We start from the raw sequence: 105533 nt of genomic DNA on the forward strand, positions 1-105533 counted from the left end.
TGGAGAAGCGCAGCAGGTCAGGCAGCATCTAGGGAACAGGAGAATCGACGTTTCGGGCATTAGCCCTTCTTCAGGAATGAGGAAAGTTTGTCCAGCAGGCTAAGATAAAAGATAGGGAGGAGGGACTTGGGGGAGGGGCGTCGGAAATGTGATAGGTGGAAAAAGGTCAAGGTGAGGGTGATAGGACAGATTGGGGTGGGGGCGGAGAGGTCGGGAAGAAGATTGCAGGTTAGGGAGGCGGTGCTGAATTTGATGGATTTGACTGAGACAGGCTGGGGGGAGGGGAAATGAGGAAACTGGTGAAATCCGAGTTGGAGGGTTCCTAGCCGGAAGATGAGGCGTTCTTCCTCCAACCGTCGTTTCGCTGTGGTCTGACGATGGAGGAGTCCAAAGACCTGCATATCCTTGGTGGAGTGGGAGGGGGAATTGAAATGTTGAGCTACAGGGTGGTTGGGTTGGTTGGTCTGGGTGTCCCAGAGGTGTTCTCTGAAACGCTCCGCAAGTAGGCGGCCTGTCTCCCCAATATAGAGGAGGCCACATCGGGTACAGAGGATGCAATAGATGATATGTGTGGAGGTACAGGTGAATCTGTGGCGGATATGGAAGTTTCCTTTGGGGCCTTGGAGGGAGGTGAGAGGGGAGGTGTGGGCGCAAGTCTTGCACCTCCTGCGGTTGCAGGGGAAGGTGCCGGGAGTGGAGGTTGGGTTGGTGGGGGGTGTGGACCTTACGAGGGAGTCACGGAGGGAGTGGTCTTTACGGAATGCTGATAGGGGAGGGGAGGGAAATATATCCTTGAAGATTATTGAACTGCATGGCACCTTAAAGAGGCTACAAGACTTGCACAGGGCTCCTGAATTGCTGCATAGCCCCGTGGCTTAAATGGAACTGGTTATAGACCAGGCCAAACCCCCTCAAAATATAAGCTAATCTAGACCCTAACATTTTCTTATTTTAAAAAGGTAAGCATTAAGTGTTGCATTCCAGATGCAATTCAACTGGTCAAACTACTCAGCTTTAAGCAAACACTTTTTATACTCCTGTTAAAAATACAAAGAAACAGGCTTAACTGTTTAAAATAATATATTAACTGCTAACTATCTGTTCCAATATAGAAACATCCCATAAACACATTCTTTATAAAGGCAAATTCAGTAAAACAGACTGTCTCACACACCATTCTAGGAAAAAGGAAGAGAACTCCAGCTTTTAGCTGTAACCGAGAGAAACAAGAGCTTTCATATTCAGCTTCAAGACCCCAGCAACTGCAAAAAGCTAAAGAACTAAAATTCCTGGTTCTGTGAGAGCTTGGCCACACTCATTCAGGCTGCTTCTATTGTTCCGACATGTTTTTTAAAAAAAACTCCAAGGTCTCACAAGCTGTTTATTTTTTTGACTTTGAGCAGACTGCTTGGTACTTCTGTCTTGACCTTTCTTCATAAAGAGAAAAACCAGGACAAAATACACCTCTTAAAGCCATAATATTGTCATAATCCTTCCTCTTGAAACCTCAAAGTTTATTCACCATCTACAAAGCACAAGTCAGGAGTCTGATGGAATACTTTACACTTGCCTGGATGAGGTCAGTTCTAACAATACTAAAGAAACTCAATGCAATTCAGGATCAAGGAGCTCTTTTCTCTCACCTTAAATATTCACTCCTCCTACTAACACCAGCATATAGTAGCAGCAATTTGTCAAGGCTTCTACTGCCTAGACGAACAAGTTTCCTCCAAATTAACTAATTCTTCCAGGAGATGTGGGTTTTGCTAGTAATACCAGCATGTGTTGCCCATACCTAAATGCCCTTGAACTGAGTGGCTTGCTGAGCCATTACAGAAGGCAGCTAAATGCTAACCATATCATTATGTATCTGGAGTCATCAGCAAATTTCCTCCCTAAAGAGCATTAGTGAACAAGATGGATTTTTTCAACAATCAGGAATCATTTCATGATCACTATTCTGAGACCAGCTCCTTTATGTTCCAGATTTGTTAACCAATTTAATTTCCATCAATTGCTGTGGTGGGATTTGCATTTAAATTCTTGGAGCATTAGCTTAGCCTCTGGATTAGTAAACAAGTGACTTTACTATTACACTAGCATCTCCCTGAATTACAGATAATCCTATTTTGGAACTATATTGCCACTGACTCAAAATTCTTTAATCCCTGCCTAATAGCAGTGGTTAGACTGCAACATCTTTTTAATGGCAGTTAGGGTTGGGCAATAAATGCTGGCCTTGCCAGTGATATCCACATTCTATGAGTTTTTAAAACTTCATAGAATTACATTTAGTTTATAATCAAGATTTAGGAATTGAGATTACACTGGCACTTTGTTAACGTTATTCACTGAACATAAACCGTTACAGACACAATAATCAGATGAATTGATTCCATCTGCAGTTCAGACTGACAATCCTAGATGAATCATTGTCTGTTAGATGCTAGGGGAGACTGAAAAAGATTATTTAAAGAGCAGGGGAGCAATCACCGTGGAGCTTGCTGTAAAGTACAGACCTGAAATATGAAACTGGGAGTTTAGGAAGTGAGTTTCAAGGCAGGTTTTCACAAATGGTGACTTCAAAATGATTTCCTTAGCTATATAATAGAATTAGAAAGTGCAGAGATATCTATGCAAGGCCGAATGTGTGATGACAGGAGTGAACAATATCGTTTCACATGATCTGGCAGCACCTGTGAAATGAAGTCTGGGTTAACGTTTTGGGTCTGGTCACCCATCCTCAGAACCTTAGATCCTTTTGGGGAATAGTCACTGGACCTGAAGCACTAACTCTGATTTCTCTCCACAGATGCTGGCAAACCTGCTGAGCTTTTCCAGCAATTTCTGGTTGTTTCTGATTTACAGCATCTGCACTTCTTTTGGTTTCCATTTCACATGGTACTGGCTGAAAATGTGTTGCTGGAAAAGCGCAGCAGGTCAGGCAGCATCCAGGGAACAGGAGAATCGACGTTTCGGGCATAAGCCCTTCTTCAGGAATGAGGAAAGTTTGTCCAGCAGGCTAAGATAAAAGGTAGGGAGGAGGGACTTGGGGGAGGGGCGTCAGAAATGTGATAGGTGGAAAGAGGTCAAGGTGAGGGTGATAGGTCAGACTGAGGTGGGGGCGGAGAGGTCGGGAAGAAGTTTGCAGGTTAGGAAGGCGGTGCTGAATTCGATGGATTAGACTGAGACAAGGTGGGGGGAGGGGAAATGTGGAAACTGGTGAAATCCGAGTTCATCCCTTGTGGTTGGAGGGTTCCTAGGCGGAAGATGAGGCGCTCTTCCTCCAACCGTCGTTTTGTTGTGGTCTGGCGATGGAGGAGTCCAAAGACCTGCATATCCTTGGTGGAGTGGGAGGGGGAATTGAAATGTTGAGCCACAGGGTGGTTGGGTTGGTTGGTCCGGGTGTCCCAGAGGTGTTCTCTGAAACGCTCCGCAAGTAGCCGGCCTGTCTCCCCAATATAGAGGAGGCCACGTCGGGTACAGAGGATGCAATAGATGATGTGTGTGGAGGTACAGGTGAATCTGTGGCGGATATGGAAGTTTCCTTTGGGGCCTTGGAGGGAGGTGAGGGGGGAGGTGTGGGCGCAAGTCTTGCACCTCCTGCGGTTGCAGGGGAAGGTGCCGGGAGTGGAGGTTGGATTGGTGGGGGTTGAGGACCTGACGAGGGAGTCACGGAGGGAGTGGTCTTTACGGAATGCTGATAGGGGAGGGGAGGGAAATATATCCTTGGTGGTGGGGTCCGTTTGGAGGACGGAATGCTGATAGGGGAGGGGAAGGAGGACGGAATGCTGATAGGGGAGGGGAGGGAAAACGGAATGCTGATAGGGGAGGGAAAACACATGGTACTGGCATCAGGGACAGTTGGAAATAAGACTATGAGAATAGAATACGTGTAAACAGATACTGTGCTGTACTGGACACTATTGGACATTAGAGCAGGAGGGAATCCAATTCTCAATGTAGATTCAGCTAATAGTGAAGGGAGAAATTAATAAGAGTAGTATTCATGTAAAAAGCCATTTAGCAAGAGGTACATAACGTACAAGGGTAAAACCTAAATGACTGGATGAAATAGAGGGGAAAGATTGAAGGAAAGGGAAGGTACACTCCGAACAAAACTCATCGGGTGAAGAAGCAACTTTTAAAATCGCAAGAGGCAGTTAAAATGCAATAGCCGAGTGTGGAAAATAAACTAGAAGCAATCGTTAGTCTTCTTTGCATTAACGAAATTTGGCTCCAAAGTGGATGAGGAAGGAAAATTGGCATTCGCTCATTTTTGGTTTAAAACTTATTGCGACTCACATCAAAAAAGTATTTACTGTACAAGGTAACCAGGTTTGTCATCTCGGGCTCTGCTCAGAAAGCAGGAGCAGAGGGATGTTTCTCCAGATTGTCCAATAACCAAACAGCTCCAGGTCTCCCCACATACCTCCTCAACCACACACGGTGTGAAAAAAGCGTCAACTCTAAGGAGTTCGCACAAAGAAACAGTCAAACCAAATTTACAGGTTGGAGAATCCGCTGAGGAAGACTCGGAAAAGCGGAAGGAAACGATCCGAGTTCGGGAAAAACGTGAACAGGATTCAGGTCAAAGTGCATTTAACGAACGAAGGAGATTCTGAGCAAGAAACTTTCCCTTCCTTTCCAAAATCGTTATCCTTGTAAGTACATTATGGAGAGGTTTCTCCGTTTCATGAGTGACTTTAGTCAGAGCTCACTGTTTTGATGGGACTTTCTATAAATCCGCTCCTTTTTGCTGTTTGTGGTAAGAGCTCGGAGCAGAGGAAACGGGGTTTGACAAATTGTTTGGAATAAGCAGCAAGTCACGCGCTCGCAGGTTCTCAGGGAAAAGCAATTGCAAAGGCTGTCTTTCAAACACTTTTTTAAAAAACTCAGGGATCCAGTTGATCTCAGATCACTCGGGAACCCGATCCAGTCTCCACCTTGAGACTCAGCGTTCAAACTGTGATCCTCAACAGCGAGAAACGCAATCCCTCACCCCTCTTCCAACTCCAGTCCTCCTCTTCCTTTCTCCTTCCATCTCCCCTAAACCCCCACCCCTTTTCCTCTCCTCTCCCCCACCCCACCCCACCCCACCCCTTTTCCTCTCCTCTCCCCCACCCCACCCCACCCCACCCCACCCCTTTTCCTCTCCTCTCCCCCACCCCACCCCCACCCCTTTTCCTCTCCTCTCCCCCACCCCTTTTCCTCTCCTCTCTCCCACCCCTTTTCCTCTCCTCTCCCCCACCCCTTTTCCTCTCCTCTCCCCCACCCCTTTTCCTCTCCTCTCCCCCACCCCACCCCACCCCTTTTCCTCTCCTCTCCCCCACCCCACCCCACCCCTTTTCCTCTCCTCTCCCCCACCCCACCCCACCCCACCCCTTTTCCTCTCCTCTCCCCCACCCCACCCCACCCCTTTTCCTCTCCTCTCCCCCACCCCACCCCACCCCACCCCTTTTCCTCTCCTCTCCCCCACCCCACCCCACCCCACCCCACCCCTTTTCCTCTCCTCTCCCCCACCCCACCCCTTTTCCTCTCCTCTCCCCCACCCCACCCCTTTTCCTCTCCCCCCCCCCCACCCCACCCCACCCCACCCCACCCCTTTTCCTCTCCCCCACCCCACCCCACCCCTTTTCCTCTCCCCCACCCCACCCCACCCCTTTTCCTCTCCCCCACCCCACCCCACCCCACCCCTTTTCCTCTCCCCCACCCCACCCCACCCCTTTTCCTCTCCCCCACCCCACCCCACCCCTTTTCCTCTCCCCCACCCCACCCCACCCCTTTTCCTCTCCCCCACCCCACCCCTTTTCCTCTCCCCCACCCCACCCCTTTTCCTCTCCCCCACCCCACCCCTTTTCCTCTCCCCCACCCCACCCCTTTTCCTCTCCCCCACCCCACCCCTTTTCCTCACCCCCACCCCACCCCTTTTCCTTCACCCCCCACCCCACCCCACCCCTTTTCCTTCACCCCCACCCCACCCCTTTTCCTTCACCCCCACCCCACCCCACCCCACCCCTTTTCCTTCACCCCCACCCCCGACCACCCGTTTCCTTCACCCCATCACCCCTTCCCCTCTCCCCAACTCCCATCCCATTCCCTCTCCCCTGCCTCCACCCCTTTCCCTCTCCCCTTTCCTGCCTCCCTTCACCCCATTTTGTAAATTCCTTTTCTCTGTAAAGCCTCAGATAGGAAAACAATCCTAACTTCAATCTATCGTCAAAACTGAAAGTTCTGATAATTTACCATCCAGGGTTTTCCCCCTCTCTTTTGGGAGATCCTGCCTCCAATGCCACTTATTCTCCAAGTTAGGATTGTTCTCCTTGGATGAAAGATTGCTGAAGGATAACCTAGTCCGGGAGAAATCAGTCCAGCTGAGAGTTGTATCAAGAGCCAAAGGGCTCAGATTTAAAATTATTTACCATAAGGGAAAATGTAAGCTGAGAAAATTTTTTCTATGTTGCAAGTAATTAGGGTCTGGACTGCCCTGCATGGGAGAGTGGCAGAGACAGGTTCAGTTGAGGTATTTGAGAGGGTGTTTGATGCTTATTTGGACAAAAATCATATCCAAGGGTATAGTGAAAAAGTAGAAGATTGGCATTAGGTAAAGCTCATTTTATGATGGACAGAATGACCTCCTTCTGCACTAGAACTCATAATTTATTTCACACAAACACCCAATTATTTTGCACATTACAAAGATCTCAATTCATGATGTGAATTTTTTAATATCGCTTTACACTTTGAAATGGCTTTGGAAAGGTTTAGAGGTTACAAAGTGAATGTGAATTGTTCAGAGCTGTTTGTTGTTATTGACTATTGTAATCATTATGTGATCTGGATATTCTTTTAGAGCACAATATAATCTCAAACCAGAATCGCTGTTGAACTTTTTTGTCATATTCTGGAGGTATGTTCACACATTTTAAATAATTTTATCACCTAGTTTTTTAATAGGACTGATATTTTTGTAAAAGCATTCCACTGATGGCAAACTTCCTAAAATACTTCACCACCGTGGGCGATGATTACCAAAAGTGGCAAGAGGAGGACAGCCATGATGATCTAACAGATGCTAATGAAGAAAACCTTCCATCTGGATTATCTTTCAGGGATGCTCTCAAATGGTTATTTAATTCAAACAATTTTCAGGTACCATCTTAGATTTAATACTAATAGATATTCAACAGTTGTACTGCATGTCACTTAAGCAATATAATTTCTAAAATTATCTTTCAATTCATAAGCAATAAAATTAAGGTTGTAGAGTGGTTGCACACTGGATGAAATATTAACTTCACAAGTTATTTTTAAAAATGACAAGTATTCGTGCCAGTTTTTTCATTAGATGTGGTTATATGTGTGTCATTCACTATGGCAAACTAAGAAATCATTAGCCTCAAATAGTGCATTTTGTGTCTTCATGAGATTACATTGGTGGCCTCTTAATGCCGATGGAACAATGATATAAAATATCCTTTGAATTGGTTAGACCACTTTTTGGAATATGCATTCAATTCTGGTCTCCCTGCTATAGAAAAGATTTTAAACTTGAAATGATTCAGAAAAGATTTACAAGAATGTTGATGGGGTTGGAGGGATGATCTGTAGGGAGAGCTATATAGGTTGGGCTATTTTCCCTGGAGTGTCGGAGGCTGAGAGGTGACCTTATAGAGGTTAGCAGAATCATGAAGGGCATGGATAAGGTGAAAAGCCCAAAGTCTTTTTCACAGGTTAGAGGATTCAAAACTAGAGGAACATAGGTTTAAGGTGAGAGGGGAAAGATATAAAAGGCACCTATGGGTCAACGTTTTCACACAGAGAGTGGTGCATGAATGAAATGAGCTGCCAGATGAAGTGGTGGAGGCTGGTACAATTACAACACTTTAAAAGGCATCTGGATGGATACATGAAAAGGAAGGGTTTGGAGGGATATGGCCAAATGCTGGTGAATGGGATTAGATTAATTTAGGATATTTGGTCAGCATGGATGAGTTGGACCGAAGGGTCTGTTTCTGTGCTGTACGATTCTGACTCTAATTCCGTACAGACAATGCTATCACCATCCCTGGGTGGGTCATGTCCCATGGGCAGGACAGATCCAGTAGAGGTGGAGGCACAGTGATTTACATTGAGAGGGATTTGCTTTGGGAGTCCTCATCTTGAGTTCAGAAGCCCCAAAGTCTCACGGACATACGGGCGAGATTTGCTTGTTGATTATCATGTCTTCTGTTCTCTCTGCAAACTTGTGGCTCACCTGGCATATTCCTCACTCAACCATTAACAACATGGCAGGGGATCAACTCTGGTTCAATGTTGAGTTCAGGAGGAGCATACCTAAAAACAAAGTGTCAATCTGGTGAATTTACAAATCAAGATGATTTGTGTGCCAAGCAGCAAGTGACAGACAGCAAAGGGATTCCACAACCAACAGACCAGATCTAAGCTCTGCAGTCATGCCGCATCGAGTTGGGAATGGTGGTGGAGAATTAAACAATTCCCTGGAGGAAGAGCCTCCACAAATGACTAGGGTAGGAATAGGTCCAGTCAAGGATAGTAGTGGGAAGTTGCGTGTGGAAGCTGAAGAGATTGGGGAGACACTGAATGAATACTTTTCGTCAGTATTCAATCAGGAACAGGACATTGTTGTCAATGTGAGTACTGAGTCACAATTAAGTAGAATGGATGGCTTTGAGGTATGTAGAGAAGAGGTGTTGGAAATTCTGGAAAGGGTGAAAATAGATAAGTCCCCTCGGCCTGATGGCATTTATCCTAGGATTCTCTGGGAAGCAAGGGAGGAGATTGCAGAGCCATTGGCCTTGATTTTTATGTCCTCGTTGTCTACAGGAACAGTGCCAGAAGATTGGAGGCTAGCAAATGTGGTTCCCTTGTTCAAGAAGGGGAGTAGGGATAACCCTAGTAACTATAGGCCGGTGAGTCTCACTTCTGTTGTGGGCAAAATCTTAGAGAGAATTGTAAGGGATAGGATTTATGAACATCTGGATAGGAATAATGTGATCAAGGATAGTCAGCATGGTTTTGTGAAGGGCAGGTCGTGCCTCACAAACCTTATTGAATTCTTTGAGAAGGTGACTAAGGAGGTGGACGAGGGGAAAGCGGTAGATGTGGTGTATATGGATTTTAGTAAGGCGTTTGATAAGGTTCCCTATGGTAGACTACTGCAAAACATACGGAGGTATGGCATTGAGGGTGAGTTAGAGGTTTGGATTAGGAGTTGGCTGGCTGGAAGAAGACAGAGGGTAGTAGTTGAAGGCAAAGGTTCATCTTGGAGTGCCGTCACTAGCGGTGTTCCGCAAGGATCTGTTTTGGGACCATTGTTGTTTGTCATTTTTATAAATGATCTGGAGGAGGGGTTAGAAGGTTGGGTGAGCAAGTTTGCGGATGATACGAAAGACGGAGGAGTTGTAGACAGTGAGGAAGGATGTGTCAGGTTACAGCGGGATATAGATAAGCTGCAGAACTGGGCAGAAAGGTGGCAAATGGAGTTCAATGTAGCTAAGTGTGAGGTGATTCACTTTGGTAAGAGTAATAAAAAGATGGGGTACTGGGTTAATGGTCGGATACTTGGTAGTGTGGATGAGCAGAGGGATCTTGGTGTCCATGTACACAGATCTTTGAAAGTTGCCACCCAGGTAAATAGTGCGGTGAAGAAGGCATATGGCGTACTGGCTTTTATTGGTAGAGGAATTGAGTTCCGGAGTCCTGAGGTCATGTTGCAGTTGTATAAGACTCTGATGCGGCCGCATCTGGAGTATTGTGTGCAGTTTTGGTCGCCATACAATAGGAAGGATGTGGAGGCACTGGAACGGGTGCAGAGGAGGTTTACCAGGATGTTGCCTGGTATGGTAGAAAGATCGTATGAGGAAAGGCTGAGGCACTTGGGGTTGTTTTCATTGGAGAAAAGAAGGTTTAGGGGTGACTTGATAGAGGTGTACAAGATGATTAGGGGTTTAGATAGGGTCGACAGTGAGAATCTTTTTCCACGTATGGAGTCAGCTATTACGAGGGGGCATAGCTTTAAATTAAGGGGGGGTAGGTATAGGACAGATGTTAGGGGTAGGTTCTTTACTCAGCGAGTCGTGAGTTAATGGAATGCCCTGCCAGTAGCAGTGGTGGACTCTCCCTCATTATGGGCATTTAAGCCGGCATTGGATAGGCATATGGAGGATAGTGGGCTAGTGTAGGTTAGGTGGGCTTGGATCGGCGCAACATCGAGGGCCGAAGGGCCTGTACTGCGCTGTATTCTTCTATGTTCTAAATATCCCCACCATCAGTGATGGAAGAGCCCAACACAATGCAAAAGATGAGGCTGAAAGCAGTTGCAGCAATCTTCAGCCAGAAGTGTTAAATTGATGATCTTTCCTAGCCTCCTCCAGAGGCTCCAGCATTCTAGATGCCAATCTTCAGTCAATTTGATACATTGCACATGATGTCAAGAAACGACTGAAGAGACTCACTTCTGCAAAGGTTATGGGGCTTGAAAATTTAACAGCAATAGGACTGAAGACCTGTGTGTTCCAGAATTTGACACCACCTCACCAAACTGTTCCAGCACAACTACAACACTGGCATCTGCCCAACCAATGTAGAAAATTGTTCAGTTATGTCTTGTACATAAAAAGCAGGACAAATCCAACCCAGCCAGTTACCACTACATCTGTCTACCCTCGATCATTAATAAAGAGAAGTACTACTAAGCAGCACTTGATTAGTGATAACCTACTCACTGATGCCCAGTCTGGGTTCTGCCAGAGTCACTGTTTGTGATCTGATTACAGTTGTTGGTTCAAACGTGGACAAAAGAGTTGAATTCCAAGGTGAGGTGAGAGTGACTGCCCTTGACATCAATGTCCTATTTGACAGAGTGTGGTATCAAGGCAGCCTAGCAAGACTAGAGTCAATGAGAATGAGGGGAAAACTCTCCACTGGTTATTATACCTCGCCCAAAAGAAAATTGTGGTGGTTATTGGAGGCCAGTCATCTCAGTTCCAGGACATCTCTGCAGGGGTCCTCAGTGTATTGGCTCAACCATCTTCAGCTGCCATCAATGACCTACTCTCCATCATAAGGTCAGATGAGTGAATGTTCGTTGATTTTGGCACAATGTTCAACACCATTTGTGACTTCTCAGATACTGAAGCAATCCATCTCGAAATTCAGATAAACCTGGACAACATTTAGGCTTGGGCTGATGAGTAGCAAGTGATTTTTGAGCCATGGAATGCCAGGCAATGACCATCTTCAACAAGAGAGAATCTAACTACTGTCCCATCAATGCTATCACTTAATCCTCCAATCCTGGGGGTTATCATTGACCAGATATTGAACTGAGATAGGGGTTACAATAGCAGGTCGAAGGCTCGGAATACAGCAGTGAGTAACTCACCTCCTAACTCCCCAAAGCCTATCCGCCATCTACAAGGCACAAGCTGGGAGTGGGATGGAATACTCCCCCATCGCATAGATGAGTGCAGTTCCAACAACACAACACCATCGGGGCCAGGGCATAAAAGGCTATGGGACAAGTGCTGAAAAATGGATTAGAATAATTGGATGTTTTTGACCAGCCCAGCCTCGATTGGCCAAAGTGCTGATAAAGACTATTGACCTTTATGACTCAAAGAAGCCCACTTGATATTTGTCACATCTAGAAACATTCACTCCCTCCATCACTGTGCCATTTATAAGATGCACTGCAGAAATTCACCAAGGCTCCTTTGACAGCACTTTCCAAAATCACACCAATGTTGTTTCAAAGGACAAAGATAGCAGATACATGGGAACACCATCATCTGAAAGTTCCCTCCAAGCCAATACCCATCCTGATTTGCAAATATATTCTCATTTCATCACTGTTGCTAAGTCAAGATCCTGGAATTCTTTCCCTAATAGGAATGGACTGAAGTAGTTCAAGAAAGCAGCTCACCACCACCTTCACAAGGGCAGTTGGGGATGGGCAATACTTGCTGAACCAGCCAATGACACCTGCTCTCATGAATGAATTTTAAGAAAATACAGGTTGTCAGTCTCTGGAATTTCCTTCCACAGAGCAGTGGATGCTGGGCCAATGAATGTATTTATGGCTAAGTTGGACAGACGTTTGATCAACAAGGGAGTCAAAGGTAATGGGGGCCAGGCAGGACAGTGCTGTTAGGATCACAATCTAATTATTGCTTGATGGGGCAAGACTGATGGGCTAGTATCCACTCCTTGTATTTCTTATGATCTCATTGATGATTTAAAAGGTTATTTAGCTTTAAAAAAGTTAGGATTGGGTAACAAGTGACTCAATTAACAAATGAGGCTGAAAAATTTCTGTTCGCGTAATAAAGATTAAATTGATAATTTACTCTTAAACTAGCTGCCGCTATATATTTATTGCCTGAAATAATTTAGCTAAAGATATTATTGAAGCTGACAAACCTCATAAATGTTCACTATTCAAAGAGTCATAAAGTATGGAAACAGGCATTTTTGTCCAACCAGTCCATGCCAAACATAACCCTAAACTAAACTAGTCTCACCTGCCTTCACTTGGCCCATAACCCTCCAAACATTTATTATTTATGTGCATGTCCAAATATCTTTTAAATGTTGTAACTGTACCTGCAACCACCACTTTCTCTGTAAGTTCATTGCACACAAGAATCATTCTTTGTGTAAAATCAAAAAGATTCTCCTCATATCTTTTTTATGTCTTTTTATGATTAACACGGACATCTACTACAAACCAACCGACTCCCACAGCTACCTGGACTACACCTCCTCCCATCCTGCCCCCTGTAAAAACGCCATCCCATTCTCCCAATTCCTTCGTCTCCGCCGCATCTGCTCCCAGGAGGACCAGTTCAAAATACGTACAACACAGATGGCCTCCTTCTTCAAGGACCGCAATTTCCCCCCCGACGTGGTCGACGGTGCCCTCCACCGCATCTCCTCCACTTCCCGCTCCTCCGCCCTTGAGCCCCGCCCCTCCAACCGCCACCAGGACAGAACCCCACTGGTCCTCACCTACCACCCCACCAATCTCCATGTACAGCGCATCATCCGCCGTCACTTCCGCCACCTCCAAACAGACCCCAGCACCAAGGATATATTTCCCTCCCCTCCCCTATCAGCTTTCCGTAGAGACCACCCCCTCCGCGACTCCCTTGTCAGATCCACACCCCGCACCGACCCAACCTCCACTCCCGGCACCTTCCCTTGCAACCGCAGGAGGTGCAACACTTGCGCCCACACCTCCCCCCTCACTTCTCTCCAAGGCCCCAAAGGAAACTTCCATATCCGCCACAGATTCACCTGCACCTCCACCCACATCATCTACTGCATCCGCTGCAGCCGGTGTGGCCTCCTCTATATTGGGGAGACAGGCCGCCTACTTGCGGAGCGATTCAGAGAGCACCTCTGGGCCACCCGGACGAACCAACCCAACCACCCTGTAGCACAGCATTTCAACTCCCCCTCCCACTCCACCGAGGATATGCAGGTCATTGGACTCATCCACCGCCAAACCACAACAACGCGACGGTCGGAGGAGGAGCGTCTTATCTTCCGACTGGGAACCCTCCAACCACAGGGGATGAACTTGGACTTCACCAGTTTCTTCATCCCCCCTCCCCCCACCTTGTCTCAGCCGAATCCCTCCAGCCCGGCACCGCCTTCCTGACCTGCAGTCTTGTTCTTGACCTCTCCGCCTCCATCCTACTCCGACCTATCACCCTCACCTTGACCTCTTTCCACCTATCACATTTCCAACGCCCCTCCTCCAAGTCCCTCCTCCCTACCTTTTATCTTCTCCTGCTGAACACTCTCTGCTCATTCCTGAAGAAGGGCCTGTGCCCGAAACGTCGAATCTCCTGTTCCCTGGATGCTGCCTGACCTGCTGTGCTGTTCCAGCAATAATGTTTCAACCATAAAAACTAGAGCAAAGTAACCAACAGGTCTGCACTGGAGACACTACGCTTTTAAAGGCTGATCTTCATCAGTCGTATTTCTTGTGAGAAACTTTAAAATAGTAAGCTGCACCAACAAAGTAAAATTTTGAAATTCTGATTGGTCTATGGAGTAAACAGGTATTAGTCTCTTGTTTAATTGTTAAAGTCAGCTACTAGTAACTGTCAAATTATCATATTAGTGAAATAAAATGATAAATGTCATGAAATTCACATTTTGAGTTCTTTAAGTAAAAAGATATACTGTACCGTAAATATTCTTTAAATGGGTGAAACAACAACATGTTGTACATATGTATAATCAAGACAAAGGTTGTTTGCAAACTGGACCACTGTTTCCAGGCAGGCAAGGAAGATGATAAGAAATTGTTACATTTAATTGTAGGAAAGATGTTAAGAACCTGCTCTGAATAGGATTTACTGCAAATAATGTGCTATGGCTGTGTTTGCTGTACCTATTCCTACAATGCACTTACTTCCAATGTTTTATTTAAAACAGATTGCAGTTGTGTGTTTAGTCATTCTGGATGCATTGTTTGTGCTGTGTGAATTGCTCATGGATTTAGCAGTCATTGAAGCGGACAAAGAGAAAATAGCCCCTCAGGTATGGTGAAATGCATTTATGTCAACTTTAATAGCAACAACTTACATTTATATGTTTTAAAGCTTGGTTAAAGGTGAAAGTTATAGAGTGGCAGCAAGGTTTAGACATAAATTCAGTTTCTTGAGACATCAACAGCTAACAGTGGTGTGAAGTGATGGGAAATGCAAAATTTAGTGGATCTAGGCTGGGGAATTTGTAGAGAATGAACAACTTGAAGATGAGGAAGGATAAGGCCACGAAGGATGTTAAAACCAGATGATAAGAATTTTTAATTTAGGTCTTGTGGACAGGATAATGTGGTAGTGAGGCATTGGGTATAACAAGCTTGCATGAGCTGAAGTTTATAATCTTTGAATCTGAAAGTGACAGAGACATAGATGAAGACTTCTGTAGGAAGATGATGTTAATGTGTGGAAGTCTTTGCAGTGGAAATGATGTAGAGTTAGATGACCAGATTCCACTACTGATGTAAATCACTAATTCGTCTAGTATCAGTGATGTAACATATATTTAGTTAGAGGGTCTTTTTCAGCTTTTTAAGTTAACCAGGCACAGAAATATTTCTGGATGAACTAAGAGCAAATATGGACTTCTAGTGTGAAATGTTGGCATGAAATGAGGTTTTAAATGAGAGTAATGATAAATTAGTACAAGGCTATGGTTAGTTAGAGTATGTGTTGAATAGAGGACATTAATACCATAGACAGACAGAGTAGATTGACCAGGATGATGAAAGGAATAATAAACTATAATTATTTCAAAAGGCTGTAGTTCTGCACTAGAGTAGAAAAGATCAAGAACATTTTGAGAGTTTATTTAATCAACCTCTGAAGAAGGGTAACTGGATTTGAAACATTAACTCGGCTTTCTGCCTACAGATGCTGCCAGACCTGCTAAATTCCTCCAGCAATTTCTGTTTTTGTTTAAAATGATCACATTTTTATGGTTTAAATAGGAAAAGAATTTTACTGAGGATTTTATGAATGGCTATTTAATTAAAATAATACTGAAAGATTGAGTCATTTTGAACAGGGAAAGTTGTTGCAGCTCTTCCACAGGCTGTGGTGAAGGGAAGCACAGAGAAATATTGGGAACAGAGTTAGTTTTTGACACAAAGTTAGCACAAACACAGTGAAATCTTCCATACTGTGTAAACACAATTAAATAGCTATTTCATTACACTTAAATTTAATGGTATCACAAATGAATCAGTAAATCATACCAAGTATATTCAATGCAATTTATAAGCAGCCTTTATTCATGATCAGATCATTTGTCAATTCTGTTTCATTAACGTTTCCCTGTTAATATTGCCTGCTTTGCAAATTCATTTACAAAGAGTAAACATCCTGCCTGGATCATCACACACAGAATAGCAATAAAGATGAAGACTTTCCCACAGAATCTTTTTCCCTGAATCCAATTCTTAATGAAGACCATTGTGTAGTAAAGATCAGAACCCTTGATGTTGTATTCATTCCTACCCTGTGCAGAAATACATTTGCATATTGCAAAAGTCACACTCCATTTTCATTTAAATATACTGATTTAGTTTTTTTGCATTACATTTATCATCATTTTAGAAAATTTGACTTATTGATATTCAGAGTTGCATGTAATTTTGCAGATACAAGTCTCATCCTGAGGTTAGCGTATGTTTTTACGAAGTCTGAAGTTAAATGAGTGAAATGTCAATTAACAAGAAGAAACAAAATGGAAAGAAACATGCAATAACATGAACAAATTACAGAATAGAATCAAGACAATGTTTAGAGGACAGAGGAAGATAACTTGCCTTATTGTCTTTGTGAATTTTATGAAACAACGTGCCTAGTTCACACACACTGTTTTCCTTGGAGCCCTGTAATTTATTTTGCTTTGGATAATTGAAACAGGAGAGAACATAAAAAAATGTACAACAGCTAAAGCAGTTGAGTACAATAAAGCAGTGCCAATAATGAATGTACAGTAATTAAAACTTTGATAACCACATGGGCACACCCATTTCATCAGGTTTTTCACATCCTGTTCTATGTAAGATTTAATAACATTGTCAATAACAACACAATTGCTGAAATGTATCTTTCATCCACCAACTAAACTATCATGGAAGACACCAAATAAAAAATAAATAAGAAGGCAGTCCAGATTTTGGAATTGGTGTGCAGAAACGTTTTGTTGTTTTTAGTAATAGCACTGGAATGCAGTCCCTTTGTGGTTCTATATTTACCAATTTTTTTTTTGCTTATGGGATGTGGGCAGCATGGGCTGGCCGGCATTTACTGCCTATTCTTAGTTGCCCTTGAGAGAGTGGTTGGTGGTCAGCTGCCTTCTTGAACTGCTAGCAGTCCATGTGCTGTACGTAGGCTGTTAGGGAGGAAATTCCAGGATTTTGATCCAGTGACGGTGAAGAAGCAGCAATCTATTTCCAAGTCAGGACGGTGAGTGGTTTTCTGCTGCCCTTGTCCTTCTAGATCGAAGTGGTCATCGGTTTGAAAGGTGCTTTCCAAGGATCTTTGCAAATTTCTGCAGTGCACTTTGTACGACAGAACACACTGCAGCTATTGAGCATCACTGATGGCAGGGAATAGATTTTTTTTGTTTGTGTGGTATCAATCACATGGGCTGTTTTGTCCTGGATGTTGTTGACTTTGAGTGTGGCTGACCCATTAAAATCAGAAATGCTGGGCTTTGATACAGGTAAATACGAGTTGGTTGATCTCAATTTTACTTGTGACAAGGTTTAGGGAGAGAAAACTTGTCCTTGGTTCACAATTTAACCAATAATCCTTAGGCAAAGCTACATAAGGCTACACAGAGGGAGGCAGTGATGTCATTTTGGATGAGGAGTCACAGGGAATTCACTGTCCAGATGTTGTAGCCCTGGCCATTCTGATGACATATTAAAATTCACAATGAAAATATCAATTTTGAGTATAATCTACTTAAATTCTTAAGAGGACAGTTTTTTAAAAAAACATAAATTCCTTTCTGAAGGAAGGTAATCGAATAATTTTGCGTGTGCTTAAGGATTGAATTATCTCGATAAATTGCACACATTTGGCTAGTATTGCCTTTTCGATATAGAAGATTATGTGGTTATCTGGTGGAGGTGCTTCAACAAATGTTAAAAGGAATCAACAAGTTGATACAGAGAAACTATTCCTCTGGGGAGGGGTGCAATTAAAAATGATGGGACATTTACTTAAAGTGAGAGTCGGCCATTTGTGATAAAATTGGGAAGCATTTCTTCACAAAGTCTGGGATAATCTGGAATTATATTTCCTCAGAAAGCTGTGGATTCTAGGACAATTAAAGCTTTTAAGACTGATCGATAGATTTTTCTTGGGTAAGGGTATCAAAGATTAAAGAACTAAGATGGGCAAATGGCATTGAGGTAAGATCAGCCAAAATACGTGGTAGTGCAGATGCAAGGGATTTAATAAGAACAAGCAAGCATAAAAAATAGGAATAGCGGAAACCCATTCAGACCTTGAAGCCATTCAATGAGCTGATCTTTTACATTTAACACCATTTTCCTGTACAATTTCTTTTATCACTTGATGTTTTTAACACATGGTGTCTGTTAAGACTGAGATTCATAGATTTCTATGACGCAGTCCTCTGGGACAAAGAATTACAAAAACTCATCATGCACTGAGTGAAGAAGTTCCTCCCTATATCATTCATAAATGACAGATCCCTTAAACTGAGACCACATGCCCTGATTCTATATCTCCCAGACATGGCAAATGTCATTCTTGTCTCTGCTCTGTCAATCCCTACGTTGATTTTGTATGTTTGAGTGAGATCACCTCTCCTCCTTCTAAACTTCAGAGAATGTAGACTTGTTCAATCTTTAATGGTTATAGTTCCTCTGGTCCCCTTGTGCCTCTGCCCTTATTTGTTCCAATGTAGCCAGCACACCGTTTTTGATTTTGATCTATTCTTGCACAAACATTTAGCTCCATTATTATCCTGCTTTTCCATGGGCGTCTGCTATCCCAGAGTAAATATTATCCATTAGTATGGGGTCAACTTCCTGCTTTATCTAGCCGCCATTGCCCTGGATTTCAAAATCCTCACTCTCATCTTACTCTTGTCTAACAACTTTGGGAACGAACAAACATTTTTCGAACTCCACTAAGACTGAAGCAATCCTTTTAACTGCTGCCAAATGCTCTCCCACATTAGTACATAATTCCATCCCCCTTCTGATACTTTTCTCAGGTTGAACCCAGTGACCAAAACGTCACTGTCCTGCTTCCCAAGTTCATATCAATTCCATCACCAAGACAATCTACCTCCAACTTCTCAATTTCATCTGCCTTTACATTTACTTTACATCCACAACTTTTAAAGCCTTCATGTATGTCTTTGTCATCTCCTCCAATCTTGGAGTTTTCCAGTACTTTCCTGAAAAGCCTCAAAGTTTATTCCCGAAATGAAGTTATCTTGGCTAATGCCTTCTTGCTTGCGTCCTATTCTAAGACAATTCTTTCTTTAGTTAGTCTTCACTTTGATCCCTGTTTACCCAACATATTAATTTGAAATTTTTGCACTGTATAAGTGGCATGGTGGCTCAGTGGCTAGCATGGTTGCCTCACAGTGCCAGGGACCCGGTTCGATTCCAGCTTCATGCACCTGTCTGTGTGGAGTTTGCACATTCTCCCCATGTCTATGTGGGTTTCCATCGGGTGCTCCGGTTTCCTCTCTCAATCCAAAGATGTGCAGGTTAGGTGAATTGGTCATGTTAAATTCCCCATGGTATTCAGGGATGTATAGGTTAGGTGCACTAGTCAGGGGTAAATATATAGTAATAGGGGAAGGGAATAGGTCACTCTTCAGAGGGTTGATGTGGACTTGTTGGACTAAATGGCCTGTTTCCATATTGTAGGGATTCTATGATATTTCTTCTTGATTCTGCTTGCAACACACGTAGTCTGGTCTTTTGACTTAGTTCTTGTCTATTCTATACTTCCCTTTCTTCAAAGACAGAAACTTATGCTGACATATGGTTTCATGAGTGTTTGCAGCTTGTTCTTGTTACTTTCAGGAGACCAATCCTTGTGTGTAAATCTAAACATAAAGCCCTGAATTTTTCTTCCTTCATTAAATATGCCCCAGAACCATCCTCAAAGCAGTATCTTACCTCTCCAGAGAGGGATAAAGACAACACATCCACCTAATGTAAGCTAATGCCCTGTACCCATCCCGTGACTCCTTATACCCCACTCCTCACCTAGTACTTACTTCCACACTTGCCCCCTTCACCAACCATGCTAACTCATCAAGTATCCATAAGTACCCATGTACATAGGAGAAAAAATATAGTTCTAATACTTATATCGCACATTGCACACTGCACTCTTATCGAGAAAAGTACATCCATGCATAAAACATCTGAGATATTGCTCAGTTCCAGGCGTCTACTTGCATCTTCTCCCGAGTTAACAGTCCAAAAAGGAAGTGAACCTAATCCCCAAAGGATACCTGATGTCCACTCCCAAGCTGTCCTAGGACTAATGTCTGCAAGGGTACCTCAGCTCTCCAAAAGGGGTAATCTGGCAATGCAAAAGAAATTCGCTGAGGACAGACTTGCTGGCCTGTCTCCATAGTCAGGATCCCAGACATCAGGAACTCCATGTAAATGACCAACTGCCTCTGGGAAGGAGGTATGTACAAACTGTAGACTCTCCTTGTGAAAATGAGAAATGTGGGTTCGGGGTGGGACTTGGGATTCCTGACTGCCCTTGCTACAACAGAGGTGCTCTCTCATTTGATGAAAATCAAGGCACATGTCAACCATCAAATTTCAGATTGTGTTGTATAGCAAGCAGCTACAAAATCCTTGGAGAATACTGTCACATCTTCTCTTTACAAACACTTACTAGCCCATATTTGGAACTGAACCACAAATGATTAGGACATTTATGTATGCAGCCATTAGGGTACAACCTAATAAAAGAATAGTTTTCAGCAGATTGACAAATGTATATGGCAATTAATTAGAATGACTATCAAAGAGGCTACATTGAACATAATTTTCTATATGTTAAATCACAAATGTTTTATTCATCTATTGTTTGACTGCAGATTTAACAAAGTTCCTTTCTTTTCTAGGTATTTCACTACCTGAGTATTGCTATTTTGACTTTCTTTATATTGGAACTAATTGGTAAATTATATGCCTTCCGAATGGAATTTTTCTGGCACAAGTTTGAGGTCCTGGATGCAATAATTGTTATTGTATCTTTCATTCTTGATATTGTCTACATCTCCCGCGAAGATGCCTTTGATGGCGTGGGCTTACTTATTCTGCTACGACTGTGGAGAGTGGCAAGAATAATAAATGGTATGGTTCATAATTAAATATCTTTAAATGGGGTGATAAAAAATTTGGAAAGGCAGGATGGATTTCTTTTGTATTGACACCTTAAGCACTACGGCATTTGCAGGAAAGCTATATTAATAAGTCAATTGTTTAACTTTAAAACAAAAATAAACTGACCATTCTGTACACTTAATAATATGTTCTTAATTCACTGTAGGAATCTTGATGACTGTGAAGTCACGTGCAGTAAAGAAAGAAACTGAGCTCAAACATGCAAATGCCCACCTCACCCGGAGAATTGGTGAGCTCCAGAATGAGTGCACGCAACTGGTAAGATCATCCACCTTATAAAAGGTCATTTGTTTTTAAAATAAATTATTTCTAACTTCTCAAATTCCTTTTGTAGACACAAGAAGTTGAGAGACTACATAGATTGCTCCAGGAACACAGCATAAACTATCAGACCAACTAAAATTGTTTTCTACATCAGTTTGAATGAAACCTGAATATAGAATGACACTTGAAATAATTTTTGTAAACACTCTACCCAAGTTTTTCCAGAATAAGACATAGCTTTTCTTGTGTACATCAGAAGATAATGGTGTACATTTTCTAACAATTATGTGAGACCAAAGAATGATAGTTAAGCTTTCTTCCCATAATTCAAGTGTTTTTAAATAAAAAGGCGAGTTGTTCAAATCATTATCCTTATGTTTATATTACTCATCAGGCAAAAGGGATCTGGATGAATTTCATTTGTGATTACAATCCTATGTCCTTTTCCTTTTACCTCCTGAATTGGAGCTGATTGGAGCCAGGAGTATATACATGCAGTTTACCATGAATTCACATCCAAGAGGCTACTGGGAAGACTGTACCCTCAGCAATGTGACTGAGAATGGAACACAATTAAAACTGGTTGTACTTCACCATTTGAGTGCCACAAAAGACTAGATTATCTCTTCCATGCTAAAGGTGCTGACTGCTTACTGGGATAGGTAGTAACCATCATTAGCAGCCTCTGGTATCTGAAATGAAAACAAAATGTTGAATATACTCAGCAAGTCTGGCAGTGATAAGGTGAGTCAACATTTAAATTTGAGTCCAACTCTTCAGAACTGAAGAATGGTAGAAATATGTTGTTTCTTGTTGTCTGAATATTAACTCAGCTTCACTTACCCTCCATTCCTAACAAATCATATAAAACTCAAAGCATTAACTCACTGCCATCTGTGTGTGTTACAACATTTTCTAACTGAGCTGTCATTGCGGTCTCTGGGTTTGAATATACACTGAAACTGTGTGGCTTCCACCTTGGAAGAAAAAAATAACATTTTGGAAAATTGGTATCTTTGATTTAAGTGAAATCTGTCTCTGTCACATTGTTAGATCTTACCATACAGGGAATGATGCAAAGATCCACCCGCCTGATTATTGGGAAACAGGATTGTTAGGTAAAGAGAGATTGGGTTGATTTAGTCAGTATTCACTACAGCTTTTTCTCAGGGGGTGGTAGATGGGATGAAAGTCAAATAAAGTTTTTTTTATTCATTCATGAGAATTACTAAGTAAATAGATTCCAAGAATATGTACAGAGTAATACTTTTGTCAAACTGCTTTTATTTATTGACTAGATGATTTGTGCACATGCAAAATTAATAACATGCTTTACATAGTTAGTCAAGACAAATGTATAAAGACCATGGTTTTAATTCATTTCAGATGCACAAACATACAATAAATTTATACAAAATGAATTTTAATAAATACAAAAGAAATATTGACAATTTGTTATTAAATGATTAGTTTCTATATGTCATTTTGAAATAGTTATGGAAATCAGTAACTTAAAACAAGATTAACTTGAAATAAGTGGTTGAATTAAGAAGATGGTCATACACATCTTAGAACAATTGTAAGATATAACACGTATGAATTGTAAAAATACAAATTAGATTTAAAAATTCTCCCTGCATTGAAAGCATCATTTAAAAAAAAAGACAAAATGATGGTACCGGACCATTTACAATACAGTTTAAATAGTGTCCAAAATCCTTAAAAATAGTTAATGCTATAAATATTATAGTACTTTCTGCTCTGCATGTGTATTAATTTCAGTGCTGTTAAAGATGACCTGCTTGTAGATGCAATTCTTGTTCTGTAAATGTAGTGTAGTTGGAAACCTGTGCTGGTTCTTCCATTAATGTACAAAATATAAATAAATACAAATTATTTGATCCAATATCTAGGTAGAAAAATGACACTTGAGGGAATTGCAACTGGAAGTTCAAATGTTTGAAAAATAATCTAACTTTATAAAGCAGACATATGATCAATTTCAGGCAAAAGTTTAAATATAATCCTGCCTCCGTGAGCAGTTCAGGTCCTTTCACAAAAAGGGAAAGAAGAAATCATAGGGTAATTCAGCATCGATCGTTGGCCTCATTTTGTATCCAGGTTGGGCAGATGCTGACATATCCGTAAACGTAACAGAGGTAGAAATATGTAACGTTTTTGGAGATTTCAAAGGCATCTAGAAAATAAAAATTAGTTTGATAATGCAAGAGAATTCAGCAATTTTTGAAAACTGAAATTGTTTATAATTACTTATTCTACAGCACACACCCTTGCTGCCTGAAGAATTGGCTTTAGCGAAGTTAGAATTTTAAAATTCTTTAAGACTTTTTCCTATCAATTGCTTGAGATTTGTAAGTATAGGAAAGATAATTTGTTCGGTATAGATAAATTTATGAACTCTTAAGAAATATATTAATATGGTGGACTTAGTCTCCAAGTACTTAGCATCATACATTTCCTGGAAAAATAAGTGTATAGGAAAGTCACAAAGTGTTCAGTATGCCTTAACTACCCCACTGCCTTTAAGGATATGTGGATATGTATTCTAAAATCTGATATTCCTCTAATATCTATCAATAATTGTGTATTTCCCTTGCTTTGTCTGTTTTCTACAAATGAACCACTTCTGATAGTTCTCTGAACTCAGTTCAAGTTGGCAATTTTCTGCCCACTTGTCTGGATCATTTAAACCTTCCTGCAATGGACAGCTTTCTTCCTCATTCCTCATCAGCCACAGTCAACATTCATTCAGAATTTCCAACAGATAGTTCAGATTAATATAGGTTCCAACTCTTTTTAAAAGAGATACTGTGGCTCTTAAACTCAAATGTTTATAAAACTTAGGATCATAGCACTTCCTTGAAATAGATGGCTTCAGCAATGAACAACTGAATAAGACAATGTAATATATTGAGTTCAAATAAGCTACAATATGAAGCTCTGCCATTTTAAAGAGAAATGCTTCAGAGACAGAGGATTTTTTTTAGTAACAAAAGGAACATAATTGCTAGACAGTTTGAATTTCTAATAATATGGCCAAAATGACTATCAAAGTCTCAGTAAGAATAAGTACTTTGCAAGGTACAGGATATTGGAGCTTGACAGCGAGAGTCACCTGTGATACAAGGGACAAAAAAAATCAAAACAAAAGTAAACCAAGGGGAATCCTAGCCAACTGTAAACTTAAATCATGGCAGTGCTGAATGCATTAGTAAGCCGTTAGAAGGCAAAATGCTGACTTAGGCAATCTTAATGTTTGTAATCATTGAAATGTGTGTTACCACACTTCACATAATTGTCTCTGTAGTCTACAATGCTTACTTTCTTTTGATTGGTATTACACTGTCTTTTAAAATAAATAGCTTCTTCTGTTAAGAGAATCACTGACATACCATAATGCAGGCTTTTCGGATTGTTTGCGTGACGTCGATTATTTTAGCTTGTGGATTTATTAAGGATCCATACTTCGTCCACATCACCCTGAGAACTAAAGACTGAGGAACTTCACAATCGCAACTCTGTAAACAAAGGGTACTTATATTTTAATAAGATTTGAATTCAGTTAAAGTATACTCATGAAAAATTGGAATATTTTAAAAGCTTGCAGCTGCCTACGCAAGCATTTCTCAAAGCTAGATATCCAAAATTCTGATGTAGAAGATTGTTAATTTGGCCTTACAGATGTATATTACTTGTAATAATAGCCAACATTTATTCAAGTCACTAATTCCTTGAATGCAAACCATAAAGGAAGATTTACTTTTTCTGCAGAGTATAAGTAAGAGTGCTATCTTGTATGTTGCGATCCCATGTACGTAAGAAAAAAACAAGTAATGATAGGATGACGTGACATCCCCCAACACTGTAAAACTTTGCGTGCAATTGGCATTAGAAAATGGATAGTTTTATTTGCTGTAGAATTTCTACAGTGTGGAAACAGACCCTTCAGCCCAACAAGTCCACACCAACCCTCCAAAGAGTAACTCACCCAGACCTATTCCCCCTAGCCTATATTTATCCCTGACTAATGAACCTAACCTACACATTTAGTGTAAATGTACATGCAAAGTCAATGTGAAAAATTGTTGAAAACGCATTTATTTGCCAATGATTGAAAAATTCAGCTGAAGTGCAGAGAACTGCAGTGTTTCTCAATGGAAAATGTAACTTATTGATAGACAATGTTACAAATGCACAACTGTTCATCAAGAGTTGCAAATGTCCAGAAATTACTGATCAATGTATTTCATACAACCAGAATCCTGCCAGCAACTTCCCTAATATACTTAATATTTGAATGGATTTGTATATTTGTTGACCTTTAAACTCAACACAAAAGTTGACACAAAAGTACAAGACTTTTAACAACAAGATAATGCAATGTCAGTTTAGCTTCTAGACTAGAAATTGAACAACTTAAAGTCAGAGAAGTTACAATAAATGAGAGTCTAATTCATTCCAGTAGCATGTAGAGTTCCAATAGTTAGAATTGTGCATGTGTTTTCAGTTTTTTACATTTTTCTTTTCTATCTCTAGCCAGCATATCTGATTTGAGTCTAATTCATCCTCCTCCATCATGGTCCCTCAGTTTCTTTTCCAATTGTTGAACTTCATTACTCATAGAGAAACAGGGTTGATCAGCTATTCATGCAGGTCCCAGATTCCCCAGTGTCCTCACCGTACCAATGCAGTTTGTAACTAAAACAAATTATGATGCAGAAAGAAAAATCTAACAAGGCATTTTCCTATAAGATCCAGCCCACACCGTTGTAGGAAATTCTAATTCTGCAAAAATCTGATATAAATAACAGCATAATTTTTGGAATATTTGTTTAAAACAAAGAAAAATGACATTTCTCTGAAACAAAATTTAGTAGTAAGTTTTTACTTTTAAAGTATGCAGTAATTTTAAGAGCATTGTTCTGGTCATATATTCCCTCAGCAACAACCACGTTCTTTAAATTGATTCCCAAACAAAGATAGGCTCCCTCCCAACAAGAAGTAGACTTGATAAACTAATTGTCAGGGAAAAAAATTCTTGAATCATTAATTTCTTTCATGCAAGTTAAAAGAATACAGTACAGTATTTCCTTGCCAGTTATTTTCTAGTGTTTAAAGCCTTTGATAACAGACTATAGGAAAGCTTTTTCAAAGAAAGCAACCAACACATTAACTTTTATACTTGCAGCTAGATGAGTAATGTAATGCTACGGTTAATTTATTTAGACACTTAATATTTCAAAATATTACATACTTCAGAAAGATTAATGTAATAGTGATTTTTCTCTTTTGTATATTTTATTCAGGTAATTACCTGAGCTCTAGAGATAACTTGCTTGATGGTCACCCAGTCTTTTGCATACTGGACTGGAGAATTTCCAAACGATGCCACAATTTTCGGAAAGTTTTGGCCGATTAACAGATTTCTAATGATTTGTGACCACTGTTGGCATGTTGTGCTGTTCGTTATTCTTTAAGAATAAATAAGAAGACTCTTAGTAATGTATATAGGAATAGTTCTAGCCTAAAAAGGTTATAAGTAAAAAGGTTATAAGTAAACCTTTTTACCCAGTGAAATAATGGAGCTCATTTTCCTTAGGACAGGATTCAATGAATACATATTCTTCATTTGTAAAAGACGGTTGGAATTTCTTGATGACAATTCTCCACCCTCTGTAAAGCAAAAGGGTTCTAGACGTTTGACAGGGGTTTGGATAATGCTTTCAATGTTCACGTCAAACATTTCCACTTAAACTCAGCAGTATGGGGCATTCCTGAACCAGCTGCGTCACTTTTCTGTGGTTTATCAGCAGAGTGTTCAGCTGCAAAAATAATCTGAGGAAGTCGTCAAAAATTTAAGGAACACTTGAAAGAAATGGTGCCATCCTTGCTGTGCTAATGAAAAATCACAACCTTCAAATGCTTTTGTTACCAAAGACTGTCTTCCAAACAACCTCTGCCATCGAGAAAAATAAAGGTAGCAGATGCATAGAAACACCACCAAAAAACAGAAGAACTAGGGGCAAGAATAAGCAATTCAGCCCCTCAATCCTTCACTTCCATTTAAGATCCTAGTTGATCTCCTCTCAGCTTCAATTCTATTTCCCTACCTGTTTCTCATAACCCTTTAACCTGTCATTAAATAAAAATATCTCCTCAAATTTATTCAGTGTCCTAGCATCCACCCGACTCTGGTGTAGTGAATCTCACAGATTGATGTCCTTCTTCACTGTCAATGGGGGTGGTACCAGGGGACTGGAGAGTGGCGAATGTTGTGCCCCTGTTCAAAAAAGGGAATAGGGATAACCCCGGGAATTACAGGCTAGTTAGTCTTACTTTGGTGGTAGGCAAAGTAATGGAAAGGGTACTGAGGAATAGGATTTATGAGTATCTGGAAAGCCACTGCTTGATTAGGGACAGCCAGCATGGATTTGTGAGGGGTAGGTCTTGCCTTACACGGATTTGTGAGGGGTAGGTCTTGCCTTACACGGATTTGTGAGGGGTAGGTCTTGCCTTGAATTCTTTGAGAAGGTGACCAAGCATGTGGATGAGGGTAGAGCAGTGGATGTAGTGTACATGGATTTTAGTAAGGCATTTGATAAGGTTCCCCATGGTAGGCTTATGCGGAAAGTCAGGAGCATGGGATGGAGGGAAATTTGGCCAGTTGGATAGAAAACTAGCTAACTGGTCGAAGTCAGAGAGTGGTGGTAGATGGTAAATATTCAGCCTGGAGCCCAGTTACAAGTGGAGTTCCGCAGGGATCAGTTCTGGGTCCTCTACTGTTTGTAATGTTTATTAATGACTTGGAAGAGGGAGTCGAAGGGTAGGTCAGTAAATTTGCAGATGATACGAAGATTGGTGGAGTTGTGGATAGTGAGGAGGGCTGTTGTCGGCTGCAAAGAGACTTCGATATGATGCAGAGCTGGGCTGAGGAGTGGCAGATGGAGTTCAACCCTGTCAAGTGTGAGGTTGTCCATTTTGGAAGGACAAATAAGAATGCGGAATACAGGGCTAACGGTAGGGTTCTTAGTAAGGTGGAGGAGCAGAGGGATCTTGGGGTCTATGTTCATAGATCTTTGAAAGTTGCCACTCAGGTGGATAGAGCACTTGCAGGAAGGCCTATGGTGTATTAGCATTCATTAGCAGAGGGATTGAATTCAAGAGTCGTGAAGTGATGTTGCAGCTGTACAGGACCTTGGTTAGGCCACATTTGGAATACTGTGTGCAGTTCTGGTCGCCTCACTTTAGGAAAGATGTGGAAGCTTTGGAGAGGGTGCAGAGAAGATTTACCAGGATGTTGCCTGGAATGGACAATAGGTCCTACGAGTATAGGTTGAGAGTGCTAGGCCTTTTCTCATTGGAACGGCGAAGGATGAGGGGTGACTTGATAGAGATTTATAAGATGATCAGAGGAATAGATAGAGTAGACAGTCAGAAACTTTTTCCCCGGGTACAACAGAATGTTACAAGGGGACATAAATTTAAGGTGAAGGGTGGAAGGTATAGGGGGGATGTCAGGGGTAGTTTCTTTACCCAGAGAGTGGTGGGGGCATGGAATGCGCTGCCTGTGGGAGTGGCAGAGTCAGAATCATTGGCGACCTTTAAGCGGCAATTGGATAGGTACATGGATGGGTGCTTAAACTAGGACAAATGTTCGGCACAATATCGTGGGCCGAAGGGCCTGTTCTGTGCTGTATTGTTCTATGTTCTATCACTGTTTTAAATCTACCACCCCTTAGTCTAACCTCTCATTCTAGATTGCTCCACACAGGGTAACACCCACTTTAGGCTTACAAGTCATTCAGCTATAACTCAATAGTTGCATTCCTCTGTAATCTCATGCTATAGAAAATCACGCTGCAGAAAACAGCTACAGAAAATCACTTTCCCCATTCAGTAGAAAATTTGCATTAGCCAAAACCGTGTCCCCAATTTATCAATCACATTCTAGCCAATTCATATTAACAAAACATGTGTTATACCAGAACCACCTTTTACTCTGTCAATCTTCTTTAGCATTTTACATAACTCAAGGAAATCTCCTCCCTTCTAAATTACAGTGAGTATAGACCTAAACTCCTCAATCTCTCCTCATTAAACAAACCTCTTATCTCTGGAATCAATCTGGCAAATCTTCTCTGAACTGCCTCCAATGCAATTACATTCTTCCTCAAGCCACGGTATCAAAACTGTAGCCTGAATTCCACATGTAGCCTCACCGATGTCTTGTTTAGTTGCAACAACACCTCCATACTTTTATACTCTATTCTTTTAGCAATAAATGCCAAAATTCCATTTGTCCTCCTTATTACCTGCAGTACCTGCATACTGGTTTTCTGTATACTCAGATCACTCTGCACCAAAGCATTTTGAAGAAGTTTTTCTCCATTTAAATAATAGTTTTTTTATTCTTCTGACCAAAAATGGACAACCTCAGTTATCCACATTAAACTCCATCTGTCTAATTTTGGTTCATTTACTTAATTTATCATCAGTATCCGTTTGTAAATTTATTATTTCTTCAATGCTACCTAATTTCCCACCTATTTTAGTGTTAGCTCAAATTTGGCTAGAGTACATTCTACCCCTGCATCCAAATCATTAAAAAGATTGTAAATGGTTGGGATCTGAAGTCCAAAGCTTATAATAGAACATTAAGTTAGAGCTTGTCAACCCAAAAATCACCCATTTATCCAGACTTTCTGCTTTCTGTTGGTTAGCCAATCCTCTATACAGTGTACAAGATAATGTATTACCCCTAACACCATGTAATCTTACCTTGTGTATTAACCTTTTGCTCAGCATCTTATCAAATACCTTCTGGAAGTACAGATATACTATGTTCACAGGATCCCCATAATCCACTTTGTTACTTGTCGAAGAACTCTAGAACTCCTGTTGGCAGGTGACAGAGGAGACTTAAACTGATCCTGGGGTAACCGAATGGAAATTGAGTTGGTACAGGGACTCAGTGGCAGGCCATACCATTGAATTTTGCTCTTTTGCGCCTCAGTCTAACCAATGATGAACCCATAATCATAGGTGATTGCTAAATAATTGTTATGGTTTTAAGGTTCTTAGTGCACAACTTCATTTGATAAAATGATAATGTAGATTTTATCAGTTTAATTTTTATCATACAGGCTTTTATAACACTCATGGCATTTTCTTGAACTGTTGCTAGCACCGAACAACTAGATTGATTGCTTGTTAAATGGACACAGTAAAGTGATCTTATAGTACTTACCGCAATATACAACCTGAATGTAAATTATATCCAAAAAGTACTGGTGTCCGAAGTCCTTCCATCCATAAACAATCCTGCTTAGTCGAACTCTTAATGACAGTCAGCTGCCCAAATCTGTTTTTGGTCTGAATTATACCAAATGTGGAAATATTAAGTTAAGGTTAAATTTCCAGACAAAGTATGGATAGTTAGATTTCTGAAACCAATAATAAAAATGTTAAATATACATTTTTAAAATTATGCTTGTTTTGAGTAAGTAAACTTCAGAAATTTTCAATATTCTCCAGTTCCAAGATTGTTTTAATTCTCTCCAAGACTCTTTAACATAGCAACAAGGATCTATTCCTTTCTCAGCCAACTCATAAACAATACCCGTTTTATTTGTGTTACATGTTACAGAAGTACAGGCCAAATTAAACACAAAACTGAATCAATTCATTGGTCAAAAAATGACATTGTAAAACAAATTGAAAAAGAAAAGGGCAACAGATCTTAAGATATGTTAAGATAGAGACCCATTAATGGTCAGAAACCAGAAAATGTGGTAAAATTGATTAATGACATCATCAGAACCTTGAAACACATACAGTATTGAATGGCGATTGCCAGTTTGAGGAACAAATTTAGATGTGAAGCTGGTTATAGATGACCAGCAGGTTTTTACATACTATAATGGAAGGTGATGCAAAGTTTTGGCAACTTTACATTGAGAAATGTATTGCTCGAATGTAAAATCAGATGGCTCTGTAATTTAGTAAGCCTTAGCTAGCAACAAAGGGCACAGAGTAATGAGAAACGGACAGATAACGTGACAAAGTTATGGTAACTAGTAAAGAAAGAGCTCACATCAATAATAGGCAAATTTAGAACATGGTACTTTACATTATGACGGTACATATAAAAGCTTCCAGGAAAGCAAGGAAGGAGAAAACCTTAGATCTATTCAAGAGGCAGGAGAGAGAGAGAGAGAAAGAAACCCACACTGCTAACTGACGCAGTTACTGCCTTTGCTGTTTGAATTCATGTCTCACTGGACAACAGAGTGTGTCTAGGAAAATTAAAGAACAGTGAAATTCACAATTAATCTTGGAGGAACCTGTTTGGGAGAGGTCACATAACAGAAACGACAAGTGAATAGTTTAAAGTATAGCCTTGCTGTAAATCTACAATAGATTGAATGGAGTGGGTTCTTTCTTGATTTATATGTTTTATTGAGATACGTCTCTTGATTAAACCTAAAAAATGTAAGCCATAAGTATTAAGTTAGCCTGGGGCAGTGTTTGTAGAGGAATAAGATGGTGCTATTTTCTGGATCTGTAGATTGGAAGCAGCAAAAATGGCCCTCAATAGAGTGATATCCTCTTCTTGTCAGATGTGATCATTTAGGGAGAGTTTGTGTTACTGAGGCTTATATCTGCAATAAATGCCATTTGTTGTGAATTCTATCAGATCGAATGGATCAGATGGAGCGATAGTTAGAAGCAATGATAAATTTACAAAAGCAAAAGGATGGGAGAAAAATCGTAGATACAGTCACATAGATGGGTTAACTCCAGGAAAGATAAGAGATGTAGGTAGGTAGTGCAGGAGTCTTCTGTGGCTATCCCCACAAGCAACTATGCTGTTTTTGAAAATATAGAGGGTGATGGATTCTCAGGGGAATGTAGCACGAACAGCCAAAGTTTCTGGTATCAAGACTGGCTCTAATGAAATGAGGGTTACATCAGGTTCCAAGAGATCGATTGAGTTAGGGTACTCTCTAGTCTAAGGCACAGGCAGACATTTCTGCAGCCTGCAGCAAAAAAGTCAGAATGTTGTGTTGCCTCCCTGGTGCCAGGATCAAGGATGTCTCGGAGAGGGTGCAGAATGTCCTCAAGGGGGAAAGGGCCCAGCAGGAGGTCATTGTACACATTGGAACCAACAACATAGGACGGGAAAAGGATGAGATTCTGAAGGGAGAATATAGAGAGTTAGGCAGGAATTTTAAAACGATGTTGCCAGGGTTGGAGGATTTGAGCTATAGGGAGAGGCTGAATAGGCTGGGACTATTTTCCCTGCAGCATCAGAGGCTGAGGGATGACTTTATAGAGGTTTATAAAGTCATTAGGGGCATGGATAGGATAAATAAACAAACTATTTTCCCTAGTTTAGAGTGAGAGGAGAAAGATATAAAAGAGACCTAAGGGGCAACATTTTCACGCAGAGATTGGTACATGTATGGAATGAGCTGCCAGAGGAAGTGATGGAGACTATTACAGTTGCAACATTTAAAGGCATTTGGATGGGTATATGAATAGGAAAGGTTTGGAGGGGTATGGGCTGGGTGCTGGCAAGTGGGACTAGATTAGATTGAGATATCTGGACGGCATGGACTAATTGGACCGAAGGGTTTGTTTCCATGCTGTACATTTCTACGGCTCTAGTGGAGGGTGGTGGCAGGAATAATGATGCAGAATTTTTTTGGATGAATAGTTAAGATAGGTGATGAGTGAAGGATATGAGGCATTTGGTCCAAATCCAGCCACGACAGGGAGTCCAACAATGTAACCTGGATTTCCACTGAGAGGAACTCCTGTTGTATTGTCCTGGAAGTTAAAAAAACATATTATTATGATAGATCAGAAAACCAAAAATGAAAACCCTAAAAAAGGTAGGCCATTGTTAAGTCTGACAATGTGAAAATCACATTAAAAGAAATAAACTAAAGAACTAGATGCTGGAAATTTGAAACAAAAACAAAATTGCTGAAGAAACCTAGCAGGTCTGGCAGCATCTGTGGAGAGAAAACACTTAATATTTCAAGTCCAGTTACCCTTCTTTAGAACTATTAATAGTTAGGAAAAGGTGTATATACACTGAAAAAGTGGTGGTTGCGCGTCGGGGAAGAGGTTGGGGGACTTGGTCAAGTCCTTCGACCTGGTGGACGTCTGGCGGAATCTCCATCCCGACTCCATCGCCTTCACCTTCGTGAGGCCTGGGGTCGGAGCGTCCAGAATCGACCGCCTGTACGTTTCGCGGGCGTACGCCTCCTGTTTTCCGAAGGCCTCCACGCGGCAGGTGTCGTGCACGGACCACCACCTGGTGTGGGCGGAACTCCTTCCGTTCGGCGCCAGGCTGGGCTCCGCGTACTGGCACTTTAACAACCTGCTGCTGGAGGACGAGCGGTTCCGGGACTCGTTTCGTCGTTTCTGGGCCGGCTGGAGAAGGAAGCGGGGAAGCTTCCCCTCCCTGAGGCTATGGTGGGACGTGGGCAAGGCTCACGTCCGCGTCTTCTGTCAGGAGTACGCGAGGGGGTCGACGAAGAGGCGGAAATCCAGGATCCGGGAGTTGGAGAGGGAGTTGCTCGACCTGGAGTCACGCCTCGGTCAGCCCGACGCGGACCCGGCCCTGCGCGGGGCGTACGAAGAGAAGAAGGCCGCGCTCCGGGACCTGCAGCTCGTCGGGGCTCGGGGCGCGTACGTGAGGTCGCGGATCCAGCTCCTCCAGGACCTGGACCGCGGCTCCCCCTTCTTCTACTCGCTGGAAAAAAGGCGTGGCACCCGTCAGCAGCTCCTTGTGCTGCTGGCCGACGACGGGTCCCTCGTCTCGGATCCGGAGGGAGTCAGGGCCCACGTCCGGAACTATTACACGGCTCTGTTCTCTCCGGATCCGTCCAGCGAGGATGCTCGCAGAGTTCTGTGGGAGGACCTGCCGCAGCTCAGTCCGGAGGACGCCGGAAGGCTCGACGCTCCCGTCACCTTAGAGGAGCTGACCGGCGCCCTCGACCGGCTCTCGAGGGGCAAAACCCCGGGGCTGGACGGGCTGACTGTGGAGTTCTTCAGGGCGTTCTGGGACGTCCTGGGGAGCGACTACGCACAGGTCCTGGGGGAATGCCTAAATGCCGGACTGCTGCCCCTTTCTTGGCGCAGGGCAGTCATCGTCCTGCTGCCAAAGAAGGGGGACCTTCGTTCTTTGAAGAACTGGCGTCCGGTCTCCCTCCTCAGCACGGATTACAAAATCTTTGCCAGGGTGTTGTCTTCTCGCCTGGCCTCCGTGCTGGCCCACATGATTCACCCGGACCAGTCCTACACGGTCCCGGGCCGGAGGATACACGATAACGTCCACCTGGTCCGGGACCTGATCCATTTCTGTCGACGGGCTGGTCTGCCGAGCGCCTTCCTGTCTCTCGACCAGGAGAAGGCGTTCGACAGGGTCGATCACGAGTACCTGCTCGGGACTCTGCGGGCATTCGGGTTCGGGACGCAGTTCGTCGCCCGGATCCGACTTTTGTACGCCGCCGCAGAGTGTCTGGTTAAAGTTAACGGGTCCCTGACGGCGCCCCTTCGCTTCGGGAGAGGAGTGCGTCAAGGCTGCCCCCTGTCCGGCCAGCTGTATTCCCTGTGCGTGGAGCCTTTCCTGCGCCTCTTGCGGAGGAGGTTGTCGGGGCTGGTTCTGCGCGGCGCGGGCACGGGGGTGGTCCTCTCGGCCTACGCCGACGACGTGCTCCTCACTTTCACCGACCCGGCTGACCTGGGGAGGATGCGCGAGTGCCAGGCCGTGTACTCGGCGGCGTCTTCCGCCAGGATCAACTGGGCCAAATGTTCCGGACTACTGGTCGGCCCGTGGCGGGTGGACTCTCTGCCGGAGGAGTTACGGGGGTTCAGCTGGAGTACCACCCATCTCCTCTACCTGGGGGTCTACCTCGGCCCGGCCGAGGAATCCTGGCCGGCCAACTGGCAGGAGCTGGAGGCCAAAGTCTCGGCTCGCCTAGGCCGCTGGACAGGACTGCTCCGAGTGCTATCTTACAGGAGTCGAGTGCTGGTCATAAACCAGCTGGTGGCCGCCATGCTGTGGTACCGGCTGGTCACTTTGGTCCCTCCTCCTGGCTTTGTCGCTGACATCCAGAGAACGTTGGTCGATTTCTTCTGGGACAAAAAGATGCACTGGGTCGCCGCGCAGGTTCTGAGTCTCCCTATTGAGGAGGGCGGTCAGTCGCTGGTGTGCGTCCGCACCCAGGTCGCGACGTTCCGCCTTCAGACCTTGCGGCGATACCTTTACGTCGAGCCTCCTCCTAGGTGGTGCGCCCTGGCGACGTATTTTTTCCGCCAGGTGCGTAACCTCAACTACGACACGCAGCTCCTGTTCGTCGACCGTGACGGTTTGGAGGTCGCCCTCAAGACGCTGCCTGTCTTTTACCAGGACCTGATCACTGTCTGGAACATGGTCGAATCGCGTCGCGCCTACCCTCCGGCTGGAGTAGCGGCTGTCGTCAGGGAGCCGTTGCTCAGGAATCCGCACCTCCGTACTCGCGGGTTCGAGTGGCTGTCGGAGGGGAGGGCCGCGGCGGCGAGGGTGACCAGGGTCGGGGACGTGCTGGGTGCCGGGGGCCTGGGCTGGACGCTGCCGCAGGACATAGCAGGCAGGGCAGCGGTAGACGTCCAGTACGTGGCCACCGCCATCCGACGCCTCAAAACGGCGGTGCTCGGACCCGACGTAGTGCACCAGTTGGAGGACGCTCAGGTGTGCGGTGGGATCCCGTCCGCGCTCACCCCAGCCCGGCCGGAATTTCACATTGGCCCCAAGGTCCCGTACTTCCCGCGGGAGCCTGTGCCCCACAACCTGAGCCGCCTCCGAAATTTTAACTTTGTTTCGTTTAGTGAGATAAAAAGAAGAGCCCTGTATCGACTGCTGCTGCACACCATCCACCTCTTCTCCCTCATCCACCGTCCGGACACGCCTTGGCGTGCCCATTTGCCACCGGGCGGTGGGGATCCCCAGTGGAGGGCTCTCTACGCGGGAGTCCTCCCCCTTTCTCTCGGGGATCTGGGGTGGAGGGTGCTGCACGCAGCAGTCCCCTGCAACCGCAGATTGCGGTGGTTCACGGACTCCCAGCCCAACTGCTTGTTCTGTGGCGCTGTGGAGTCCGTGGACCATGTATATATTGGGTGTGGGCGTTTGCACTCCCTTTTTGATTTCCTTAAAAACCTTCTCCTCTGTTTTTGGCTGCACTTCAGTCCCACGCTCCTGATCTTTGGGCACCCAGTACGGAGGAAGGAGGGCAGGTCTGAAGACCTCCTCGTGGGTCTGCTCCTGGGCCTGGCCAAGCTGGCCATCAACAGGTCCAGGCAGCGGGCCGTGGAGGGGGTCGTTAGGGCCGACTGCCTGCCCCTCTTCCGCGGTTATGTTAGAGCCCGGGTGTCCTTGGAGAAGGAGCACGCGGTGTCCACCAACACCCTGGAGTTGTTCAGGGAGAGGTGGGCGCCGCAGGGAGTGGAGTGCATCATTTCTCCCTCCAACTCTATTTTGATTTAGTCCCTACCCACCCCTTCACTGTTTTGATCACACAGCACTGCCCTTTGATGCGAAGGGCAGTGTTTGTCACTGGCCACCCGGGTGTTTTCCTATCTTCCTGGTGGTGGAAATTGAATAAAAGATTGGTGCACTTTGTGTCTTTCACTGTGTCTCACACCTGCACACACACACCATGGGTGCTGGGGAAAAAATAAGCACTACCACACTTAGGTTGTAGTGTGGGGGAAGAAATAAAAAAAAAAAAAAAAAAGTGGTGGTGGGGGGGAGAAGTTTATGGTTAGAGTTGGGGTGGCAGGAGTAAGTGAAGAGATGGAGAAGAAGCCTAAAGAGAAAGACAGGCAGACAAAGAAATGGGATAATGGTAGGCCAGTGAGAAAGAAGACCTGACAATGGGGATCATAAATAGGTGAGAATGGATTGGCTGTGCTAAAAGCAGCCCGTGTTGGTGTCACAGCTTGGGTGTGGGTAAAGGACAAGGAAGAAAGTGCTCAGGCCGTAAAAGCATTGAACTTAATATTGAGTGCTGAAGGTTACAGTGTCCTGAAAGTTGCAGGGTTCCCAAGCGGAAAATGAGATGCTTGTTCTTCCAGCCTTAGCTGAGATTCACCAGAGCACTGCAACAAGCCCAAGACAGAAATATTGGCCAGGGAACATTGTGGTGTGTTGAAGTGGCAGCCAGCTGGAAGATCAGGGGTCACTTTTGCGGACATAACATAGGTGTTCTGCAAAGTGGTCTTCCAGTCTGAATTTTGCCTTTCCAATGTAGAGGAGACCACATGTAGAAGTGAACAGTGAATACAGTAGACAAGATTAAATGATGTGCACGTAAATCACTGCTTCTCCTGGAAGTTGAGGATGAAGCCTTGGATAGTGAGGAAGGAGGAAGTAAATAGGCAGATGCTACACCTGGTGATTGTATGGAAAGGTGTCCTGGGGGTGCTGAATGTGGTGTAGGAATGAACCAACCATCAAGACTTGCTCAAGAAAAGTCTTGATGCACTCCACATATTTCATTTGTGTTGCCATATAGATATATGTGAGGTGCTGCATTTTGGAAAGGCAAGTCAGGGCAGGACTTATACATGCACGCCTCTCAGACACTTTGGGAAGCAGAAGTCATGCATCAGCATTACAATCAACATGGGCACACAGCTTAAAGGGAACATGAGCAATGTACGAGGGACTAAGACTGAGATTGATTGTCAGAGGCTCTGTAATCAACCAACTGCTTGCAATTTACAGGTTGGAGACCATGGGTTAGTCGAGTTATAAGTTGATAATTTATAGTTTTGGTTGCCTAAGGTTTGAATTAATTTGTTTGTAATAAATAGTAGTTCCAGTTTAGTACAGAAACCTAGTCAGTGTTTTCTGTTAACCTGAGTCCATCAGATAGGTAAATTGGTAGTTTTGAGTAATTTGGTTAAATCTTTAACTTTTACGGTGACCTCAAGGAGTAATAGAGCTTGAGCATCAGGACACTTTCTCCAGGTGGGTCATTACAAATGTCAAAATTAAACTTCTAATAATGGCTCAAGATGACCTACATGCTTGCACTTAGAAGTGGAATAAGAGTGGTCTTTTTGATACTGATCTGTAAGGGCGGGTAGTCCTCCTGGAATAAGTATACATTATTGCTCCTATCCACATTGTTCATGCCATAAACAATATGGACAAATTCAAACTAGCTTTTGGTGCTGGCTAAGGTTTTAATAAGAAAAGAAAACTCAAGAGGTTCTCACAAAGCTAAAAGTCCTAAAATACTCCTTCCTCATTATTCTTTTCCTTCCCAATGATTAAACAGTAAGCCCCAACTTAAGGAATGTGAGGAAGATAAGAAAGAATAAAGAGAAAAATATTGAGAAATTATGCAGATCAAAATTAACACCATATATTTTACATATTTTGGTTATTATTTTATAGTAGGAGGTCACTGATTTCAATAAGAAACACTGAGTACTCGTTTAAGAATTATCATTTAAAGAGAGGGATAAATAGTTACCATTACAGTAATTTACAGATTTTCCACACAAAAATAATTCTGCAAGTACCTGAATGAATGTAATCTGGAAATGTTGTTGTATTGGCACCATGTTATTTTCAATGGCTCCAAGAATGAATGCAACAGAGGCATTTACAATTTTTCCTTTTTCATTGTATACAATGATATAATTCACCTGTTGAGATAAATGAAGACAATGGCATGACAGAAACCGTAAGGGCTTTCTATTATTTATTTCTACAGTTGAAAAAGTGGAACTTGAAAGCAGTGATAAGATTAAAACTGTTGAATGATATTTAAGGAAGGAGAGACATTAATAAGCAAATCAGTGTTAAACCAACTTACCTCTAGCACCACATTTATGCAGACATCATCACGCAAATGAGGCAACCAATTGTCAGGATCAGGGTCATTTGTATGTGCTATTGTTCCATTTAGAGATCTCAAATTAACAGAGGTAAGAAGGAAAGGAATCTAGAACAAAAGAAAATTAAATTAGTAAGTTCATCTATCCATGGTTATTAATGAACACAAAATAAATATCTTTTATAGCAAAATATACTTTAACAACATAGATCTGTGAAAAAAAATTGAGATTTGAAATGTTGTATTCTCTAAAATTGTAAGAGTCATAATTAGCTCTTTAATATGTACTTTTTAAACTACTGAAAATCCTATTAACTCTTGAACCAGTTCAAATTCTAAGTACTTTATATATTGATATGTATTACTTTATTGAAAATCTGCCTTTTCTATTTCAGTTGTGTTTTTTACAACTGTCATAAATCTGTTAGAATTTTAACATAACGTTAAAAGCAGAGTATTCATTGACTTCCTTTCAATGATCTATAACAAACAGCACCCTAGTGTGCTGATCAACAAAAAACCTCCAATTAAAAAGTTCTAGATTTCAATACCATTTTAGGGTCCATTCCACTAAACTGTAGCAGCAAGCGTTGCTATGTATAAACATGTATAAAAATATATTCTAAATGATTTGTACTTCCCCATCTTCCAATTAGTTGCTAAAATATAATAATTTACTGAAACAATTATTCTATTTCTATACTGATTCAGAATTAATTCTTATTCAATAGTTACTGACAATTGCATTTCTTGCTAGCTGAAAACTATCCCAATAAACATAGAAACAAGGTGCAAATCATCTGGACTTTATGCCTGAAGTAAACTGTTCAAGAGAAAAGGAGTGGAAACTTTATCATAGGGTGAGTAAATGGTGTAATTATGCTGCATTTGTATAGGCACAAATCAAATGATATAAATAATTGCCTTAACATTTTGTGCACTTGAGCACAGAATATGTTAGTGACTGACCAGGTCAGCTGTAGCATTTATGGTAACAATGTTTTCATGAAGCACTTGGAAAAGTACAATGAAGATTTTTAAAGGGTCACATGAGAACTACAAGGAAACGTTTAGGAAAGGCTGAGCAGACTGGGACATTTTCCCTTGAAAAGGGAACTTGGCTAGGTGACAGGAGTGATAATGAATAAATTGGTAGAGAAGATATTTCCATTTGTGGCGAAATTCTAAACACAGGGCTATAAAGGTAGTCACGAATAATGCAGGAGAGATTTCTGTGGTTCAAAGTAGAATTTCCTATCACAGTTTTGCCTTAGCCACTATCAATACATTTAAAAGAAAATTAGATTAGTATTTAAGAGAGAAAGGAATAAAAGAATATGTTAATAAAGTGAGAAGCATTAAGATGGGAGAAGATTCATATAACAAACACAGTTGGGCAAAATTGGCTAAATTGTAAAGTTGAGCGTAATTCAATGTGCCTGATTTCATTTGAATTCTTTTAAAAGGATGGTTGTGATCAATTCACACCAGTGGTGCCAAAGACTCAGTCAGCATTTTTCAATCAACCAATGATTCTTGATGAACTTCATCCCCACAGTAACTGCTATCCACTTAAATCCTTCATAAACTGCACCTGTGAAGATAGTTTGGGTTTCTTTCCCAGGAAATATCAAGACTAATTTGGGAGAATGACCAGGAGCTAATAAATCACATGACCAAGGTCCAACTGAAGACCTGTGGCTGAAGGAATACATAGTGGAATGAAATTCTTGCCAGCGATGACATGCAGGAGTCTTCAACACAGTCAAGATCATTAATGGCCCAAGCATCCCTACTGAAAGCTAAGAACATACCCATGGGCAGAGAAACAGCACTCATTGATTTCTTCTTCTGAGACTCTGTCCTCAGTCTGAGTGCCCTTGACTAAATCCCACAGCATGCTATCCACCACCATCTCAACACAGCCTCAGCCTGATATGAGATTGGAAAGGCTATCTGACAACGGAGAACTAATAAGACTGCTGGTTGCAGGCTCAATGGTCTGTTTCTGCTCATTTGTCCAATAGCAAACAGAATTCCTGCAGAATTACATAAATGTGGTAGAGAAGCACTCTGCAAAAACACATGGCTTCATTGCTCTCTTCTGGAAATAGAGTATGGAGGGGGATCTCAGATGCCTTTATTGTGACCATTTCAAGAAAACACTTACAGCACTGTTCAAGCTTCCATTGGGGGTCTGAAAAATATAGTATTTGAACATGTTAGTTTCTACAGCTTTAAAAGTAAAGTAATAATTTACCAAAACTTTATTAGCAAAAACATACAAATGTTTAAAATATCAGATTTCAAACTCTAATGTGGAAACTCCCTATAAGTATGACCTAATGCCACAATTTTAAAAAACCATATTAAAATAGCAATAAATTGGTCATAATACAACCAGCTTGATCAGTTGTTAATTATACATTTTTCATACTAGTACACTTATAAGTTAACAAATCCAGAAATCTAATGCCTGACTTCAATGTGAGTTATGACATTACTTTTGATGTTAACGAGGAATTAAACATTTATTTTGTACATTTTAACTTAGAGCTACCAGTCAAAAATTTTCATGACATATAGCATTTATATAACAAACAAAACTGTGGTAAACCTACTGGCAAAATAGTGAAATGGAGATAGTGTTGTGTGCTTAATGCTGGAACGTTACTGCAATTTGTTGCTACATCAAATTTTCTACTGCAGTGTGTTGCCTGATTTACTAAAAAGCCTACAAAGAAACAAGAGTCAAAGATTATTAAAACATAAACTTTACATAAATTAAAAACTATACATTTGATCTTTATTCAGTTCTGGATTATTAATAAATTAATACAGATTAGCAGTAACAATATAACCTTCAATGGGCTTTTTTGTTGAGGTAAATACAATGATGAGGCTCTCAGTGCTCATTGTTATTATAGTATAAATTGAACAGCAACTAAAGGCAACTGCAACTGTGCAGTTAAACATAGAAATCATAATGTTTTCTGAAATGCTCTGTTCATCTAGCAGCTGCAGTCTATCAGTATTTAATCAGTATGTAATGAAATACATAGAATGGTAAGACGTTACTTGATAGATGCACACAAAACTCAGGAGAAGAAAGGTAGACCCTATCTATTCCATTGTGAAAAGAGAGTACTTCTTTGAAATAACTTGCTACTTGTAGCAGTTTTGTTGAAAATCCTCAGAGAACATCTGTGGGCAAGCATTAGTGTAGAGAACATTAGATCCTGTGCATCATCACTGACCACAAATTCCAGTCCAACAACTCAAAAACAAAACTTGCAGCAATCACCCCAGTCTTTCTTTTAAATATGGACTTCCTGTTACCCTACCCTACTAAAATTAGTTGAACATCTCTTACCTGCTGGATTATCGTCAGTGCATTCAGATGTTGCCAGAGGAGCAGGAAGTCTCAGAAAATCATCAACAGATTTAATAGGAACTCCATACTAAGTTGAAAATAAAAAATAGCATATGGCTTAGTGTTTTTTTTTTAACCTTTACTGTTTGGAGATACTTAGATAATATGTATGACAGAATATCTAAGAGATCTACTACTTTTTGCTTATTGAGAAATGACATTTGACATTGAAAATGTTGTTTTAACACTTGTTAAATGCCTCCAAAACACTTAGCCCTTTTCCATTGTTACAACCTTCCATACACATTGACAATTACACCTACATGGGTCTCTACTAATGGTGAGAAAATCTTCAATCTCATTCAATTCCCCCAAGTTTAGAAATCAGGCTTTAACAGTTTTTATTTATTGAAAAATGTCCATATTACAGAGGTGGTGGTGTTAGATATCTTGAAATGCATAAAATGTGAATAAATCCCTGGGACATAATCAGGTGTACCCTAGAACTCTGTGGGAAGCTAGGGAAGAGATTGCTGGGCCCTTTATTGACATATTTGTATCACTGATAGCCAGAAGAAAGGTGCTGGAAGACTGAAGTGGTGCCACTATTTAAGAAAGGTAATATGGAAAAAAACAGAGAATTATAGACCAGCGAGCCTGGCATCATTGTTGGAGGGAATCCTGAGGGACAGGATTTACATATATTTGAAAATGCAATGAGTGATTAGGGATAGTCAACACGGCTTTGTGCATGGGAAATCATGACTTACTAACTTAATTGAGTTTTTTGAGAAGTAACAAAGAGAACTGCTGAGAGAAGAGTGGTGGATGTGAGCTATATGGACTTCAGTAAGGCATTCAGCAAGGTTCCTCATGGTAAACTTGTTGGCAAGGGTAGATCACACGGAATAGAGGGAGAACCAGCTATTTGGATACAGAACTGGCTCGAAGGTAGAGGACAGAAGATGGTGATGGACGGTTGCTTTTCAGATCAGAGGTCGGTGACTACAGTGTGCTACAAGGATTACTGCTGAGTCCACTGCTTTTTGTCATTTATATAAATTATTTGGATGTGAACATAGGAGATATGGTTAGTAAGCTTGCAGATGACACCAAAATTGGAGGTGTACTGAGCAGTTAAAGTTAGCTCAGAGTACAATGAGATCTTGATCAGATGGGCGAATAGGCTGAAGAGTGACAAATAAAGTTTAATTTAGATAAATGTGAGGTGCTGCATTTTGGAAAGGCATATCAGTACAGAACTTATACTTAATGGTAAGGTCCTGGGCAGTGTTGCTGAATAAAGAGACCTTGGAGTGCAGATTTATTGTTCTTTGAATATGGAGTTACAGGTAGATAGGATAGTGAAGAATGCTTGCGTTTGGTATGCTTGCCTAGCCAGTGCATTGATGAGTACAAGAGTTGGGAGGTCATGTTGCAGTTATACAGGACATTGGTTCGGCCACTTTTGGAATATTGTGTGCAATTCTGGTCTTCTTGCTAAAGGAAGGATGATGTGAAACTCAAAAGTTCAGAAAAGATTTAGAAGGATATTGCCAGGGTTGGAAGGTTTGAGCTATAGGGAGAGGTTGAATAGCCTGGGGCTGTTTTCCCTGGAGCATCGGAGACTGAGGGGTGACGTTATAGAAGTTTATAAAAACACGAGGGGCATGGATAGAGTAAATAAACAAGATCTTTTCCTCAGGGTGGCGGAGTCCAAAACTAGAGGGCATAGGTTTAGAATGAGATGGGAAAGAATTAAAAGGTACGAGGGGCAACGTTTTCATGCAGAGGGTGGTGCCAGAGGAAGTGGTGGAGGCTGGTATGATTACAACATTTGAAAGGCATCTGGATGTGTATATGAATAGGAAGTGTTTAGCGGGATATGGGCCAAATGTTGGCAATTGGGACAAGATTTATTTAGGATATCTGGTCAGCATGGATGAGTTGGACCAAAGGGTCTGTTTCATTGCTGTATATCTCTATGACCCTATCTAGCTAGATCTCTCACCCTTTTAAAAAGTCTCCTGAAAGCTTAGATCTTCAATTTCTTTCTTTAGATTACTTTCATTCCTGAATCAATCTATAATTTTGTGTACATATAAATAAGGGCCGCTTAGGTCTAGTGAATGAGGAAAAGCACTCTAACAAGGAGATAAAATCTTTAAACGAGCAATAAAAGCAAAATGAAATGAACTTATTCAACCATAAAATCATCCATTGACTAATTAACTAACCAAGTGATTTTAAAAAATACTGTTTAAAAAAAGGCAAGTTACCATGTAAAGTTAATTAAGTTTCTACGAGGCTTAAAAAGTTCCATGAGAGCAGCCATAAACTGGTTAATAAGCTAGCAAGCAGTTTGTGCTGTTTTAGCAGAGCTGATTCATTGATTTTCAAAGAGCATAATTACAAGGGTTTCTCAGTGCTGCCTGTCCACACAGAATGTGAAGCCAAGGGAGGTACAAGTTAATTAAAATAAATATAGCAAACACTTTATTAACTGTTACCTATGGGACCAGGAATGTGCTAGTTGATCAAATATTCTGGATAATCAAGAGATCTACATAATCAATGTAAAAATGCACACTAAGTAATAGAAACGTAATACAGAAGGTATACGTATCCCTGTTATATCTTAATTACAGTTTAAATCACTGAAACAATAATGCAATTTTACTTTTTTAAGATTCCTTACAGTATGGAAACAGGCCCTTCAGCCCAACAAGTCCACACCGACCATCTGAAGAGTAACCCACCCAGACCCATTCCGCTACATTTACCCTGAACACTATGGACAATTTAGCATGGCCAATTCATCTGACCTGCACACCTTTGGACTGTGGGAGGAAACCAGAGCAAACCCATGCAAACATAGGGAGAATGTGCAAACTCCACACAGACAGTCACCCGAGGTGGGAATTGAACCTGGGTCCCTGGTGCTGTCTTTAAATAATACTAACCGGCAGAGGGTTGTACCCTCAACCAACTAATTGGATATTGCAGTAGATTGCAGTATTTGAGGAAAGATTTACTCAAAATTGAATGTTCTGTTGATATTTCATGTGGCCATTTGATTGAATATAAGTAATTTACATGGAGGTAAATAAATTAAAAACTATAATAATTGGACAGAATAATAAATTTTGCTTTACTTTAGGTATATAATTTTTGTCAGTTTATTGAGAGTGCCATTTCATAAGGGTCCTGTCAAACAAGATTTACTTTACTTGGATTTGATTTGTTATTTTCACTGCATCTCAGTATATGTGACAAATATTGTTTTGTGTGCTATACAGGCAAATCAAACCTTACATAAGTACCTCAGAGCAATAGAACAGAATGCAGAATATAAAGAGGAACCTCGATTATCCGAATACCAATTATCCAAAAATCGGATTATCCGAAGGAGATCTCAAGGTCCCAATAGAAATATTACATCAAAGACGTGTTTCCAACAGTGATCGTGTCCTTTGTTTACAGTGATTAAACAGGCACCGTCTCCAAATGACTGTCTTCCCCCCCCCCCTCTCTCTCTCCCCTCACACTTGCCCTGGAGTTCTACACAGGGGTGTACCCTAAACCCCCCCTTCCGCAGAGATCCCTCCAACATTGTCCTGTACAAGGGAAACGTGGAAACTGTCAAAATGTTGCAGTAAAAAGTTGTATGGGTGTGTGTGCGCATCCGCTATTTGGAGATTTACCCCACAAAGGCAGCAGCAGCAGTCTTGTTGTTGGTGTCCAATGCAGCTGCCCTGGAGAGGGGGCGGCTGTGTATGGGGTTGGGGGCACTGTTGGACAGAGTTGGGGGGCGGGCAGTGTTCGATAGGGTTGGGGCAGTGTTGGGGGAGGGGGTCGGTGTTCGACGGGGTCAGGGGCGGGGGGGCGATGTTGCAGGGGGTTGGAGTGGGGGGCGGTGTTCGATGGGGTTGGGGGCAGGAAGGGCCGGTGTTGGGGGCGGGAGCAGTGTTTGACAGGTTTGGGGGTGGGGGGCCCTGTGTTGGGGGTGGGGAGGCAGTTTTCGATGGGGTTGGGGCTGGGTAGGCGGTGGGGTAGTGTTGCTCAGGGGCGGGATATCGCTTCTGCAGACTCCTGAACGGGGAGCAGACTTTAAAAACTCCAAGCCCCAGAGGAAAGACATTTAAATCGATTAACCGAATAATTGATTATCCAAATGAATTAGTACCCACCCATCATGTTCAAATAATCGAGGTTCGCCTATATACTGTAGAAAAGGTGCAGAGAAAGATCAACTTTAATATATGAGAGGTCTGTTCAAAAGTCTGGTAACAGCATGGAAGAAGCTTTTCTTGAATGTTTTGGTATGTGTTTTCAAACTTTTCTATCTTCTGCCCAATGGAAGAGGATACAAGACAGTATCACCGGGGTGGGAGGGGTCTTTGATTATATTGACTGCTTTCCCGAGGCAGTGGGAAATATAGACGGAGTCAATGGATAGAAGGTTGGTTTGCGGACAGACTGAGCTGTGTTCACAATTCTCTGTAACTTATTGCAATTTTGGGCAACCATTTCTAAACTCTGCTCTCTTTAAAAGACACAGTAAATCGGCCTCCACCATATTCTCAGGCAGATCCTAAACAATTGCTAAGTTAAAAAAAAGATCATGTTGTCTTTGACTCTATTTCCTGACACCATAAATGTCTCCACTCTGGTTCTCAGCCCACCCGCTGGTTGTCTCTATCTACACTAAGAAACCCGAGATTTTGAACATCTTTACTTAACTTGCTCTTCTAAAAGAAGAATCTCAGTTTCTCCTTTTATTCATTCACAAGACAAACATTTATCACCTTTCCCCTATTGCCTTTGGGAAAATGGTGGTGACCTACTTACTTAAACTGCTGCAGTCCAAGTTTTGAAGGTACTCCCACAGAGCCTTTTGGGTTGGAACCGCCAGGAATTTTTCCCATTAACTGGGTTCTTTATTAATTTAAATAACAGTGGTATCAGAACCCGTTATTATAAATTTTCATCAAAATCAAAACAATTTAACAAACAAGTCAGGAATTTTAAGGAATCTATTTTAAAAACATTGTAAAATGTCTGAATCAAATAGCCAAAACCTTAATATAGAACTCAAAAATTGGAGACTACTGTGCTGACAAATGTGAACACATCCATTTATAATTACTACCTGATAGCCTCTTGCTGTTGACTTGGGTGTACTTGTAGTCGGTAAATTTGATGTACTGAAGGAAGAACCACCAAATTGTCTCATTAATCTGTCAAAATTATGAGTGGTTGGCACTTCTGGGGCAAAATAAGATCCTGCTTTATCTGAGGATTAAAAAAAGACCAAAAACAATTTGAATAAATGCTTGAAAACAAACAGCCATTTATCAAAATATATTGCACATTGGAAAGAAACTTTCTGATATGGTCCAATTAAAATGCTAACATATATTGCTCTTTTACAAAACAAATTATTACTTGGGTGTGATCAGTTTTATTTGAGCCTGGGATAAAAAGTTATATATTTTGTGGTGTTGATTTTTCTGGTTCATATTAACATTGAAAAATATACCAGACTTTCTATTTGATGCAGTCTTATCAAGTAACAGGAAATGTACAGAGAAGTGCATGATTTGAATTAAAAGAAATCCAATGCAATATTTTCCAGTCCTAAGTGAATAAATGCAATGTCTGGTGTGAAATACTTATTCACAGAGATTAGGGAAGTACCAATTTTTGTATCAGGTTTGTGCTTTCTTCACTCATCTCAGCCAGAATACTTATTGAAGAGACATGATGTTTGGCTTTTTTGAGTTTTGTTTGTAAGGATTTGACTGTAAGGATTTTTTTGCATTTGGAGACAATTCCATAAAGTGTGCATGTGTAACTCCCAAATGAGTACATACCATTACTTATTGTTCATGCTGACATGAGAAGAAAACTGAGTGGCTAAAGCACAGGTATATTAGCATCAATGGATGTTATAACAATATATATGGCTGCTTCATCAATGGAGTTGCACTCCAGCAGAAACCAGAACTTCAAAAGATGAAGGCATGTTATAATTCGTACAGAAATTGAAATTTACAAATTGTTGAAAAATTATTCCCCTTCAATTGGTTAGATTGAGCAAAAGAGCTCCAAATAAAACTGTTTAAATGATAAATTCCATCAAGTGTCTCACTTTTGGAAATGAGAAAATTTAGAAATGAGATTTTTAGAAATTCGTAGCAAGCCAAAGTTAAGAGTGAAGCATTTACAATAATCCTCAGCCAAAAGGCCCAGTGGATGATCCATCTCAGCCTCCTCTGGAGGTACATGCATTACAAATGCTAATCACCAATCAACTTAATTCATTCCATATGTCATCAAGGAAAAAGGCTGAAGGTACTGGATACTGCAGAGGTTACATTCTCTGATAACAGATTGGCACCAGTATTGCAGATCTATGCTCCAAAACTTGCTGCATTTCTAGCCAAGCTGTTTTAATACAGATACAACACTGGCATGTATCTGACAATGTAGAACATTGACAAGGTATTTCTTGTACAGTACAACAAAAAGAACAAATCAAATCCAGACATGATCAGCCCATTTGTCTGCTCTCAATCATCAGTAAAGCGATGGAAGGGATCATCAATAGTGCTATCAAGCAGCACTAGCTCAGTCATAACTTGTTCACTGGGTTCAGTTTTCAGGGACGCTCATCTTCTGACCTCATTATAATCTTGGTTCAAACATGAACATAACAGCTGAATTGCAGAGAGGGGTTGAGAATGACTTCTCATGACGTCAGGGCCACTTTTGACAGAATGTGGCATCCAGGAGACCTAACAAAATTAGGATCAAAGGGAATCAGAAGAAAACTCTTCGCTGATTGGAATTATACCTAGATCGGAGAACGATGGTTCTGGTTGTTGGAGGTCAGTCAACTCAGTTCCGGGACATTTTCTTTAGAAATTCCTCAAGGTTGCGGCCTCAGCCCATCAATAACCTACACTATCTCATAAGGTCAGAAGGAGATGCTTCCACAAATTCCAGCTCCATTCACAACTGCTTAGATATTGAAGCAGTCCATGTCCAAATGCAGCAAGATCTGGACAATATCCAGGCAACAACTAGCATGTAATATTCATATCACACAAGTGTCATTGCAATAACCATGTCAAATGCCATCACATCCACAAACATTCATTCCTTCCGCTACCAACACTCAGTAGCAGAGAGTAGCTTCTGCAAGTTGCAAAGCAGAAATTCACTAAGGCTTCTTAGACACCTTTCCAACCTACAACCACTGCCATCCAGAAGGATGAGGGCAGCAGATATAGGAGGACACCTGCAAGATCAACTCATTCCCCTCCAAGCCACTTACCATCCTACCTCGGAAATAAATCATTATTCCTTCATGGTTGCTGGATCAAAATCCTAGAACTTACTACCCAACAGCACTATGTGTCTTTCTACACCGAGTGGACAGCAGAAATTCACGAAGGCAGTTCACCACCACCTTCTAAAGGGCAACTGGGGATTGGCAAGCCAGGAAGTCCACATTCTCTGAATGATATTTTTTAAAAGATGTATTGTCAATGCTTCGGTGTTAGACGAGTGCATGATTGGTTCTATTTTATTGTCACACAAGGAATTCAAATGTTATGTGGTTAGATATATATTTAATAATTATAATAGTTTCATTTTGAATTTAAATAGTCTTACAAGGCATACAAAATAAACATATAAAGAAAATAGATTATATGAGGTCTTATATTGCACTTACAATTATTTGTCTCAATACAAAATATGCTGGGGTTGATCAAGGATACAGATTTATTCCAATCCAAAGTATACATTGCTGCTTCTTGATTGCAAAGCTTATTGTCACCCCTGCATGGAGTTCAAGAAATGTTCATACATTGAAAGATTACAAATTTCTGTTTTAATACTCTAAGGAACAAATGGAAAACAAAAATAAGTAAAAATTACATTTGTATGTGTTGATAATGCAAGTAACAGTGAGAAAACTTCAAAATCATGTTAGAAAATACAACAAATAATAAACCACAAGACTACCAAAACTCCAGACTGAAAACAAAAATGCTGGAAATCACAGCAGGTCAGGCAGCATGGACAGACAGCTAAAGTTTCGAGTCTAGATGAGTTTTCATCAAAACTCATTTGAAGTATGGAGGGGGCAACATTTATGTACTGGTGGGGGGGGTGTGGAATGCTAGGGGAGAAAGGATGCTGATGGTGCAGATTAAGTGATCGGAATGCGAGAATGGCAGAACAATGGTGTGTCTAACTGCCAAACTGGAAATGATAGACAGTCCCATTGGAGTGGGGGGGAAGAGAGAGGTAACTTGGTGATAGAGAATGTAACAAGTAAAGCTAAAAGAAAGGAGAGGAATGGGAGTGGGTTCACAATCTGAAGATGTGAACCAAAATTAACTTCATAAGGTTGTAAAGTATCTAGTCTGAAGATGAGATGTTGTTTCTCATATTTGTGCTGTGATTTGTTGAAGCACTGCAGCTCGTCAAGGACAGATAAGTGGACATGTGAACAGGATGCTGTGATAAATTGACCGGCTACGGGAAGGTTGGGGTCCTGCTCACGCATGGACCAGAGATGTTCTGCAAAACAGTCAACCAGTCGGCATTTGGTTTCTCCAATGTAGAGTAGGCCACACTGGGTGCAATGAATGCAATACACCAAATTGGAGGAGGTACAGTGAAATGCTGCTTCACCTGCAAAGACTGTTTATGCCCTTGGATGATGAGCAAAGATTAGGTGTAGGGGCAGGTGTTGCACCTGCTACAGTTACATGGGAAGGGAGAGGATGGTGTTTGTGGTCAAGGAATGGACTAGGGTGTCCCAGAGGAAACAGTCCTTGTAGAATGCAGACAGAGGGAGTGTAGGGAAGATGTGTCTGGTGGTGGCATTCCGCCGGAGCTGTCTGAAGTGCTGTAGAATGATCCTTTTATCGTGGAAGCTGGTGGGATGAAAAGTGAAGACAAGGGGGATCCGCACAAACTGTTGTGAGTGATGGGAAAAGGCAAAGGCAGAAGCAGGACTAATATGTCAGATGTGGTTAAGAGCCCTGTCAACCACAATGGAGGGGAAATCATAGTTATGGAAGAAGGAAGCTATGTCAGCAGCGTTGTTTTGGAAGGTGGCATCATCTGAACAGACACGACACAGGTGAAGGAACTGGAAGACTGGAATGGAATCCTTGCAAGATGTGGGGTGTGATGAGTTGTAGTGAAGGTAGCTATGGGAGTCAGTGGCTTTGTAATGTATGGCAGAGGACAGTTTATTGAGATGGAGAGGTCAAGGAAAGGAAGGGCAGTGTTGGAGATGAACCATGTAGATGTCGCACATAGATAGGATAGTGAAGAAGGCATTTGGTATGCTTTCCTTTATTGGTCAGAGTATTGAGTACCAGAGTTGGGAGGTCATGTTGCAGCTATACAGGACATTGGTTAGGCCACTTTTGGAATACTGCGTGCAATTCTGGTCTCCTTCCTATCGGAAAGATGTTGTTACACTTGAACGGGTTACGAAAAGATTTACAAGGATATTGCCAGGGTTGGAGGATTTGAGCTATAAGGAGAGGCTGGAGCTGTTTTCCCTGGAGCGTCGGAGGCTGAGCGGTGACCTTATAGAGGTTTACAAAATTATGAGGGGCATGGATAGGATAAATAGACAAAGTCTTTTCCCTGGGGTCGGGGAGTCCAAAACTAGAGGGCATAGGTTTAGGGTGAGAGGCGAAAGATATAAAAGAGACCTAAGGGGCAACATTTTCACTCAGAGGGTGGTGCCTGTATGGAATAAGCTGCCAGAGGAAGTGGTAGAGGCTGATACAATTGCAACGTTTAAAAGGCATTTGGATGGGTATATGAATAGGAAAAGTTTGGAGGGATATGGGCCAGGTGCTGGCTGGTGGGACTAGATTGGGTTAGGATATCTGGCTGGCTTGGACGGGTTGGACCAAAGAGTCTGTTTCCATGCTGTACATCTCTATGATGCTATGACTTATAGAGGGGTGGAAATTGTTCGCAAATTTTTCAAAGTCTATTTGGGTACATGAAACGGCACTGAAACAGTTATTGATGGGCCAATAATAAAGAGCTGTAGGAGGGGGCCAAAGTAAGACTGAAACAAGGATTGTTCCACACACCCCATAAAGAGGCAGGTATAACTGGGATCCATGTGGGTGCCCACAGCCATTTCTTTGACTTGGCAGAGGTAGGATAAATTAAAGGAGAAATTGCTTAGTGAGAGAACCAGGGTCAGCCAAGCAGAGGAGAATGGTGGGAAGGGGATTGCTCAGACCTCTGATTGAGGAAGAAACCGAGAGCTTTCAGATCACCCTAATGGGGAATCGAGGTAAAGAGGGATTGGACATCCATGGTGAAGAGGAGGCAATTGGGGCCAAGGAACTGGAAGTTGTCAATATGGCAGAGGGCATTAGAGTAATCACGGATATGGGTGGGCAGAGACTGGACAAGGAGAGAGAGGATGGAGTCAAGGTAGGAGGAAATGAGCTCGATGGGGCAGGATCAGGCTTATCAAATAGGCCTACCTTGGCAGTCTGGTTTGTGGATTTTAGTAAGGAGAGGGAAACTGACTGTCCCTGGTTAGGAGACTACAAGATTGGAGGCAGTGGGGAGGAGGGGGAAGATCTCCGGAGGTAATGATGCTGGTGACAGCCCTGGCAATGATGGCTTTGATGTTCGGATGTGGGGTCATGGTTCAAGGGGAGGTAGGCGTTGAGGCTTCACAAGGTAAATCCAGAGTTTGACTTGTAGCCTGTTACAACATCCAATTTCAACCATTCTCTGATATAATTTTCCAGATCTCTGGCAGGCTGCTAGTTACTGAAAATTGTCAAATATTTTCACTTTGAGGAAATTGAAGAAATGAGATCTTCCCTGTTTTGCTTTACAGAACCACAATACTGCATAAATCATTCTAACAGCTATGGATAAACTGATCATGAGAGGCTCTGCAACTCAGGGCTTGTAAACCCTTCAAAAGATAGCAGGAAATCTGAGCATGTAAACCAACAATGAAGGTTAGAATGCTGAACATCCAAGTTAAAAACACAACATAATCACATTATTTATCTATTTTTGTCTGTGAGCAAATGTAGCTAATATTTTAAGAGCCATTTTCTATGGGTTACATAGTCAACTTGGATATCTTAACTGTAAAATGTACAACAGTGTAATTTGATAGGGGTTCAGTTACAACATGCACTTATTTTCCATTAAAATGGAAAAACATCTCAAGAAATTGCAAGAGTAGAATTAGATTGAAAACTGACATTGCCAAAAAAGGACATTTTTAGGAGTGTTTTAACTTTTAGATCAAAGAGCTGGGTTTTAAAGAAACCATAAAGAAAGAAAAAGCTGGAGACGAAGAAGGCGTTAAGGTTAAAATAAAAGGCGGCTGAATATATGGAATTTATGAGAGGATGTAAATGCATTAGAGGCAGTTCAGAGAATGTTCATGCTTCTGATAACTAGGATGTTGGATTATCTTAAAAGGAAAGATTGAACAGGCTGTATCTGTACCCATTCAAGTTTTAAAGAATGAGAGGTGTTCTTGTTGAGACATATAGGATCCCGAGGGGGCTTGTCAGGGTGAATGTCGAAAGGATGATTTCCCTTTTTCGGAAAGATTAGAACAACTAGTGTACATTGTTTAAAAATCAGGGTCCTCTAATGTAAAACTGACATGAGGAAGATATTTTTCTTCTTTGGGTTTGAGAGTTGAGTGTCTTTTGGATCCTGTTCCTGAGAAAGTATTGGAGGCTGGGTCATTGAATATTTTTAAGGGAAGAGGTAGATAAATTCTTTAACACAGGAGTCAGTGGTTATCAGGAGTTAGCAGGAATGTGGAGTTGACATCACTATGTAGATCAGCCAATATCATATAGTCATGGCTGATCTTGTAGGCCGGAGGGACAAAATGTCATTTCCATGATCCTAATTCTTGAGTTTGTAAGTTGAATATAGCATCTCAATCAAATCTCCTCTCAACTTTTCTTATCTTCCTAAGGAAAACAGTCCCATCCTCTTCAACCTATCACTGTAGCTGAAATTTCTTAAGTCATTCTTGTGAATTGTTTCTGCATCTGTTCTAATGCCTTTGGCCAGAAAGGGAGAGAACGACTAAAGAGAATACAAAATGATTCAAAAAAACGTTTTTCTAAATTGAAACAAAAAAAAACCCTGCAGAAGTAGATTGTCAAGGAAGATAAAAGATAAAGTAAAAGTAGACATGCAACTGATAAAAGAAAAGTGAGGAGCCACAGAAAATACATGACAGTGACAGTGAAATACCAAAAATATGAAATAATTCTTTTTCATCTGTCTATATCAGGGAAACTAACATGGTAAATATAAATTATTGTTGTCTGCATCTCAGTGTCATATTTATTCCACTTATGACTTCTTGTCCTCCTCCATTCATACAATATTCTATCTGTGACTGAAATGTTAGCTTATAGACTTGGTTAATTCAATGATCTCCTGTACAGTCCACCATCCTCTGTTGTCGAAAATTCACGCAAAGCTCTACATCTCATATGCTAACCTGAGCCAAGCTCCAACTTATCTGTCACCCATGTATTTGATGACTTGTGTTGGTTTCTGGTCCCCCAAATTTCAAGTTTAAAATTCAAATTCACATGTTCAAATTTCCTAATGGCCTCTCACCCTATCTGTGAAATCTACTCTGTTTCATAAATCAGACCATTAAAACCATACACAGTACTCCGGATGTCACACAGTTATAGGAAAATGTCCCTATTTTTATATTCCATTCCCCTTTAAATATACAACATTTCATTTGCCTTAATCACTTGCTGTACTTGTATACAAACTTTGGGATTCATATATTCAGAACAAAGAACCCTCAATTTTGCAGAGTTCTGTAATCTCTCTCCAATTAAGTAATACTGGGCTTTTCTATGTATTTTTATTCACTCATTGGACATGGGCATTACTGACTGGGCCAACATTTATGCCTGTCCCTAGGTGCCCTTGAAATGATTGTGGCAAATTGCCTTCTTGAACTGCTGTAGTCCATATGCTCTAGATAAACCCACAATGTTGTTACGGAGGGAATTTCAGGAATTTGATCTAGCAATAGTGAAGGGATGGTGATATATCTGTGGCTTGAAGGGGAACTTGAAGGTGTTGGTATTTCCATATATCTGCTGCCCTTGTCATTATCAATAGAAAGACTTGTGGATTTGGAAGGTGCTGCCCATAGACCTGTGGTGAATTTCTGCAATGCATCTTGTAGCTAGCACTGCTACAAGATGCTGCTGCTGAATGACTGAATGATGTGATTTTGGTGTCAATCATGTGAGCTGCTTTGTCCTGGTTGGCGTCAAGCTTCTTGAGCATGTTTGGAGCTGCACCGATCCAGGTAAGTGGCAAGTATCACATCATAATCCTGACTTACACATTCCAGATACGGATAGGCTTTGGAGGCGAGTTACTCATTGAAGTATTCCTAGCCTCTGACCTGCTCTTGTAGCCACTGTATTAATATAGTGGCACAGTGGTTAGCACTGCTGCCTCACAGCACCAGAGGCCGGGGTTCAATTCCTGCCTCAGGCAACTGATTGTGTGGAGTTTGCACATTCTCCCTGTGTCTGTGTGGGTTTCCTCCGGGTGCTCTAGTTTCCTCCCACAGTCCAAAAACGTGTAGGTTAGGTGAATTGGCCGTGCTAAATTGCCCATAGTGTTAGGTGAAAGGTTAAATGTAGAGGAATGGGTCTGGGTGGGTTGCTCTTTGGAGGGTTGGTGTGGACTTGTTGTGCCGAAGGGCCTGTTTCCACACTGTAAGTAATCTAATCATAGCGAGTCCAGTTCAGTTCTAATCAATGGTAACCTTAAGGACGTTGATAGTGGGGGTTTCAGTAATGATAATACCATTAAATAACAAGGGGCAGTGGTTAGACTGTCTATTATTGGAGAAAGTCATTGTCTAGCATTCATATGGTATGAATATTTGCCACTTTTCAGCCCAACCCTGGACATTGTCCAGGCCTTCTCTCATTTCGACATGGACTCATCAGTATCCAAGTCATTGCAAATGGTTCTGAACATTGTGCAATCATTGGCAAACATCCATATTTTTGACTTTATGATAGAGGGAAGGTCATTGATGAAGACGGTTGGGCTCGGACAGTACCCCAAGAAACTCTTGTTGAGATGTCTTGAAGCTGAGATGACTGACCTCCAACAACCACAACCATCCTTCTGTGTGCTGGGTACAACTGCAATGAGTGGAGACCTTTCCCTCTGATTCCAAGTGCCAAAGTAGACAAGTTCACATTTTTCCACCTTATACTCCATTTGTCCATTCAAAATTAGGAGGGGTCTGGACAGTCGATAGTAAATGGGATGGAAGGATTGAGAATCAAAGAACCCGGATTTAAGGCAATTGGCAAAATAAATAACAGCAACATAAGGAAAATCTTTTTCCTATATTAAATAATTCAGATCAGGAATACATTAGCTCTGAATTGGCTGAAGGCAAAGTCAGTTGAGGCTTTCAAAAGAGAATTGGATCATGAAAAACAAAACCAAATGTAGTGCAATTGGAAAAAGGGTGGAGAGAAATACTAAGTAAATTGCTCTTTCAGAGGGCCAGCAAAGACAAGATAGTATGAATGAGGGGTTTTGGTGAAACCACATAGCATTTTGAAAACAAGGAGAATTTTAAAATCTAAGCATTATTTAACCAGATCCAGTATAGATCAGCAAACACAGGTAATGGGTAAATGGGATGCTGTATGAGCTAGGGACCAGGTGGAGTTTTTGCTGACATCAAATCTTTCAGAGGGTCAACTATGGGAGGTGAGTTGGAAACGAATTGGAATAGCTCAAGTCCAGAGGTAACAAAGGTATGGATTAGGATTTTTGCAGAAAACTGAAATAGGGAAGGAGTTTTTCATTAACTTGTGGGATGTGGTTGTAACTGACTGTGCTAGCATTTATTTCCCCTCCCTAGATACCCTTGAGTGTGTTGGGAGTTACCTTCTTGAACCACTGCAGTCCACATGCTATTGGTAGATCTACAATGATGTTAGGGAGAGAACTTCAGAATTCTGGCCCAGTGATACTGAAGGAATGGGGATATGTTTTCAAGTCAGAATGGTGAGTGGCTTGGAGGGAATTTTCATATTTTATGAGTGACAGGAAGAAAAGTGAAGATTACTGGTATGAAAAGGAGAGGTTCTGAGGTACATAAAATGGAGAGGAACAGGAAAGAAATAGATATTTGATCATGACAGTGAATACTTAAACAATGATACACAGGCACTTTCGTTGGTGGTCTTAGTCAGTTTATAGCAGGTAACTGCAAAATAATATACTAGAAATCGAACATTATTAAAATCAGTGAACAATAAAAAAGGATTATAGTTACAATTTAAGAAAATCTCAATTTACTGGATCTAAGTAAATGTGCTATCGTATCAAATCAATTAAAGTTCTTGTAATGCATAAATTACTCAATTTCTCAGTTTAACTTACGTGACAATCTCAATATCACAGGTTGTAAAAGTAGAACGATCAGATTGTCTACAGTCTGGATCACAGCAGCAATGTATATCACAATGTTCCACCAGTAAGTCGCAAACACATAAAGAATGAACTGAAAGAGCAAAAATGGATCAAAGTGATCATAAAATTTTAAAAAACAATGAGATACATTGCTAATTCATCATTTCTGGAGGAGTTAACGATGGATATATTGACTGATCAATAAAAAAACTCCATATCTTACTGATGATGCTGCTCCTTTAACAAGGTTGTGTTATTCCATTTTTTTTTCAAAAGTGTTATACAAGGCAGAGTTGCTGAGATATCTGGTTTGGATGGGTTTTAGGGCCAATTTAATTATAGTAACAGATACTGCCTCAGAAAAAAGGCTTTCAAGTTAAAAAAAATACACTTGTACAATGAAAGGGGAGTGGCCAGTTCTCCCAGCTCAGCTTTTCTCTGGTTTGGCTTTAGCAGTCTGGCTGCTCAGAGCAAGCGGTCAGTTTTTTTGAGGCTTCTGGTCAAAGAAACAACTACATGGAAGAAGGTGTTCCCTGCTGAATCTCTCTGCCATCTCTCTCTCTCTCTGACATCTCTTCCTATAAGACTCTGTGTTTGATTTTACCTTTTCTGGCCAAGGGGTGTTTATGGGGATTGTTGCAGGAATCTGAAACAGCATCATTAAGTTGGAATAATCTGTTGGGTTTTTGGACAGGTTATGTTATTCTATATTCTGTTCTCTTTTGTTTGTGTTGTATTTGCTAATCTTGCAAATAAATTCTGTTTTGTTTAAAATGAAGTGGTTGGGCCAGCTGCATCACTCCTGGAATATCCACACGACACCTGCTTAAAACAACGAGCGAAGTTAGGGTCTGGGCTGTTTTGAGGGGGTCTGGCCTGGTCCATTTTACTTACAATGCAGAGCTCCCTCAGTAATACATGAAACATCAGCCAAATTACATACTCATGTTCCAGAAGTCATTTTTTTAAAAATTATGATCCCCTTATGAGAGGCATAAACGCTATCATATTTTCTTAATATTTAAATTTGAAAGGGTTCAGAATCGATTTACAAGGATGTTGCCAGGATTGAAAGGTCTGAGATATAGGGGGTGGCTGAAGAGGCTGGGACTGTTTTCCTTGCTGTGTCAGAGACTGACGGGTGATCTGTTAGAGATTCATAAAATTATGAGAGGAGTGGATAGAATGAACAGACAAAGTTTTTTTTCCATGGAATGCAATAGGTAGATGAAGTTGGGGGTGAAGGTGATAGGCTGGAGAGGAGGGTGGAGGTAGGAAGGAAGATGGAAGATGAGGAAACTGGTGAAATCCACAATGATCCCGTGTGGCTGGAGGGTCCTAAGGCGGAAGATGAGGCGTTCTTCCTCCAGATTTTGGGTGGTTAGGTTTTGGCAGTGGAGGAGGCCTTGGACTTGTATGTCCTTGGTGGAGTGGGAGGGGAAGTTAAAGTGTTCGGCCACAGGGCGGTGGGGTTGTTTCGTGTGTGTCCCAGAGATGTTCTCTGAAACATTCTGTAAGTTGGCGTCCTCTCTCTCCGATGTAGAGACCACATTAGGAGCAACGGACACAGTAGATGACATGTGGAAATACAGATAAATCTCTGTTTTAATGTGGAAGAATCCTTAGGGGACTTGGACAGAGGTAAGGGGGGAGGTTTGGGCGCAGGGTTTGCACTTCTTGCGGTGACAGGGGAAGGTGCCGCGAACGGAAGTGGGTTGGTGGCGGGCATGGATCTAACAAGGGAGTCGTGAAGGAAATGGTCTTTCTGGAACGCAGGTAGGGATGGGGAGAAAAATATAACCCTCCTCGCTCTCACCTTCCATCCCACCAAACTCCAGATATATTGCATTATCCTCCACCATTTCCGCCATCTATCAACAGACCCCACCACCAGGGATATATTTCCCACCCCACCCCTATCTGTGTTCCACCTCATCTTTCACCCTTGGGACCCTCCAGCCATACGGGATCAATATGGATTTCACCATTTCCTCATCTTCCATCTTCCTTCTCACCTCCACTCTCCTCGACTGGGTGACACAGTGACTCAGTGGTTAGCACTGCTGCCTCACAGCACCAGGGTCCCAGGTTCGATTCCAACCTCGGGCAACTGTCTGTGTGGAGTTTGCACATTCTCCCCGTGTCTGCATGGGTTTTCTCCGGGTGCTCTGGTTTCCTCCCACAGTCTAAAGATGTGCAGGTTAGGTGAATTGGCCATGCTACATTGCCCATAATGTTAAGTGCACTAGTCAGAGGGAAATGGGTCTGGGTGGGTTACTCTTCGGAGGGTCGGTGTGGACTTGTTGGGCCAAAGGGCCTGTTGCCACACTGTAGGGAATCTAATCTAATCTAATCTATCACTTTCACCCACAATTTCATCTATCTATCGCATTCCTTGCTACCAGCCCCACCCCCTCCCATTTATCTCTCAGCCCCCTTGGGCCACAAGCCTCATTCCTAATGAAGGGCTTATGCCTGAAACATCGTTTCTCCTGCTCCTTGAATGCTACCTGACTGGCTGCGCTTTTCCAGCACCACACTCTTCGACCCTGATCTCCAGCATCTGCAGTCCTTATTTTAACCCTGTATGGGATGAGCTGTCAGAGGAAGTGGTGGAGGCAGATACAATTACAACATTTAAAAGGCATGTAGATGGGTACATGAATAGGAGGGGTTTAGAGGATATGGGCAAATGCTGGCAAATGGGTCTAGATTAATTTATTTTATCAGGTTGGCATGGACAAGTGGACCAAAGGGCCTGTTTCCATGCTGTACAACACTATGACTCTATTTACTAATTAATTTGAAACGGATATTGATATGTGAAGTATCAACACTGATTCTGGGAAGGATAGGTATATCGTTCAGAGAAAAAAAAACAAGAGCACAGATTTCATTCCTGTTCGGGCTGTCAAGTTATGATATATCTAGAGCAAGGTAAAAACAATGACTGCAGATGCTGGAAACCAGATTCTGGATCAATGGTGCTGGAAGAGCACAGCAATTCAGGCAGCATCGAGGAGCTTCAGCAAAATCGACGTTTCGGGCAAAAGCCCTTCATCAGGAATAAAGGCAGAGAGCCTGAAGCGTGGAGAGATAAGCTAGGGGAGGGTGGGGGTGGGGAGAGAGTAGCATAGAATACAATGGGTGAGTGGGGGAGGAGATGAAGGTGATAGGTCAGGGAGGAGAGAGTGGAGTGGATAGGTGGAAAAGGAGCTAGGCAGGTCGGACAAGTCAAGGGGACTGGAAGTTTGAAACTAGGATGAGGTGGGGGAAGGGGAAATGAGGAAGCTGTTGAAGTCCACATTGATGCCCTGGGGTTGAAGTGTTCCGAGGTGGAAGATGAGGCATTCTTCCTCCAGGCGTCTGGTGGTGAGGGAGCGGCGTTGAAGGAGGCCCAGGACCTCCATGTCCTCGGCAGAGTGGGAGGGGGAGTTGAAATGTTGGGCCACGGGGCGGTTTGGTTGATTGGTGCGGGTGTAGTTGGTACATAAACCAGGGTCTTCTGGACCTTTTACGCTTATAGATGATGTTTTCTTAATCAACCTGCCTAGAGATGTTACCGAACAGCAATGGAGCAGTTTGGACTTGAACCTGGTCTCCTGGTCTAGATATTGGGACATAACCACAAATGCACAAAACAAACACCCTTCTCCCATTTCCATTCTGGGTGCAGTAGACGTGCTATTTGTTTCCCTGCTCTGCCCATGAAAGCAGAAGGTACCAACCACTGATGAAATTAACAAAAACTGGCTGAGGGAATATCACTCATGGAAAGGATTATTGATTATCGAACTGAGTCAAGACTATAGTGGTGCTGGAAAAGTACAGCAGGTCAGGCAGCATCCGAGGAGCAGGAAAATCGGCATTTCGGGTTTACCGAACTGAGTCATTTTCCAAGGTTAATTCTTTTGTTCTTTGCGAACACAAGTTATGTTCCTGCTGACGCTTATTCTGCGGTCTTTAAGAAAAAAAAATCTCGCCTTTAAATATAACCAAGCAACACAGGAACATAAACCTACCGTTTATTTGAAGATTTGGCAGTGTACCTGCTGGCGGCGGAACCTCGCTTTGCGTTACCGTTGACAATGTTGTTGTTAAATCTGTCCACGAATTGAAGTTGGTGGTATTGCCAGAGCTAGAATTCAACGGCTCTGACGTACCCGCACTGTCAGTCAGGTTATCGTCGGCGTCAATAACGCTGATGGACAAGAGTCTCATAACGATGCATAAAGAAACGGTTAGCTCCATTGCCGTGGGCAACCATTAAACAACCAATCATCAGTATCCGCTTCCTGTCGGTTGATGGGACAATCTGTGGTAAATTTTATTTATAAGTAAATCACTGGGTTTCACCGACTGTAACGTGTATTAATTAAAAATTAATTTTAAGAGGCGGCGTTCAGTGTTTGCATGACGCCATCGCACCGTTTAAAAACGTTCGTGACGTCTGCACGGCGATGACGCGGTGCCCTGGCCTCTTGGGGGCCTTCGGAGGGGTCTGAATGACGCACTGTCCTAATGACGCGCGTGCGCGGTCACGAGAGCAGTGAGTGGGAGGTGAAGTGCTGTAACGTTCACATGAGCGGTCGGGGTGACCGATTGCCGGTGGTGTTACGTTTTGCGTAAGGAAGATGGCGATCGTCGGGCTGCAGTTTGACGGAGCCGGCCGCGTCCGCCTGAAGCGCAGACTTTAAGTGACGCGAGTGTATGTGTTTCGGAGAGGAGAGCGGAAAGGAAAAGTAGGAGCGAATCGAGAACGGGAAGCTGTGCGTCGCTGTTGCGAGCGTGAGAGTGAGTGGAGTGTGTCCGCAGTCTTTGCCTCTCTTTCCCCTGCCCCTCCGGACTTCAAGGTGCCGCTCAGGACCCTCGGGGGTGCAGGGATGTTTTCTGTTTTGTCCTATGGAAGACTGGTGGCCAGAGCAGTATTAGGAGGACTTTCCCAGACGGATTCTCGGGATTATAGCCTAGTTACAGCCAGTTGCGGCTTTGGGAAGGACTTCAGGAAAGGGATATTGAAGAAGGGAATGTGTTATGGAGATGATGCGTGTTTCATTGCCCGGCACAGGAGTGCTGATGTTTTGGGTAAGTGGGTGATTTCATTTACAGTATTTGTTTTCAGTAAGTAAGCAGCAACGTTTTGAAACAAAACAGAAACGAAAAGAATGGGTTGAGGCAAGCCTATGTTGTAGCAGATACCAAAGGCCCTGCTCGGCTTCGACGAGGAGAGACAAAATTCTGCTAGATGTAAAGCGTCCTTTATGATATTTTTCACTCAACAATTTGTTAAAGCGTCGTAGTACTTCGGAACCTATCACCGACTGCAGTCGGTGCTTATTGAGTAAGTCGTGGCCTTTTTTAATCGCTCTCATTTTTATGGTAATGTGTGAAATTAACTACTATTTAGTTTCTTCCCATCTCCCTTCACCCCTTAACCCCCACTCGTTAAAAGTCGAAAGTTAGAAACCTTCTAAATGTGTATATTTCTCGGATTATGTCTGTGCGTTGGTCGTCTTGTTTTGCTGAACTGTGAAAATCATGAGGGAAGTATCGGAGATTCTTGGTCTTTATTGCAAAGGAACTAAATTCCCACGGTTGAAAAAAACTGAGTGTTAATGTTGAAGCACAGTTTCAATGTGTGCCCTTTGAACAAACTTCTATGTTTGGATCGGCGGACTGAGGCTGACTTCCGCATTTGAACGCGACAGGAAATCTGAAATCGCCTACATGTTGCAATTTATTTGTGACTTTGAAACATTAGGAACAGTGAAGTTATTGATTGTAATTAACTTGATCCATGCTTAGTAAAATTATAATGTAAACATTAGAGTATACATGCGCAATGAATATTTACGCAAATAGAACACGAGTGCCAGAAATAAAAGTTGCTGGAAAAGCTCAGCTAGTCTAGCTACATCTACGACGAGAAATCAAAGTCAACGTTTCGGGTCTTTCCTCAGAACTGAACCCGAAACGTTAACTTTGATTTCTCTGCGCAGGTGCTGCCAGACCTGCTGAGGTTATCCAGCAAGTTCTGTTTCTGTCTTAAAGCATCCGTAGTTCTTTCGGCTTTTAAAACGAGTGCCCTTTTTTGGAATTGTGGATCCCAAGCTCTGCAGCACTTCCAAGAGCAATTGGGGATGAGCAATAAACGTTGATGTAGCCAGCACTACCTGAATATCCCACGAACAAAAAGTAGAAAAAAATTATATCCAATCTGTTTTCAAAAGTGAAGTTTCGTGGCCTCCTTGAAACTTTTTTTTTTCAGAATGGGCACTTCTCGCTGAGCACATTTTAAAATTTGACAGCATCTGCAGAGCTGTAAGTGTGTGAGAGTAGAGTTCACACCCAATCCTGAAAACTAACTTCTGCTGCCTGACTGCAAATTAAGACTGAAAATGTGTTGCTGGAAAAGCGCAGCAGGTCAGGCAGCATCCAGGGAACAGGAGAATCGACGTTTCGGGCATAAGCCCTTCTTCAGGAATGAGGAAAGTTTGTCCAGCAGGCTAAGATAAAAGGTAGGGAGGAGGGACTTGGGGGAGGGGTGTCGGAAATGTGATAGGTGGAAAGAGGTCAAGGTGAGGGTGATAGGTCAGACTGGGGTGGGGGCGGAGAGGTCGGGAAGAAGATTGCAGGTTAGGAAGGCGGTGCTGAATTCAATGGATTTGACTGAGACAGGGTGGGGGGAGGGGAAATGAGGCAACTGGTGAAATCCGAGTTCATCCCTTGTGGTTGGAGGGTTCCTAGGCGGAAGATGAGGCATTCTTCCTCCAACCGTCGTTTTGTTGTGGTCTGACGATGGAGGAGTCCAAAGACCTGCATATCCTTGGTGGAGTGGGAGGGGGAATTGAAATGTTGAGCCACAGGGTGGTTGGGTTGGTTGGTCCGGGTGTCCCAGAGGTGTTCTCTGAAACGCTTCGCAAGTAGCCGGCCTGTCTCCCCAATATAGAGGAGGCCACATCGGGTGCAGAGGATGCAATAGATAATGTGTGTGGAGGTGCAGGTGAATCTGTGGCGGATATGGAAGTTTCCTTTGGGGCCTTGGAGGGAGGTGAGGGGGGAGGTGTGGGCGCAAGTCTTGCACCTCCTGCGGTTGCAGGGGAAGGTGCCGGGAGTGGAGGGTGGGTTGGTGGGGGGTGTGGATCTGACGAGGGAGTCACAGAGTGAGTGGTCTTTACGGAATGCTGATAGGGGAGGGGAGGGAAATATATCCTTGGTGGTGGGGTCCGTTTGGAGGTGGCGGAAATGACGGCGGATGATGCGCTGTACATGGAGATTGGTGGGGTGGTAGGTGAGGACCAGTGGGGTTCTGTCCTGGTGGCGGTTGGAGGGGCGGGGTTCCAGGGCGGAGGAGCGGGAAGTGGAAGAGATGCGGTGGAGGGCATCGTCGACCACGTCGGGGGGGAAATTGCGGTCTTTGAAGAAGGAGGCCATCTGGGTTGTGCGTTTTTGGAACTGGTCTCCTGGGAGCAGATGCGGCAGAGTCGAAGGAATTGGGAGAATGGGATGGCGTTTTTACAGGGGGCAGGATGGGAGGAGGTGTAGTCCAGGTAGCTGTGGGAGTCGGTCGGTTTGTAGTAGATGTCCGTGTTGATTCGGTCGCCTGAGATAGAGATAGAAATAGAAAGGTCGAGGAAGGGGAGGGAGGAATCTGAGACTGTCCAGGTGAATTTGAGGTCGGGGTGGAAGGTGTTGGTGAAGTGGATGAACTGTTCAACCTCCTCGTGGGAGCACGAGGTGGCGCAAATTAAGACTGTTGGATTGAAATTGATGTTACAGCTGATAGAATGAGCTACTGTATAAATGCAACCTTAAATCCATCACTAATTTACTTTCTAACTGCATATTTACAGTGACAAAACAAAGGCCGAAGTTAATATTTCCCGCAGAAGTGGTTTGATTTTGAACAATGGAGAGAATCAGCCTGTCTAATTTGTAATTGCTTTGGCAATTTATGCTGATGTTTGAAGAGCCTGCATTTGGTTAAGGAAATACACCAAGTACTTCTGTCAAGTTGTTTGAGTTGCACCAAAACTTTTCCTTGTACAGTCCTTGGATAATTTTACTCATGCCTCACTATCTCATTGTTAGTGATTTGTACTGATGCACTCTTTCAGAGTGATCCACTTCAAAGTCATGAATTCTGCTTCTCTGGGAAATAAGATCTTTGATTAGGCAAGAGAAATTGTTCGACTACATTTGAAGTCTTTTTCTTGCCTATAGGTTTTTTTCCCTGTTGGCTTCCAAAAGAGAGAGAACATTTGTCAGTTGAATTACAATCTCTTCGCCCAACCCAACTTAATGCATCCAGTGAAGATATCGCAGGGCCATCATTTAGAGTTTGTATATATCATATCATGAGTTTAATCTTCACTTGTATACAGATCATCCATACCTTTTGACTTATTGACTTTTCAGTATTTCCTCCATTGAACTTCATGACTTGGACTCAGAAATGCATCATCTGTATTTTTTTCATTTAAATAATTAAGTCATCACCTCAAACTCTACTTTTCCTTTGTCATTGTCTTTGTCTTTGAACCAGGTTGTGAACTGCCTTGGCATTCCATTTGAATTGGAGTTGAGCTTCTGGCCTCTTATCTGCTCCGTGACACAGCCCTCTTGTCAAAATGCTGGTCTTGGACATTTTTTCCATCACTGAAAATGTACAAAGTTAGATAGTAAATTAATGAAGGATTTCAGGCTGCATTTATACAGTAGCTACTATTCTCTGATTTGGAGATGCTGATATTGGACTGGGGTGTACAAAGTTTAAAAATCACACAACACCAGGCTATAGTCCAACAGGTTTAATTGGAAGCACACTAGCTTTCGGAGCGACGCTCCTTCATCAGGTTGTAATGGAGGGCTCAATCCTAACGCCCAAAATTTATAGCAAAAATTTAGAGTGTGATGGAACTGAAATTATACATTGAAAAATTGATTGTTAATCCTTTCATCTGTTAGAATACAGTGACAGTTTCATTTCTTTCATGTGTAAATCACAAAACCTTTTTTAAAAAGTTGCATTCTCGGGTTAGCTGTTAACAGTGGTGATAGCTAGACAATATGTTGAAGGTGTTGGCCCCCTGTGTTCTCTGTCTATGCCATGATGTTTAGATTGATTCTAATCTTAAAAAGTGAGACAACGGAGTTTTGCATAAATTCATGTAGTTTTTGAACAAAGTACAATGTAACCCTGCAAGATAAAATTCACCCCACAAAGTGTGTGTGTGTGTGTGTGTGTGTGTGTGTGTGTGTGTAGTGCAGAGTATCTTAAGTCTGTGAGGGGGTGCGTGTGTGGGTGTCTGTGTACGCGTGTGTGTGTCACTCTCTCTCGCGCGCTCTCTGTCTCAACATCTTGGAAGTTATTATTGAACACAAACTGTAATGGTCCAAGCACAAACATACTGTAGCTGTAAAACACAATTTGTGAATTCTGTGGTGACTAATTTCCCTTCTGATTTCTAAAAGCCTCTCCATGATATATATAGCACAAGTCACTTCTGTGATGAAATATCCTCTCTGCATACCAATATGAATATAGCTCCAAGATGCTTGACATCATCCAAGTCAAAGCAGCCTACTTGATTGACACTGTATCCGACACCTTTATGGACCTACACGTATGGAATGAGCTGCCAGAGGAAGGGGCTGTAGGCTGTAGGCTGTTGTCCACCTCTGTGACTCTCTATGATTCTAAATTCTGCAGGTGTCAGTGTTGGGACCTTAACTTTTAACAATGTGGATGAAGGAACTGAGGGCACTAAGTTTGCAAATGCTTAACGGCGGAGGGACAGGTAGCATTGAGGAAGTGGGGAGGCTGTAAAAGGATTTGAACTGACTCGGAGTGGGTAAAGAAGTGTTGGAGTACAGTGTGGGCCAGTGAGAGATTATGCAATTTAATTGGAAGAATAGAGGCGTAGACTATTTTCTAAATGGGGAAAGAGCTTGGAAATATGAAGCACAGAAGGAACTTAAAGATGTCCATTCAGGATTCACTTACCCTTAACAAGCAAGTTTAGCTGTCAGGAAGATAAGTACAATAAAAGCATTCATTTTGAGAGGGCTAGAATACAAGAGTAGGGATGTACTGCTAAGACTGTATAAGGCTGAATATATAGAGTAGTTCAGGGACCCTATCTAAGGAAGGATGTTTTGGTGTTGGAAGAGGTTTACAAGAATGGTTCTGGAGTTGAAAGGCTTGTCATATGAGGAGTAGTTGAGAACTGGGTCTGTACTGACTGGAGTCTAGAAGGATGAGGGGTATCTCATTGAAACTCTCAGAATACTGAGAGTCCCAGATAGTGAATATGGAGATGAAGTTTCTACTTGTAGGGAAGACTAGGATCCAAGGGCATGGCCTCAGTGAAGGAATGACCCTTTAGCAGCGAGATGAAGAACTTATTTAGTCTGGTGGTGAATCTGTGGAATTCATTGCCACAGAAAGGTGTGGAAGCTAAGTCATTCTGTCTAATTAAGACAGACAGGTTCTTGATTAGTTAAGAGGATCAAGGGTTATGGGGAGAAGGCAGGAGAATTGGGTTGAGAAATTGTCAGCCATGATCGAATGGTGGAGCAGACTCGATGGGCCAAATGGCCTAATTCTGTTCATATATCTATGATCTTATGGTCATAGGTTCTGTTTCTGTGCCGTATGACTCTTCGGTTCAACTCTTCCACACTGATCAGACATCCCAAGATCTAGTCCCGTTTGCCAGCATTCGGTCTATAACCCTCTAAACCCTTCCTATTCATATAACCACTCAGATGCCTTTTTTAATTCTGAGAGAGAGCTGGACAGTAGTAAAGTTTGAGATTTTGAAGATGATTTGTAAGTAGTAAAGTTGTGCTAAACCTGTATCGAAGCTCAGTTAAATCACAATAGTGGTTGTACATTACAAAAAGGAAATGCACTGAAGAGTGCAAAAAACTATTTGCAGGGATAGTATTAGAAATACAAAGTACCTATTGGGAAAGAATGAACAGACTGTCACTCTTGAAAAGTGACAGCTGAGAAGTACCCTTGGCATTCTTGGAAAATTATGAAAGGGTTTAATAGAACAGGTGTGGAATGAATGTTTCCATGTGGGGGATCTCAAAACTAGAGCCATCAAGATGAGATGGTCACCAGATATGAAATAGGGAGTTCAGACCTATTGATATGCAGTAAAATTGTGATAATCATCGAGTTATAGGGAGCACAACCATATTCTTGTTTAGCAGAGTTTCAACATATTTGAGGAAGCTCTTATGTAATCTAATTTCCCTATGTATGCATTGTCAAAGGAAGGAGAAATGTACAGTCAAAAATGAGCTTTGTGACTGAAATTAATTCTCAACAGAACATGCGTTAAAGTTGGATTCTGTCCAAAAACAGTTCTTAAATGGTTAAATTGATTCATTTGAAAATAATCTAAAAATCCACCTTGATCCTCAGAATATGAGGAACGGCTGAGGATACTGGGATTGTATTCGTTGGAGTTTAGAAGATTAAGGGGAGACTTAATAGAGACTACAAAATAATACATGGCTTGGAACAGGTGGATGCTAGGAAATTGTTTCCGTTAGACGAGGAGACTAGGACCCGTGGACCCAGCCTTAGAATTAGAGGGGGTCATTTCAGAACAGAAATGCGGAGACATTTCTTCAGCCAGAGAGTGGTGGGCCTGTGGAATTCATTGCCACGGAGTGCAGTGGAAGCCGGGAAGCTAAATGTCTTCAAGGCCGAGATTGATAGATTCTTATTGTCTAGAGGATTTAAGGGCTACAGGGAGAACGCTGGTAAGTGGAGCTGAAATGCGCATCAGCCATGATTGAATGGCGGAGTGGACTCGATGGGCCGAATGGCCTTACTTCCACTCCTATGTCTTATGGTCTTAATATTTGAGACCTACAATCGTTATTAAAAGGATATAGACATGTTGAGTGTGCAGAAACTTGGCAGGTGGAATATAATGTGGGAAATACGAAGTTATGCACTTCGGCAGGGGAAGAGAAACTGAATATTTTTTAAATGGGGAATGTCTGCAAAAAGCTGCAGCACAGGAATTTAGGGGTCCTTGTAGTTGAATCTTAGACAACTTGCATCCAAGTTCAACAGGTGATAGGGAAGGTAAATTGTATTTTCAAGGGGAAATGAAATATAAAAATTGAGAAGTCTAGCTAAATGTGTACAAGGCACTAGTCAGACCACAGCTGTAACACCGAACAGTTTTGGTCACCGTATCCAAGGTGAGATGTACAGGCATTGGATGCAGTTCAAAGAACATTATTTAGGTTGATCCCAAGACCTGTACTCTGAGTTTAGAAGAATGCGAGGCAACTTTATTGAAACATAAGATTCTTGAGGGGCTTGACAGGATAAATGTGGAGAAGTTGTCTTCTCTTGTGGGAGAGTCTCTAGGATCAGAAGGCACAATCTCTCATGGAGGCGAGTGTGGTGTTCAACAAACACAGCTGGTCAAGCATCTGCAGTCCTCATTTGCTTCACAATCTCTAATTAACCACCAATTTAAGATGAGGAAATTGTGGAGTTTTTTAGTGCAGAGGCCTATCAAGGCTGCGATGAACAGATTAAGTGGTAAGAGAATTGATAGTTTATGGGGAAAAGGCAGCAAAGTGTTAACGATTATCAGATCAATCATGATCTCATTGAATTGCAAAGCAACTCCTCGGGCCAAATAGTTTACTTCTGTTCCTATGTCTTATGGTTCTGCCAGACTTTATTTTTAACTGAATCTGCCTAGCAACTTGCATCTCTGAAAGCTGAGCTAATACATTATCTTGCGTTTTCACATTTTTGCAAATGACCAATTAGTGCAATTTGTTGAGCAAGATTTTGAATTCTAGAAGCTGTTGGGGTGTATTGGACTGAAACACTTATGTGGTGCAGAGCTTTTGACTGAGATTCAAACACATCCTAAATCATTTGATTTCAATTACCACTGCTGTATTGCCTAATTGGCCAAAACTCTGACCTTATTGTCACATTGCTAAAATCAATTAAAAGTATATAGCAGTCTTTTATTGTATAATTCATCAAGGATGTAATGGGATCTGTTGCACATGTTTTTGCATCATCCAATGTGCTAAACAACCACCAGTTTGAGCTGCTGAAAGACAGAGATTGGCCTCCATTTACTCAAAAATTGTGTACTTCATGCAATGTGCTGTCAGTCAGGCAAAGTACTGAGAAGATTTATCAAATTGCTGAACCAGTTTATAAACTTTCTTGACAAAGGTAAATTGGACTTTCTTTACAAATCAAATTAAAGACTTGTTCATTCTTGATATGAGAATGAACTTGCTGTGGATCTGCAGATAAAGAAAATGATGGCTTGGGACCATCAGTGATTGAGTTTTCGCAAAAGTGAAACTTCACTAAATGGAACAGCAAGGCTGCACATTAAATTTGTAGTGTGGTGCTGAACATGATTTTGAGAAATTATTCTGCTTGACTTCAAGAAGAGGTCACATTTTTGATTCACTGATTTTCAATCTGGCCTTTCAATTCCTAAAAATGAGTAGAAGGAATCTCAATAAACATATGAGCTAGAAATAAACCTGTTCACACATCAAAGAAAGACCAACAAAATATTGTGAAATAGTTTGACTGGAGGTGACTGTCCAGTTTTAAAGTCACCGAGCTGTGCTTTGTCTTAGACTGAACTTCGTTGTCTGAATTAACATTCTCAACAACTACCGAAGTGTCATTCCAAACTCTATTAAATATACTGTTTCTAATAACTTTGTTCCAGATTCCAAAATTTGTTGAATGCTACTTCAAAATTTCTTTGTGGTTTAGTAAAGCATGTGAAATATGCAAGGTTTTTTATGAAAAGTAATGTGGCTAAAACAATGTAACTTGGTCCCTTTCAGGATAGACATTGACTTTCTTCCTTATTGGGAAGACCCAAGTCAAAGAATTGTTTCAAGTTCCAATTCAAAACCATCTCCCATGAAGTGGAATTTGACAAATCAACTGTAAATGCTGGAAATGTCTTCTTTTAGCAAAGGCTCAATGCCCAACGTTTGTAGCTGTTCTCAGTGTAGATAGTACTTGAGTTTTCTTACTGTTTCTGCTTAGTTTTAAATTTTCAAGCTTTTCTTTTGTTTCAAGTGAATTTTAAATCTTTATGCAATTGATTCACTTCCAGGGGTAGCAGATGGAGTTGGAGGTTGGAGAGATTATGGTGTTGATCCTTCCCAATTCTCAGGGACCCTGATGCGAACATGTGAGCGTCTAGTAAGGGAAGGACGTTTTGTACCAACCAACCCTGTAGGGATTCTTACTGCAAGCTATTGTGAATTACTACAGAACAAAGTACCATTGTTAGGTAAGTAGTGGGTTTTAACTTTTTTTTTCTTGTTTGTAGGGCTTTGCTTCCTTGTACTTTTGAGAATTGTCTTTTACCTGTATGCACTGTGGTTATTGTTTACTTTTCACATATCACAGGAATTAGGAACCAATTCCTGTGAGCGTAAACATAGTTTAACGTGTTGTCCAAATCTTTACTTTTGACACAGTCATGTGCTTATGATTAGTAATCATTGGAAAATAAAAATTCATCTTGGCCCAGGTGGTATGTTCATAAGACCTGGACAACATAGTCTTGGGCTGATTAAGTGGCAACTAACATATCTGGCACTTGTGGCAAGAATGACTATCTCCAACAACAGAGCTTCTGATTGTCATTCCTTAATGATCAACTGCATTACCATTGCTGAATCTCCCACTAATAATATTCTGGAGGCCACCATTGACCACAATACTGAACTAGACCAGTCATATAAATATTGTAGTTACAAGAGCAGGTGAGAGACTAGAAATTTTGCAATAAATAACTTAACTTCCATCTCTCAAATATCAGTCCACAAGGAACAAATCAGGCCTGTGATGGAAACTCTATTTGCCTGGCTGAATGCAGCTTCAATACTTGATATAAAACCAAACAAAACAGACTGTTCGGCATCACATGATGGCAGCAATATATAACATCTACAGCATGTGCTGCATTAAATCACCGAAGCTCCTCCAGCACCTTCCAGACTTGTGTCCTTGTCCTCCTGGAAAGAATAAGGGCAGCAGTTTATAGGAATACCACCGCTTGCAAGATCTCCCTCCAAACCCCACACCATACTTACTTGGACATATATCTATCCCTTCACTGTCACTAAATAATAATCTGTGTGGAAAGTGAGAATAAATTACTATTTGGTTGTTGTTATTACAACTCTGGTATAGATGGACCAAAACTTTTGAGTAATTTGAATATCTGTGATTTTCTAAAAGAAATGATGTATGTGGTTACAATTTTAAACGAAAACTTTAATTAAAGTAAGCAGCACAAATTTAACAGTTTATAACTACACATTATCTGATGCCACAGCCTGAATCCATGGCAACAAGACATGGTTGCGATGTTCTAAATATAAATACAAACTCATCTTTCACCATCAAAAGTTCTTTGACTCTGACCCATGTGAATTCATTTATTTCTCTAGTAGAGTTTTTCATAGTCCCTTCACTGAACTCCCTTCCTTACCAACCGCTTTTAATTTTCATCTGTGAGCCACCTAAATAATTTAAATATTTTGAATTAACAATTGTTACTGACTACCAAGAGATCCAGAAGTAGGTCAGCTCTGTTTAAGTTTTCTCACTTCTAATTCTGATCTTGCTAAATTTATGCACTAATTGTGATTAACCCCTATTCTGTTTTCCAGTTCCTCAACCAAGTGTTTCAATTTATCTAGATTTAATGCTTGAATCTTGAGTGAACTAGATTATATTCCTAAAAATAAATTGTATTAAGAGGTTAGCTTCACAATAGTTAGTGTAAATGAAATTTGGCCCATGGTCAGTTACAATGATGGTTAAATGTTAGTCTTAAGGGATATTGTGGGATCTTTTTGGATCAAATGGCCATTTCTCATTGTGACATCCAAAGTTGCATTGTGTAGTTAAACCTGTATTGATTGTTCTGTTGGATACTAAAGCTATGCCTTCAAACAAATGTGCAGATTTGTGTTGAAGCCATAGTCCCATCTGTGATACAGAGGTATCTCTTATAAACTTGTCTCAAGGCAATTAAATTCTTGTTTAAGATGAGTGCATGTTCTTCATGTATTGGTCTGCCATTAAGAGGTTTTTATCCAGTAAAAGCTTTTTAATCATTTGACTGCAGTAATATCAATTATTAGTTTTGTATTTATGTTTCACCATTACCTTGCTTCCATCTGTTCTCTATGTAATTTTGTCCTTTTTTCTTTGTAGGGAGTAGTACTGCTTGTTTAGTTGTTTTGGACCGTAGTAATCATCAGTTACATACAGCAAACTTGGGAGACTCTGGCTTCTTGGTGGTTCGAGGTGGAGAAGTGGTTCACCGGTCAGATGAGCAACAGCACTACTTTAACACCCCCTTCCAACTGTCAATAGCACCACCTGAAGCAGAAGGTGTTGTCCTGAATGATAGGTATTGGATTTTAATTAAATGTTATTTTAATTCATTCACAGGATGAGTGTTGCTGGCTAGGCCAGCATTCATTGCCCATCCTTGATTGGCCAGCGGGCAGTTGCTCACAAACCTCATTGTGCATCTGGAGTCACATGTAGGCAGGCCAGGTGAAGATGGCAGGTTTCCTTCCCTGAAGGATATTAATGAGACTTGGATGTTTTTTTTTTCCTGACAATCAACAATGGTCATCAGTAGATTCTTTAATTTTTTTTATTGAATTGCAATACCATCATCGGTCGTGGTGGGATTTGAACCTGGGTCCCCAGAACATTTGCTGAGTTTCTACATTCAGAGCGTAGGATAACATCACTAGGCCACTGATATATCAAGTGCTCCATTGTGGAAGAAGAATACAATTAAATGGCATTTAATTCCATTACTTTAGTGGTTCTTAAAATAAGTTTACTGACTTTGAAATTTCATGTTGGTAAACCTGTTTGAACAAAGAAAACTTATAGCCCAGGAACAGGCCCTTTGACCTTCCAAGCCTGTACCAATCCAAATCCACTGTGTAAACCTATCACCCAATTCCTGAGCATCTGTATCCCTCTGCTGCCCACCTACTCACGCATCTGTCCAGACGCACCTTAAAAGAATCTACCATGCCTGCCTCTACTACTTCTGCTAGCAAAGCGTTCCAGGCTCCTACCAACCTCTGTGTAAAGTACTTGCTGTGTGTATCCCCTTTAAACTTTTCACCTCGCACCTTGAATGCATGACCTCTCATTATTGAATCCTTCACCTTGGGGAAGAAGCTTATCTCTATCTATCCTGTCTTACCTTGATGATTTTGTAGACCTCAGTCAGGTCACCCTCTCCATCTCCTTTTTTCTAATGAAAACAATCCTAACCTACCCAACCTCTCTTCATAGCTAGCACCTTCCATACCAGGCAACACTCTCATAAACCTTCTCTGCACCCTCTCCAAAGAGAAACTGTTGATTTATCTGACATTTAATGAATAGGTAAGAGTGGAATAAAACTGGGAAAATCCACTAAATTGGATTGCAGGAGAGGCATTGTGGGAAGAGGGTTTACTTGATGAAGACAACCTGCAGAGCACACCAGCGCTCAAAAGTTGAGGGGGGCAAGCAGTTTCATCCTGCATTGGATTAAACCATCGGAGTAACTGCTTGTGGAGGTCACCCTGTACATAAAGACAGAATCTGAAAGGGACTGCATCTCCAATTACAGATGTTGACTTGTACTGCAATCACATGAAACTTGTGAAGATAAGTGGCTCCATTGGAAATTTTAAAGCTGTCAGCGAGTAAACATCTAGAACCAACTGAGAACAAAAAACTTGAAATCAATGTTATACTTAATTCCTTGAAAATTAACATTGATTCTGTGGCTCGAGGCTACTTAAATTCAGTCACACCTTTTTTGGGGAGGTGGGGGGGGCAAAATGTAATCAGCAGTATTATAATGAACACCATCAATTGTGAAACTGAAATCTGAGATGCAGTTAATAATAACTACCTGGTTAATATAGTTCAGCTGTGATTGTGATGGAAACTGCTGTGAATTCAACAATCTGCACAAGGTGTACTTAGGATGATTTTTTTTGTGTGGAAGTCTGTTTTTTGACTTATGTGACCTAATACCCTGTTTTACCAGTTTAAATGCTGTGGTGATTATGAAATTATTGATTTCCTATGGGTTGTGCCTTTTAAGCTTAGAGGATTGATAATTGAGAATATTAATGAATTCTTCTAATTCTCCTTCTGAAATTTCAAACACCCCATATGCCAACACAAACAAGAGGGTATGATTACTATGTGATTGCATCACATAATAAAGAAGCTAATGAGAATGAGAAAGTACCCCCTAAACTGCAAGAGTCCTCTGGAATGGTTGGGGTGTGATTTTTTTTTTTTTGATCCCTGCAGATGAAGAAGGATAATGCAGTCATGGAGACTCCGTAACCTTTGTTTGGGTGATGCAGGAAAAATTGTACCTTTTTTTGACCACTCGACTCTTGCCTACTTTTGGAAGACCTTGGACTTAGATCTAGCAAAACGACTGGTGAATGTTACTCCTTCGCTTAAGTACTCAAGTGAGCAAGAAAAGGATTAGCATTGCCGCATACTTTTTATAATAAAAAGTATTTTGGAGAAGTCAAAAATCATGGCTGTTCAAAAATGAGGCCACATGATCTCCAACTCAAATTCCAGTCGCTGCTGAAATTTTCCAGAAGTACATAATGCACTGCCAGGGAAAGTAAAGCTATATCTGGCACTATATTCTTAGTATGTTGCTTGGGGAAATTAAAGGAGTTTGATACTGAAGAGTCTCCATATGGTATTATCAATTATAAAGCAAAAGTGGGCAACATGCCAAACTTGTCACAGATTACAGAAATGGAAATTAATTGGCATGAAGTAAGTTTGTAGGAATTCCAAGGATTTAAGAACCAGTAAATATGGTTAAGCAACAGTGATTGCCTTGATCAGCATGTCTGAAAGAGGAAGAAACTTTCACAAAAGTTCAAATTTATCAAAGGCATTTATTTCTTTCCAAGATATATATGGTACAGTCTTTCCTCTATAAACATCTAGCTATCCGATTAGGTCAGAGTCTAACAACTTTTCCTGATAACCCATTTTAACTACCTCAACACTGATGTTTCAAGTTTTCTTTTTGTTGCAGTGGTTCTGAGCATGCTTGATTTACCATGGATTGTTGTGTGCAAGGCAACTTGGTGTAAAAGATTACTCCTTTATGTCACATCTTAAAAATTGTTCATGCATATACTTGAAGTATTAGGCAACAATCTTCATCCCCCACATGTTATACTGTTATTAATTGTCTTTGGGTGTTTTCATCCCACAAACGGATGTTTTACTTGCTGGTACATTAGATACTAGCTGTGTTGCAAAGATGCACTTAAGTTTAAGACATGCTCCAAATGGCTGTATTAAAGATGGCAACCCCCACATCTTTCCATTTTATATGCTCTATGGAGAGTGCATGAGGGCATGCCAGAAGTAGCACAAGTCATACCCAAAAATGAGGGGTCAACCTGGTGAAGCTAACCAAACAGGGCTACTTGTATGTCAAATAGCATAAGCAGCAAGTGACAGAGCTAAGTAATCCCACAACCAATGGGTCTGATCTGAGCTCTGCAGTTCTGCAAGTCATGAGTGGTAGTGGCCAGTTAAACAACTCGCTTGGGGAGATGGCTCGACAAACATTCTCATTTCCAATGACGGAAGAGCCTAACTGTGCATCGGTTGATTCTGGGTCTGTATTCAATGGAGTTTAGAAGGATTAGGAGGGATCTGATTAAATTTTACAGAATATTTTGACAAACATTAAGATTGACAAGTCACCAGGGCCAGATCAGATTTGTCCTCTGCTGCTTTGGGAAGTGAGAAATGTGATTGCTTCCCCGCTTGAGAAGATCTTTGCATCCTCGCTCTCCACCGGAGTCGTACCTGAGGACTGAAGGGAGGCAAATGTAATTCCTCTCTTCAAGAAAGGAAATGGGGAAATCCCTGCCAATTACAGACCAGTCAGTCTCACATCTATCATCTGCAAGGTGTTAGAAAGGATTCTGAGGGGTAGGATTTATGACCATCTGGAAGAGCATGGCTTGATTAAATGCAATCAGCACGGCTTTGTGAGGGGCAGGTCATGCCTCTCAAATCTTATTGTGTTCTTTGAGGATCTTACTAGACAAGGTGATGAGGGTTGAGCGGTGGATGTGGTGTATATGGACTTCAGCAAGGCATTTGAATGAGCCCGTGGTAGGCTCATTCAGTAGGTCAGGAGGAATAGGATACAGGGAAATTTAGCTGTCTGGATACAGAATTGGCTGGTCAACAGAAGACAGCGAGTGATAGTGGAAGGAAAGTATTCTGCCTGGAGGTGAGTAGTGTTCCACAGGGCTCTGTTCTTGGGCCTCTACTCTTTGTAATTTTTATTAATGACCTTGGATGAGGAGATTGAAGGCTGGGTTAGCAAGTTTGCAGACAACACAAAGGTTGGAGGTGTCGTTGATAGTAGAGAGCACTGTTGTAGGCTGCAGCGTGACATTGACAGGATGCAGAGATGAGCTGAGAGGTGGCGGATGGAGTTCAACCTGGATAAATGCGAAGTGATGCATTTTGGAAGGTCTAACTTGAAAGTTGAGTACAGGATTCTTGGCAGTGTGGAGGAACAGCGGGATCTTGGTGTGCAGGTACATCCCTTAAAATTGCTACCCAAGTGGACAAGGTTGTTAAGAAAGCATATGGTGTTTTGGCTTTCATTAACAGGGGGATTGAGTTTAAGAGCCATGAAAGCTTGTTGCAGCTCTATAAAACTTTGGTTAGACCGCACTTGGAATACTGTGTCCAGTTCTGGTCACCCTATTATAGGAAAGATGTGGCTGCTTTGGAGAGGGTTCAGAGGAGGTGTACCAGGATGCTGCCTAGAATGGAGGGCTTCTCTTACGAAGAGAAATTGACTGAGCTTGGACTTTTTTTCATTAGAAAAAAGAAGGAAGAGAAGGGACCTAATTGGGGTGTACAAGATAATGAGAGGCATAGATAGAGTTGATAGCCAGAGACTATTTCCCAGGGCAGAAATTGTTAACACGAGGGGTCATAGTTTTAAGCTGTTTGACGGAAAGTATAGCGGGGATTTCAGAGGTGAGTTCTTTACAGAGTTGTGACAGCATGGAATGCGTTGCCAGCAGCAGTTGTGGAAGCAAGGTCATTGGGGATATTTGAGACTGCTGGAAATGCATATGGTAACAGAAATTTGAGGGTTCGTACATCGTTTACCTTACGTGAGGATCAATGGTCGGCACATTTGTGGGCTGAAGGGCCTGTTCTGTGCTGTACTGTTCTATGTTCTATTACTGAGAGGCCTGGATAGAATGGATGTGGAGATGATATTTCCACTAGTCTGAGAGACTCAGACCTGAGGGCACAGCCTCAATGAAGGGATGGCTCTTTAGAACTCAGATGAGGAATTTTTACTGCCGAGATAGTTAATCTCATTGTTGCAGTGTGATATGGAAGCCAAGTCATTGAGTATATTTAAGGTAGTGATAGACATATCAATTGATAAGAGGATCAAGGGATTCAGGGAGGAGTCAGGATAATGGGGTTGAGAAACATATCAGCCATAATCGAATGGTGGTGCAGACTCTGGGCTGAATGGCCTAATTCTGTTCTATATCTTTTGGTTTATTGGCGATCAGTCATCACAGCTCAGAAAATCTGCAGAATTTCCTTGGGTGGTGTCCTAGCCCCAATCATCTTCAGCTGCTTCAATGACCTTCCCTCCATCGTAAGGTCAGAAGTGGGGATGTTGACTGTGCAATGCTCTGCACCATTCACCACTCCTCAGATATCGAAGTAGCCCATGTTCACAAGCAACTGGACAACATCCAGGCTTGGGCTGATAAAGGCAAGTAAGGTTTATGCTGCACAAATGCCATGTAATGACTGTCTCTTATTGGAGACAATCTTAAACGGCTGCCCCCTTTTAATATTCAATGGATGGGTGGGCAGCTCAAATAACATTAAAATTAGCACCATCCAGGCCAAGCAGCCTGCTTGATTGGCACCATAAACATCTACTCCCTCCACCACCAATGCTCAGTAGCAGCAGTGGGTTCTATCTATAAGATGCATTGCAGAAATCCACCAAAATCCTTACCACCTTCTAGTCCCATGAGCACTTATCTAGAAGGATCAGGGCAGCAGATACATGGGAACACCACCACCTCCAAATTCCCTTCCAAGCCAATCACCATTCTGACTTGGAAATACCATTGTCATTCCTTTATTGCTGATGGGTCAAAGGCCTGGTCTTCTCTCTCTAAGGGTATTGAGTCTATCTACAGCATGTGGACTACAGTGGTTCAACACCTCAAAGGCAACTAGGATGGGCAATAAATGCTAGCCAGCTTGTGATGTTTACAACTCATGAGTGAATTAAAATAAAACTCCATCTATGTGTCTGCCCACACTTTGAGTCGGAGGAATTCTTCAAGGTTTCACAGATTGAACTTTGGGGTGACATCTATAATACTTTCCTCATTTTGGCTGGTATCCTTCATTTCTGCAGAAGCATGCATTTTCCTCATACGTCACTATAAGAAACTAGCATCATTATTGTTACAATCTTTTGCACTGTCTCCAAGGTGTGATTGTTTTGTCATAGCAAATAATCCTGCGCAGGACTGTATCATAATCCGCACAAGTTTGTAGAGTTTTCACTCACTACTTTTTTCCCCAAGAAATTTATGCATCTTATTTGATTGGAAAACTTGCTGTAAATTTAGTGATTTTTAAATTTTCGGTGTTTTATGAATGACTTGTAATGGAATCTTAAGTTGTAAGTCTGACAGTTTCCACCAATGTTTGGATTATAGCTTAGGGTACATGGACGTTTTACTGTGCAATCTAACATGAAAACTTTGTTCAAATGAATTGTCTTCACAGCCCTGATGCTGCTGACAGTACTTCCATTGATGTCCAGCTAGGAGATATCATCTTGACAGCAACTGATGGTTTATTTGATAACATGCCTGACTACATGATCTTACAGGAGTTAAAGAAACTGAAGGTATTTTTATTACTGTCTATATTTATCCTGCTTTTAAAAAACTGCCAGTTCCTATTTAGCTGGTGCAAAACAAAAAGTCACCTTTTTATGAAAAAAAAACCTGATGTAAATCAGTCTTTATGACACATTCTATTGACAATTTTGCAAGAAACTAGCATAATGAACTGTAATTTTTCTATTGAATTGAAATAAAATCAAATTTTCTAGATGTGTTCTACTCTGGAGGTTATTTTGTTTTGCCTCAGAAATTCCATAGGAGAAAATTCTATTCGTATAAGTCCTATTACTATATCGTTTCCTTATTAGTTGTCATGCACCTGGTTCATTTTGCTATCTGGACTAATCTCTAACTTCGAAACTCAAATGCCATTATTATATTTTGATTTCATATAAGGGCTGCTGATGTGAGAACTATCTAAATAGTGGTAATCCATGGAATGTTCATTTGAGTTCTCACTTTTGGTTATTTGAAGACAGATTGCTTAATAACAATGTTTTTTTTTAAATGATTTGGAAGCACTGGCTTTCGGAGCACTGTTTCATCTGATGACAACTGAGGAAGGAGCAGTGCTCCGAAAGCTAATGCTTCCAAAAAAACCTGTTGGACTATAACCTGGTGTTGTGATTTGTAACTTTTTTTTAATTACATCTAGTACATAGCATAAGTTCCTATTTTCACCACTAACTTTGAGTTAAGGTAAAAACTAAATATATTTAGATCAGTCCGAGATGTATTAAACACTACGCAGCAAAAAATGCTTTTCCCATCTAAATGTGTTCATTATTTTGAGTATATTTGACACTGTGTAAAGCTGAAATGGTAAAAATGTCATACTGCTAGGATTTAAACTGTAAAGGCCATGTAAATACAACATTTACAAGTCTAAACTGGCATTCCAGTACACCACCAAAAGAGTGCTATGTTATTGGGTGCCATGTTGTGATGAGATGCTAAATTGATTAGATGAGTTTTTTTCAAATCCATAACACTATTGCAAAGAATAGGGAAATTTATTCCAGTCTCCTCGCCAGTATTTAACTAGCAAATCAACTTTGAAAAATGCAAATTAGCTGATCACTTTGAAATTGTCTGAGTACACATTGTGTGAAATTGTTAATGCTACCCACAATTTACAACTCTAATAAAGTACTCAGATGTCCTGAGGTTGCAATAGGTGCTATATGAATGAATCTCCAAAATGTCTCCACGTTTTAGAGATGCATCTTTAAAAAAGGAATTGATGTATTTTCAAAGGATGTATGAATTGAGATAAATCCAAATCTTATTGTGACAATGTGTTTGCAGAAGACCAATTACGAGAGTATTCAACAAACAGCAAGGAGCATTGCAGAACAGGCTCATGAATTGGCATATGATCCAAACTATATGTCACCATTTGCACAATTTGCTTGTGATAACGGACTTAATGTGCGAGGTAAGATCATTAATTCATACTATGAGTATAATCGTGGAAAATACAGAACATTGGGGAAGAACTGAAATGTGGAAATTTAATTTTGTGCTTTGAGATAAGAATGTTCATGTTGCGGACTTTTTTTTTTATTTCTTAGTGGTACTAAGTATGTACTGGTTGGGAAACTTTGAAGTTAACTGGAAGTTGTAGCATCTGCCAGTCGTCTTGGCTTTAACCTTTAGAATAGAACCATTGTGCCATCTGATATTTTATAGATATGTCTACTTCATTTTGACCTTAATTTTCATCATAGCATTTTAACTTTATCATAAGCATGATGTTGTTAGGATGCACCAATTATCTTCCATGTATCAAATTGGTGGTCTCATTCAAAACAACCTTTTAACCGTAACACATACGTCTAAAGACTTAAAGGCTGCATGTGATTGTGTTCTGGCGCTGGACGTTGATCGTGGTATCTAGTTTATGCATTTGATTCATTTTAACTCAACTTTGGTTTTGAATGAGTAATGAAGTAATATTTTCGGAAGGCATGTGGTGGATGAAACTGGTATGGTCCTATCAGGTATTAAAATAACCTAAATCTATACCCTGTCTGTTGACTTGGTTGTGAAAGAGCTTTGCAAATAGACCACCCCCACCCACGCTCTCCAAAAAATGCAAAGAACCTGATTACAAAGTTAAATGTTTTGAGCCATTTTTCACTTGGTCTTTCCTGCGATTCTTTGATTTTCTAGGAGCCATTGTGTAGATTTGGAGGGGAGTAAAAACTGAGGAGGGTTGTGGGCTGTGACTTAAAAATAAGGTTGTGTAACTAGTGTAAATAAGTGTGCTTTAATGAAAATGTATTTGCAATAAAAATTGCATTTTTTGTATTCCAGGAGGTAAACCAGATGACATCACTGTTCTGCTGTCAATCGTAGCTGAATATACAGACTGACTATTTCAAAGGCATAGTCACATTAATGTAAATTTCCTAATCCAATGTTTCCTGCTGGCAGGACCTTGTTTTCCTGACTACAAATTTTTAAAGGCTAGTCATTCCCACAGTACAATTTCTCTTCAGTTCCTGTGGATTTTTAGTACTCAAATACTGTTTTATCTGTTTTACTCCCAGCAAGTTTCTCCAAATAATCATAAATATCCCTTATTAAGGGGGAAAAGTATGAAAAACCCCCTCCAGTAGAGTTTGAACAGTTTTGGTAATTCTGAAGGAATGTTGGTATCTTGTCTGTGGGTATAGTAGTGGATAATCTCTTGCCCATGAAATTAGACGTTCTATCCAGAGATGAGCACAGGAATAACTAGTCTTTCCAAGGAATGTAAAAATATTGAAAATCATGGATATATTTATGTTCACATAATAAAATGCTTAGACCCTAGAAACCTTATGGATGTGACTTAATTTCTTGCCTAACAGCTGAAAGGCACTGAAAACTATTCTTGGGTGAACTAGCGTAGCTGTTCTGAATAGTTGTGTAGAGAACAATTGACTATCAACGATTTTAACATGCATCCCATGAGTGATTAAAGCCATGTTTAACTTTATATATGATAAATCAGGTAACTTTTGAAAAAAGATGTATTCAATGTAACTTGTTTTAAAATGTTCATGTACAGTCATTTTTCATTGTAGCTGTGCTATGTATTCTGTGACTTAATTTAAATAATTTACATGTACCATGTACATGTTATTTTACTATTTAAATAGACATGCTTGTACCAGGCATTTCATTTTATATTTTTAGTCGTATGTAAACCAGGACAATTTGTATTCTATTACTGGTTTTGCATAAATTGTTGGCATTTATGTTTAGAGTTTGGATCTGAATTGTTTTCAGTTTTGTCTGAATACTTTGGAATAGAATTGCTTTTTTTTCCTTAAATCTAGTATTTTGGTGAAAAGACAGGACAAATGTTTGAGCATTCATGGCACAATTAATAGACAAACTGTTTTGTTAAAAGTTGAAAGTGACACAACTACAGCCTGTCTTTGTATGATATAAGGTGTCCCAAGGTGCTTCACAAATTCTCAAAATAAAATATATTCTGGCATCATGCCACGTAGAGATATTGGGTTAGATAACCAAACATGTCAATTTATGATTTGGCGGTGCCAGTATTGAACTGTGGTGTACAAAGTTAAAAATCACACAACACCAGGTTACAGTCCAACAGCTTTGTTTGGAAAGCTGATGCTTCCAAATAAACCTGTTGGACTATAACCTGGTGTTGTGTGATTTTTAACATGGTCAATTTAGGTTTTAAGGAGTGATTTTAAAAAGATGAGATTCAGGTGTAGGATGGGTATTTACAAGGGAATACATCGTCTCCTAATTTTTTGTCAATCAATTCTAAACTGTTTAAGTACAGAAATGCATTTACACATTTTGAAGATTAATTATATTGGCAGAAACCATTTTATAAAATGAACTTCTCCCTTGTATTTTGTATCACTACCTTAATTGTCAAACTAAAGCTATAAGCTGTAGTCTTCGTTTTAATTTAATTCAACTTGTTTGTGACTTTGAGTTTACTGTATCCACCAAATTTTGTTCTGAGCTTTCCTACAAGTTGTACATTTTAAGCTTTTGGACAGGTTAACCCAACCTGATGCAGAAATTAGAGTAATTTTAGGTTTTTCAATCAATCAATATTATTTAGGTGAGATTTACTCCATTGATTGTGCACAGTGTCTATTTCCTTGGTAGGAAATTAAAGTGGCTTTGACAATGTGAGGCCTTAAATGACCAAAATATGTGGGATGGGGAGGAGGGACTTGTAGAGAATTCACTCAGATGTTTGGTCTACTTAGACCTTTATTTGCTGTTTTGTTTTTGATGGTAACTTTGTATGAATAGATCTAAGTGCAAACATTATTTTGTAAGAGCAAAGTTCAAATTAATTGTTTGCCACACTTGAATGCTGGATTGCAAAATAAAACAAGCATGATTGTATTATTCCTCGTGGGGAAAATACACTTTCTCTTGGTCCTGTGTATACCAAAGACCGGAAGACATTTTTCTTTCCCCACAAAACTTATACTGTTTAAGCAATACTGTACTGAAACATTTTTTGTTTTAAAATTTGCTTTGGCTAGTGCTTTAACATTCAACTTCTACAATGCACTGTTTTAATTGTGGCAGATTAGCTCTACTGGATCTGAGTCATCACTTTTAAAGAAATGTTCCTTGTGCATAAATAAATGAATCCTGTTGGGTTGCAGTGTTTTGACAATATTATTTTAAATGCAAGTTTGTTTTAGTATAATTACTGCAATAACCAGGAAAGTTGTGAAAATTCTGATCAAGTTGGTTTGTTTTGAAAGAAGCATAGAAGAATCAGTGTCTGTATGTGTAGAGTAATAACTTGGCAAGAAAGGATATACTCCCCCTCAATGAAAGGGGATGTTTGATCACCAATGTAACTTCAGCTAGCAATGCTTTATTATAACTTCAATATTAAATGCAGGAATTATTATGTACATATGTTGGAAAGCTGTGCAAAATGATATATTTAATAAAAGTATAGTATTTATACTAAGTGTTTCTATTTCTTTAAATCTATAAATGTGAACACCAGGAAATTTCTTCCCAGACACTATTTAAAAGCAACACATCATTTACAATTATAAAAACAATTTTTCAGTGTTCAAGTATTTTAAACACATACCTATCTACTTTAATGTCTTGTGAAAGGGTTAAATGATTTCAGTTTGAAATGCTTTCAGCAAGAATAAATTTAAGCAGAACTGAAGGATAGCTGATGGATATGATGAGGGTTGAGAAACAAGCCACTGAAGCAAATGGCAAAGTCTGGGGGGCAGGGAGTGAGACAAGAAACAAGAAATGCATAATCAGTAAAAATTATGGGAAGCCTGATGTGTTCTGTGGAAAGTAAGTAAACTAAACTAGGGACATTTGTTTAACGTAACATAAATTGACCAGATTAAAATTGAGTAAATGACTTGGTGGCTACAATAGATTAACTAGGTTTTTCTTCCACAGTTTAAGGTCAGCTCTCCTACTGTACACTTGAATAAACAATTGTAACCTGTACCCGAGTCTCCTGCTTTGTCAAGTTGTACCATAACCTCTGGATAACCTGCCTGTCATTTAAGAAAAAATAATTGAATGATTTATTTTACTGAAAAATCTCTACATTTTTTAATATAACTGCTATGTAATGGAATAGTTTGGTTGATGTCTAGAGCAGATGCTCTGCGAACTGGTCCAAGTCACTGCGCTCTGGAGTGTAGGAGTTGGGAGGTCATGTTGCAGCTGTACAGGTTATTGGTTAGGCCACTTTTGGAATATTGTGTGCAATTGTGGTCTCCTTTCTATCTGAAGGATGTTGTGAAACTTGAAAGGGTTCAGAAAAGATTTACAAGGATGCTGCCAGGATTGGAGGATTTGAGCTACAGGGAGAGGCTGAATAGGCTGGGGTTGTTTTCCTGGAGCATTGGAGGCTGAGGGGTGACCTTTATAAACATTTATAAAATCCATGAGGGGCCTGGATAGGATAAATAAATGAGGTATTTTCCCTGGGGTGGGGGAGTCCAGAACTAGGGGACATAAGTTTAGGGTGAGAGGGGAAAGATATAAAAGGGAACGTAAGGGCAATTTTTTCATGCAGAGGGTGGTGCGGATATGGAATGAGCTACCAGAGGAAGTGCTAGAGGCTGGTACAATTGCAACATTTAAAAGGCATCTGAATGGGTACATGAATAGGAAGGGTTTAGAGGGATATGGGCCAAGTCCCATTTGCCAGCACTTGATTAGGGTGTATGGTCAGCATGGATACGTTGGACTGAAGGGTCTGTTTCTGTGCTCTACATCTCAATGACTCTCTGTTTGGTTAGAGGAGATTTTGGGTGGAACACAACATTAGTTTCTGGTTTAACCACACCTTAAAGTCAGTCATCATGACTACGGTGCTGTCTCTAAGAATTTTTTTATTCCAAAAGTATACTTTATTCATAAAATTATTTTGATATCTATACAATTGGTGATGCTATACATATACATTTCATTTCTTTACAGACAGATTGTAATTAATCATTGGTATGTACAAGTCTGTACATTGACCATCCAGGTATTTCGCTGAGGCATCAGCAGGGCCCGATTACTGAGTGGGCCCCCCTGTTCTTTGGCAGGTAGACCTTACACGGTGGTCTTTCCCCACGGCGCCTTGGCGGCAGCTGCCCTAAGCTTCAGTTCGTCCCTCCGCACGTAGTCCTGGACCTTGGAATGTGCCAGTCTGCAACACTCAGTCGGGGTCAACCCCTTCAGCTAGAAGATCAACAGGTTTCGGACCACTCAGAGAGCGTCCTTCACAGAGTTGATGATCCTCCAAGCATAGTTGATCATCTGTGTGCGTCCCACAGAGGAACAGACCATAGAGCACGGAGTCCTGCATCACGGAGCTGTTCGGTACAAACCTCGACAAACATCACTGCATTCCTCTCCAGACTTCCTTTGCATAGGCACATTCCAGAAGGAGGTGTATGACAGTCTTGTTGCTCCCCACAGCTGCTTCGAGGGCAACGTGCAGTGCGGCAGAGTCCGGGCGTGCATAAAGGATCTCAGGCAGAGCCCTTCTCACCACCAGCCAAGCCATGTCTTGGTGCTTGTTGGAATCTTCTGGCGATTGAGGCATTCTGCCAAATGACTTTGACAGTCTGCCCAGGGAACCGTTCGACAGGATCTACCCTCTCCTTTTCCGGAAGGGTCTCAAGGACATTACGTGCTGACCCCTTCCTGATGGACTTGTGGTCGAAGGTGTGTTTCTTCATAAATTTCTCCACGAAGGACAGGTGATACGGAATGGTCCAACTACTTGGAACGTTCTGTGGCAGCGGGGACAGGTAGAACCTTAGTACGTAGTGACACTTGGTGTTTGTATACCAGGGATCCACACACAGCTTGATGCAGCCACACACAAAGGTGGCCATCAGGGTGAGGGTGGCATTGGGTGTTTTGTTATCCCCTGTTGCCCAGACCTTTATACATTGAGTCCCTTTGGACCTGGTCCATATTTGATCTCCACCTAAAGTGGAAGTTGGCCTGGGTGACTCTGAATTTTTTTATTTCAAAAATATACTTTATTCATAAAATTATTTTGATATCTATACAATTGGTGATGCCATACATACGTATACATTCCATTTCTTTACATACAGAGATTGGAATTAATCATTCGTATGTACAGGTCTGTACGTTTACCATCCATATATTTAGCTGAGGCTTCAGCGGAGCCCACTTACTGAGTGGGACCCCTCCCTTCTTCTTAGGCAAGCAGACATTACACGGCAAGCAGCTGCCCAGGTGACTGTGAATTCCCCTCGGTGAAATCTCTGCCACCCTCTGATTCGATGCTTGACAAGGAAAATCAGTGAGGGTGTCCTGTTGTGATCCATTCTCCAGTCATGGTGACTGCAATGCATTCTCCCAGAATTCTTGTGACACCCTGGTTTGATTATTTGGATTAACATTCAAACTTTTAGTGAATTGTGACAAAGTCACTTTAACAAATGATCAAATCGATGCATGTGCTGACATGCTGGTTTAAAAATAAAAATGACTGAAATTGCTTGGAATGTGATATCACAAACTTAGTTGAAAGGAGTTGACATTGTAGAAACCTCTTAATAGACTAAACATTGCAATTTAAATACCTAAGTATTTTTATGGTCTTAATGAATAAATATCCAGGTTTTTATTTCAAGTCACAGATGTACAGCATGGAAACAGACCCTTCGGTCCAACCGTCCACGCCGACCAGATATCCCAACCCAATCTAGTCCCACCTGCCAGCATCCGGCCCATATCCCTCCAAACTCTTCCTATTTATGTACCCATCCAAATGCCTCTTAAATGTTGCAATTGAACCAGCTTCCACCACTTCCTCTGGCAGCTCATTCTAACACGTACCACCCTCTGCGTGGAAAAGTTGCCCCTTCGGTCTCTTTTATATCTCTCTCCCCTCACCTTAAACCTATGCCCTCTAGTTCTGGACTCCCTGACCCCAGGGAAAAGACTTTGTCTATTTATCCTATCCATGCCCCTCATAATTTTGTAAACCTCTATAAGGTCACCCCTCGGCCTCTGACACTCCAGGGAAAACAGCCCCAGCTTGTTCAGCCTCTCCCTGTAGCTCAGACCCTCCAACCCTGGCAACATCCTTGTAAATCTTTTCTGAACCCTTTCAAGTTTCACTACATCTTTCCGATAGGAAGGAGACCAGAATTGCACGCAATATTCCAACTGTGGCCTAACCAATGTCCTGTACAGCCGCAACACTACTTCCCAACTCCTGTACTCAATACTCTGACCAATAAAGGAAAGCATACCAAACACCTTCCTCACTATCCTATCTACCTGCGATTCTACTTTCAAGGAGTTATGAACCAGCACTCCAAGGTCTCTTTGTTCAGCAACTCTCCCTAGGACCTTACCATTAAGTGTATAAGTCCTGCTAAGATTTGCTTTCCCAAAATGCAGCACCTCGCATTTATCTGAATTAAACTCCAGTTATGTAAAATTTTCTAAATTTCTTAGTTCCCACAACTGGACCAAGGAACGGATCCTGTTCTGCGCAAAATAATCAGCCCTGTCCCTCATTAGACAACATCCTGTCCTGTTTTGTCTTTTCTATCCTCTGTCCTCTTTCAAAACAAAATAACAACCTATTTGCAATTAGCTGTAAAGTACTGGTAGAATGTATTATCATCCCTCTTGGCTAGCAAATGTGTTATAATATTTGAGGATACTTTTTGTTTTCCTTCAATAAACAAGTTAGAAATAAAAAAATAATTCACAAGACTACAATAAGCAAGCGGTTTCTTAGCACTATCTTGAAAATAGGAGCAATAAAATTTGGGAAGAAACAGCTAGTTTCCAGGGACGTCTTGTAGAATTGCTTAGTTACGATAATTTGTTTGGATTTTAAGAAATTCTTCCTCCATGCTGTTTTAACTGGGGTACCACAACCCAGTTCAAACTGATCACCAGCATATATATACAGTGTCCAATCCTGTTTGCAGAATAAACACATGCACTTTACCACAATGATATTAATCTTCGATTTTCAGTTATGTTAAACTCTATGTTCACAGGCAACATTTGGTTAGTTTTATTGAATAAATTCACATAGCCCTAGTTAATTTGTTCCAATTTCAATTTGTAACCAACATATCTTCAGTTAACTAGCACTTCTGAATGCACATTAGGAACTTTTCAACTTTAATTGTGTAAAATGTACATATATACAGTAGCTATAGAAAATCAGAAACTATAAACTTGAGTCAATACACAGTAACTATGGAAGATGTAACATGCCCAAATGTACTTCAGTGTAAGTGCAGTTTGTCATTTATATGTCATCTACGTTCTTAATTATTTGAATATAGTCTGTTAGGAGAGGTCATTTCTGTTGTGCACTATCTGCTCTGCCAAGTTTCCACTGAATATCAAAACAAAAATGATCTAGTGGTAGCACAATATGACATGTGAATCTTATTTTAGTTGTACAGGCTGATGTGCTCCACTTTGTTTGAGCAAAGCCTACATGTATCATGGCCATATGGTGGCATTCTGTACTGCACAAGCATCTACAGTTCTATTTTTAAGCACTCAGTTATTAGAAATATTTGAAGCCATTGCCAAAAATCCCCTCTACCTATTAATTATTTGTGCTTTGACGTATTCAAAGCATGTGACTTACTATTCAGAAATTAAAAGAATAATACTATGACATCTTGTTCTAATCTTTGATTATATTTTTTTAACCTATTGCAAACGCAAAAGAATCATGGAAGTAGTCCGTTCGGCCCATCAAGTCCACACCAATCCTCCGATGACCACCCCACCATGCTACCTTGTCCCTGTAACCCTGCATTTCCCACACCTAGTCTGGACATTGTAGGCAATTTAGCATAGCCAATTCAACTAACAACATCTTTGGAATACACTTTTAAGAACATTAAAATAGTAATGAAACTGTTGGCAATTAAACCTGTACATACCTTTAATGCTTCCCATTATAACAGCAACTGATTAAACCTGATTCTGACAAACTAATGTCCAGCTGAATTTTTCACCAAATAATTGCATTTGTTCCCAGAGCACATTTCATCTGTCACCAAAATTATTTACAAAAATGGAAGAGTTTTGAGGCCTGCAAACAAAGGCAAAATTGCCCATGTAAACTCCAGATTCTGCATTTACCTTAGCATTTAATATATGTACATATTTAATACCCGGAATGTTGAAAGGTGGTGCCCTTTACTGTCTATGTAATCCACTATCTGCTCTATGGCATTTGTACAAACCTTTAAAAACTACATACACAAATATTTTACAGCAAAAAAAAGGTCTGATTTGTACACTAATCCTTGGGACGTAGTCTTCAAGATATTTTAAGGCTGTGAAACACCTGATAAAATCTTGGGTAAGAACTAGTAAGTCTTATCATTGTTAGTCTGATTAAAAACAACATTTGGGCTAAGAAATAGTGAATTCTTGCATTTATAGGATATTACTCCATTAAAGGGTAACCTAAGATTAAGACCAACAGACTTTTTAAAAAAAAAACTACCATAAGACCATAAAACATAGGAGTGGAAGTAAGGCCATTTGACCCATTGAGTCCACTCCGCCATTCAATCATGGCTGATAGGCATTTCAACTCCACTTACCCGCATTCTCCCCGTAGCCCTTAATTCCTTGTGACATCAAGAATTTATCAATCTCTGCCTTGAAGACATTTAGTGTCCCGGTCTCCACTGCACTCCGCGGCAATGAATTTCACAGGCCCACCACTCTCTGGCTGAAGAAATGTCTCCGCATTTCTGTTGAATTTATCCCCTCTAATTCTAAGGCTGTGTCCACGGGTCCTAGTCTCCTCGCCTAACGGAAACAATTTCCTAGCGTCCACCCTTTCCATGCCATGTATTATCTTGTAAGTTTCTATTAGATCTCCCCTTAATCTTCTAAACTCCAATGAATACAATCCCAGGATCCTCAGCTTTTCCTCGTATGTTAGACCTACCATTCCAGGGATCATCCGTGTGAATCTCTGCTGGACACGCTCCAGTGCCAGTATGCCCTTCCTGAGGTGTGGGGACCAAAACTGGACACAGTACTCCAAATGGGGCCTAACCAGAGCTTTATAAAGTCTCAGTAGCACAACGGTGCTTTTATATTCCAACCCTCGAGATAAATTACGGTGGTAAGTTATACATAATTTTAAAAAGCAGTGGCTTTCTATGTAAAAACCAGGAGCAAGAGTAGGCAATTCACATCCTCAAGCCTGCTCCGCCATTCAATATGACCATGCTTACTCTGATTGGTTGTATTTTGACTTCTCAAATTTCCTATTGTTACTTATACTGATTTCAACAATTTCTGAATGACAGACATTAAAACTAATTGGTGCGTAGTTTCCTACTGTAAGAGCAAATTATTGCACATGCTGGAATTGGAGGAGGTACAGGTGAAATGCTGCTTCACCTGGAAAGACTGTTTAGGCCCTTGTAAGGGGAGGAGGGAGGAGGTGAAGGTGCAGGTTGTGCACCTTCTGCAGTCAAATGGGAAGACGCCATGGAGAGGAGGATGGTGTTGGTTGTGGAATGGAACAGGGTGAATCATAGAATCCCCACAGTGTGGAAACAGGCCTTTCGGCCCAACAATAGGGATAGTCAACATGGCCTTGTGGGAAATCATGTCTCACAAACTTGAGTTTTTTGAAGAAGTAACAAAGAGGATTGATGAGGGCAGAGCGGTAGACGTGATCTAACTGGACTTCAGTAAGGCATTCGACAAGGTTTCCCATGGGAGACTGGTGAGCAAGGTTAGACCTCATGGAATACAGGGAGAACTAGCCATTTGGATACAGAACTGTCTCAAAGGTAGAAGACAGAGGGTGGTGGTGGAGGGTTCTTTTTCAGACTGGAGGCGGAGAGTTGTTTTTCAGACTGGAGGCCTGTGATCAGTGGAATGCCACAAGAATAGGTGCTGAGTCCTCTACTTTTTGTCATTTACATAAATGATTTGGATGTGAGCATAAAAGGTACAGTTAGTAAGTTTGCAGATGACACCAAAATTGGAGGTGTAGTGGCCAGTGATTGGTTAGGCCACAGTTGGAATATTGCATGCAATTCTGGTCTCCTTCCTATTGGAAAGATGTTATGAAACTTGAAAGGGTTCAGAAAACATTTATAAGGATGTTGCCATGGTTGGAGGATTTGAGCTATAGAGAGAGCTTGAATATGCTAGGGCTGTTTTCCCTAGATTGTCGGAGGCTGAGGGAACCTTATAGAGGTTTATAAAATCATGAAGGGCATGGATAGGATAAATAGATAAATTTCCCTGGAGTGGGGAGTCCAGCACTAGAGGGCATAGGTTTAGGGTGAGACCTAAAGGGCAACTTTTTCATGCAGAGGGTGGTATGTGTCTGGAATGAGCTGCCAGAGGAAGTGGTGTAGGCTGGTACAATTGCAACATTTAAAAGGCATTTGGATGGGTATGTAAATAGGAAGGGTTTGGAAGGATATGGGCCAGGTGCTGGCAGGTGGGACGAGATTCGGTTAGGATATCTGGTTGGCGTGGACAAGTTGGACCGAAGGGTCTGTTTCCATGCTGTATATCTCTATGACCCTATAAGTCCACATTGACCCTCCAAAGAGTATCCCACCCAGACTCATTCCCCACCCTATTATTTTACATTTCCCCTGATTAACGCACCTAACCTACACATCCCTGAACACTATGGGCAATTTAGCATAGCCAATTTACCTAACCTGCACATCTTTGGATTGTGGGAGGAAACTGGTGTACGCAGAGGAAACCCACACAGTCACGGGGAGAATATGCAAATTCCACACAGTCAGTCACCAGAGGCCGGAATCGAACCCGGGTCCTTGGTGCTGTGAGGGTGGTGAAGTGGGGATAGGTGAAGACAGCGGGTACGATTGGTTGGTCAAAGGGAGGAATGAATCTGGTTGGTGGCAAGTAGCAGTGACAGGGAGGGAGAGGGGCTAGGAAAGGAGGTTATTTGAAACTGGAGAACTCAAAGTTGAGTCGGGCTGTTGGGTGCCTAGCGGAGCAGACAGTATCCATGGAGAGGGAGCAAGCTAACGTTTCGAGTCGAGATAACTCTTTATCAGAAGTGTGAAGTGTGAAGGGGACAGCATTTAGCTACAGTTTGTGGGGGTGGGGATAGTGGGTCTAGGGTGCTGATGGAGAAAAGATGTTGTTAGTTCAGATTAAGTGACTGGAATGTGAGAATGGTAGAAGAATGATTTGTCTCCTACCAGACTTGAAAGGACAGACCATCCCACTGGGATGGGGGGGTGGGGAGAGAGGATATAATGCACACACTTTCCTACAGACCCATATACTCACACAGACCCTCTCTCATACACTCACACGTACTCTCCCACGCTCATGCGCATGCATGAACACTCACAAACTTGTACACCTTACAGTCACGCATACACATACACACTCTCATACATCCCTTCCCCCCCCCACTCCCCCCCCCCCCACACACACACACACACACACACAAGTTTGTGGGGTAAATTTGTACTTGCAGAATTATATTTTATTTTGCTTAAACAGCATGAATCCATGTAAGAAAACAGACCCTTCAGTCCAACTCATCCATGCCGACCAGATATCCCAACCTAATCTAGTCCCACTTGCCAGCAACCGGCCCATACCCCTCCAAACCCTTCCTAGTCATATACCCATCCAGATGCCTTTCAACTGTTGCAATTGTACCAGCCTCCACCACTTCCTCTGGCAGCTCATTCCATACATGCACCACCCTCTGTGTGAAAAAGTTGCCCCTTAGGTCTCTTTTATATCTTTCCCCTCTCACCCTAAACCTATGCCCTGGTTGGTTTGAGCTCCTCCTTTCTACAACCTCTGCATTACCGGTTATTTGATGGTACTGGTTTCCTCCACTGTCAAAACTGAGGCAAAATATTGGATAAGTGTGTCTGTCATTTCTATGTCCCCTACCATTAACTTGCCAGTCTCATTCTTTATGAGACTAACTTTCACTTTAGTTACTCTCTTCCCTTTTATATACTTACAGCAGTTCATGCTATCCATATTTATATTTTGAGCTAGTTTTCTTTCATAATTTAACTTATGTTTTATTACTTTTTAAGTAACACTTTGATCTCTAAAAACTTCCCAATTTCCCACCTTGCTACTGACCTTTGCTCAAGGTTTGTGTAAAGATTTGTAGCTTGGTTACTGGTTGCAGTTGTTGTGGGTATGTTTGCTGAGCTGGGAAGTTGGTTTGCAGACATTTCATCCCCTTTCTAGGTGACACCCTCAGTGCTGTGGAGCTTCCTGTGAAGCGCTGCTGTACTGTGTCAGTTGGAATTTATTTGGTTTTGTTCCACTGCTTCCATTGCCGGTTCCAGTTGTATGTTGCCGTGATCGGTATATTGGGTGTAGGTCAATGTATTTATTGATGGAGTCGGTGGCGGGTGCCATGCTTCCAGAAATTCTCTGGCTGACATGATGGCGAACCAACCAACAAGGACTGCATGCTCAAACTGTGGACTTGTGCTCGGTGATGCACTTCATATTCAGCAGCCAGATATATGAACAAATTAATGGGACACCCATGGGCTCACCCATCTCCAGGTTCATAGCAGAAGCAGTGATGCAAAGACTAGAACAAACAGCCCTCCCACACAAATCCGATCCAAACTTTGGATCATATACTTGGACAACACTTTGGTAATAATTAAAAGAATAGAGATAGAGAGCACACATCGGATTGTCAACACCATGCTCGCAGAGATCAAATTTATGAGAGGAGAAAATTAACAAGCAACTCCCATTCCTGGATGTGTTGGTAGAAAGAACATAGAACAGGGAACGGAATGCACAACAAAAGTGTACAGAAAAGCCACAAACGTGGACAAGATCCTGAATTATAACAGCAACCACCCAAACACACACAAAAGAAGCTGCATTAGAACCCCTGTTCAAAAAGGCTACAACACACTGCAGCACTCCTGACCTACAAAGAGAGGAAGAACACCTCTACAGAGCCTTTGCCAAGAAGGGATATCCCTGCAACTTCATCTGCAGATGCCTGGCAGACATCCAACGTGATGAGGATATGCCACTCTACCTTATGTAAAAAACGTCTTGGAACTGATAGCCAGACTTCTCCAACCACTCAGATTCATGACAGCACATAAACCAACAACCACGTTCAGACAACTCACCAAAACAAAAGACCCAATACCCATCATGTACAGGACTAACATGATGTACAAGATTCCACACAGGGACTGCACAAAACACTATATAGGACAAACAGGCAAACAACTAGTGATCCGCATTCAACTAGCCAACAAACGCAACAACCAGGTGTCGTCTGTGTCTACAGCTACCAGTGACAAGGACTACAAATTCGACAGGGACAATGCAACAATAATAGGCCAAACCAAACAGAAAAGAGCCGTGGAATTTCTAGAAGCATGGCATTCATCACGGACTCTATCAATAAACACATTGATCTAGACCCAATATACCGACCACTGCAACATTCAACCTGAATCAACAACTGGAAGCAGCGGGAACAAAACCATATAAATTCCAACCAACACAGTACAGCAGCACAGTACAGTTCCTACTCCTTTATGATTCTTTGGTGCAACATGATACCCACATGTTCTATACCTTCCTTTCATTTGCTAGTACCAATCAGCCTAGTCACTAACCTGCATGCTAACCTTCTCATTAATTTTGATTTTTAAAAGGTTTTCAAGAAACTGAATGCCCTCCTCCAACCATTCACTGTTTAATTTAAAACCCTATTTACAGCTCGAGCAATGTGATTCACTCGCACTCTGGTCCCAATATGATTCAGGTGAAGCCTGAGCAGCTTCCTCTCTCCTCAGTAATAGTGCTTAGGTCCCATTAATTTTAACCCATTTCTCCCACACCAATCTTTGAGCTATACATTTACTGCTTTAATGTTATTTTATATCAATTAGCTTGTGGCTCAGATAGTAATCCATAGATTACTTATTTGGTTCTGCTTCCCAATTTAACTCCTAGCTGCTCATTCCACAGCAGAATCTCTTTCCTTATTCCACCTGTATTGTTGGTACCAATGTAGACCACAAAAACTAGATCCTTCCCCTCCCATTCAAAGTTTCACTCCAGCCAGATGGGATAGACTGAATCCTGGCACCAACTAAGCAATAGACCTCAGGATTCTCAATCCTGGCCACAGAGAGGTGTCCATTCTGCTAACTATACTATCCAGATTATTGCATTTTTTTCACCCCACTTGTACCATGGTGCCATGGCCAATTTGCTCATCCTCTCTACAGTCCCCACTCTTATCCACTCAAAGCAAGAATCTCGAACCCATGAGGGGTGTGAGGCCTCTGCAGCACTAACTCACGAATCCATCTACCTGGCTCATTCATAGTCACACCCTCCTGTACCTGACTACTGACCGTATTCAAGACACATGAATCATTAACATTAGGACATTTGCAAGAAAAGCAATGTACAGAGGAACAATATTTTATACCACTTGGTTGGCAAGTGCACTCTGATTGGTACAGGCATTTCCATGGAGAACACATCAATTAAGAGATTGAAAGTTAATAGGCAAGCATTGTTTAACAAAGCTTGGCACTTATCTGTCTAGCGTGTTCTCCACGGGCAATCCCGCTACCGAGTAAAGAATAATGATCAAACAGTGTTGTATAGCCACCCATATGGCTACTTTAATTTCTACTGGACAACCCTCATTTAAAAGCCCACTTGAAAACTGTAGAGTGGGGGCAGAATTTAGGCAGGAAAGGGTTTCAAAGATATCCACCAAATCTTCCTCTATCACTCATCTGTTTTCAGGTGAGAAACGAAATCAGCAGCTTAAAATTACACTCATGGTTTCAATTTTGAAATAAAGAACACATTTAATTGAAAATGTGCTAACAAATCAATAAAACTATATGTTCTAGCACTGCTGACAGTCTATTATTTTACTTCTATGGGTTCTAATGAAATCCAAAGTGATAAAATTAAAAGTAATTGCATGGGGTGATACTCTGTACGTAAAGTTCACACCACCTTTATCAAAAAAGTTTCCTACCTTTTGAAACAAAGTCTAATTTTAATATTATTCAAAGTGTCCTGGAGATTCTCTCAGCAGTGTCTCGCTCAAAAGGTATCAGTAAGCAGGCTTTGTACAGTCAGAAATAATCAGCAAATCTTTTAAGATTCAGTACTAGCTGCGAGTAACAGTACAGAATTATTGATAATTCCACATATCTGTGGAAGGAAAGGTTAATTCTAGCTAACAGCTTTTCAAGGGAGCGCACTGCCTTTTAAGCCTGGGTCCAGTCACCTCATATCGTATTGGCCTGCCAAAAGAAAGTTGTACAAACTGCTGCCTTCTGCACAATGAATGCTGCCCCACAGGAGACTCAAGCATTTCAGGGCAACATGTCTAGAAGCCTATGCATACACTGAGTTGCTGAAGACTAACTGATGTTTGAAGGGTCAAAAGGGATGCTTCAGGATTCCTATCAACCTAGTCTTGGTCATGGGAGAGTTCACTGCACAATACTTGGATATCAAAAAAACAGAAATTGTTGATGAAACTTAACAGGTTTGGCAGCATCGATAGAGAAAAAGCAGAGTTAAAATGAGATACTGTTCTTCCAGTTGCATTGAGCCTCACTGCAGCAGGTCCAAGACAAAAAAAGTTGGCCAGGAACCAGGTGGTATGTTGAAGTAGCAGGCAACTGGACAATTGGGGTTATTTTTACAGAGAGAATATTAGTGTTTTGTAAAGCAGTCACCCCATCTGCATTTTGTTTGCCAATATAGAAAAGACCACATTGTGAGCAGCAAATACAGTATAGATTGAATAGAATATAAATTGAATGAAGTGAAGGTAAACTACTGCTTCACCTGGAAGGTGTATCTGGGGGCCTGGATGGTGAGGAGGGAGTAGGTAAATGGGCAAATATTGTATCTTCTATGATTGCATGGGAAAGTGCCACAGCACATATGGTGTTGGGAGTGTAGGAGGAATAGACCAAGGTATCCTGGAGGGAACAGTCCCTACAGAGTGATGACAAGAAAGGAGAGGGAAATGGATGTCTGGTTGTGGCATCCCACTAGAGGTGGCGGAAATGACTGTTTATGATCCTTTGGATGAGAAGACTGGTGAGGCAGAAAGTGAGGAAAAGGAGGGCCGAGATATAGTGGGTGGCTTTATTTATATGTTATTTAGAAAGTTAGCACACCAGACTGGTCCAGGCATCAAAACTTCATTTTAAGGAGGCTTACACACACTCCATTATAGCTCTGGTGGAAACAGAAGCAACACTGCATCTTCATTTTAAAATAGTCTGATGGTTTTGCAAAGGTATCATGAGCCATGTTTGGAGAGCTCTTATCTCCCAGCAGCCATCCTGTATAGACCATGGAACTTATAGGAAAGCAAAAACCTGAGAGTTCTCTATTATGCAAGCATCATAGCAGCTCCCAAGATATCTGGAACAGACCTCGAGAATGTTTCAATGATATTCACATTTAATTTGAATATTGATGAAGTGGAAGTCTTTTGGCAAACAGTGAAGGTTGATGTCAGGCTGCTCACAAAGCAATGTGGTTACAGTCGATAGTACCATGCACATGGGGGATGCCAGTGATGGTGGGGAATCTTACTGTCTGAGCTGAGTTGTAATCTGGAGAAATGGAAAAAAGTTACATACTGGACGCAACTGGGTCAAGGATTGGGAGATGTCCCACAGGTCACCAGGTTCTCCTTGAAACAAGTCACTGCCATAAAGATTCAGGGCAGCTGTAAACTTAACAGCCACCCAGTCCTCTGAACACAAGTCCTGCTCCAGCAGATGATAACAGTTTGGTGATGATGGCCTTGGACTTCCTTAATTTCCACTTGTATTGCGCTTGTGAGAGCAGTAGAAAGTCATAGTAAGGTCTATGGTCACTGGGGGGGGGGGGGGGCTGTTCACATTCACTTCATTGGGAGAATCCTCACCTCCTGCGTCTTCCTCCAGAGACTTTGCTGTTGCTTGAGGTTGCTGTACTTGTAGGCTTTGCTGATTACATTGTAATGTCTGTATCTCTCAAATTTTGTTTATCTCAATCAGATCTCCACTCAGCCTCCTCTCTCCTTAAGAAAACCAACTCAGCCTATCCAGTCTCTCCTCATAACTGAAACTTTTCATCTCAGGCAACATCCTGGTGAATCTCCTTTGCAACTTCTCCAGTGCAATCACACCCTTCTGATAAAGTGATGACCAAAACCACACACAAAACCAGACTTCCTTGCTCTTATATTCAACTCGCAGGTAATGAAGGCAAGCATCCCACATGCCTTCTTCACTACCCTGTCTACTTGTGCTGATACCTTCAGGGATCTATGGACTTGTACACCAAGATCCCTTTGTTCCTCAGTATTCCCAAGGTGCCTATGTCCTCCCCCTATTATACCTCTCAAAATACATCACCTCACACCTCTCAGGATTAAATTCCATCTGCTATTGCTCTGCCCAATTTACCTGCTGATCAATATCAGGCTGCAGCCTGAGACCGTCTTCCTCAGTATCAACCAACTTTGTGTCATCTGCAAACTTATTAATTATACCATTTCCATTCACATACAAGTGGTTTCACAGGTCAATGTCATATCTTGATAAGAAGCTGTGACTGCACTAACTCTGCTTTCCAGTATTTATCCTATGGCAACACAAATGAGTACCTAAATTCTGCTTAAATATTACAAAAGTTTTGGATTCAATCATCCTTTCAGGTAGTGAGTTCCAGATTCCCACCACACTCCCTCCTCTTAGCCTTCTGTCTCTTACCTTAAATCTATGCCCACTTTGGAATATTTGGAAAAATGCCCTCAGATCGACCCTATCTATGTCCCAGTTAACTTTATGCACCTCCATCAGGTCCCCTCTCAAATATTGCTGAACCAAGGGAATTAACTTCAGCCTGATCAATCTTTCCTCATAACTCAGACCCTCCTGACCAAACAGCATCCAGTAAATCCCCTTACACCTTGGAGTGAAATCACAGCTCCCTCTAATATGGTGTCCAATGCAGCATTTTATACAGTTCCAGCATAACATCCCTGTTCTTGCATTCTAAGCCTCAGCTAATAATGGCAAGTATTCCCAAATGCCTTTTTAATCACCTTATCTACCTGACCTGCTACCTTCAGGTATCTTTGGAAATGCATATGAAGGTTACTCTGAATTTCAGTACTGTCCAGGGCCTTACCATTCATTGTGTAATCCTTAATTGGTTAACCCTTTTCAATGTCACTATCTCACACCTTTCCGAATTGAATACAATTTGCTACTGCCAACCATATCCTCCAATGCTGTGAGCTTCCACCATTACATCCTAAGTTTCCACCTTTCATTGTAATCATTCCCTCAGTGTCCCAGTCCAATGAAGCAATCTCCAGACTTGAGTTTTCCATTTTCCCCAGGAGTCCATCAGTTTCTCTCTGATAAGCCCCCTGACCATTACCCTGAACTAACTATGACTAATGGGTGAGCAGACGAGAATTTTTGCCCCACCACCAGGACCTTCTGAATTCCAAATTTCAGGCACCATATTGAAAATACAACACTTCACCAGACGTATCACTCAACATTTGTTCATCAATACCACACACAGAGATATCACAGAGCAGGCAAAAGGTGACACATATTAGCAATACCTCCCTTAGGGTTATCCTGAAGGTTGTCCAGGGAGGAAAGGAGTTCTTTTCACAATGGATGATACCCAGAGGCCATCTCAACTAATGAAGGCATCTCAGGTGGCTATGGATATCAGCACCCATGGGCTGCTGCAAGAGGACTGATCTTCTGCATGTCTCTAGCATATGTACAACAGTCTGCTTGATGCTTCATGTTCCTGTGTGTACAACTTAACATTGTAAGGTTGCCACAGCAGAGGACTGTTATACTGGAGGTTGGGTGCCAGGCATCTCCATCAGATACAAAAAATGTCTGTTACTTCATTGCAGCTTCTACTGACACCAAATTGCCTCTTACACACTTGCCAGAGTTCACACTTAAAACATAAAAGCTATAAAACTCCACAGTTCATACACCATCACTGAATTTTCACATGACATATGAATCTGAGAGCTTTTCACCAAAGGTTTGAATGGGACAAGGACACAAACACAAAAGATGGCCTGTTGATTCAAACCACCATTAGTTCACCCTCACATGCCTGCACTGGTTAGGTTTCCTGATGCCACCAACATATAGCTTCTGCATCTGGAAGCTGCTGCTGTGCAGGGACCTTGGGGGTCTGCTCAGTAGCAGAAATAATTAGAAGGAACATTGACTGAGACTTCTCATGAGTGGATTGATGTGGAGAGACTTCATACCTAACAATGTATGCATTTACAAAGAAATGCCTTAGTTATGTAACTAAAGAAGTTTGTACTCATCAGAAGTCCACTCTGTCTGATATACACCTCAAACAGATAGTCATCTTTGTGAACACATTTCTTATTTTTGGCTAATATGATTATAACCGGGAACAAATTCCAGCAGCTGGACCATTAATGCGTACAGGCAACATGCTGTTGAATAACAAAACAGCTCCATAACCATGAAAGTCACCTGTAGCAGGTGAGGACTTCATAGTAATACCTTAACCTTAGCTATGAATCTTTGTCTCCCGCATAATTAAATTCTCCTCTCCACCCTTCTAAAACGCTCTATGGGGGTGTCAGAGAAAATTCAACATTGTTCCTGTTTATCTGTTACAGATTCTGCCTGTCTGTTGAGCATTGGCAGCATTTTGTTTTTATTTCAGATTTCCTGTATTCCAATTTCCTGTATAACATTCTGGAGGGATCCTGATCTGTAAAAGCAGTCAAACATATTATCATAAGGGAAACATCAATTAAAACACAACCAATCAATCCAAAACTGAGGTTTAACCTCTGGGATAAGCTTGTTATATGGGAAGGAGAAAAAAAAATCTAAAGGAAATATGAGACACTGACCATTTCTTTTTAATCTAGGATCTACTTGCACTGTAGGCGGTATAAGAAAGATTCATTAAATTGATCCTTGGGATGACAGGCCCATCCTATGAACAGAGGCTGAGTAATTTGGGCCTATATCATCTGGAGTTTCTAACAAACAGTCACTACATTCAAAATGTTTACCGTTTTCCTCTCCACAGATCCTGCCAGATCCGCTGAGTTTCCCCAGCACTTTCTGGGAGTTCTTATCTTGTACAACAACCTTTTACTTGGCACCTTATCAAATGCCTTCTTGAAGTCCACATATGCTACATCTACCTGGTCTCCTTTATTAATTCTGTTTGTTATATCCTTAAAGAACTTTAGCAAATTTGTCAAACCTAATTACTCTTGCACAAAACCATGTTGATTCAGCCTGTTTTAAGTTTTTTTTCTAAATATAGTGTTATTTAGAGTCAGAGATGTACAGCATGGAAACAGACCCTTCGGTCCAACCCGTCTATGCTGACCAGATATCCCAATCCAATCTAGTCCCACCTGCCAGCACCCGGCCCATATCCCTCCAAACCCTTCCTGTTTATATACCTATCCAAATGCCTCTTAAATGTTGCAATTGAACCAGCTTCCACCACTTCTTCTGGCAGCTCATTCCAAACACGTACCACCCTCTGCGTGAAAACGTTGCCCCTTAGGTCTCTTTTATATCTTTCCCCTCTCACCCTAAACCTATGCCCTCTAGTTCTGGACTCCCCGACCCCAGGGAAAAGACTTAGTCTATTTATCCTATCCTTGCCCCTCATAATTTTGTAAACCTCTATAAGGTCACCCCTCAGCCTCCGACGCTCCAGGGAAAACAGCCCCAGCCTGTTCAGCCTCTCCCTGTAGCTCAGATCCTCCAATCCTGGTAACATCCAACTAAATTTTTTCTGAACCCTTTCAAGTTTCACAACATCTTTCCGATAGGATTTGCTTTCCCAAAATATAGCACCTTGCATTTATCTGAATTAAACTCCATCTGCCACCTCTCAGCCCATTGGCCCATCTGGTCCAGATCCTGTTGTAATCTGAGGTAACCCTCTTCGCTGTCCACTACACCTCCAATTTTGGTGTCATCTGCAAACTTACTAACTATACCTCTTACGCTCGCATCCAAATCATTTATGTAAATGACAAAAAGTAGAGGGCCCAGCACCGATCCTTGGGGCACTCCATTGGTCACAGGTCTCCAGTCTGAAAAAGAACCCTCCACCACCATCCTCTGTCTTCTACCTTTGAGCCAGTTCTGTATCCAAATGTCTAGTTCTTCCTGTATTCCATGAGATCTAACCTTGCTAATCAGTCTCCCATGGGGGACCTTGTCGAACGCCTTACTGAAGTCCATATTGCCTCTTCTTTAATAATGGATTTTCCCAGCTACAAATTTCAGGCTGCCTGACTGATAGTTTCCTGCTTTGTCTCCCTCTCTTCTTGAGACATGACATGCAGATTACTAAAATACAACACATACAAAAGATCAGAGAGGAAAGGATAGATAACCTTGAACAAAATTTAATAATTTTTAAACATAAATTACTATCAGTGATCTGTTTAAACCTGCTTCAAAATGTACTATCCTCAATGATGTTACAGATCAGAGCAAACCCCCTCAAAATATATTAAGGTAGACTAGACATAAATTTTTTTCTTATTTTAAAGGTAAATGAGAGATGTTGTGTTCCAAATACAATTCAATTGGTCAAACTTCTTGATGTTAATCAATCACAATTTATCCAAACACTATAGTTAAAATACAACAAAAGAAAGAGAAACTTGGAAACTTAGCTCGATCAGAAATTTAAGAGAACAGGTTCA

The 105533-nt window shown here is 41.5% G+C and overlaps 3 protein-coding genes and 1 pseudogene across 4 annotated transcripts; 2 read left to right on the forward strand and 2 right to left on the reverse strand.

The window, feature by feature from the left end:
- The first annotated feature begins 4499 nt into the window (after positions 1-4499).
- hvcn1 (hydrogen voltage-gated channel 1) lies at positions 4500-40031 on the forward strand. 2 transcript variants are annotated; one of them, XM_088000030.1, is made up of 6 exons: positions 4500-4664; positions 6947-7152; positions 14473-14577; positions 20701-20932; positions 21129-21241; positions 39929-40031. In XM_088000030.1, exons 2-6 carry the CDS (start codon positions 6988-6990, stop codon positions 39986-39988), a joined length of 675 nt encoding a protein of 224 aa, XP_087856156.1. In that variant the 5' UTR covers positions 4500-4664; positions 6947-6987; the 3' UTR covers positions 39989-40031. The 2 variants fall into 2 exon arrangements, with proteins under 2 accessions (XP_087856156.1, XP_043571618.1); XM_043715683.2 differs by lacking the exon at positions 39929-40031 and adding an exon at positions 21318-21593.
- On the reverse strand, positions 22512-62501 carry LOC122562656 (tectonic-1). The gene is made up of 14 exons (XM_088000029.1): positions 62122-62501; positions 58070-58190; positions 50289-50395; positions 47697-47839; positions 42545-42632; positions 41793-41905; positions 41342-41368; positions 39151-39279; positions 38855-38980; positions 33013-33100; positions 30516-30654; positions 26583-26739; positions 24661-24786; positions 22512-23444 (listed from the first exon to the last, which is right to left on the reverse strand). Exons 1-14 carry the CDS (start codon positions 62348-62350, stop codon positions 23301-23303), a joined length of 1737 nt encoding a protein of 578 aa, XP_087856155.1. The 5' UTR covers positions 62351-62501; the 3' UTR covers positions 22512-23300.
- A 168-nt stretch (positions 62502-62669) lies between these two features.
- LOC122562657 (protein phosphatase PTC7 homolog) lies at positions 62670-86165 on the forward strand. The gene is made up of 6 exons (XM_043715682.2): positions 62670-63184; positions 72259-72438; positions 74379-74577; positions 81063-81186; positions 82493-82622; positions 83504-86165. Exons 1-6 carry the CDS (start codon positions 62983-62985, stop codon positions 83560-83562), a joined length of 894 nt encoding a protein of 297 aa, XP_043571617.1. The 5' UTR covers positions 62670-62982; the 3' UTR covers positions 83563-86165.
- LOC148145380 (uncharacterized) lies at positions 64172-66492 on the reverse strand (annotated as a pseudogene).
- Positions 86166-105533: the final 19368 nt, after the last annotated feature.

Source organism: Chiloscyllium plagiosum, unplaced genomic scaffold, assembly GCF_037043375.1.
Source record: "Chiloscyllium plagiosum isolate Xiang-an unplaced genomic scaffold, Cpla_swu_hap1 HiC_scaffold_24, whole genome shotgun sequence".
Classification (NCBI taxonomy): Eukaryota; Metazoa; Chordata; class Chondrichthyes; order Orectolobiformes; family Hemiscylliidae; genus Chiloscyllium; species Chiloscyllium plagiosum.

What these genes read in the sequence shown, in the direction of transcription:
- LOC122562657 (XM_043715682.2), top strand. Translation starts at nt 62,983, where the DNA reads ATGTTTTCTGTTTTGTCCTATGGAAGACTGGTGGCCAGAGCAGTATTA. An exon ending in GAACAAAGTACCATTGTTAG is followed by an intron (nt 72,439 to 74,378) that starts GTAAGTAGTGGG and finishes TTTTCTTTGTAG; the next exon opens with GGAGTAGTACTGCTTGTTTA. An exon ending in AGGAGTTAAAGAAACTGAAG is followed by an intron (nt 81,187 to 82,492) that starts GTATTTTTATTA and finishes ATGTGTTTGCAG; the next exon opens with AAGACCAATTACGAGAGTAT.
- hvcn1 (XM_043715683.2), top strand. Translation starts at nt 6,988, where the DNA reads ATGGCAAACTTCCTAAAATACTTCACCACCGTGGGCGATGATTACCAA. An exon ending in TTAATTCAAACAATTTTCAG is followed by an intron (nt 7,153 to 14,472) that starts GTACCATCTTAG and finishes TATTTAAAACAG; the next exon opens with ATTGCAGTTGTGTGTTTAGT. An exon ending in AGTGGCAAGAATAATAAATG is followed by an intron (nt 20,933 to 21,128) that starts GTATGGTTCATA and finishes AATTCACTGTAG; the next exon opens with GAATCTTGATGACTGTGAAG.
- LOC122562656 (XM_088000029.1), bottom strand. Translation starts at nt 62,350, where the DNA reads ATGGAGCTAACCGTTTCTTTATGCATCGTTATGAGACTCTTGTCCATC. An exon ending in TCCATTTCACTATTTTGCCA is followed by an intron (nt 41,369 to 41,792) that starts GTAGGTTTACCA and finishes TATATTTTTCAG; the next exon opens with ACCCCCAATGGAAGCTTGAA. An exon ending in ATTTGGACCAAATGCCTCAT is followed by an intron (nt 30,655 to 33,012) that starts ATCCTTCACTCA and finishes ATATTTCCACAT; the next exon opens with TTGGTATAATTCAGACCAAA.